Source organism: Suricata suricatta, chromosome 4 (assembly GCF_006229205.1).
Source record: "Suricata suricatta isolate VVHF042 chromosome 4, meerkat_22Aug2017_6uvM2_HiC, whole genome shotgun sequence".
Lineage (NCBI taxonomy): Eukaryota > Metazoa > Chordata > Mammalia > Carnivora > Herpestidae > Suricata > Suricata suricatta.
In genome coordinates this window covers 89,425,418-89,536,817 of record NC_043703.1, presented here as the reverse complement: position 1 = coordinate 89,536,817, position 111,400 = coordinate 89,425,418, and the positions used below count along the sequence as shown (strand labels likewise).

Genomic DNA, 111,400 nt, shown 5'->3' with positions numbered 1-111,400 from the left:
CCCGTCCACGTGCACGCCAGGCGTGGCCCCGGCGCCGGAAGCCCAAGGGTGGGCGGTGCTCCCTGCGGGAGAGGCCCGGCATCAATCACCACTCCGAGCTCTTGGTCTGTGTCCTCTACTTAACGTGTGGGATCCTCACCTGGGGACCAGGACTTCCATACAAATAAGGACACCAAGGCCCTGAGGGAATGGGCCTTTTGCTAAGAAACAAGGTCAGAAGGGGACGGGGCCGGGATTTAAACCCACCGCCATCAGACCACCCGGGATCTTTCCCAAGTTAAGACACTCCTTGCGTTGCCTGTTGAGAGCGCACCTCTTATAACCACCACCCGTGATTATTATTCACAGTGTTTTGCTTGGAGAACATATGTGCCCTAGGCCTGTGTATCTAAGTGTATGTGAATTGTGCGTTTGTGTGCGTGCTTTGGGGGATGTCAGCTGGTCAGAGGCACACTCAACAAACTGGTCGAGCCCCGAGCCTGTGCCTAGCCCTGAGCAAGGCTATTTACACACATTATTTCTCTTTATCTGCAGCTAGCCCTGTCTTCAGTTAAAACCATATCCTACTCTTCTGGGGAACTAATTTTTAATTAGACATCATGAATAGCTAATTAATCGTCCTGCTGCGTGGTTTTCCAGGCAGAAGAGGGTAAAGCTGAGCGGAGCTGAGCCGAGCTGGGCAATGCTACCACTGGCACCCTGGCTAAGCCCATACCCTGAGGGAGAGCCGGGAAATGAGGGAGAGAAGGCAGAGGCCTTGGTGTGTTGGAAGGCCTTCCCAGCAACATTGCCTCTTGACCTTTTTACCACCTTGGTCAGCTTACCTAGGAGTTTGGGCCTATTCATGCATCTAACTTCCACTTGTTAAAAGGGATATTGAAGAGATTGAAAGGATCCCTTCTGAACTCCTTCCTGTTCTTTGGAGAATGTCTGCCATTTTAAATGTTTTAAACATGCATAGGTATATCCATTTTAATGAGCATCATTTGAAAGTTTAATATGAAGAGACATATTCAGTCCCGGGCAAAGTTGAAAATACTAACCTACACAAGAATAATACTTTTTTTGGCATATGAATGCTCCCACCAAAATTAGCTCATTTGATCTTCACTGTAGGCTCAAGGGTGCTGACCACTCATTTTCCAGGGGAAGAAACTGAGGCTCGGAGGCCAGCTGCCTGGCCCAGGGCCATACACTGGGGTATGAGAGCCCATATTTAAACCCAGGGCTCTCATTCCTACTGGTCTTTCTTCGTGCCTTCCAGGGTTTTGCTGTTGGAACCTGTTGTTCTCACTTCTTTGTGTGGAGGTCTTGTGTCCTTGAGGCCCTCCACATTCCTCCCAGAGAACCCTGGAAGGAGAGAAAAGGAAATTTAGCCAACAGAGCTGCCTCAGGTGGCACAGGGACTCCACTGGAGGGCCTCTTCAGGGCGTGCACAAGCCTGCCGAGGACCCGCCCAGTCTCCTCCTCCTACTCGGATCTCTGTTCCTATAGGTCCTGCTCTGCTGGACCACATGTTGTGTGTGCCCACTCGTTGTGACTTGATCTCTTAGCCTGGTTAAAAAGCTGTGTTCCCAAGTGTCCTTTGAATAGTAACCATAGGGATGGGGTTGACCCAGGGGAGAAGGGCTTTAGGCAAGTTGGCCTTGTTCCTTCCCAGGGGAATGGGTGCTTAGTCTTACAAAGGCCAACCTGAGTGACACTTTCAATTATTTTATTTATTTGTAGCTGCTCTTTTATGTAATTGTCTTTTATTGATCATCTAGCAGGTGCTCCATACACTATATACATTGTAATTCAATCCTTTTTAAGGACCCTACAAAAGGGAAATTGGAGGTTCAGAGGTTAAGTTGCCCCAGTTACAGAGCTGCTAGTCACAATACTATCTGAGCCCATGTTTCTCTGACTCCGTTGTGTATACCTTTTCCTCTATATTCCATGGTCTGATTTTAACGGTTTTTTTAAATGTTTATTTTATTTTATTAAAAAATTGTTTTTATGTTTATTTATTATTGAGACAGAGAGAAATAGAGCATGAGTAGGGGAGGGGTGGAGAGAGAGGGAGACACAGAATCCAAAGCAGGCTCCAGGCTCTGAGCTGTCAGCACAGAGCCCACCGCGGGGCTCGAACCCACGAACCATGAGATCATGACCTGAGCCGAAGTTGGACACTTAACCGACTGAGCCCCTAAATGTTTATTTTTGAGAGAGGGAGAGAGACAGAGGATCTGAAGCCAGTTCTGCCATTAACAACAGAGGCCAATGCAGGGCTCAAACTCATGAGCTCTGAGATCACGACCTGACCTGAAGTCTGATTGAGCCACTGAGGTGCCCCACCCATTATCTGATTTAAAAAGAGGTATTGGAGAAAAGATAAAATATCAAAACCACAGGGGCACCTGAGTGGTTCAGTTGGTTAAGCATCTGACTTCAGCTCAGGTCATAATCTCACAGTTTGTTGAGGTTTGTGCAAGGGGCTCTGCTCTGACAGTGCAAAGCTGGCTTCAGATTCTCTGTCTCCCTTGTTCTTTACCCCTAACCCCTTGCACTCTCTCAAAAACAAATAAAGAAACATTTAAAATAATTCAAAACCACAAAAAGGCAAAAGAGCCATATTTGGGCCAGCAGCACTACTGTGATTATGTGAATAAATATTAAACCTGTTCCTGAACTTCTTGGAAGCAAGAAATAAAAGTGCATTTGTAAGTGTGTGGTGGGGGGGGTGGGCACAAAGGGCTACATGCTTCTCTATATAATATAGAGTCTCTATGGTAGAAGGAAATACATTTTTTTCCTTATTTTCAATTACAAAAGTAATTTCTCATGTAGGATCTTATTCAAGGACATTATGTAACAAAAATGACCAAAATTTTCAATAAGCAGGTACAGCAAAAGACAGATGAAAACTGTCTCTGGGTGCCTGGGTGGTTCAGTCAGTTAAGCATCTTACCAGCTCAGGTCATGATCTCACAGTTCGTGAGTTCCAGCCCCACATCAGGTGAACTTGAGCCCCACTTCGGGTGAGCTCGTGCCCAGCTTTGGATGAGCCCCACTTTACTTCTCTCTCTCTACCTCCCCTCCCCCATCTCTTGTGGGATTCTCCCTCTCACTCTCTCTCTCCCTTTCTCTGCCTTTAGCTTACTTGCACCTTTTCTCTCTCAAAAAAACAATTATCTTGTGTAATGCATTCATCCATTCAGTAGTCATTCAACAAACACTGAGCATTTATCATGTATTGGCTGCCTAGTTGGCAAAACACATGCAAAAAGATAATTACCCTGCAGTGTAATCAATCCCCTGCCCTGGAGGCAGGCCCAGCACTCCTGCAGTGAAAGTCTGATGACCTCACAGGCAAGATAATATTTGCCCACCGTCTTGGAGTTAGAGTTGGAATTGCAACTTATTTCCAAAAGAAGCAAAAGAATTTAAGGCAAAGGGAACAGAATGTGCAAAGTCATGAATGTAAATGGTTTGTTTGAGGACTGGAATGTCACTTATCAGTGGGGAAATACAGAACTCATAGGTGACAGCCAGCATGAGAACCTTGAGAACCAAAAGGGTTTCCTCAGCCGGCTATCTGATCTAGTACTGAAGGAACAGAGAGAAAGGTGGAGATGGGTGTAGGCAGCATAGCTGGGGAGAGCAGGCTGGGAGTGGGAAGAGGGCTCTGAGGCCTGAATGACAGAAATGGCCTCTAGAGATCGACCTCTAGCAGGAGAAGAAGAGCCAAGAAGAGAGGCCAAAAGGCAAGGTGGAGGAAGCTTAGTTTGGGCAAAGGCAAGGAGGAGGCAGCTAACAACAGGAAGTTGTATAAGACAATGAGGTTATAAGCAGAATCTAGGGTTTGGCAAGTAGGGGGCCAAGGGTGACCTTAGCAACAGAATTTTAGGGCACAGTGGGGTTACACAGTAAGTTGTGTGACACTGTGTATAAGTAGCCACTGAAGAGGTAGACACAGGGAGGGAGCCATTTTTCCAGAAGTCTGGAAATGGATGGAAGAAGACAGATCCATGACAGAGGCACCAACCAGAGGAAGGACTCAGGTCTCAGCATCCTTGAAGGCCAAGGGAAAGTGCTTGATGCAGGGAGGGGGCAAAGAGCCCAGCAGGTGAAGGGACAGCCTTGGGAAGGAGAGACCCAGTTCTACCGAGACCAGCAGGAAGGGATGAAGGAAGGGGAAGAGGAGGATGAAAGAGGAAGAGGAGGGAAGTGAGGCTGAGTGAGTTCCTGTCTGCTGCTCAGTGAAATACAACAGGGGTAGGTCTGGAGCTTAAGGACACTGAGGGAAAGAACCACCGAGCTCCTAGCATTGAGGGCCCAGCCAAAGGTGACAATCACAAGCTTGTTATGGTGTATGGTTTTCTCTGGCAGTGCTCGCCAACTTGGAAGAAGGAACCCAGAAAACAGATGGTTTGGCAAATTTAGCATTGGGTACCAGGGACAAGGGGGCAAGGAAATGAGAATGCCAGTGACAGTATAGTTGAACCATCGAGCGGAACATCATCCCAGGCAGAGAACCATGCTGATCACTCCATCTGCCCCTCCAGATCCCCCTTCACCCCTGCTCTCTGCCTGGGGGGACTGTCCTCCATGGCCTGCCTCAAGGGACTCCTTTGCCCTCTGGTTCCCAGTTAGGGTCACCAGCAGGAAGGAAAAGGGTAGGAGGAGAGAGATGTGGGGCATTTGGCCCTCACCTCCACCCTGCTCTTTCTGCCAAGGCTCTGGCAGCGGCTCCCCCTGCACTCACCGGGCACCAATACCTTCAGGCTCAGGGTGGCCTCCCTGGTCCTCAAGATCTCGGGGGGCTCCCTCAACCCTGACACCCCTCTGTAAACAAGCCTTTACTCACCTCTTTTGTGTGGGTCAGTGCGGCTTAACTGACTTAGGAAAAACAGATCCCATGGGCCTGCCCAGCAGGAGAGGGTGTGGGAAGAGGTAGAGGAAAGAGGGGAAAGGAAGAGATTGCATGGGGAGAGGAATATTAGGATTTCCCAGGTTGAGCTTAAGTTCCTCCCTGGAAGAATAAATGGGGCCCCATGGCATGGGGAAGAAGCTCATTGGGTGAGAGAAGGGTCCTGGAAGGGGAAGGGTGACAATTCACATTTGCTCCTGTGCTATTTCACTGGTTGACCAGACTGCTTTTGTTTCTTACACACATACGCACGCACGCATGCATGTATGCACACACACTTAAATGAGAATCTCCTCTGGTCCCTCTGAGCCCCAGAGGCCCCATGCTGACAGCAGTTCCAGGTGACCCAGTTTGGATTTGTGGCATCTGCACAAAAACGTTTGATTTGTTCTGACCTGGCTGACCTGCCAGAAGGGTCCTAGCTCCCAGCAGGCTGCAGGAGGCTCAGCCACTTTATCACATCTTCCTCAGGCCTCCCTAGATGGCCCTTGGGGTCTGGGCCGTCCCCAGCTAATGCAGGATCCCAGCAGGTCTGCCCACGGCAACTGTCTCCCCACACCCTCATTATAATAAAAAATTGGCCGTACACATGCCTTTGTAAGTGGTCAGGGCCTCTGTGGCCCAGCCAGAGCAATAGAAATGCAGATTAAATCCTTTTGTGACCCCATTACTTCAAGTTTGTGAGAACTCTGCCCAGACCAACTCCCCATCCTTTCCACATTCTTGTGATAGATTCAAGGAAGAAACCACATTTTACTCCCCCTTGAATAGTGACCAGCTTTGGCTCACAGGAAGGAGTCAATATAACAGAGTCTCTGCAAGTCAGTAAGATAATCTCCCCAAATGAGAATATGAATATTCAATTAAAAAGTGTTTACTTCACTTCTGAATAGGTAACACGTGGACATAGTTCAAACAAAACCCAAAATAGTATAAGAGGTTTGCAGTGGGTCTCACTCCCACCCCTGCCTTCATGGCCCTGTTCTCCACCAACCACCACCACTTCCTCACCCCCACAAACACACAGAGGTAAACTACTTGTATTAGTTTCCTTTATATCTTTCTGGAGATCTTCTGGGTAAACCAGGCAACTGCGAATACACCAAATAGACCATTTAAAAGCCAACATGAACTCAGCACATACAGCGTGTTAGGCACTTTACAAGTGTTAAGGCATTTGGTTCTCACAACAGCTCCAGACGTAGGCCTTGTGCCCACTTGAAAGAAAATAAAACTGAGGTAAAAAGAGGTTAAGGAGCTTGCTTCACGGGCTGAGCCTAGCAGTTTACAGCAGAGGAAATTCAAACAATCATATGAAAAGATGCTCAGCTACCTTAGAGGTCAGGGAACTTAAAATGCGAACACTAACAGTATTCCATTTTTATCCACCTGTGGGCAAATTTTGCAAAAGGTGGGTGACTCTCAGCACGTGGAGGTGGGGTCTGGCACTCTCATGCTGGTGGGAGCATGAATTGCTCCAAACTTTGGGGAAAACAAATTGACAGAATTTATTGCTGTTTAATGTACACGCCTTCCTAAATATAAGGCTAGGTGTACACAAGCATGCATTGCAGCACTGTTTGAGAAGCAAAAATATTCTGAATATTCATCAAGGGGAAAATGGGAAATTACAGTACGTTTATAGTAGGAAATACTATGCAGCAATTACATAAAATGAGTTAGATCTATATGTATTGGTTTATGATGTCCACGATTTTATTTAAACTTTTTCAAAAAGTTTTTTAATGTTTATTTATTAATGAGACAGATACAGAGCATGAGCAGGGGAGGGGCAGAGAGAGAGGGAGACACAGAATCTGAAGCAGGCTCCAGGCTCTGGACTGTCAGCACAGAGCCTGACGTGGGGCTCGAACCCACGAACTGTGAGATCATGACCTGAGCTGAAGTCAGACGCTTAACCAACTGAGCCACCCAGGCGCCCCCACAACTTTTTTTAAGAGAGTGAGCAGGGGAGAGGGGCAAAGGGAGGTGGGAGGGAAGAGAAAGCGAGAGAGAAAGAGAGAATCTTAAGCAGGCTCCTTGGTCAGAAACGACCTGAGCTGAAATCAAGAGTTGGACACGCAACTGACTGAGCAACCCAGGTGTCCCTCCACAAAAAAATTTTTAAAGCAACTTGCTAATAATTTTTATCGACATATATTTTTGTATTTGATGTTCATTTATATATCTGTATATTTTAAGAAATATCCCTTATATGTGCCTTTGTTTAAGTATGTCTATATGAATATGGAGCAGTGATTCTCAATTAGAGTGTTTTTGCCCTTTGGGGCACACATGACAATGACAGAAGACATTTTTGTTTGTCACCACTGAGGAATGTTAATGGTATAAACGTGAAACATCCTACTGTGCATACAGGACTGCACCCTGCCCTGCAAAGAAATATCCAAACCAAAATATAAACAATGTTGAAGTTGAGAAACCCTGGCATAGAGAAGGGAAAAAAATGGAAGAACATAAAAGTGTTAATAATGAACACTTTTTTTACTCATCATATATGTTTGACTTATTATAATGTGTACTTATTTTGACTACTAAAAGTTACCCTATAAAAGTAAAAAAATAATGCTCAGTGAATGTTTATTGTTTCGGCAAAGCCAATGATGGAGGAAGAGTCGGGGAGACTGTTTCCCAAGGAGACATTCCAGAGCAGGGATGTGAGCAGAGGTGGTGGGAGCTGGAGGCACCAGGGTGTGGGTGGGGACGCCTTAGAGCCTGGTCCTGACATTGGAGCTCACTTGCATAGTCTGAAGAATCCCAGGTCTTTTGTGAACTGAATAAGGCCCTGCAAAAATGTCCTATGATTAGGCATAAACCTTGTTTCCATTTCATACGCTGGGGAAAACCATCTTATAGTCAGGCAGCAGGGAATCGTAATACCTCACAACTGCATTTCTCACTGGTCTGCTGAGAGTTGGGTTGGTGGGTGTTTCTTGGCAAAGAGTGGCCAGTGAAACTGGAAAAACTCTGGCTTAAACTACAGGGGAATTAAACAGGATTTGTTGCTGCAGGCCCAATCAGAGCCTTTAATATGATAGAATGTGCATCTACAAGACAGAGTTCATCAAATGCAGGACTTCTCAAGTTCTTTTTAACTGACAGCATCTCCTAAGAGTAGGATTTTGTGAATTACAATTTGGGAAATAATAATTTAGTAGATCTAATCAGTTTTACTGATGAGGAAATAGTGGCCAAAAGAAAACAAGACTGGAAGTGTGCCCCGGGGGCTCAGTCAGTGAAGCATCCAACTTCAGCTCAGGTCATGATCTCATGGTTTGTGATTCGAGCCCTGCTTTGAGCTCTCTGTCAGCACGAAGCCCACTTCAGATCCTCCATCTCTCTCAAAAATAAGTAAACTTCAAAAAATAGTATTAATGGGGGCGCCTGGGTGGCTCAGTCGGTTAAGCCTCCGACTTCAGCTCAGGTCAGATCTCACGTTCGTGGGTTCGAGCCCCGCGTCGGGCTCTGTGCTGACGGCTGGCTCAGAGCCTGGAGCCTGCTTCCGGTTCTGTGTCTCCTCTCTCTACCCCTCCCCTTCTCATGCTCTGTCTCTCTCTGTATCAAAAATAAATAAAACATTAAAAAAAATAGTATTAATGTTGTTTAAAAAAAAAAAAAAAACGAACCATGACTGGCTGAGTTGGTGGGCGGGGTTCCAATCCAGAATACCTGTCTTCCAGTCCAGTGCTTTTTCCCTAGCATTAAGCAGCTAACCACAGATACAAATCAACTATAGATTCTTAGGGAACATTCCTAGGACTTACAGAATTTTTTTCCAATTTAATTTGGAGGGGTTGCACTGGAGGTAAGAGAAAAGGGAAGCACTGGAAATCTCTCAAAGCAAAACCCACCTTTAAATAGGATCAAGACATTTTTGGCCTCAGAATAGAGACCATTTTTTTCTTGGTGGTGGGGACACCCACAAAGACCAAATGTGCTCCTGTGAACCTAAGAAGGTATACTCTCTACCACTTTTTTTCTTCCTCTTCTTTTTTTTTTTTTTAAGTTTATTTATTTATTTGTTGATAGATAGAGACAGAGAGAAAGAATCTGACAGTCCCCAACTTGTGATGCAGGGCTCAATCCCATTAAGCCTGAGATCATGACCTGAGCTGAAATCCAGAGTAGGATGTTTAACTGACTGAGCCATCCAGGCATCCCTTATTTTGAAAATATAACCTGCACAGGACAGATGGAAATACCTTGGGCTTCAACCCTCCCCAGTTTATGTCAAATTCACCTCACTGGGCCAAGAGAAGCCCTAGAAAGTTGATTCTGTATATTCTGTTCAAGAAGCAACTTGACTAAAATTTACTTAATCCTATTATATGTCAGGCCTCTACAAGGCACTAAGGAGTCAAAGATGAATAGAGCATAATTCTTGTTCTGAAGGGATTCTCCATCTGAAGAGAAACAGATATTGCATGGAGCCGGACTGAGATAGGTCCTAGCAGCTGATAGAGGGCAGTGTTTACAAAGCCTTCTGAATGCCCACTCTTTAAAAAAAAAAAAAAAAAAAGGTCTTTTTTTTAATGTTTATTTAATTTTTGAGGGAGAGAGTGTGTGTGAGCAGGGAAGGGCGTGAGAGAGGGGAAGACAGAATTAAAAGCAGGCTCCAGGATCTGAGCTGTTAGCACAGAGCCTGATGTGGGGCTCGAACTCACAAACTGTGAGACCATGACCTGAGTCAAAGTCCTATGCTTACATGACTCAGCCACTAAGGCGCTCTGAATGCCCACCCTTCTAAGAAGCTTGCACACTTTAGCGTGTGGGCAATGGGAACTATGGAAGATATGTTCAGTTTTAAAAAGAAAACTCTGGCCCAGGTAGCTTCAGTGACTTCATTTCCCATTATCAAGTCACCTTCTTTTCCCCGTTTTATTTGGGGCAAATTATGCTCAGAGACTAAGACTGTCTTTACTAATAACTTATTTAACGTAGGTTCACTGAGGGAATTATAATTTATAATATGCCAATAGCACACAGGATGTCCCTTTATAAGCCAATAAAGAAATAACATACTTCAAACCAATGATAGGTTAAGTACACGATTGTTTCAGGCAAAAGGGAGATGAAAGAAATTGTTAAGGTGTGTCTTTCCACAGTGTGTAGAGTCCGTTCTTCAAACTAGAAGCTGGGTAGCAGCTGCAAGCTTAGGTTCCACACTGGGGTACCAGTCTTGGCAGGAAGGTGGGCTGCTTGAAAGATTACTCCAGGAACCGTTGAATGGATTGTACCAGTGCCGAGTAATGACAAGGCTGGAATAGGTGCCTCTTCTCTTAAGACTGCTGCTTGCTTGAATACCACTGCTGACCAAAAGTAGCCTCGCTAGGGCAGCAAAAGTGTCTCAAAATTTAAGAAAACTAGTTAGATCAAGAAAGAGTAGCCTTGCCCAAACTGAACACTCTCGAGTTGTTGTTCAAACCTCTTGGTTTTTAAAGTTTAAAAGTCCGTCACATTATGGACACCATTGCTTTTACTATGGTGTCAATGACGTAATAGTCCTCTCCACTGCAGCTAGGAGTGTTCATTAAGGAAGTCCTAATACCCAACTTCAAAACAAGTTCAAACCACGAACAACTCTGTCCAAAACAAGTCAAATCGTGGATTTGAAATCCTAACAAGTCAGTACACACAGCCTTGGTTAATAACCTCCGGTGTCGCCAGCCCCCTCACTCCACATCACCAAAGGCCTTGCCCCTGGGAAGGGTCCTAAATCTGGTCCTATCCTTCTTCCCCCATCTCGGTCCCACCTCAGGCCTGGACCACATCACCAGTAATGACTTCATCACCTCAGCACAACTGTTAACAGGAAATCGATGCTAGGACTGCAGGTACGTCCTGCAGACTGGGCCAATGCAACAAATTCACCTTGGCTCACACTGCCCGGTCAGTTGGCACAACAGGTAACAACGGTGGCCTTTAGGAGCCCTCTCCTAAATTTAAATCATTTGAGGTCCAACAAGTCTTTTGACAGACTCGGACTTAACGACTTCCATCTAGCAGCCTCTACGTTTACAGAGCACAACTAGCAGGAAAGACGCACAGGAAGTCCACTGTGGTCGCTCCTTCTATGCACGAGCACTTGGAGCTCCGAGGGCGCAAAACGAGTTGCTCTAGCGTTAGTTAAGGGCAAAGCCTACGTCTCAAACCAAGACCACCCTCACACCTCCTGGGGCGCGCAGCAGACGACGGGTGAGAAACACGCGTGCGTAGCCTGTCCCATTTCTCCCCGCCCCCGGTTGAGTCACGTGAGTGGGGAGGGCTCCAGGACTGAAGGAAGCGGAAATCTGACACCGGGTGGCGGAGGAAAAGCCCTCCCCCGGAAGTCACGCCTCTCTCCGGAGCCTACTCCCGGAAGTGCTGCTGTTTGTAGCGGGCGTGATGGCTTCAAGGTTACTTCGCGGAGTTGGATCCCTGGCGGCGCAGGCCCTCAGGGCCCGCCGTCCCAATGGAGTCGCCGCGGTGCGCTCCATGGCCTCTGGAGGTACTCGGCCCGCCCGGCGCGTTAGGGACTGGCGCCGTTGCCCTCCCGGGTTGGTGCCAGGGCAGCGCAGCGGGGTGGGCCGTTCAGCTCCGCGGGGCGCCAGTGACTGCTCCACGGCCTCACGTGCTTGAGTCTCCGCGGGCATCTCCTTGTTTTTCCTGACTGCCTCTGCTGCCGCCCACCGAACGACCCCCGCTGCGAAAGAATCCTAAACTGTGTCGGGTGACCTTGGGGGACGGGTTGTAACGGGCATGTGGAGGGGCCAAACCGCACTTCAGGTTTGCGTTCACCTCAAGTTGGATGAACCCCACCCCACTAGAATTCTGATTTGCTTTTAGAAAAAAATGTGTAGAAAAATTGGCCTCTGTAGTTGAAGTAAGAAAAAGATTACCCTGTGCTGCCGCTTTTGGAGATCATGACAATGGTCTTTAGGGGACAATGTGTATGAGTAGCCTTTAGGAGCTTGTAAACTATATGTAATCATTTATGGATGTTCATTTCTCCTCCTGGTAATTAAGACAACATCATAATTCATGTATTTTCCTTTAGGCGGTGTTCCTACTGATGATGAGCAGGCGACTGGGCTGGAGAGGGAGATCATGATGGCTGCAAGGAAGGGACTGGTGAGAAACTCCTTTCTCTGGCTTTGAAGTTCATAGTCTTGGATGGGATCAGAGCAGTATCCTCTCTGGTAGCATTTAAGTTAGGAAACCTGACTTGTGGGAACAGTACCACTAGCCTCTGGAGGGTAGGGATCATTTGGCATACTGGCTTATTCTTTTTCAGGACCCCTACAATATGCTAGCCCCAAAGGCAGCTTCAGGCACCAAGGAAGACCCTAATTTAGTCCCATCTATCACTAACAAGCGAATAGTGGGCTGCATCTGTAAGTACCTCACCACTGTTTTCTTGTCCATTTGTTTAAAATATTCTATATAGGATGTCAAGAATATGTTTCAGATCCTTTGTGTGTATGCTGTTGTGTGTAAAGGGGATATGTGCGTAAATGAGTTATTCTGCGGGTCCCCTGGTCCTTTCAAGCTTCATTAACCTAAGCACGTTATCCTTATTGTAAAGAGATAATGGAGCATCACTAATACCAGCTCACTGGAGACGCAGCATGAAGAAGTATTCATCTAGACAATATTTATTGTACTTCCTCTTTGCCACATACCATTTTAGGCACTAGGGGTATATGCCAGAATGGACTGTGCTTTGGGATTCTACATAGGCAGAGGAACTGTTAGAACCTGATAGTGACTCATGTGAGGTCAGTTTACTCAGATAAACTCAGGGCTTCATTTCTTCATCTGCAAAGTGAAGAAGGAGAGAGCTAGAACTGATCTCTTACGATGTCAACCATAACTTTGTGTCTTAGAGGTGTCTGAGGATGAGGCTAGTATTGAAAGTCTCCACTTCTAGGTTGGATGGCCTTCAACCACATATTCCCTTTCAGGTGAAGAGGACAATAGTGTCGTCATCTGGTTCTGGCTGCACAAAGGCGAGGCCCAGCGATGCCCTAGCTGTGGAACCCATTACAAGCTGGTACCCCACCAGTTGGCCCACTGAGCCTTTGCACTAACTTACTCAAAATGTGCTGTAAAGTTTCTTCTTTACAATAAAGACTAGCCATTGCATTGGCTCCTTCTCCTATAGTTGGCTGGTCTTACTTCTATCCTGTATTTTTTGGGGAGATATGGATTCTTACTTTGGGAATAGCTATCTGTTAATATTAGCTTGTCATCCATGTACTTGGGTATGCTGAGACTGACAATCCCATAATACAATGATTGGGGCCATCTAGTATGGGGAAAGCCTGGGCTATGGAGTCAGGCTGACTCAACTTGTAATATTGACTCCGTCATTTAAATTTGTCACTGGGGCCATGCCCTCTGAGGGTAGGTTACATCTGTAAAGAAAGGTAAATACCTTGTGAGATGTTAGAAGTAAGAATAACATACATAAAGAGCCTGGCAGATGGCTCACAGTAGTTTTATAAAAATTGGGGAAGCTTGTGACCAGAGTTTTGGGGACTTTTGAAGTCTTGGGATTTAAAGCATAGGTCATGGGGATATCATCAGCAAAATCCAGAGTATGAGACAATTCCAGGAACTAATGACCAGATTCTTCAAACAAACTGCAATGCAGGGAGAAAAAAAAGGTAGGGAGAACCTATCAAGTGAAATGGATGTGAGAGAGATAACCAAGATCAAAGCATGGAACTTGTTCAGATCTGTTTGAAAAAAATGGCAATTATAAAGAAAAATTGAACAATTTGAACTCTGGATATTTGATATTTAGAGATTTATTAAATTTTAGATGTGTTAATGGAATTAGCTTTATTTTGTGCTTTAGAGATTCGTAGTGAGGTACTTAAAGGTGAAGTATGTCTGGGATTCGCTGTAAAACTGGGAAGAAAAAAGGAATTTCGGCTACGATTGACCCATTGTAGCCAGGTACAAGAGAGGTCATACTCTTATGTATGTTTGAACTTTATCATCATATTTAAAAATAGAGGGTGAAAGAAAATTTTTAAGGTCCAATTCAGCTACTTTATATTTGTGACATCTTGAACAATTAAGTTCTCAAAAGCTCTCTGTAAAATGGAACTGGCACCCTTCCATTTTTGTTAGGATTAACTACAGAGGTGGCTTTAGTTACTTTCTCCACAAAATTGGTTCAGATTAGGTCTTTGAGCTGAATGAATGATGATGGGAATCGTTGAGGAGAAAAGCCCTTTCCCCCAGTCTTGCCTTACTTCCTCTTAAAGGTATAGATTAGTCAAAGCTACTGCTTCCAGTCATTATCTTTTATTTCCAGGAAATGCCCAGGTCATGTCTGCCATTCAAGGCTCTTCCCTTTGGGAAGGAGAATACCTAGATAGCCGTCTATTAAATCTACCCTCACCACTCCCATCTCAAATGCTGTTTGTAAACAAGAGTTTACCAAGAACTGGTACTGCCACTAAACCCTTTTGTCTAGCCTGCCTCCTGCATTCCCCTTTCCTTTTCCACTGCCTTCTTTCCAAGCAGAACTCTTAAGAGTGAGCTTTGGCTTTCTATGACATTAATCTGATCTGCCTTCTCTCCCCCTCAACTTTTACCCTCTCTTCTATACTTTTTAGAATTGTAACCAAGTCAGGGCGCCTGAGTGGCTCAGTTGGTTAGGCGTCCAAATTCGGCTCAGGTCATGATCTCACAGTTCATGAGTTCAAGCTTTGTGTCGGGCTGTGCTGACAGCTCAGCTCCTGGAGCCTGCTTCAGATTCTGTGTCTCCTTCTCTCTCTGTCCCTCCCCCACTTACACACTTTCAAAAATAAACATTAAAAAATTCTTGGGGCACCTGGCTGGATTGTCAGTGGAGCATGTGACTTAATCTCAGGGTTATAAATTCAAGTCCCACATTGGGGATAGATATTCTTAAAAAAGTAAAATCTTTTAAAAAATAAAAAAATTGTAACCAATTCTCCCCTAAAGAAGGAAAAATCTCCAGTACATGTTGACTGTGTTAGGCAGAATAACGGCCCTCTCCCCCACAAAGATGTCCATATTCTAGTCCCAGAACCTTGAATATATTAGGTAAAAGGTTAAGGTTGCAAATAACCTTACACTTGCAACCTTAAAAACCTGATATTTTAAGGTCAGATCATTTTTATCTGACCTTAAAATAGAGTATTCTAGATTACCCACTTGGGCCAATAATCAATAGTGGCTGAATGGAGCCCGAGGGAGATGTGATTATGGGACTATGGGAGGATGGTCAGAGAGAAGCAGTATTGTTGGTCTGAAAATGGAAGAAGGGGGCTATGGGGCAAGGAATGCAGCCTACAGAAGCCGAGAAAGGCAAGAAAATGATTCTCTCCTAGTCTGCAGAAAGAAATGCAGCTCTGATAACCCCTTGGTTTCAGCCCTGTGACCCATGTCAGACTCTATGGAACTGCAAGATGTTTTTGTTGCTTTAAGGCACTACGTGTGTGATAATTTTATTATGGCAGCAGTAGATCAGAAAACTCAACTACTGCCTCCTGAGTTAGTGGATCTCAAGATTAGTTGCACAATAGAATCACCTGGGGAACTTTTACAACTCCCAATGCCCAGATCACGCCCAGACCATTAAAGCAGAGTGTCTGGGAGTGTGATGCAGGTTACAGAACTTTGAAGTTCCCCAGGTAATTCCAGTGTGTAGTCCAGGTTGAGAACCTCTGCTTTGAGCTAACCACATAACTGAGCAGCTCTTCCTTGCCTCTTGGTAACTGGGAGCCCTAGTGGCAGATAGGAAGTCTAACATCCCCCCCCCACCCCAGGAGTACCAAACCTTTACTTTTAGGTAGAAGTGGGTTGCATCTAAACCTCTGGCTGTTTAGCAGCTTAGAAATTAGATCCCATCTCCCCTCACTAGAGAAGAATATAAGCCTTACTCTAATGGTATTTATTTAAAAATCTGCAAATACAGAATAAAGAACTTGTTTCCTGAAATGATTGAGTGTAAGTAGCTGATCTGATGCCCCATTACATTTCAGTGTGTATTTCTTTTAAAAGACATTCTTCTATTTCTTACATTATTTTTTTTTTAAAGTTTACTTATTTTGAGAGAGTGTGTGAGCAGGGAAGGGGCAGAGAGAGGGGCTGTCAGTGCAGAGCCTGATGTACGGCTCAAACTCACAAACTTGTGAGATCATGACCTGAGTCAAAACCAAGAGTCGGATGCTTAACTGACTTGAGCCACCCAGGGGCCTCAAAGATACTCTTTTGTACATGTACAATATGACCATCAAAATCTTTTGTACATGTACAATATGACGCTTTTACCATTTAATTTTTAGACCCTATTCAAGGTTTGCTAAATGTGCCTATAGTGTCCTTTGTAGATCCAGTTCAGAATTACGTGTTGCCTTTAGTTGTGATGTCCCTTTAGTCTCCCCTCTGGAACAGTTCCTCAGTGTCTCTCTTACACGTGTGACCTTGACGCTTCTGAAAATTACACCAGCAGCTCAGTTTGGTCTGATGTTTCCCCATGATTGGATTCAGGGTATGTGTCTTGGGTATGAGCACTGAAGAGATGATGCTGTACTCTTGCTAGGCATATGATGTCACCTCGTCCCATTGCTGATAGGTTTACTTTGGTCACCTAATGTCTGCCAGACTTCTCCACTGTGCACTTGCTCCTTAATAAGTACCTTTTGGAGTAATAAATGCTTTGAGATGTCAGTAACTTGCTCCTCATCAAAAATTTGGTTAATTTATATCAGCATGGGCTCATGCTTTATTATATTCAGTGGATTATCAGCCATAACTATTATTTAGCTGCTGATGTTTAATTTGTCCCAAATTTGGCTGATAGGAGCTTCTTCAAGTCAGCTCCTATGGCCTTTTGACATATCCTGTCATTTTTTGAGCACTTCTTTTATTTTCTGGCACAAAACGTTCTAAGCTCACCTTCCAGGCTGTTTATAAACCCATGAGGTAGGTACTATTATTATCACCCCCATAATAGAGATGGGGAACCCTAGGAAGAGGATTACGCAGCTAGCTAGTTGTGGTGGCAGAATTGTGAATCCAGAACACTTGGCTTGAGCCTGAGCTCTTTCCCCACCCTTTTGAAGTAATTTTAGATTGTTACAGAGAGATTGCAGAGTTCCTAGTTACCCTTCACACAGTTTCCCCTAATGTTAACATAGCACGATGACTAAAACTAGGAAATTCACACTGATGCAGTGTTATTTACTAATTTTGCTGGCTTTCCCAGAAAGGTCCTTGTCAAATCCAGGACCTTATATTGCATTTTGCTGTCATACCTCAGTCTTCCTTCAATCTGTGACAGTTCCTGTCTTTTATAACCTGTCACTTTTGAACAAGGGAACTGGTCCATTAATTTGTAGAATGTCCTCGGTTTGGGTTTGCCTGTTTGTTCCTGGTTAGATTGAGGTTATGTGGGAATACCAAATATGACACTGTACCCTTGGTGCATCATATATATCAAGAGACAGTGACTAGGGGCATCTGGGTGGCTCAGTAGGTTAAGCATCTGACTTCAGGTCATAATCTTGTGGTTCATGGGTTCAAATACTGTGTCCAGCTCTGCTGACAGCTCAGAGCCTGAAGTCTGCTTCAGATTCTGTGTCTTCCTCTCTCTCTGCCCTTCTCTGCTCACACTGTGTGTCTCTCAAAAATCAACAAACATTAAAAAAATGTTTTTTTATTAAAAAAAGGGGGGCATCTGGGTGACCCAGTCTGTTAAGTGTATGACTTCAGCTCAGATCTCATGGCTTAGGAGTTTGAGCCCCCCTCCCCCCACTTCCCCCCCCCCATTGGGCTCTGTGCTGACAGCTTAGAGCCTAGAGTCTGCCTCTAATTCTGTGTCTCCCCCTCTCTCTGCCCCTCCCCTACTTGTGCTCTGTTTGTCTCTCTCTCTCTCAAAAATAAACATTAAAAAATAAAATAAAAGAGACAATGCGTAAATACTAAGGATGCAAGCTTTGATCATTGGTTTAAGGTGATATCCACTAGGTTTCTCCACTACAGCTATTATTTTTCCTTTTGTAATTACTGGTTATTTTGGGGGGACATAACTTTGAAGCAAGGCGAATGTCCTTACTTTTGCTCACTAATTTTTTTCTTTTAAAAACTGTTAATGTTTATTTTTGAGAGAGAGAGAGAGAGAGACAGAGTGCAAGTAGGGGAAGGGCAGAGAGGAAGACACAGAATCTGAAGCAGGTTCCAGGCTCTGTGCTGTCAGAGCCAGGGCTGGAACCCATGAACCATGAGCCATGACCCTGAGCTGAAGTCCGGCACTTAACCGACTGAGCCACCCAGACACCCATTTTGCTAATTTTTGTATCTGTTTTTGTCAACAACAGTTAGTACTGTGGTGTTTGCCTATGGTGGTTTCCATTTTCCGTTAATCCTTCTATATGAATTGAACTACTGTAAGGAAGAATTGTCCCTTCTCTTCCATATATACATATATTCAATTATTTATGTCAGAGTGGATTCATGAATATTTTATTGTATGGATGGCTTATAATCCATCACAGATTTGATTACTGGGTGCTCTTTCAAGTTGATTTCTCTGTCCTTAAGACAGTTTTACCCCCTTTGTTTTTGAAGCACTTTCTTACTTAAAAATTTTTTTCTTTTGATGTTTGTTTATTTTTGAGAGAGAGTGAGCGTGCGAACAAGGGAAGGGCAGAGAGAGGGAAGCACAGAGCCCAATGCGAAACCCAGGAACTCTGAGATCATGACCTGAGCTGAGGTGGAACACTTAACTGACTGAGACACCCAGGCGCCCTGGAGCACTTTCTTACTTATGGTACCACAAGATATTCCAGGTTCGTTTTATACTTTCTCTGCCCTAGATTTAGAATTCTTCCAGGGACCTCTGGTTCCTTTTATTGGAGAATGGTATTTCGAAGCCCCCATCTGACACTGTTAAGTGTTTATTGCTACTGGGGTGTCACTGTGTCCGAGGCCTCCAAGCAGACAAGGCTGGGAAATACATATATTCTAACCCTAGCATTCACACACTGCCTATTTTGTCAGCATCTATCTGTATTAAAAACCATGAATCCAAACCTCCAGTCCAACACCACACAAAGTTATTTTAGCTTTACCACCTTTTTGCCTGTAGCTTTTCTCAGATGCACCATCTGTAACCACACCATCACTGCTGGAGGATGGAGTTGGGAGGATGCTGCATTATGCTTGGCTTTACAGGATGGGATTTGGACAGACATGAGGGAAAGTCATTCCCAGCAGTGAGTAGAAGCTGGAGGGCAGAGCAGGGCATGATGATATGTGAAACTAAAGGAGGAAAGAAACAGATCCCAAAGGGCCTGAACTTAAGTAACATGTAGTTCATGAAGGGGATTTCACCAGGGGCATATCAGTGTGGTTTCATTGCACTAGGCAGTGGAGAACTGCCTGACATTTTGGACTAGGAAGTGGCAGAACTAAGGCTATATGGGCCTGAAATCCAAGAGCAAATGGACTGGGTAGGGATGGGAATGAAACTACTGTTATTCAATAGGATGGTGGAGACCATCATAGTTACGGAATCGCAGGTGGGAAGGCACTGCAGAAGAACCAACAGAATGTGGTCATTGACAGAATCTGGAAGAGGTAAGGAAAAGAGAGGAGAAAAGTAATAATGCTCCAAACCTGTGTAGTTTGGAGAAAGAGGTACCATAGACACAACCCCAAACAAAAGGTTCTTTGTAAATTGTTTCCCCCTTGAGGGCAGCTACAGGTTTAAGTACTCTGTGACCAGAAAGCCTTATGGAATTCCCTATGAAGATAGGCCTCAGTCACCTCTCCCCTCCTACCTGATCTCCTCAGCTCTCAGCCCTCCCTCAACCCCACCAACTCCAAGGGCCTTCAACACATGTCTTTCACAACCATTCTCCTATGGCCGGCTGGTCATCATCCAGGACATAGCTAAAAACCCTCTCATGGTGTTCCATATGCTGTCCCCAACCTCCCTTTTTGGTTTTCTTGCATTATAGCCAGAGGGGGCCACTTACTCTTCCCTGCTGACATGGCATCACTCAGGTGCATGCCCTTCTCTCAAGCCACAATGGTCCCAGGTACCCTTTGAGCCCTTACCTCAACCTGGAACACCCTCCCCTACCTGGCTGACCCAGACTGCCCCACCTGCTGGGCTAGATGCCCTTCTTTCTGACCCCCACAATGCTATCAAAATGGCCAGTTCTTCATCTTCCCTTGACCCACATGTTTTTGGGGGCAAAGACATGGCCCCAAACCTGTGGCACCCTCCTGGACATACTGCAGGTGTTCAGATCCCTGACAGAGGAAGGAAAGGGCAGACTCTGAATTCTCATTCCTCACTCTACTCCCCTGCCCTCCACCACTCAGCTTTTTCCTTCAGAGCTCAGCTCATCAACACAGCCTGTTCCACCTCTACCAACTCTCCTTCCAGGAGGCCTGAGCCCTGAGTCTGCATCACTGTTGGGTCTGTCAGTCTCAGCCATATCTGAGCTGGCCAGCAGAGGTGCCCAAACAGAATGGGCAGGACGTAGATGGACCGAGCACTGGCCCTGCCTGCCTCGAAGTCTTGTCCAGGAATAAGGCTGAGGAAGGCAGCCTTGTGCTCTGCTTCCAAGGGCTCTGCTTCTCCAGGTGGATTGTATCAAGTGGGTAATGAGGTTGGGGAATTCTAAAACCTGGTTGAGAGTCGGGCCTCCTGGGGCCTCCTGTGCCATGTTGCCCTGCCAACCACTGAAACCCTCAGGCTTCTGAGCTAGAGCCAATGTCACACTGCCTTCTTACTGGTCCTTTCTCTCAAAGTCTGCAGAGATGGATAAGCAAACAACGCAAAGAACCACAAGAAAACAGACCCGCACTAGGCCTTTCCATAATTATTACTATAATGATTTACAAAAAGTTTTCAGGCAACTGTTAAATTATTATACATATCTGGGAGAGGGAGGTGGGGATGGCTCTGGCCACAGGGTCAATGAAAACCTCTTTCATGGGAGAGGTGGGAAAAGGAAATGTGCCCCCTCACTCCCTCTAGGTCTGACTCCTGGTTAAGTGGCTTCCTCTCAACAAATGAAGACCGTTAACCCTTCCCCACCCAGGGTACTAAGATAAAAGAGAGGGCACAGTATCAGTGAAGTGCTTTGAAGGGAGACCACCAGTAAACTGTGGCCACCCAAACCCCATGATCCTCTGCCCTGGTTCTGAAGGGTCTGATCCTGGGCCCGACCCCTTCTCTGGGGAAGGAAGACTGCCCAGTCCTCAGCCTACACCAAGACATTCACCCAGGAAGACAGGAGGACTGAATGTGATAGGATAAGGGATGCCTAAGTGTGGCACAAGAAGCAGGGATGCACCAGCAGGGAGCTGCTGGCCACCCCTCCTTCACCACACTCCCCAAGGCTAGCTACATAGGCATCCAGGCACTGTCTCAGGGAGGGATCCTGTCAAAGGAAATGGGGTGTTGGGTATCTGGCCTTGGAGCTCAGGGATGCAGCCTGAGGGTCAGAACAAGGCCTTGCCAAGGGGAACCCCGGGAACAATCCAAAGCTGGGCTCTCCAACTTTTATATTCATTCTAGCTCATGACTCCCATCCATGCAGCTAAACTTTACTCTGTGTGTGTGTGTGTGTCTGCAGGGGAGGGCTGCAGGGAAGCATGGATGTCCCACCTGCCCAGGGTTCAGGGCATGCAGGGGACCCTAGGCCTAGGATGTGATCCGAGACCAGAAAGGGTAAGGGCTCTGACTCGCCTTTCCTCCCACTCTCCCAATACGCTGCACCTCCTCCTTGGGCACTAGAAGGTTTTACGATGAATAGCACGGGAGCCATCCTCTTCATACTCCTTTTTGGACACCCACATCTTCTTAAAAGTGTCCAGCGAGGCCAAGATGGAGCCACTGTGAGGAGGGAGGGATGGACTCTTGTGGACCTCAAGTCTGGGCCATTTGCCTTTTCTGGGCACTCAGAGCTCCATTTCCTTTACCTGGGAGGGCAATCCACCCACCTCCACCTGGCCTGGGCCAACGGTCTCTTCCCAGAGCCCTCCCCGTGAACCCTGCCTCACCCGATCCACGTGGAGTACAGCCGTTCTTGAGGGGCCGAGATCTACACAGGGAAGAAGCAGCAATGTAACGGCCCATCCCCCACCTCAGCCTTGGGAGTCTTTCCCCCAGGGCCCAAGACCAAATAGCAAGTGCATCAGCTAGGAGCAGTGGGAGCAGCTGAATGGAGCAGGGGAGGAGGGTGAGTAGAACTAGGAGACGGTGTCTGGAGGAGGTGTTTTCCCTTTCCTCCCTCAGTCAAGGTTGCCCAGCACACCCATGCCCCATGGGGCTCCCTGTAACCTCACCTTGATTTTGACATCCTTTGGGGCAAGCTTCTTCACTTCACTTAGCAATCGGTCACCGAAGCCTGTGAACACAAGGCTGGCTGAGCCCAGAGTCCACATCTGAATCCCCTCAGCGCTAGCGACTCCATCTCCAACCTGTGGTGGCCCCAGCTGCTGTCACCCCTCTTTTAATGGTTCTTTCCAGGATCAAGGATGGGGGCGAGCCACCCCAAGAAAGAAAAGAGCAAGCACCATGCCTAAGGTGGTAGCCTGAGAGGGAACCCTAAGTCACACAGCATGGCCTGGCTGCTGAGCTCTTAGGCTCCTCTTCACCCAACACTCCAGCAGCCCAAATCCATCCAAAGCAAAGTCAAAGGCAAATGACAAATCAGGAGAAAATATCTACTATTTCTACCCTAAACAGAGGAAAGATCATGCACAGTATTGGGAGGGGAAGGTGCTGGGGGGACTCTCCTCTGTAACTGGTGGGGGCATAAGTAGCACTCAGGGAGGTTGGGGAAGTTTGGCAGTATCTACTAGATAACAAGTACATATGCCCACCCTCTGACTCAGCAATTTTAGTAACTCTCCTTTTAGGGATATTCTTATTACGTGAAATGACCGTGTATGATGTCATTGGGTGTAGCAGTGTAATTAGAAATGACTGCAACGAACTTGCAGGTCACCAGCAGGTCAATGGGTAAATGGCACATTCATTCAGTGACACAGCCATATGAAAGAACTCACATGGATAGGGAAAGATCTTCCAGATAGGGGATTATGTGAAAAATACATGATGCACAACTCTTAAGAGCATGTTGTGATGGGTATAAGAGCAGGAGCAAGGGAAAATGAACATTTGCTTACACATGCAGTGCTGCTGAGTACATAACTGAGAAACTAGTAACTCTCAGGGGATGGAACAGGGTGCTCAAGACAGTGTGAAAAGGGAGACGTCATCTAACACATTTTAGATCTTATGCAAATTTACCACGTGTTTACAAAGTAAATAAAATTTAATTTTAAATCTTTCTCTTAAAAAAAATGCTCGGGGCACCTGGGTGCTCAGTTGGTTAAGCATCTGACTTTGGCTCAGGTCATGATCTCACAGTCTGTGGGTTCGAGCCCTGTGTTGGGCTCTGTGCTAACAACTCAGCCTGGACCCTGCTTCAGATTCTGTGTCTCTCTCTCCCTGCCCCTCCGCTTTTCCTCCCCCCACCCTTTCTCTATCTCGCTCTATCTCAAAAATAAATAAATAAATGCTCATTGAGCACCAAAAAACCAATAGAAAATGGGCCATGTCAGATTCCAGGGAGTGGGGTGCAGTTTAAGTCTTAATCACCACCTCCCAAATGGTGGTACCTTTGAAAAGCGTGGAGCCACCCGAAAGCACGATGTTGGCAAACAGCGTCCGGCGAAGGTCCATGTCAGACTTGTGGATGGCAAAGGCTAGCACCTCATGGAGCCCCTCACTTTCGTCACCTACCAGGTCTGGCTGGAACAGCAGCTCAGGGGCCCGGAATCGCGCTGGCCCCACCTTTGGAACACAAGATTGAGGGGGACAGGTCTCTTCTTCCTCCAGATGGCAGCATCACCACTGCCACCCAGGGCCAGACCTGGCAACTTACGTCGAGCATGCTGCCATCTGGCAAGGTGTACTGCACCTTCTCTGTCTCCAGAGCCTCATCCTTTTGAGGGTTGATGGAGAGGTAACAGGCTCGCTGTGGTGGGCAGGAGACAACGCTCAGAAGGCTGTAACCGGGAAACCCACACCCAGGGCTCAACCTCACGCCTTGCTACCACCACTGCCCATTGCCTCACCCAGCCTGTCCCCACACCCTCCTGCCCTCTGTCACCTCTTTGATGGTCCGGACAACCTCAAACTCAGCTGAGGTGTGAAAGTCAACTCCTTCTTTGCGCAGCAGTAGCCGGAGATAGCGGGAGACATCACGGCCAGCAATGTCCACCCGCATGATGGAGTGAGGCATGGCAAAGCCCTCGTAGATGGGGACAGCATGAGTGACCCCGTCCCCTGAGTCTAAAACCACTCCCGTCGTGCGTCCTGTTGCATACCTGTCACCAGGTCAGCATCCCTTCACCTCAGCCACTGAGGCATGGGGACCTCCTCACCCCTGGAAGGGACCCTGGGACATTTGCATTATCTGGTTTGAAAAAGGGACATGAGGAACTCCCTAAAGGAACAGTTACCACGGGGCTGTTTCTACAGGGAAGTCAGACATGAGCGGGAGGATGGCCACAGGGAGGATGGGGACTCAGGGGACCCTAGGGCTTAGGAAGCACTCACAGGCTGAGCACGGCCTGCATGGAGATAAACAGGGCTGGCACGTTGAAGGTCTCAAAGAACACCTCTGCTGCCTTCTCCCGGTTCTTACTCGGGTTCAGTGGAGCTTCCGTTAGGAGAACAGGATGCTACAAGAGATGGCAGGGTTTAGGCATGTGCAAAGACAACATGCTAGGCCCTAAAAGGATCTTTCTAGAGAGCCAAATCCCCTCCTGTGAGCACATGCAGCTGCAGCCTGCTATCCTTCCCGAGGGTACTATTCCAATATCTGCCATCCATTATTCTTCCAAATATCCAGCCTTCTCCGGAAAACTCTGGTTGGCAGCCAGTGACTCTGTGTACCCACATACACACAATGAGGTGGCACCAGGCTCTCGCAACATGCAGAGGAAGCATGGGAGCCCAACCAGGAAGGAAACAGCAGGGAGAGGGCACAGGTGAGAGAATCTGGAGCCTGGTGGGAGGGGCTGGCTGCCACACCTCCTCGGAGAAGGTCTGCAGCTGATCCTTGGAGTAGACGTACTGCCAGATGCGCTCCATGTCATTCCAGTCTCGTACCACACCGTGCTCCATGGGGTAGTGGATGGCCAGCAGCCCCCGGTGCTCCTGCGGAGGAGGGTAGGAAGGCCAGCTGGAGCACCAGGCCACTCTCCAGCAACTGTTTTCTGCTTTCCTGGAGGCTGCCCCTTCATCTGCCATGAACAGAACCACCACGGTGTCCTCATGCCCAGTGGCGGGGTCCTGAACTCAGCACAGGCTCATTTGTCCAGCAGCAGCTTCTCAGGCCCTCAGAGCCCAGCCAGCTTCAATGGGCAGGGGACAGAGAGACTAGTGACGTGTTCCCTCCCATCCTAGTCCTCACTTTCCTCCCCTGGCTGTGCTTCCTGGACTTTTCTCACTGCCAACATGTTCTCTCCTCTTCTCTCCTCACACACTGCCCAGCTTCCTTCCCACCACCAGAAGCTGTCTCATGGTGAATCCCATGCTGTCCCGTCCTGTGGTCGCCTGTTGCCCACCACTCCTCCCAACTCTTAAGCCACTGCTCACATCTTCTGCACAGACCTGCCCTTTGGTGTCCCCTTTTCTTACCAAACATGCCCCTTCTCACCAACATCACCTGACCTCTCTCATTCACAGCTCCTTCCGACCTATCTCCTGAGAGCCCCATATTTGTATCCTCAGCTCAGGCACCACCACACCCACACAGTGTTCCCCAATGCCTAAACTCCTACACTACACTTACTTCCTTCCACTGGGGCCTCATCTGGCCATGCAGAACTTAGACAAGTCCCCCCAGATGAAGTGTAAGTGGTGGCCCCACAGCTCTTAGTTGTATCAGTCATCAAAGCTGAGTGATCCAGACTCTTAAGTCACTTTTTTTAAAGTAGGTTCCATGCCCAACATGAGGCTCAAACTCATCATCCTGAGATCAAGAGTCAGATGCTGATAGGAAGGCCTGACTGAGACAGGCAGGCGCCCTGTTAAATCACTTTTTAATCAGTTCTTTTCTCTACAGCTTCCAAATTGCTTCTACAAGACAGGGCATGAAATAGTCTGTTCCCCCATACAGAAACCATCATGCCATCTCATAGTACTTCCAAGCTAGGGCCATGAGAGCCCAGGAAGATGTTTGGCAGATGGCCCCAAAGAACAGATGCCCTCTCAGGAGGGAGAGCTCTGACCACCAGCCAAAGCTGCCAGGACTATGAAGACCCCAAACCCAGCCAAAGGAGGGCTCCACAGTGTTACCTCTGCTTTCGGTCCAATGAAGAGGTCCCCCTCCAGGGCTCCAGCCATCACTCGCATGTGCTTAGGACGCCCAACACTGCAAGGATAGGTAGAATTAGCAAAGTGGGCAGGGGGCATTGGAGGAGCCCACATCCAGGAAAACTAAAGTCCAAGTCCTGTGGTCAAAAGGGTAACTACTCTAAAGTATCCAGATGTGGCCATGCGGCAAAGGCCAGAACCCAGGCCTAAGGGACATAGAGAGTAGGCCTTGGCAGGATGGCATGCTCAGGGTCAGAAGAAAAGGTATCCTTCCCATTCCCCACCCCTCCCTCCCAGACAGGGCTGAGAGCTCTGGAATCTCAGTCCTTCGTGGTCCAGCCCTGGCAGAGGGTCAGCTTTGGCAGCCATAATGACTCAGCCCACGCTCTCAATTTCAGGAGAGCAGGGCCGCTGCCACTGTCTGAAGACCAAGGTCCTAGGAAGTCAGGTCGTGGCTCCCTTGTTCACCCCCTATCAGTCATTTGATCTGGCCCCTTCCCACTGCCAGAGCTTCCAGAATAAAGATTCAGTTCTTGGAAGACTGCATGAGCTACCAATCCAAAATTTGACCCAAGCTGCCTTTTAATTGTACCCAAATGGAGTGCACAGAGGAAAGCTGAAGCCCTACTGAATGCTCCAAGCTGGCCCTGTCCCCTGACGAGGCCTGGGGTACTCAGTATAGCCAGTCACTTTGGGGGGGGGGCTCAGGATCCCCCCCCCACCTAGGCCAATCCCTCTATAACCTCCAGGACTTGAGAAAATTCCCACTGAAGGAAAACTTCTCAATGTGCTAGAGTGGCTGAAGGAGCACTCCAGGTTTCCTTCATGCTTTCCCCTCCCTCTTACTCATGCCACCACTCACTCCATTCAGGGAAAGACTCCCCTTGATGGAAACTGGTTATTTTCTCCAGTTGGAAAATAAACAAGCCCTGGAAAAAACATTTCCTGGGAAGAAGGGGTGGCTCCCCACTCTTTCTCCTCTGAGTTTAGGTCCTTCTCCCAGAGATGCCTCCCTTCTATTCTGCTGCTACCACACCTTGTTCCCAAGGGAATGCTAACAGCTTCTCCTCCCTCCTTGGCTTAGGAGGGACCAAAATCAGACTTCAAAGAGGAGGAAGCCCAAAACACTTCTCTTGTCCTTCCAGAGCCTTTAATAGCGTTGGCCTCACAAATCCGGTGTTTTCCCTTATAGGCGGGGGCAAGGACTGGCCTCAAAAAGAGCTGTGACACAGAGCCAATTTTCTTCCAGGAATCCAACAAAAAGGTTAGGGCTGCTGCCTGAGCAACACTTACTAGTTTGGGAAACAGTATTTGGGAATCTGGTCTCCTGCAAAGCCAGCCTTGATCACCCCGGAACCCTGCAAGTAAAAACAATGTTTAGCTCCCGATGTGCTCCTCCAGAGGAAGGCAGTGCCCTGCAGTAGAGAGAGCTGGCTGTCCCACGATGGCACCTGGGGAGTGAGTCTGAGACCCCGCCAAGAGGGCAAGATCATTTACAAGAACTCCAATGATTCACAACTAGAGGCTGACTCTGCACCCTGTTGCCCCAATTTGATAATGTTTGGAGACTTGAGAGGGAAGAGAAAGGTGTAGGTGCTACTGGCATCTAGGGGGTAGAGGCCAGGGGTACTGCTAAGTATCAGGTCAGCCCTTCACACCAACAAGTATCTAGCCCAGAATGTCAATAGTGCAGAGACCAAGAACCCATGAAGTACGTTTTCCTCTGCATACTCTAGAGTCAGCTCCAGGCAGGAGGAATCCAAAGTGGCACAAGCTGCTCCCAAAAGTCGGCTAGAAGCAACCTCTAACTAGTTTTTCCAGTAGCCCCTGGCCACCCCCACCCCAGCAGCCATGGACCACATACAGGATCCACCCAGCAAGATAACTGTGTACACAACTGGCACCGCTCCTCCAGTGGCTTCTCCAAAGACTACAGGTGAAGAACTTGGCCCTGCCACTACTCCAGTGTGGAGACTGGACTTAGGATCTTAAAAGGAACTGGACGTCCAGAAACCTCCCACCCAAAGAAGGAATCAGCTTCTCAACCCTATTTCCCACCATCACAACCTTCTGGGTCTGCAGTGCAGAAATCAACATCCTCATGTTACGGAGGAGGGGCTGGAAGCCCACAGGAACCAAGCAGGTTGCCCTCTGAATTCCTAAGCTTGTGGGTTAGCCTAGTGAATTATTTGCCCACAGAGAAAGGAAGTGGCCTAGTCCATCCTGCAGTCTGCTGCAGAGAACCCCCAAGCCCAGTTCTAGCCTTCTTATTAAACATCCCCTGCAATGACTTAAGGAGCCCACGTGGGTACTCCAAATAAGACAGCCATTCAGGATTAGATGGGGGGTGGGGGGGAGTCATGTGGGAGGGAGACACATCCCAGAAAAAGGAGTGAGTCATTATCAAAAACTTCAAGGCTCACACAGCAGAGGCAGATACCAAGTTAAAAGCAGATCCATAGATCCCTGTCCTTCATTTTCTTCTCATGGATCAGAAAGTTCTGAGGCCAGAAATCCTCAGAGGGCAGCTGAAAACATGCTGAGCCCCAGTGCTGAAGGACAAGGCCACAAGGAAGCCAGGCAACTTTTCTCCAAAGCTTCCAAACCATGATCTCAAACCGCTTTGGGTCTTGGGAGAAGCGGTCCTAAACTTTCCACTGTCCTGCTAGCTGTGGAATTTCTGCTCAGCACAGGACAGTGAGCACTTAAAGAGAGGGTCAATGTAGCCAAGTGGCCAACCAGGTGATGGTGGATATGTGGTTGGCAGAGCTTAACCAGTATTTTTTTCTTTTTTCCAGTCTCAGGAAAAGAGAGCCTGTCCACTCTGAAGGTCCTGCTTAGCACTACAACCTTTGGGAAGTGCTGTTGTAGAGGTCACCAGGCCAACCCTCTCTGAAAGATCAGGCCAGCACTGTGTAAAAGGGCAAATGCCTTCCCTCCTCTTCCACTAAAAGGGGCAGCCAGAGCCCGGGAAGGGGGTAGAGTGGCTGGGGTCCTAATCTAACCTAACCTGACCTAACCTAACCAGTGGCCCTCCTCTCAACCAAGAAGGGTCAAGGTGCGTCCTTGGGCCTGACACACAGGTGCACTGGCTGGGCTGCTCGGCTGTCACTCCAGCACTCCCCATGCTGGTCGCGAGTAGCCAGACAGATGGGTCCCCTGTCTCTCCGGTACGCCCCTGCCGGGCTCGGGGAGGATTCGGGCAAGGGCTCCACGGCGTCGGTGGAGGGGCTGGCTCCAAGGCCCAGGCTACAGAGTCAGGTGAGCATGAGAGCCCCAGAAGTAGGTGTCTGCCGGGCACCGCGCGGAGGACTAGCGGAGACGGGCCGGGGCATCCCTCCCGGCGCCGCCGCGTGAGCCCCCGGGGGCGGGGCTCCCGCCCTCCCCCCGACTCCTGGGCCTCACGTTATCGATGACCACGGGCTGGTTGGCGATTATATCGTAGGACTCCATGGCCCGGCCTGGCCGGCCCTGCCCAGCAGGGAGACTACAGGAGGGACAAGCGGGCGGGCGCGCGGACCTAGACGGCAGCGGCTCCAAAACCGGTGCCGCGCCCCTCCCACCTAGCCCGCTCAGCCTACGCCGGTCCCGCGGGGCTTGCTGGAGGGCGGGCCCGCCAGCCAATCACCGCTCCCCCTTGGGCGGATTGACTGCAGTGCCCGGGGCCGGTAGCGGGCAAAGGGGCGGGGCCTCCGGCTGTTGACCAGCCAATTGAGCCCGCCCGGAAATACTGCCGGGGCGCTTCTAAGGTAGGCTGCGCCGTGGTTGCGGGTGGGGGCGTGGAATGATGTCAGGGCTCGGCTCTTAAAGGGGACCTGGGGAGAGTCCAGGGACTGAGTGTCACCTGTCATGGAAGATTTCATTTTGGAGCGGCAGCACCTTGCGACCACCCTACCTCGTGAGCGCGTGGTTCCCGAGGAGGTCGGCCCTGAGTATTTTACCCAAAGCATTTCTTTACTGAGCACTGAGGAGGATCCTTTTCTGTGTAAAATTTAAAATTCTGACCTTACTCGAACACCTGCTACGTGTTTGCAGAGCACTTCTACCTCCTTTACACAGATTATATTAAATTCTTGCAACAACTCTATCAGCTAGTTGTATTCTTATTCCCATTTTGCTGATGTGGGAATCGAGGGGCCTCACACTTCTGTAATTAGCGGGGCGGGGGAGGGCTATCAAGCTAGCAACAGCCGGGGTCTGCATATTTGCAGCCTCCAGCCCCGCTGGGGTCTACTGCTGCAACTGTGCAATGTATGGAGTCCAAAATTCATTTACTAAACTGAGCCATTGTTATTTGCCTCTACTGACACCTTCTCCACTAAACTGTGAGATTAAATTTGGCAAAAGTGAAGACAGCATCATACAGAAAAGTGCAGACATCACACTTCAATGAATTATTACAATGTGAATAGTCTTGTATACCCACAACTGAGTTAAAGAAACAACGTGACCAGCACCCCAGAACCTACCCTCCTCTCTCAGTTGCTGCCTGGCTGCTCCTCCGAGGTGACTGTTTTTCTGAATTCTAACACCAAAAGTTAGTTTTGCCTATTTAGGAACTTCCTGCAAAAGGAATCTTAGATATGTATTCATAAAATGAATCTGTGTGCATCCGGTAAAAATAATGAGGATGTTTAATATATAATCTAATATGAAACATATCAGCACACAAGGCTAAGTCTAAGCAAAGAAAGCCAGACAATGTCCACATTGTTAGATGTGTGAGAGTCTCCAAAGAGTATATGAGGCACCTTCAAGGCTCTTTAATATGGGAAAGGGGCCATTGGTAAATGTGGGCAAATTAGGGGAGAATTACCTTTTTTTAAAACTATGTAAACTATTTCTTTTTGGCGTTGAATTGTTTTTAGCTTGTTCATGTATATATTATTTTCCCCTCTTTTTTTGTGGGAGAATACACGCAATATAAAATTTACCATCTGAACCATTTTTTTTTAGTTTATTGTCAAATTAGTTTCCATACCATCTGAACCATTTTTAAGTGTACAATTCAGTGTTATTAAATACATTCATAATGTGCAAGTATTACCACCATACATCTCCAGAACTCTTTTCATCTTGTAAAATTGCAACTTTGTACTCATTAAACATTAAATACTATCCATTCCCTCTCCCCTCAGCCCATGGCAACCACTGCTCTACTTTGTTTCTAAGCATTTAGATACCTCATATAAGTGGAATCCTACAATATTTACCCTTTTATAACTAGCTTATTCTCCTTAGCATGTTCTCACGGTTCCTCCTTGTAGCATGTGACAGGATTTATTTTTTGTTAAGGTTGAATGGCATTCTATTGTATGAATATACACGTTTTGGTTATTTATTCATCTCTTGATAGACCTTGTTACTTCCACATCTTAGCCATTGTGAACAATACAGCTATGAAGATGGGTGGTAAAAAACACTGCTTTTAATTCTTTGGTACATATAGCCATATATGGGATCATTGGATCATGTGCTAATTCTATTTTTAACTATTTGAGGAACAGCCTTGCTGTTTTCCATAGCAGCTGCATCATTTTACATTCCTTAAAATCGTGCAAGAGAGTTCCAGTTTCTCCATATTCTCATCAACATTTGTCATTTTCTGGTTTTGTTTTTGGTTTTAGTTGCCAACCTACTGGGTATAAGGTGGTATCTCATCATCGTTTTGATTTGCATTGCTCTAATGATTTGTGATGTCTTTTCATATGCTTATTGGCCATTTGTATATCTTCTTGGAGCAATGTGTATTCAAATATTTTGTCCATTTTGAATTGATTATTTGTTGTTGAGTTTTAGGAGTTCTCTGTACATTTTGGATATTAGTCCCTTATCAGATAGATGATTTGCAAATATTTTCTCCTATCCTGTGGGTTGCCTTTTTACTCTGTTAATGTCTTCTGATGCACAAAACTTTTGAATTTTCACAAAGTCTAATTTGTCTACTTTTGATGTTGTAGCTGCCTGTGCCTTTGGGTTCATATCTGAGACATCATCACCAAATCCGTGTCCTGAAGCCTTATGCTTTATTCTAAGGATTTTATAGTTTTAGTTCTTATATTTAGGTCTTTGACCCATTTTGAGTTAGTTTTTGTATATAGTGTTGGGTAAGGGTCCAACTTCATTCCTTTGCATGTGGATATCCAGTTTCCCCAGCACCATTTGTTGAAATGACTGTCCTTACCCCATTGAATGGTTTTGGCACCCTTGTCAATAAATCATTTGACCATATATGTGAAGGCTTATTTCCATTGGTCTTCACCTCTGCCTTTAAGATATGTTACTTTTTAAATGAAATAAAAAACTGAAGTGAAAAAGTCTCTGCATAACAAACAGCGGAGCATGTATAAAAAGAAGTGCTGCTTTTGAGGAAATTCCATGACCTCTGGACAGCAGGGGCCACAGGGCTGGGGGAGGAGAAGCTGAATAAGGACCCCAAAGTGCATGTTGTTGAAGGCTATAGAGCAAACCCAACTACATAGGCAAGAGGACAGGCTTATCAATTATTCTCTGAGATAACTATGAAGAGGAAGAAGTCAGAAACCTTATTTTGGAGGGAGAAAGGAACAAAGAGAAAGAAAAAGCCGGGGCAGGGGAAACCGATAGGGTGAGAGAATCCCCCAAGACCTGCAAGGCCAGCCCCTCCCACCTTGCTCCTTCTAGCTCCTCTCAGCATCTCCCCCTTTTCACACCTGGATGTCTCCCTAGCATTTAGATTCCTTTGATCTTCTCAATTTCAGTAACTTTTAACTTACATGCACATTATGAATAAAGACAAAAATTACCAATGCAGGTGCATTCTTAGCACACATGGAAGAGCCATTGGGTAGGGTTTCTGGGGACTTCCCTGAGAGACAGACCCCAGAAGAAAGAGAGGATGGAGTGCTGTACTGGATGCCACCTCCTCCTTCTAGTACAGATACTCAGTTGTGGCCACCAATGATTTGAGGAAAATTAGTGATCAAACAAAACTATTAAGGAAGTACTGTCAACTAAATTAACTCTGAAAATTGGATGGGTTCTTGCTGTAGCCTCAGTGGTTCCCCTTTTGGATTCCCTTTGAACATCTTATCTTACTATTTCCTTGGGGACCTAGGGTGGAAGATTGGAGTGAACTGAAGAGTCAGATGCCTGGATATAATTTGCCATCTTCTTTAGATCAAGAGCTTATCATTCAGTTTCAGTTCTGTACATTTCACAGGCAAAAACATAGGATCACCTTGTTATACATTGCATTTTCTTATGCTCTGTTGAAATATAAATGATGTACAGTAAACTGCATGTATATAAAGAGTGCACTTTGATGAGTTTTGACACAGGAATACACCATGAAACTGTTTTCCCCAATTAGGAAGAGGATGAAATCTATTGCCCTACAGTTCTTCGTGCACCTTTGTAATCCCTTCCTCTCCTCCCCTCCCCCTCCCACCCCTTCATCCTTAGGCAAACACTAACCAGACCCTTCTCTACTATAAATTAGTTGTCATTTTCTAGAATTCCCTATTGTATATGATCACACAGTTATACACAATACAGTGTTTATATATGTATTTGGTATTTTTAAAAATTTCTTTAAAATCAAGTTAGTTTACATACCATGTAGTATTGGTTTCAGGAGTAGAACCCAGTGATTCATCACTTACATATAAAACTCAGTGCTCATCCCAACAAGTGCCCTCATTAACGCCCATTACCCATTTAGCGCACCCCACACACACCTCCATTCCAGCAACCCTCAGTTTGTTCTCTGTATTTAAGAATCTCTTATGGTTTGCCTCCCGCTTTCCTTTTATCTTACTTTTCCTTCCCTGTTTCCTCTTAAATTCCACATGAGTGAAATCATATATTTGTCTCTTTCCGACTTACTTACTTCACTTAGTATAACACATTCTAGTTTCATCAGTGTCGTTGCAAATGGCAAGATTTCATTCCTTTTGATCTCCGAGTAAGATTCCATTGTAGGTATGTACCACATCTTTATCCATTCATCAGTCAATGAACATTTGGGCTTCTTCCATAATTTACTATTGTTGATAGTGCTGCTACAAATATTAGGGTGTATGTATCCCTTTGAATCAGCATTTTTGTATCCTTTATATAGAATAAATTGTAATGTAGTGAAATTTTAAATTTCATTTATAAATGGACTACACAAATGGACTCATACTGTATGTATTTGTTGTCTAACTTCTTTCACTCAGCTTAAGTATTTTGAGATTGCTTTGTGTTATTGCATGCAAAATGTTTGTTACTTTTAGTTGTTTAGCAATTTTAATTACATGGAGACAACAATTTGTTATCCATTCACCTATTAAATTTGGGTTGTTTCCTATTTTACTTATTGTGCATAAAGCTGTTATGACAATTCATGCATAATTGTGTGGACATATGCTTTCATTTCTCTTGGGTAAATACATAGGAGTGGAATGGCTGGATCATAGAGCAAGTGCATATATACTGTTTTAAGAAAATATTGTTTTCCAAAGTATTGCCTCATATTACTTTCATCAACAACATGTGAGAGAGTTCCAGTTTCTCTCTACATCTTCACCAACATTAAGTATTGTCCTTCCTGGTGCTTGAGTAGCACCAGTTGGTTAGGCATCCGATATCTGCTCAGGTCATGATCCATGATCTTACAGTTTGTGAGTTTGAGTCCTGCGTTGGGCTCTGTGCTGGTAGCTCAGAGCCTGGAGCCTGCTTCAGATCCTGTGTCTCCCTCTCTCTCTGACCCTCAGCTGGTCACATTCTGTGTCATTCTCTCTCTCTCTCTCTGTCTCAAAAATAAATAAACATTAGAGAGTTTTTAAAAACTTTTAGCTTCCCTAACAGTTTTAATGCATACTTTTCTAATGACTAATAATGTTGACCATCTTTTCATGTGCTCATTTGTCATCCTTATGTCTTCTTCAGTGAAGTGTCTTCAACTCTCAATCCCATTTTTATTAAATTTTTAAAAATTTATTCATTTTCTAATTTACATCCAAGTTAGTTAGCATATAGTGCAACAGTTATTTCAAGAGTAGATTCCTTAATGCCCCTTACCCATTTAGTCCATCCCCCCTCCCACAACTCCTCCAGTAACCCTCTGTTTGTTCTCCATATTTAAAAGTCTCTTATGTTTTGTCCCCCTTCCTGTTTTTATATTATTTTTGCTTCCCTTCCCTTATGTTCATCTATTTTGTACCTTAAATTCCTCATATGAATGAAATTATATGATATTTATCTTTCTCTGACTAATTTCGCTTAGCATAATACCTGCTAGTTCCATCCACCTAATTGCAAATGGCAAGATTTCATTCTTTTTGTCTCAATCTCATTTTTAAATTGATTTTCTATTAAGTTGTGTTCTTTATGCAGTCTAAATACAAGTTCTTTAAAGATTATATGTTTTGCAATTATTGTTTTCCAATGTATGGCTTATCTTTTTAATTTTGTAACAGTGTCTTTTGAAAAACAAATCTTTTTTTTATTTTGATGAAATCCAAACCTAAAGTCAGTAAGAATTTCTCTTATACTTTATTCTAGAAGTTCTACAGTTTTAGCTCTTACATATAGGTCTATGTTGCATTTTGAGTTAATTTTTGTACGTGGTGTGAGGTAAGGGTTGAGGCTCATATTTTTCACATGTTGCTATTAAATTATTCCAATATTATTTTTGAAAAGAGCATATTTTCTCCATTGAATTGCCTTAACATATTTGTTATTAATCAGTTGACCTTATATATGTGAATTTATTTCTGGACCTTTTATTTGGTTAATTGATCTGTGTGCCAATACTGAATGTTCTTATTTACTATAGTTTTATAAATCTTGAAATTAGGTTATGTAATTCTTTTGTTTTTCTTTTTCAAGTTGTTTTGAACTGCTCAAAATTCTAGGTGCTTTGATTTCCATATAATTTATGATTAACTCTTTCATTTATTATTTTTTTTAAGTTTATTTATTTATTTGGAGAAAGAGAGAGCACAAGCAGGTAAGGGGGCAGAGAGAAGGAGAGACAGAATCCCAAGCAGTCCCCACACCATCAACGCAGAGACAATGTGGGGCTTGAACTCACAAACTGTGAGATCATTACCTGAGCCAAGATCAAGAGTTGGCTGCTTACCTGACTACACCACCCAGGTGTCCCAGATTTTCCATTTCTACAAGGAAGCCTGGTGGGATTTTGATTGGTTTTATATTAAATCTATCAATCAATTTGAGGGGAATTGATATTAACAACATAATGTCTTCTGATCCATAAGCATAGTATGTCTCTTCCTGTATTAGGTCTTTGAAATTTTCTTTATTATTATTTTTATTACACAAGTGTATTCTTTAATCCATCACCTATTTCACCGAACCCTCCACTCATCTCCCCTGTTGTAACCATAAGTTTTTTTTTTTCTGTAATTTTTTTAAAATGTTTGAGAGAGAGAGAGACAGAGCCCGAGGAGAGAAGAGCAGAGAGAAGGAGACACAGAATCTGAAGCAGGCTCCAGGGTCTGAGCTGTCAGCACAGAGCCTGATGTGGGGCTCGAACCCGTGAACCACAAGATCAGTTTTCTTTGTGGGAAGGTTTGTTCCCATAAATTCAGTTTCTTTAATATAGAGCTTTTTATTTTTTAAAAAGAAAAGGAATTTCTTTTTTATAGAGCTATTTAGGGGCTTTTTTTGAGCAAGTTTTTTTTTGTATCTTTCAAGGAATCTATACGTTTTATTTAATATGTTGAATCTATTGGCAAAAAGTTGTTCACAATATAACCTTATTTTCCTTTTAATGTCTATAGTATCTGTAGTGATGTACACTCTCTTGTTCCTGATATTGGTAATGGGTGTCTTCTTTTTCTCCTATCAGTCTGGCCAGAGGCTTATCTATTTTATTGATTTTCTCAAAGAACCAGCTTTTGGTTTCATTGATTGTTTTTAGTGGTTTTTATATTTTTAAAAGGTAAAAACAACAATAAAGAAGAATATGTGATAGAGAAATCTGTAGTCTAGAAGCCTAAAGTGTTTTCTTTTTTTATGAGGGTTTTTTTTTTTTTTACTATTTATTTTTGAGAGAGAGAGAGAGAGACAGACAGAGTGCGAGCGGGGGTGGGCAGAGACACACACACACAGAATCCAAAGCAGGCTCCAGGCTCTGCGCTGTCAGCACAGAGCCCAACGTCGGGCTGGAACTCATGAACTGCGAGATCATGACCTGAGCCGAAGCCGGATGCTTAACTGACTGAGCCACCCAGGTTCCAAAATGTTTTCTTTTTTTAAATAAATGTTTGTTTATTTATTTTGAGAGAGAAAGAGAAAGAGGGGGTGGGGAGGGACACAGAGAGAGAGGGAGAGAGAATCCCAAGCAGGCTCTGCACTGCCCACATAGAGCCTGACCTCAGGAACAGCAAGATCATGACCTGAGCCCAAATCAAGAATCAGACACTTAACCAAGTGAACCACTCAGGCACTCCAAGGCTAAAATATTTTCTTTTTATAGAAAAAGTTTATTTTGCTCTAAACTTGGATGACCACATAATTATAAATGTTTTCCCCTCATGCCTAGATGCTCAACAAATCTGCCTGAAAATAAAAGAAATGAGGCAGAAAAAAGCTAATGATCACTTAAAGATAAGTGCCATAGGGTGCACTTAGGTTGCAAAGCAGCCTGACTTCTATTCCTCTGGAGATGTGAGCAGATGGAAGGGAAAAGAAGGGGTAAATGGGAGAGGAGGTGGTGAGGATTCTGGTAATCAGTGGGATTCAGTAGTGGCCCGAAAAATGTTAAAGGGACTTCATTGGCTTCTGATTTCATCAGCAGTAAAAGGAATGTGGTGCTAGTGTGGTCACCACAGGGGCAATGGAGGTGGGAAGGTGGCCAGACTTGGGAATGTGTGTGAGAATTGAACAGAAAGGACTGGATATGTGGTGAGACAGACAGAGGGGAGTATAGGATGAACCCTGGGTTTTGGCCTAGCATGTGGAAGCACTGATTTGTTGCTGAGATGGGGAAAGCTGGAGTGGGCAGTGGGGGTCAAGAGTTAGGTGGTTGTGCATCTTGAGTTTACCGTTAGCCTATTTCCCATTGCCTTGGTTTCTACTGACCCTCAGTGTGGTGGGAAATCTCCCTGGTAAAAGGCCCCCAATGGACTCTGTTTACACCTCACACCAAGGTTAGTGTTTTTTTTATTTACTTGTAATTTGAAGTTGGACATTTTCTGTCTTTTGGTTATGCTGAGGGTGTGAGTCTTGTATTGTTTTATATGTTGCTTTTGTTTTCGTGGAGATATTTTAGAGAAGTAGGGTTTATGGGTTGCCGTTACCTAATGTCATATGTTGAATCGTATCCCTTCTCTAAATTTATACATTGATGTCCTAGCCTCAGTGTCTCAGAATGTGGCTTTATTTGGCCTGTCTGTACAGAGGCAATCAAGTTAAAATCAAGTCCTCAAGGGGGGCCCTAAGCCAGTATGACTTGTATCCTTACAGGAAGAGGAAATTTTGGGCACAGATACCTATGGAGGAAAGATCATGTGAAGACAAAGGGAGAAGACAGCCATTTATAAGCCAAGAAGAGAGGCCTCAAGTAAGAATCAACCTGGTTGACACCTTGACCTTAGGCTCCTAGCCTCCAAGTTATAAAACAATAGATTTCTATTGTTTAAGTCCCTCCCCTTTCATTTCATGGTGATTTTTTATGGCAGTCCCAACAAATTAATATGTCCGAGTCACTCAGAATTCTACTGTATAACTTTTTATGTGACTTTTTGTCCCCTAAAGATCTCTTCATTCCCCGACTGCATACAGTACGTGGGCCTGAGGGCTAAAAGGCAGGGCAGGGTGTCTAATTTGTGGGACCCAGTGCACAATAAAAATACAGGAAGAAATGTGCAGATAAAACTTCTAAAATACAAAGATTTTTCCTTTAAAAATAGTTTAATATTTATAAAACATAATAGGGGAAATAGTGATCCACAGGTGACCATGTCATCTCATACCTTGATTTATGTTTTTGGAATTATAATCTTATATAATATAACAAATAGCAATACTTTCCTAATGTGATATCTTGATTTAGCATAAGATTTTACTGGCTACCCTAGCTACTTCCAAGTCACTTAAGAGATATATATATATATATATATATATATATATATATATATATATATATATATATATACATACACACATACATACATACATACACACACATATATATACACATATATATAATTAAAAATTTTTTAAATCTTTATTTTTGAGAGAGACAGACAGAGAGACAAACAGAGTGCAAGTGGGGGAGGAACAGAGAGAGAGGGAGACACAGAATATGAAGCAGGTTGGGGTGCCTGGATGGCTCAGACTGTTAAGCGTCTGGCTTCGGCTCAGGTCATGATCTCGCAGTTCGTGGGTTCGAGCCCCACATTGGGCTCTGTGCTGACAGCTAGCTCAGAGCCTGGAACCTGCTTCAGATTCTATGTCTCCCTCTCTCTCTGACCCTCCTCTACTCGCACTGTCTCTCTCTGTCTCTCAAAAATAAATAAACATTAAAAAAAAATATGAAGCAGGCTCCAGGCTCTGAGCTGTCAGCACAAAGCCCAACTCAGGGCTCAAACTCAATAACCACAAGATCATGACTTGAGCTAAAGTCCAACGCCTAACCGACCAATCACCCAGGTGCCCATATATATGTAATTTTTAAGGAGTCTCTACACCCAACATGGGGCCCAAACGTGCAACCTTGAGATCAAGGGTCTCCTGCTCCAGTGACTGAGCCACCAGCCAGGTAGGTGCTCCTTACTTAAGCTGATTTAGGTGTTGTTGTTGTTGTCACACACAGCTTCGGAGTCCGGGTTAATACCTACCATCTTCAGGCTGCATTGCACGCAGGAGGGAGGAAGGCACTGCAGAACCGAAGGGAGTGAGTGGAGAGCTGATGTCCTCAGGGCAGCCAGTGTCCCCTTCTCATCCCTGTCACAGAGACCAGGCCCCACCCCCCTCCCTGTAGAACTGATCCCCACCTTGCTTCCAGGTGTGACTTCACAGACTATCGGGTTCTGCAGTATCCTGGAGCTCAGGGCTGTTATGTCTGAAGGATTTCAGGAGATACACAGACTATGGGAAAGATGAGGGGAGCAGAGACCCTCTTCTTTGTTCTCTTCCTGGACTGTTGGCAAGGTACAGAGCTCTTTGCTTTCCATCTGATCAAAGGTACTGTCACAAATATAGTGGCAGAGACACAAGTGAGAGACTCACTGTGAGCCTAAATCAGGCAGGAGACGGTGTTCTCCTCCCACAAGTTCTGCAATGGTGAGCACAGGGTTTCTCCACATCTCTACCTTCTTCACCTCCCTCAATCTACCATAGGGACTTCTTGCCCATAAGGGAGTAACATTAACATTTTTCCTAACTGAAGCTTTCTCAAAAGACCTCGACGGGAGGGTAGCTCACATGCACATTGAGCTTTTTGTTATAAACTTTTTCAAGCATACACAAAAGCAGAAAGATTAATATGAACCTCTGTGCACTAATTAGGCCAATCTTGTTTTATCTATCCCCTGACACACAGTCACACACACAAACACAGACACAGTCACACACACACACACTACATTTTAAATAAGAGCTTTATTGAGATAAACTTCACATATCATAAAATTTATACTTTTAAAGTATATAATTCAGTAGTTTTTGATATATTCATAGAGTTGTGAATTAGCACTAATTTTAGAACATTTTCGTCACCCTGAAAAATACTATTGCACTCATTGTGGCACTCTCATTCCCTTTCCCACAGCCCCTGGCAACCACTAATCTACTGACCACTCTATAGATTTGTCTAGTCTGGATATTTTGTATATGGAATCATACACGTGATCTTTTGTGATTGGCCTTTTTCATTTAACATGTTTCATGGTCCATCCGCATTGTAGCCTACATCAGTATTTCATTCCTTTCTGTGGCTAAATAATATTCCATGTGTGGATGTGCCACAGTTTGTTAATCCATTTATCAGCCGATGGGCAGGCATTTGCGGTGTTTCCAGTCTTTGGCTATCTGAATAGTGCTCTTGTGAACATTTTATGAACATAGAGTTTTCAAAGTGAACATTAGATTTATATACTCTATTTTTAGGGTTTCACTGCATTTGGAACCACTTTTGCTATTTACTCAACTAATTGGCTGTCAGCATTCTGGTAAATTCTCTCAGGGTAAAGATCCTAGGTCTGTGGAGAAAAGCAAAAAGGACAATAGGTACATTATACAAGTTATCAGTCAGGGGTGACAACAGGAGGAGGGGAGAAAGTGACGCCCTTGTCAGGGCACGTTAAAAACCAAAGCGTTTTTGTGAACAAATGTTTTACTGCATGGGCTTATTTACACTTCCATTATATTGATTCTTAATGATTCACTAATATCTCAGGAAAAGAGAACACTTTACTTTTTTCATTTACTGAAAAACATCATACCTGGAAGCAATGTCTATGCGCCATTAACTACCTGATTACCAATTTTCCTGTAGAGTTGAAAGATGCCACCTGCACAAAGTACTCAATGGTGATGCAGATTTTCTGTCAGGAACATAGTTGAGAATCAGCATTGTCCCTGGCTGTAAGAAGTTCAGATTCTTGCAGATACTTTATGAATGTTGAGGTACTCTGAGTAGGTGGGTGCTATGGCCCTGACAACCCTTTGTTAGGGGATATGTTTCTCTTCCTTGATGGTTTGCCATTCTCCTTGGGCCAGAAAAAAGGGCTGGCTATTACCTAGAATCAAGAAAATGTGTGTAGAAACTAAGATACCACAATGTTCATAAATGAAAGCCTGAAAATACAGTTCAAACTCCATGAGTTGTTACAGTCTCTTAGCACAATTAATCCATATCCTCAATATAATCACATGAGTGTCAGCAGAAGTCTTGAAGTCAGTCCATGACGACCTAGGGGAGATTGTTGGCTCAGTGCCTTTCCATTTATACCTTCATTTTTTTATTCATCAGTGACAACATCAGGAATTCCTTGTGTTTATCAAACAGGTCAAATAGAGGTGGCCCCAGGCCCTCTGAGCCCCCTCCACAGATAGACCCTAATGTGGATTAGGGCAGAATATGCAGTAGTATTGTTCCCTGTTTTCCAAAACAAGAAGGCATCCCATTCCCAAGATGGTCAAATTTACTGGCATTATTTCCTATGGAGGGGAAAGTTTTTGTTGAGAAGACACTGAGATATGTGTCCATCTGTCCTTTGCTCCCCGCTCCCCACACTGAGCATTGAGTGTAACCATGCTTGGACCCAGTGCCATTTATTGCAGTTCACAGTAGATAACTCTGGGACATGATAAAGGGAGAGCACTTTTCATGTACAGAGGACATAAGCAAATTTCATCTTACCCTCTCCTCAGAGCCCTCTTGTGGCTGGCTCCTCTCTCTCCAGTCTCCCAGGAGAAAACCAAATCCCACAGAACTTTACTTCCCGAGATCACAAGGCACTCAAAAGGTGGACTAGAACCCAAGTCTGGTGCTCTTTCTCCTAGAGCATGATGCTCCTGTCAAAAGACCATGCAGAAAAAGTATTGATTTAAAAAAGAATACATACACACACTCTCTCTTTCAAAAAGAAAAAAGAAAAAAGAAAAGAATACATGCAGATCAAATGAAAGATTTAATCACAGGTGAAGTTTATTTCCCCACAGCTTCAAATACTGAATTTTCATCAAGTTCAAAAAATTTGGATGAAGACCTGGCTAAAATATTTGGTAAGTACCTCCCTCAAGTTAAGCCATCAGGCTGTCTTTGAAGAGTCTCACACTTGTCCACAGTTGTCTCTCAGATAACCTGATGCTTTGGTAGGAGGGAACGTGCTTGCTTTGAGACTGGAACCAGTTCTTTGAAGTGTCAGAGTCCCAGGAAATTAAGCAAAGCATAGAAGATAAACAGTTGGAAAGGATTCTGCCCCTCAAAGTGGGGGTCCAGGTAGCAGCAGCAGGCCCTCCATGTGGGAGTTATTGCAAGTGCTGAGTCAGACCCCACCTCAGACCAGCTGTATCACATCTGCCTGACAAGGTACCCAGGAGATTTCTGCAGCAGTAGAGATGGTCAGGTCCTGAGGCTGAGGTAAACCTTTTCCCCAGGTCCTCAAACCTACTTGAGCATGAGAATCCCCCGGGGAGATTGTTTAAATAAAAAGAGACAGATCCCCTTTATCCCGGTGGTCAGATTCCTTTTTGTGAGATGATTCTGCACTGGAACTTTTTTTTTCCCCAGAGAAATCTCTCCTCTCTGGTGGTGTGTGTGCTTCAGGAGTAGACAGTGAGGGTTATAACTGGTCTGAGGAAGAGTTCTCAGGAGTGTGAGCACTGACACTTCCCTCCAGGTTAGGACCTGTTGGGTGTTCTGATCACAAAGCTATGCCTGCCAATCCTGCTTGGAAGAGGGACATCTCGCTACACGGGTCAGGGACCTTTTTTTCCGGGAGCTGTCCCATGTCGGGAATTCTGGGTTTGCCCTTCCTCCATATGTGCTATTAAAGAGGCTTCAGTAAATCTGCACTGGGTGGCTGGCTGATGGAATGATGGGTAGGTTACCATGACTGGACGAAGGGATGCAGATAGCTCTTGCAGCCCCTCACTGTGTTCTCAGGAATTCTCACCTGGGAATCTGGAGGCTTTTCTCCTCCTTGTGGGAGCCCCATGTCTCTGAATCCTGCCCCACGTGGTGGAAGGGGAATGAGTGAGTGTGAAGGTGGGTGTCTGGTTTGGGTTTTGAGAGGATCCTATCATCCCTCAAAGGCCTACTGACCTGCCCAGCACAATGCCAGTGTTGGCCTTGGTATTGGTGGGCCCTCAATAAACTTTCCAGGTTCTCTGAGCAATAATTCAGGATCCTGTAGGTCAACATATCTGTCAAGGAAGGGCTGGTAATGAGAACTCATCATTTTACTGGTATTTCCAATAGCTAATTTTTTGGTATTGCTATCACAAGCACCTATTTTATCAAGTGAGCAGACCTCCCACCAATGTACCAACAGCCCTTGAAAAAGAACTCAGAGGGATGCTTGGGTGGCTCAGTTGGTTGAGCGTTGGACTTCAGCTCAGGTCATGATCTTGCAGTCGGCAGGTTTGAGCCCCAGATCGGGCTCTCTGCTGACAGCTCAGAGCCTAGAGCTTGCTTTGGATTCTGTGTCTCCCTCTCTCTCTGTCCCTCTCCTATTTTGTTCTGTCTCTCAGTCTCTCAAAATTAAATAACCTTTAAAAAAAAAGGACTCAATAAATACCATATCAGTGGAATTTGTGATGATTATTTTCTGTGGCTTAGCAAAGTAAACCTAGAAGGGCAAAATAAAACTGTTTTCCCCAAAGGACAGATAGAAACTGTCTTTTAAAAAGGAGGAGATATTGGGACACCTGGCTGGTTCAGTTGGTTAAGCATCAGACTCTTGATACCAGCTCAGGTCTTGATTTCAGGGCTGTGAGTTCAAGCTCTACATTGGGGTCTATGCTGGGCCTGAAGCCTAATAAACAAACAAACAAACAAATAAATAAATAAAATATACTTCACAAATTATATAGCTATGAAAAATTACTAACAGTTTTATAAAAGAGTTTTATAAACTTATATAATCTGTTATTCTCCCCACTCTCTCCAGCCTTCACCCAATTTTTATAGAGTCTTTATATATATCATTTATAAATGAATTTTAATTTTTTTATGTTTTTATTTATTTTTGAGAGACAGAGAGAGACAGCTTGAGCAGGGGAGGGTCAGAGAGAAAGGGAGACACAGAATCCGAAGCAGCGTCCAGGCTCTGCTCTAGCTGTCAGCACAGAGCCTGACAAGGGCTCGAACCCACGAACCCTGAGATCATGACCTGAACCAAAGCTGAACACTTAACCAACTGAGCCACCTGGGTGCCCCTATAAATGAATTTTAAAACTGTCTGAGGATAGCCTTGCCCTCAGGGTTTGTCATGTCCTGGGCAGTCCTTATGTGAGTGACTTGGAATTTTCTGGGTTAGCCCCTCCCTCACTGCAGGGGGTGTCATGTGGGATCTCTGTCTGCAGCAGCCCTTCCAGGACTACCTCAAAGACTTTTCATGATGTTTGCAGCTTAACCAGTTAGTGTCCCAGGCAGCTAGTCCCTGCATGTCATATATTGACCCATGTCATTACCAGCCCTTCCTTGACAGATATGTTGACCTACAGGATCCTGAATTATTGCTCAGAGAACCTGACATCACTATGAGCACCAGAGTGAAGGTGAAGGGAGTCTACTGATGCCTGACATCTATGTACAGGAATGACTTTTGAGTTCTCAGTAAATCTCATGGTTAACTGGATGCAGAACTCAGCCTCACCTGGCAGGGTCCACTACTTCTTCTCAGTCTGCTTAACCTACTGCCTGCCTTCTGGCTGCCTTGGGCTGAGTGGTTTTCCCCTCCTGTTTGCTGTGTCCCTTGTCATATTGCTCAGTACAGCTGTGTCAGTGTTTGGTTGTGTCTGTGTGTACTTCTGTCTCTCCCATGTGACCAGATGGCTCAGAGATGGAGACCAGGCAGCAGGTCTCAGTCTGCTTTGTGTTTTCTTTAAAATATCTAACCATTCAGTGCAAACTATCTAAAGTCAACTAGTATACATTTCTTTGTTTGTTTTTAATGTTTATTTTTTTGAGAGACAGAGACAGAGAATGAGCTGGGGAGGGGCAGAGAAAGAGAGAGGAAGACACAGAATCTGGAGCAGGCTCCAGGCTCTGACCTGTCATCACACAGCCTTATGTGGGGCTTGAACTCATGAAGCACAAGATCATGACCTGAGCCAAAGTTGGTCACCCAGGTGCCCCTACATTTCTTGGTACAATTTGGGCTCCAAATGTTTATTTTTGTCCTCTTGTTTTGAAATTGGACCACATTTTACCCTCAAACAGTGCTGTATGGTTCACAGTGATAAATGGTTCACAAAAATTTCCTTACCACTTTATGTATCCCTCCCCACACTTACTGGGATACAATTAACATATAACATTGTGTGAGTGTAAGGTGTAAACACAGTGATTTGATATACATATATATTGCAAAATTATTCACACCATATTATTAACTAATTCCTCCAATTACATCCCATAATTATCATTTCTTTTTTGTGGTGAGAACATTTAAGATCTACTCTCTTAACAACTTTCAAATATATAACATGGTATCACTAACTATAAACATAATGTTGCATATTTATTATATAGCTATATCAGTATCTATCTCACCTCTTCTTCATTCATTCACTGATTGTTTCTACATCTTGGCAATTGTAAGTAATGCTTCAGTGAACATAGGAATACAGATATCTCCTGGAGATCCTATTTGCATATCCTTTGGATATATACCCAGAGGTGAGATTGCTGGATTGTATGATAGTTCTATTTAACGTTTTTAGAAAATTCCATCTGTTCCCATGGAGCTTCAACCAATTTAAATCCCCACCAACAGTGCATAAAGGTTCCCTTTTCACCACATCCACATGAATGGTCGTTATATCTTCTTTTTGATGATAGCCATTCTCACAGGTGTGAGAATATTGTTTTGATTTGCTTTTCCTGATGATAAGTGATGTTGGCACTGTTTCAAGAAACTGTTGACCCTTTTTTATGTCTTCTTTGGAATAATGTCCATCTAAATCCTCTGTCCATTTAAAAGTCACATTTATTTTTCTGCTATTGAGTTGTATGAGTCCTTTTTATTTTTTGGATAGTAATCCCTTATGAAATATATGATTTGCAAATCTTTTCTTCTATTCTATTTTTCATTTTGTTGATATTTTCCTTTGCTGTACAAAAGCTTTGTAGTTTGATATAGTCCCACTGTTTATTTTTGTTTTTATTCCCTGTGCTTTTGGTATCATATCCAAAAAATCACTGCCAAGACCATTGTCAAGAAACTTTTCTCCTATGGTTTCTTCTAGGATTTTGCGGTTTCAGTTATTAAGTCCTTAATCCATTTTGAGTATTTTTTGGGGAGTAGTATATGATAATTGTCCATTTTCATTCTCTGCATGTGGTTATTCAGTTTTTGCAACACCATTTATTGAAGAGACTATCTTTCCCTATTGAGTATTTTTTGCACCCTTGTCAAACATGAGTTGACTGTATATGCAAGGTTTAATTTTTGGGCACTCAGTTTTATTCCCTTAATTTATGTGTCTATTTTTATGTCATACAATACTCTTTTATTGCTAAAACTTTGTACTATAGTTTGAAAATGACTTTGGATAGTATCTATATTATAACAATATTGATTTATCGGTTCCATGAACATGGATATCTTTCCATTTGTTTGTGTCTTTGTCAGCTTTTTTTTTATTAGTCTTGTAGTTTTAAGTGTATAGATCTTTCATTTTAAATATTCACTTCCTTTTAAGAAGGTAAAGCTACTGAGCTACTGAACAGAACAAAAATGAGTAAAGAAAAAGTTAATAGTCTTCTTGCTACACCCTTTCTATCAGCCAGGTGTGGATTCCTCCTGTCTCTCCATCTCTCTCCATGCCTGTAAAAACATAAGTGTACATGCAGAGGTTTTTGTTTTTACTGCTTTTACAAAATTGGGATCATTCTCAATAGTATACTTTTCTCACCTTGGTTGGAAAGTGTTGCTTCTGGTGAATTAAAAAGTTTACACCAGTATCTTTATGCATGAACTTAAAACATTAAATTTAAGGCTGAAGTTCTATTTGATCTTTCTTTGTTCCTACCTCCTTAAAGATAACCTTTTTAGTTCTTTTATTGTGTATTTACAAGCATGTCTATGTAGCTATAGAAATTAGGTATTATTGTGTTAAAAAAAGATTTTTTTTTAAATAATGGGCTCATAGTGTGGAAAAAAAGAGAAAGGGGCTGGTGATAAGAACTCATTTTGAATAAGTAAATTTGATAGTTAATTTTTGGGGTCCTTAAGCATGTATTCCATCAGATGAGGAGACCAACCACCAATGTACCAATGCCCTTGAAAAGGGACTCAGAATATATACAAAATGAATGGAATGTGTGAGGACTATTTTTCATGGCTTTGCAAAGTAAACCTAGACAGAATAACAAAAATTGCTATCGTCCAGGAAAAGTAGAAGCCTGAAAACTTTAAAAAGGAGGAAGAGATTAGTATATTTTAAAATATATAACCATGAGAAATTAGGAACAGCTTATAAAGAGCTTTCAGACTTTTAGAAGCCTATTCTGCTTTATTTTTGCCCCTGCAGACTTCACCGCATACAAATCTATGGGCCCTCTTGAGGATGTCTCAGAAGTGGGTCAGAATGACAACAGAAGCAAGAAGGAAAATAATGACACTAATATCATAAGATTTGGGGCAAAGTTTCTAGCTGCATATCTTTTAGTGGGAAATATTTACTACTTAAGACATGTAGGGTAATAACAACTTTTTGGAAATGATTGTAGGGGTTAAGAATTCCCTTCCCAAGACTAGGTATTATAGAGTATAATTTCAAAATTTCCATTGAGTTTATATTATTTATTAACTCTATTTATAGACTGCTTTAGGTACTTACAGAGAAAACTATGTCATTCCTCCACTGCTAATATTAACATGCCTTTTTGTACTTTACTTGAGATGAAATTCTACAGCAGGTGTTTTCCAAGGTTCCATATGAGACACCATTTGATAAAACAAGAACAGCAAGCAAATCAATTACAAAGAGAGAAACAAGAGAAGGCAAGTATATATCTCTAAAATTATAAATGCACATATTTCTGTGGGCCTATCTATTGAATTATATACACAACATTCTAATTTTAGTTATTTGTTAAAATGTGTGGCATAGACAAATTGAGATATGAAGGAAAGAATTGACTGAAGACCTCTCTATCACCTTCAAGTCTATGTTCTAAAATGTGTCTATGCTTCTGTTTTGGGAGGAGGGGATCCTTGAAATTCATGTGTCAAGCAGCTTCTTCCTTTCTGAAGACTGTTCAGAGGAATTACAAGTGGTGGTTGCTGTTCCTGACCACAGGAGGCGCGAGTAATGTAATGACTTTGTACTGAACACACTTTATAGTTCCACGTGCATGACCTGGTTTGACACTTTGCTTAGCCCTTGGCAAGAGCTGGTGCAGTAATTAGTATACAATTCAATGGGTAAGACCCAGGCTAAAGAAGTATTTGCCCTAGGCACACCGGTAGAAATAACAATAATGAAAGATATACTCTTCTGCAAAGCAGCTTTATATTATTATTTTTTAAGTAGCAGTTTGAGAATTAAGACAATTATTTGATCATAGATCACAAGGATAGAATTTTATATCAGACTTGCCTACTGGCAACATTTGTGTACCAGCAGTACACAAAGATGCCCTGGGCAGCAGAGAAATAAGCACTGTGTTGGAATTTTGCATACCGATGTGAATTCCAATTCCCAAGATTTGTTTCCCATACCATCTGCCTGGACTCCAGCCTCTGCAGTCAGCAGCTAGCTAATGCCTCTCTGTATTGATATATAAATTTTCAAACATACATTATCAGTGTAGTTGAGTTCTATATTAGCATTTCAACACTTCAAATATGAACCCAAAGTGTTCATAATGTGTGCTGATACAAATTTTCTCTTTAATACCCCCCCGCCACAGATTTCATCAAAGAAGACAGTGTTGCTGGTTATTCTACTAAACCAGGATTTCTCCTTGGCAGCGTGGATAGAATGTCCACTCATGGTAAATGCAAATGGACATCATTGGAGTTGAAGTTAATAAGTGATACCTCTTCTTCCTTTGGCTGAGTTTAGAACCAAGTGTAAGATTGAGCTAAGGATCCTGCTGATGGAGCTCAGACTATCTTCTCAAGAAAATTTGCCTGGATAACATGGGTGCTTCACTTTGAATTAGGATGAGTGTCTAATCACTGGTGAGGTTTAGGATGCCCATGATTTCCCCATAGCTCCACCATGAGAGAGTTTGCTTCTATAACATTCACAGCATAGAGAAGATCAGAATGTTTGCTCTCTGCAGGCAGACAGATGCCAGGGAGAGAGAAAGAGAGAGAGAGAGAGAGAGAGAGAGAGAGAGAGAGAGAGAGAGAGAGAGAGAGAAAGAGAGAAAAGCTGACCATAGGAACCTGAATCCTACTCCCAAACTTAACAATGAAGTCCCTTTCTCCCCCTAGAGGTGGGGACTGGTGAGGGACTGAGCACCTTCCTGAAGTGATCCCCGAGAGGAGTTCTCTCCATCCCCTCCATAGGGAGTGTGGGAAAATGCTCCCCTTCAGCTGATGAGCAAAGGCTTATCTCACAGATTTGGTTATGGTGAAAGCAGATAGACTCCCAAGACAGGATGAAGAACTATCATCTCATGAAGCATTTATTCTGTAGGCAAATTTAAAGATTTAAGAGGAAAGACAGGCTAACTATGTCACTGTCCAAGCTGGCAAATATGTGGTTTTTCCTGGGCACAAGAATATGAAATAGGTGCCCTGACCATGCATCAACCATGGAGAGGAGGATGAGACATGGAAAGAGATTATAAACCCTTATTTCTGGAACCCACTAGTAGTCTCTAAAAGTGGAGTCCGGGGTTCTACTCATTTTTGCATATCTTCTCAATGACTTGCCTACAGACAGCATTTGTAACCATTGACCTAGATGAGTTTTGGAGATTAACTTACCACAGAATTCTCTTTATTTTTTTAAAAAGTTTGTTTGTTTATTAATTTATTAATTAATTTATTTGAGAGAGTGGGGGTGGGAGGGGCAGAGAGAGAGGGAAAGAGAGAATCCCAAGCTGGCTCCACTGGATGAGGGGCTCGAACTCATGAAGTGTGAAACATGACCTGATCTGAAATCAAGAGTCAAATAAGCCACTGACTGAGCCACCCAGGTGCCCCCACAGACTTCTCTTTAAAATGAATACTTATAATATTCCTGAATCTCTCTTATACATTTCCTTCTGTTAATTTTGTGATAATCACAAATTAAACATCTCTTCGGTACATAGCATCTCTTTGGTACCTAGGTCTACACTGGGAAAGGTGTGAGGATGACTTTATACTGAGAACCACACATGGGTTACAATGATTTCATCAACACAGTCCACTCATGCCATTTTTAGTGAAAAATTATTTACATTATTTATTTTTCACTAAAAATGGCTACTTAATGACTTGCTCCAGTGATCTGAAACACCCTCTTTATCTTATACTAAATTTTCATATGTACTAAGTCTATTCCTGGACTTATTATCCTAACCACTGGCCTAATGGTTTCTGTACAAAACAGTATAACTCTGTTTTCATTACAGAGTCTGGAATGTTTTAATGCCTTATGGGACTAGTCCCTATTTTGTAGTTTTTGTTTTTTCAGTGTTTTTCTGGTGACTTTTGCATGTTTGTTTTTGCACATGAACTTTATTATCAACTTGTGTAACTTCATTAGAAGCCTGTTGATATTTTTATTGGCATTGCATTAAATTTATAATATAATATTCACATTGGAAAAACTGATAAGTCATTTTGTGCTGGAAATGGGGATGTCTTTCCATTTCTTCAAGTTAACTTTTGGCTCTTTCAGTGTGTGATTTTTCTCCCTTATAGGAGCTTGACTCAGTGCTTGGTCACCTTCTAAGCATAAAATGGATTTATTTTCCTGTATCTTCCCAGACCCCCAAGGTGCACAGTAGCCAGTCTAAACTAAGTTTGGAGGCCATTCCTTTTTTTTTTTAAGCTTATTTATTTATTTTGAGAGAGAGAGCGAGCACAAGCAGGGATGGGGTGCAGAGAGAGAGAATCTCAAGCAGGCTCTGCACTGTTAGCACTGAGCCCCACCTGGGGCTTAAATCCACAAACGATGAGATCATGACCTGGACAGAAACCAAGAGTTGGATGCCCCATTGACTGAGCAACCCACATGCTCCTCCATCTTTTTCTTTTTTTTATGTATATATACACAAAGGATCACATTACAAATTGGTCATTACACTCATCTAGATAATCCATGATGTTGGGTTTCTAGGAGCCTCAAATTAGAAGAAATATGTAGATTAGAAAACTTCCCTTGTGACTATAATGTCAGATTGAATCATTTGAATTTACTGTCTTTTGTAGGTCAAAAATGGTCAAATATTGGGGTACCTGGGTGGCTCAATTGAGCGTCTGATTCTTGGTTTTGACTCAGGTCATGATCTCACAGTTTGTGAGTTTGAGTTTGAACCCCACCTTGGACTCTGCACTGACAGCATGGTGCTTGCTTGGGATTCTCTCCCTCCCTTTCTCTCGGTCTCTGTCTCTCGAAATAAAATCAACTTTAAAAATATTTTTAAAAATGGCCAAATATCTCTAACTTCATATGGTTCAACATCAACCAATTTCATATGGTTTAATCATTCAGGGGTCTCTGCTTAATGGTGTGGGAGGGTCATATACCCAAGTCCAGGCTTCCTGCAGTATAGATGCCTTTGTAAGGGTGTCACTTCTCTCCACCACAAAACTGGAGGCAGCTGATTAAAATCCTTAAGTTTATGTGGACATAAGCAGATGTTTCCTTTGTTCAGCTTTCTTCCCTGGAATTCATTTCTTACTATGGCTTTAAAATAGGTCTTCAAATTCTTTGATAGCCTCCCCTTTGAAAGGTAGAGCTTAATCGCCCACCCCTTGTGTGTGGGTGGGCTGGACTTAATGATTTGCTTCTAATGAATAAAACATGACAGAAATGATAGTGTGCTACTTCATAGATTAAGTCATAAAATACACTGTGGTTTCTGCCCGGCTATCTCTTGAATTGCTCACTCTGGGGAAAGTCAGTTGCCATGTTGTGAGGACATTCCAGCAGTGTCCAGTCACTTAAGGAGAGGCCCTGGTGGTGAGGAACTGAGCCCTCCTGTCTACAACCAGTGAGGAGGTGAGGCCTCTGCCAACAGCTGTGAGTGAGCCATCTTGGAAGCAGACCCTCTGGTCCAGTCGGTCTTCAAATGACTGCAATCTTGGCCCACAGATCAGGCTTAGCTGGGTGGTTCTGGCTTAGAGTCCCTCATGAGGTTGTAGTTAAGAGTCTTCAAGATTTCTTCTCTCACTCAAGACCTAGTTATTCATCTCCTACCCAGTGAGAGGTGCTGTGCCAGCAATGGAGAGCTGAAAAAGGCATTTGTATCCTCCAAGCGTTCACTGGTAATAGGAAAGTCGGTGTCATCAGTAATTATTAGCTATAAATATGCTAAAATGGAAAGTACTTAAAAAGTGCTTCAGGTTGTACTTGAATGGAACTTTAGGAGGACAATAGAGAGGCAGATCTGCTAACTAAGGTTTTTGAGCAGAGAGAGTGAATTAAGAAGAGACCCAAGAAGGAGTACCTGGGCAGCTGAGTCAGTTAAGCATCGACTTCAGCTCAGGTCATGATCTCACAGTTTGTGGATTCGAGCCTCACGTAAGGCTCTGTGCTCAGAGCCTGGACCCTACTTCCCATTCCGTGTCTCCCTCTCGCTCTCTGCCCCTTACCCGCTTGTGCTCTGTCTCTCTGTCTCTCAAAAATAAATAAAAATGTTTAAAAAAAAAAAAGAGAGACCCAAGAAGCCCCTGCAGACATAGTGAAGATCCCACCACACATGAAGAGGAGGCTGATCAGGCCCCTCTTCAGAGGCAAGGAGCTGCTCTAAAGTTATTCCACTAGACTAGGAAATCTAGACCACACAAATCTTCCTTAGAAAAAGGGACAATTCTCAAAAATTAATGGTAAAAAAAAAAAAAGTTGGGTAGGAAGAAAGGTGAGGAAATGATTTTTTTTTTTTTTTTGAGAAGTGAAGTTTTTTAAAAAGTGTGCGTAGGTATGCAGCGAGTTCAAGTTACCATTGATGTTAGCTCTGCTGAAAGGAACCTAGTTTTTGGTTAATAGTGCGACACTAACGTGCTATTAATAGAACCAAAGTCTCATTTCAATGCCAGTCCCCAGAGAGAGAGAGAGAGAAATTATGATGTAAAACTTCAACTCTTCCCTGAACACAAAGCCAAACTTTCTTGGTTCTGGGCTCATTGAACACAACTTTACCAGGCCCAAGATGTGACTGATTGGCACTGGGATTGAGTGTGCATTGTGGATATGAGGATTTGCCTGAGTGCTTTCTCCCATAATGGGCTGCTGCTTCTCTCGTAGTTCATGGGTTTCTACAGTTGAAATGAATTTTGAAAACTGACTGTATTTGGCAAAATGTGGAAATTGTGCTTATTTTGTCCTGCAGAAAAAAAATCAAACAAATGATCTAAATCACAACCCATACTGATGATATATGTAAACAGTGGTTCCTAATCCTGGTTTTTGTTTTTGTGGAACAGAGACAAGGAAAGTAAAAATTTGTGTTTAAGTGATGAGTCTATCTTTTTTACACCTTCATGAAAGAACAAACGGTGAATTCAATCCCTTAGTGGACCAACTCTATATTGTCCAGAGTTTTCTGTGTATCTGTCGTTGTTAATCTCTTGATTCTGATTTCACAGCCTCGCATTTCCAAAGTCAAGTAATTATGACTCATCTTAAGTTGGGAACTCTTTCTTTTTTCTAAGCCAGATTGAATAAGGAACAAATGTCTCTCTTTCTCCAGAAATAGTTAAGACCTCAACAGGCTGTTATCACGCACCATGCCAGTGTTAACCACATTGCCTTATTCCTACCTCTTTGAGAACTAGGCTAAGGCAGATTCACCAATCTCATGTCAAAGCTGCCTCTCAACTCAAAGGCTTCTGGGCCTGGGGGGTCCCAGCCTTGAAGACTTCTGGGGACACAGGGTTCCTTACTTCTCACTCTTCCTCATTCCCTTTTCAATAGCCCTATTTTCTAACTCCTAAACTGTTAGTCTCTCTGGAGCTCCTACCCATTGGTTCTGGCTTGCTCCTAGAACTTCTCAGAACATCTCCTAGCCCCTTTCCAGGGCCATTCTTGTGCTGGGCAAAGACAGCTCTCTCAATTTCCTGGTCCTCTCCACGTTAAACTCACTCAGGCCTTTTGACAAGGTCTCATATGCAAATGAGTCAAAGATAGCCAGTGGCAGAGTTAGCATGCCAATATTTCTGATTTTCAACCCTGCCTGTTTCTCCTAAACTGTTCTGTAGCCTCTCTCCCAATAAATGTAGTCCATTCTTCTGTCTTGCCCTTGCAATTTAAGAAACATTTTTATAATATTTTGTGGTTTATAAACTGTTTCCATGAACATTATGCTATCTGTGAGGTAGGTCTTATTTCTATCTTATGCTAGTGGGAGACTGGAGTCAGAAGGGCTCAGCAACTAACTGAAGGATTATCTCGAGGTCCTCTAAGGTGGTCCCTGACCAGCAGCATCAGTGTCACTTTATGTGTGGGGGGGGAGCAGTGTCTATGAGAAATGTACATTCTCAGGCCTCCTCAGACCTACTGATTCAGAAACTCAAGGGTGAGACCCAGTGATTGGCCTTTTAAGGCCTTTTGGTGATTTGGATGCACACTCCTGTGTGAGAGCCATGGTCTCAGTCTGTGGGTGGGTCACCCAAGAATTTGTTAGATTAAAAAAGTAATAACAAAACACTTATGTACATTGGGGCTTTTCTCCAAAATTCTTCATGACTCCTCACTTTGATTCTAGAGAAAGTTATTTTATTTATTTATTTCTATTTATTTTTGAGAGAGAGGAGATAAGCCTGGGAGAGGGGCAGAGGGAGAGAGAGAATGCCGACCAGGCTCCACACCCAGTGTGGAGACTGATGTGGAACTTGATCTCACAACCTTGGGATCATGACCTGAGTCAAAATCAAGAGTCAGACACTCAACTGACTGGGCCCCTAAAGGAAGTTATTTTTATCATAAAAATAGAACTAATCAGGGGAGCCTGGCAGGCTCAACTTAGTAGAGCATGAACCTCTTGATATCAGGGTTGTGAGTTTGAGCCCCATGTTGAGTGTAAAGATTAAAAATAAGATCTTAAAAGGGTGCCTGGGTGACTCAGTCAGTTGAGCATCCAACTCTTGATTTTGGCTCAGGTCATGATCCCAGGGTCGTGGTATTGAGCCCCGTGATGAGCTCTGTGCTGACCGTGAAGCCCCTTAAGATTCTCTCTCTCTGCCCCTCTTCACTGCTCACATTCTCTCTATATAAAATAAGATAAAATAAAATAAAATAAAATAAAAGTAAAACTTGGCACCTGGGTGTCTCAGTTGGTTAAGTGTCTGATTCTTGATCTCAACTCAGGTCTTGATCTCAGAGTCATGAGTTCAAGCCTCATGCTGGGTTCCATTCCATGCTGGGTGTGAAGACTACTTAAAAAAAAATAAAGAAATAAAATCTTTTTTTAAACTTAAAAAAAACTTATAATGTTTATTTAGTTTTGAGAGACAGAGAGAGACAGAGCATGAGCAGGGGAGGGGCAAAGGGAGAGACACACAGAATCTGAAGGAGATTCCAGGCTCTGAGCTGTCAGCACAGAGCCGGATGCAGGGCTTGAACCTACAAACTGCCAGATCATGACCTGAGCCAAAGTCACTGCCTAACCGACTGAGCCACCCAGGTGCCCCCAAAATAAAATCTTAAAATAAATAGAACTAATCACAGACCAATGATTGTTATTAGATTAACACATTTTGGCTTTTTGTCCTTCTGTAGGTCACATTTCAGAGAAGAGAAATAAAAAATCTTCTCTGTTCAACAGTGATATAAATGAGCAACCTGCTAATGAAGATAAAGAAACACTTCAAGAAGCAGTTAAGACAGGTAATAATCTATATAGTGTAAGATAAGTAGGATTACTTAAATACAGATAACTTCAGAATGCATCTGTTTGCCTTTCATGGTATTTTAACAGAGTAAATGTCAGCATACCTTTAATTTACCTACAAAAGCATACAATCTGCCATTAAAATTAAGAATTAAGCTACTCTGGGAATTTTACCACCCATGCAAAAAGATGCTACTTTTATGTTGCTTCTACACAGCCAGGATCATTTGTAACATGGGCATCATCTTCTGAGCCTCTGCCATTACTGTACATGGAGGCTTTCTAACAAGCCGGAGGGATGAAATCCAAATATTAACCATGTCCCTGATCTTCAGCCTTGGATGGCCCGAGCTTGGGCACAATCAGTACAGGTAGAAACTTGCCAATCGCAGGTACCAAGCCCAGTACACTCCAGAAAGTTGTTGTCGTAGACTCTGGGTCTAAAGTTCTCTCTTGTCTTAGCGAGAGAGCAGGACGCAGGATTAAAAAATAGGAGAGAGAGATGGCTAATGTCCAGGAAAAGTCAAGAGCCCCGAATAAGGGTCCTTGCCCCCTATTTATTAAGATCAGAAGGCTTACAAATGTGATGGGCATGCACAAAGAGAGGAAGAATCTGTGAACATTAACTTATGGGCATGAGGGACACGGTTTTTTTTTTGAAGATATACAGTGTTAGGGGTTTGGGTCAATATAAAACAAAATCCAGGCGCCAAGCAGATGGGCAAATGGTTGTTAGTTGATGGCAAAGAAGAGGCACAGTGTCTGTTTATCTTAGTTAGCCTAGGGGAGAAGACAGGGGAAATAACCTCAGGGTTAACAAGACACCTTTTCTTCTGTTAACCACTTAGCCTGTAGCACAGTGGTCTATAGTCCAATATACTTGTTTTGCCAAACTTGGTCTTATTCTCCTGTGAAAGCAGCCTCTCTTGTATAGTACTAAATTGGGGGGCACGTTTGTCCCGCGTGCCTAATATTGCTTACCTCATATACCTTTGTATTGGGAGCCTTTGTGCCATTCCTATCTTGGGCCTTTGCCCATCCCTCTCTATCTTTGAAGTTCAGCACTCCCTATTCTTGGGGTGCCTTTGCACCATCCTATTCTTTGGGTGCCAATCATGTTTACCCAAACTTGGATGAGAGCATCGTATGGCTTTTTATTTCTCTATGCCTTGTTAGCCCACTGGTATAACCCCTGGGGATTCCTAAGCCTATCCCCCACAGTTTCACATTTTCGTTTTTCTTGGTTCTTTTAGTCTTGTGTTTGAGGACCAGGACCATTATGACAAGTTCCTGGTCCTTCTTTTGTTTTTGCATGCCCTGAAGAATGATTCTGCAAAGACACAGAAAGGACACAGTAAAAGCATTACACTTCCCAGAGTTATCCAGATGGGTGTTAGCCATAAGTGAAAAAGGGTTCAGGTTATGCCGTATTTTCCAGGAATCAGTCCATTCATTTTTAAGCTGATCCTCTGCATATTGTAGCTGTTGGTGCAAAGTCACAGTTAGATCTTTATGTTGTCAGAGGGGTGGGAAGAAAAGACACTGTGAAGGTATGTCTGGACAGCATCCCAAGGTTGGCAGTGATTGTAAGGAATGCCAGTCATGCAGATGTGCTGGTAGTTAGGGTCACAGGGCAGTTTGGAGTGCAGGAACAAGGCCTCCTGTCTTTTTTCAATAAATTCTACTGTGGTCTCAAGGGCCTCTAGGCGGGCCAAGACTTGCTTATCAATGGAAGTCTGGCTCATAAATTCATTGGTAGTGTTGACCATAAATTTATTAAGGACGTGGGCCGTCTGGATAGTATGATGCAGGCTAACTCCAGCTGCGTGGCAGAGGCAATAATGCCTACTGCTGTTAGGATGCCCATGATTAACAGGCCAACAAATCTCTTTGACCTCGCAGCAGACTGCCAGTGTCGAATAAGCTTGGAAAGCATGCCTTGTCCTGATGGATGCATATAGGGCTCAGGGCTATTAACAGGAACCCAGACTGAGATGCACGGTCTAAGTACTAATAAGGAGGAGATATTTAATTGGGTGATGTTATCATTACTTATGCAGGACATAAACCAACCTTGGGAGGTAGAGATATTATAATCATTTCCTAGTTGTTGGACCTGTAAAGTGGAGGTAGCAAAGAGAACATACAGAGAAGGGACGCAAATAGTGGTCCATGCAAACTGGTTGTTGTACAGGGAGGCCCAAATTACATTGACATGTTGTTTTATGTGCTAATAGTATGAGTGAAGAAGGGAAGACCTAGCTTCCAAAGATTAACAAGCCAAGGTCCTTTTAATTTCTCTTTATGTGCAGAGATTATAGGGCCAGACAAGCCTCCATTTTTTTCAAAAAATATCTTTCCTACTATGCTGGCCAAAGGATATGGTTTTATTAGAATATTTTGTTTTAAGATGTCCTCTAGGACCCCTATCAATAATAGTCCAATTATCCCAGTGAAGATTATGCTTGGTCTCTCCATAACAGTCTGTCCAGGGAATACTGTTGCATGGATGGTCTGAATATTTGAGACTAGAGCAAGCTATAACATTATGAGTATGGGGTATGTTTGTTTTTTGAGGTACATTAAAACTTGCGACTGTGAAAAAGGTGAGATTGTCCGGCCTTGTAGAGGTTTTGGGCTGTACGTGTACAAGCCAGTTGATTTTTGGTTTAAGGCAAGTAGACAAGTTGTTGAGTTTAGTAACACACAAAGGAGGTGCTGAGATAAGCCACCATTGAGGATGTGGCATATGAAGCCAATGTTCTTGTTCTGTTCGGAAGGGCGGGGTTAAGAATGGCTCCTCCCGGGAACTCAGTGTCATTATTGCTAATAGGAGTATCTCAGTCTAGGAGTGTCAGGCTGTCAAATATAGGTGGGTCAAGGAGATGAGCCCAATATGAATATTGAGCTTGGCCTGGACAAATGAGGGCAAGGAGGATAATCAGGTTACCAGTACCAAATTTCTGTCGGTGATGGAGATCATGGCGATCAGATGTGAATTAGGGGTATATGCAATATCACTGTTTTGCAAGAGTATGCCGGCCTGGTGAGACAGGCGTTTAAGGCTTCCCCATGTTATATTGGGAGCAAGGACTTTTGTCTGTGGAGTGGTTTCAGGATGAGGAGTCCACGAAGAGGCTTCTTTGGCTTCTTCCATCTTGAAGAAGTGGGGTAGTGACTGCTCACTCAGAGTCATTCTCTGGAAATCCTGGTTCACTGGAAGAAATCCTAGGGGTTTCCACCATGCCATGGTGTGGCTTCACCAACCAAGAAGGGATTCACAGAGGTTCGTGTAAGAGTTACTTCAGGAAGGCGACCAAGCGGCCATTTTATTGCGGGTCAGAGAATAGTTCCAGGCACCGCCAGGGACCAATGACCCCCACTCCCCGAACTGGAATGTCTCACCATGGAATTCCAGCATCTCCCTCATGCCACCGAACTAAACAGCCAATCCTATCCTGCCAGAGTCCAAAGATGCCCTTACTTGGCTATCTGCCCACTTGAGGTCAAACTGGGAGCTCTTGCATCCATAAAACACCTTGCCCTCCCGTTCCTGGCGCGATTTCCTTGACTCCCCACTCCGGAGTCATGGAACCTTGCCTGGGAATTGCAGACTCCAATAAAGTCTCTCTTGGCTCCATAACTTGGTCTCTCCCTTTCCTCTCGCCTCTGCCTCAATCTATTAAATCTTACAGTCCGGAATGTGAAAGAACACAAGCATATCCTCGACCCCAGGTGAGAAGTTTAGTGGGCCCAGACCCTGTTGGCCCCCCTTCAGGAGTTTTGTATAGCACCATAGGGTAAGAGGGCTTACCTGGTTATGAAGAATGCCATTCAGCTGCAGTCAGTCCCTGAGAATCAAGATTTAAAAAGTTAAGAGTGATCATAGCATGATCGAGGAGAAGTTGGGTTTGGAACATAGACAGACATGGGTATGTCCCCCCCCCTTTTTTTTTAAACATTTTTTTGAGTGTGCCATGTGCTCTTGTTATAGTAGCCTGGCCTTGTGGGTTATAAGGAATCCCTGTAATATATCAGATATTCCATAAGGCACAGAAGTCACAAAATGAAGAGGAGATGTAGGCTGAGCCATTATCCGTCTTAATTATGTGGGGGAAACCCCAGGCATCATGCAGCCCCAACATGCGGAAGATGCTGAATGACCGTTTTGGTGTTCTCTTTTGCATGAGCTGAGGCAAGTATACCTGTCTAGGTATCTATAGAAGCATGGATATACTTATGTTTACCAAATGCGGGGTAAACTATAACATCCGTTTGCCAAATCTCATTAGGCTTGAGGCCCCGGGGTTTGTTTCTGCTGGGAAGGAAACGGGATAGTAACTGGCAATCTGAGCAGGAGGGAAGGATTTGTTTGGCCTCATTCACAGTTAGGTTAAATTGTTTTCTTAGAGCTCGCCAGTTTTGATGGTAAAGATTATGGGAGGTTTTGGCTTCAGAGAGAAGATAACATTCTTGAGAAACAATGTCATCAACTAAGGCATTGCCTTCAACAATGGTCCCAGGGAGAGACATATGGGAGTGAATGTGAATGAGAAAGAGGTTAGAGAGATTAGAGCTAATTGAATACTTTGGAGGAGAATAGTAAAAGCAGGGTCTGGAGGGAGGCTGAAGAATATGAAAAGGGAAATTTTCCATTAAAGGCACCACATATTGAGAGTCAGAAACAATGTTTAAAGGCTGGGGGAAAAATTTCTCTCGCTAATTATATGGCTCATCATTTTAAGTGCTGGGTGGAGCCAGGTTCAGTGTAAGAAATATGTTTCCAGTTTTTCCCAACTCTCCAAAGGCAAGAAGCCTTCTGTGTTCCCCACCACCACCCCCAGGCATCAGTAAACACCAGGAGGGCATTCTTAATAGGTGGTTTTAGCACTGATTCCTTCAGGAACAATGTTAATCTCCTGGTGAATCTTAAACCAGGAGTCAGAGGGGAGCCCATAAACAATATTGCTCATGTAGTCTGTGAGAGCCAACTGAAGCTCTAGTGAATCCTTGATAAAAAGTGCTGCAAGTTGGCAAGTGGATGTTTGCAGGGTCCTGACCTAACAATTCCCATCATCTCCGATGTCCCTTTTGGATTAATTGTGCTAAGGGTGAGAGTACGTTTAAGACTAATGGGGGTGAGGGGTGCCTGGGTGGTTCAGTGGGTTAAGTGTCTGACTTAACTCAGGTCATAATCTCACAGTTTGTGAGTTTGAGCCCTGCGTGGGGTTCTGTGCTGATAGCTCGGAGCCTGCATTGGACTCTGTGTCTCCTTCTCTCTCTGCTCCTACCCCACTTGTGCTCTGTCTCTCTTTCAAAAATAAATAAATGTAAAAAAAAATGTGAAGAGCCAGTCTATTTTTAAAAGTTTTAAAGTGGTAGCTTGTCCAATAAGCGCAGTAGAAAAATCCTTATTATTGAGAACGTATAGCTGCAGAGGAAGGTCAGGATCTTGTTATCATAGCTACAAGAGGTGAGAATGGACTGAATATCATCCAGGTCCTTTCTTGCTGCGGGGGGGCGGGGGGGGGGGGGAAGATGGCGTGGTGACGTCAAGTTAGGATCGCTGGAAAGCAGTGCTAGGAGGTTGGTAAGATGGGCATTAGTAATGCCCAGGAGAGCACGAGCCCAGTTAATGGTGTCCAACAATTTTTGTACATTATTAAGAGTATGAACATTATTAGGACTAGTCCGAAGGAGGGGGCGAATTTGAGTATTAAACATTTGTAGCCCCAATTAAGAAAAAGGAGTCGACCTTTGTATTTTTTCCGGGGGCTATTATGAAGCCCTGTTGATTTAGTAGGTCGGGGAGAATAGCAAAGAGCTCATCTAGAGGTTGTTGATGGTGAGCACAAAAACAGATATCATCCATATATGATAAACAATCAATGAGGGAAACTGCATTCTAATTGGCTCTAATGCTTTATTAACATAAAATTGGCACATAGTTGGGCTATTAAGCATCCCTTGGGGGAGGACTTTCCATTGGTAACAGGGGTGTTGGCCCACAGTGATTGAGAATAGGACAGGTAAAGGCAAATTTTTCTTTATCTCATTCAGCTAAGGGGATTGTGAAAAGGCAATCTTTCAAATCAATAAGAATCGGCCAGTTTTGAGGCAGCATTGAGGGAGAGGGGGTTCCTAGCTGCAAGGGGCCAAAAGGCTCAATTACTGCATTAATAGCTCTGAGCTCATGAAGAAGTCACCACTTGGCAGTTTTTTTAGGAACACAAACCCCTTTGTTAGTTTTCCATTTCAATGGGAGGGGCTCAATTTGAGCAGTAGCTAGGAAAAACTTGTTTTAAGCTGAATATTCCATTGACTCAGTAAGTCTCTTCCCCACAAATTGATAGGGGTATTCATCATATAGGGCTGTGTGTAGGCTATTTGGTCATCAGACCCTAAACATTTGTATAAGGTGAGGCTTTACCGGGAAGGTTGGGTGGCTGTAGGGGCAGTGGCCCAGTGAGAAGGCCATTGGGAGGAGGATATAATGGTTACATCAGCCCCTGTATCAGTCAACCCTGAGGAAAATGTATCTCTGACCTTTATTTGTAAGAGAGGTTCGTCTTGAGAAATGTTGGCGAGCCAGTATTGCTCCCAAGGCGAGTTTGCGCTCCCAAACCTGTCTTCTTTTCAAGGTTTGTCCACACCTCCAGGGACCCAGTAAGGAAGGATAAGGAGTTGAGCCAATGTCCTTTGTTAATTGTGATTAACTTAGAGGCTTGTGCCATAATTTAATTTCCCTGGTAAAATCACTGTCAAACACCCATGGAAGACCTAGGAGTCCAGCTTTAGTAATGCTAGCTCTTCCAAGAAGGAGACCAACATAGCCTTTGGGAAGCGGGCCAAATGTGCCTGTAGAGATGAGGTATACATGCCCAAACCGATTAAGCATGATGGTCTCTTGGGATTCTAAATCTAACCTTGTGAGTGCTTTGGTGGCGGCATGTAGGGATTCCATGGATCTTGAATAGCCCAGGCCTTGGGTAGCAGGGGCTGACTTTCTTTGTGGGCAGAAAGAAGCCATCCTCTCCTTTGTTGTCCTGGGTGTGGAGCAGGGCACCCGTTTGGGAGTTTCCTGAATTGAGGGGGTGGCCATCTTTATCAAATTTGACCCTACAGGCATTTGCCCAGTGATTCCATTTTTTGCATCGAGGGCACAATCCCGGCAAGTGGTAGGCATGGGGAGCTTTTATAAAGGGACAATCCTTTTTTAAGTGTCCCGCTTTTCCACAGCCAAAACTGGTTGTGTTAGATTGCTTCAGAGCCAAGGCACTAAGTAGCTTTGTTTTGTGAGATTTTGTTCCTATGTTTTGACAGGTTTCACTGATAGTGGCTGGTGGTACTACTTGCTTTGGGTTTGATATGCTTAAGAACACTTTTACAATTCTCATTAGCATTTTTAACAGCCAGGGAAAGAAGTATTGTTTCCGCTGTCTCCAGGTTATTAAGCTGTGTTTGAATAGCCTCTTGGAGGGGATTGATAAAATCCATATAGTTTTCAGTGGCCCCTTGTCAGATGATGATTTTTCTGAAATGAGGGTTTTATAAAAGACATGTCGCCCGATATCAGTGGGTTGCTCCCTGACCAGAATCGGGAGTTGGGCTTGCTCTCTTGGCTGGATATATTGCCCCGTGCCAGACAATTATTCAAAAGTTACCAGAATATCAGCTTAGAGGTTCTACATAGCACAAATGTTGCAAGTATCATGAACCGCCTGAGCAGACAGCATAATGGGCCTGATTCAGGATGATTTTCATGAGAGAGCTCTAGTCCTTGGTACACATGGAATAAGAGCCACAAATAGTTTCGAACACACTGATCGATCGTACAAGGGCTATGAAGACCATATAGTTGAACTGCTTTCTGCAATTTCTTTACTATCTGTAAGGGCAGGCCTTCTAGGACATACTGTCCATTTTGACTGACAATAGGAAACAGCTGGAATTCACTGGCCTTATGGGCTTCTTTAAGGCCTTTTTTTGCTTTGGGGTAAGACCTGATCAGAGCCGGTTGATGAGGTTTTTAGAGGCTCCCTTTGGGGGGAGGGGGAGTATCTTTTGGCTGCAAAGGCTCCGGAGGCACAGCCTGATTAGAGGGGGAACGAGGTTTTTCCTCCTCTTTGGTAACTCTAAGTCTTCACATACATTGTCTGAGCTCAGGGGAGAAGGGCAGTGCTGACGATGGACCAGGTGAGGATTACCTTAGGGGGCATATTAGCCCCCTCCAAATGCCTGGCCTTTAATGTTTTCCCTACTCGTTCCCACACATCGAGATCATTAAGTTCTTTGTTTTGGGAACCAGGGGCAATTTTGTTGGATAGTCAACAATAATTTAAGGAAAGCCTTATACTTTAGAGTCACCCCTGCTTTCTCTCCTAGTGACTGAATAATTTGAATATAGCGCTTTTGTTCAGGGGCTAGGGAGAGAGCTAGGGAATTTCCCATGGAATATCTCTCAAAAAGTTTGGAGGCAGTGATTCCTAATATAGTTTCGCTTTATCCCTTACCTCATCAGGCAGAGACTGTACCTGGTGCGTTTTTTTTTTCTTGGCGCTCCTTAAGGTTCCGCGGCGTCCTGTGGTCTTGTGTCGCTCCTCTTGGCCATGTCAGCTCCTTGTCCACGTTGGGCCATATTCCCCCTTTCCTTCTATCACATCGGGGTCACCATCAGTCGTAGACTCTGGGTCTAAAGTTCTCTCTTGTCTTAGCTAGAGAGCAGGACGTAGGATTAAAAAATAGGAGAGAGAGATGGCTAATGTCCAGGAAAAGAGAAGAGCCCTGAATAAGTGTCCTTGCCCCCTATTTATTAAGATTACAAACGTGATGGGCATGCACAAAGAGACGAAGAATCTGTGAACATTAACTTATGGGTGTGAGGGAAACGGTTTTTCTTGAAGATATACAATGTTGGGGGTTTGGGTCAATATAAAACAAAATCCAGGCCCCTCAGGGCAGATGGGCAAATGGTTGTTAGTTGATGGCAAATAAGAGGCACAGTGTCTGTTTATCTTAGCTAGCTTAAGGGGAGAAGGCAGACAGGGGAAATAACCTCAGGGTTAACAAGACACCTTTTCTTCTGTTAACTATCTCCTCTCTGGGTTGCTTAGCCTGTAGCACAGTGGTCTATAGTCCAATATACTTGTTTTGCCAAACCTGGTCCTATTCTCCTGTGAAAGCAGCCTCTCTTGTATAGTACTAAATTGGGGGGCACAGTTGCCCTGCATGCCTAATATTGCTTACTTCATATACCTTTGTATTGGGAGACTTTGCACCCGTTCTTTTCTTAGGCCTTTGCCCATCCCTCTCTGTCTTTGGGGTTCAGCACCCCCTTGGGGTGCCTTTGGGTGCCAATCATGTTTACCCAAACTCAGATGAGAGCATCCTACGGCTTTTTATTTCTTTATGCCTTGTTAGCCCATTGGTAGAAGCCTGGGGGATTCCTAAGTTGTCACTTTCTAACTCAAAAAAATTAAATGCTGCCGTATTCCAGCAGAGCCCTTAGAGTTGCTTGATGCTGCTGCCTCTTGCTGTAGCATATATGGAAGTGGGAAGTTGGACATTTCCAATTTCTTTCCCATAACCCAGGATGGCCCTTGACCAGCTTTTCCCTGCCTGCATTACTGGGCCCCCTTGAGCATTTCTCCACACCAAAACCAATCTGGTCCTGTCATGGAGCCTCTGTGCCCCATTTCCCTGATTCCATTTTTGGTCACAGTACAAATGGAGTGAAAGAAGCTTTAGGGGTCCCTGATGTCACGTGCGGTCTCCAGCTATGATTGCCTTGTGCTTCCAGGCCCACACTCGGTGGCATTCTGAATCTATTCTCAAGATTTCTGCATGTCCCTAGAGGCCATAAGAGTTCAAGTTCATCTCTGGGATCATGTTTATTTTGTGCTGAAATTCCCCCAAACCTACGCACACGAGGTGGATTATATATACGGGAGAACTTCCTCAAGGTGGGAGGGTAGTGTGATGGGGGCAACTTCAAACTGAATTTTTGACCCCATTATTCTTTGCAGCCATCACAGTAGAACCTCCCACCACTTCCATCTAACCTCTCCTCTATTCTTCTCACCTCTTGAAATCTGTGCTTCGTCGTCCCTTCTGATTGGTTGCTTTGCTGCTTGCCAGCTCATACCCTCATCCTCTCTCCTCCATCACCAAACAGCATCTCATGTCACCAGCAAGCATCTTATAAGTGTATTTTCCTAAACAAAGCCAGTTTCTTCCCCAAGAGGACTTCTGGAGCCAGCAGCCTTAAGTTGCTAAGGTTTTCATTTTGGCTAATAGCAGACCTAACAGGTTGTCCCTGCAGTTCTGTATTGGTTGTACCTTTCTGTTTACTCTGCCATGTGTCTTTTCATTTAGATACTCAAAATAAGGACGTACCATGTGCGCAGCTTCTGGGCTTCCTCCAGAGGAACATCACCACTACTGCTGCCTCGGTGGCGGGGATCCTCCTGGTGACGCTGTTCTTGCTGCTGGTGCTGACTGCATGCATCAGGAGGAAAAGGCCATTGTGAGTGACTCTTCACTCCTGCCTTCCTTCGAGGAACTCATGGGTATTTGTCCCGAGGTTGCCCCAGAGCTTCCTGCTGATCCTGGAGTTAGGAGGAAGGCAGGGACTCCTAAGCCTGGCTGTGTATTCATAGAACACAGATGACTCAGACTATCAGTTTTTAACACTGCCTTGGTGGTTGTGATGCACCGCCAGGTATTGGAATTCCTGGTTTGGACCATGCTTGTCTCTAAAGACTCCTGTAGTTTAGACCACACTACTGAGGAGTACAGTCTCTGGCGGAAAGACTGGAAAATAGGTACATAAGGGGGGGAAGGATGAGGCCATGGAGGAGATGAGCACCGGGCTGATACTTGGCTTGTTACACTGGTTGTTAGAATACTGAAAGATCCTTCTATTGATTGCTAAACAGCACCTTTCCGAAACCCACAGACTTCCCAGTCTTCCCCATGATCTTGCAAATGAAGGGTTAATGCCTGGCCCAGCAATGGCCCTCCAGGGCTCCACTCTGATGGCGACCACTTTGACTAGTCAGTGGCTGTCTGTGCCACTTGTTAAATAGGTGTATTATCCCTTGGATGAGAGGGTTCCAGCACAATGGCTATAACCATGAGTAGGCATGAGAAAGTAAGTGGCTTACAAGATTATGCATTTTCAGTAATTGCATCTCGAAATTTTGAGCCTCCATCTGCATCCCTCTAGACACACTTCTGAATCTCAGGGAAAAGGAACTTCCCAAGGCCCCTCAGGTCCTGCCTAACACTGTGTTGTGTGCACAGCTTGACCACAGAGAAAGGGGCTGTGGCATGCCACGGGGGGTGAAGTTTCCATCCCTCTGCCTACCCCTTCCCCCCAACTTTGAGGCTGTGGGTACTTAAATTTACCCACAAGAGTGACATTGCTTTCCCTCAAGGGGTTCTTTTAAGTTTATTTATTTATTCTGAGAGAGCTAGAGAGAGTGAGAGAACGAGACAGAGAAAGAGAGAGAGAGAGAGAGAGAGAGAGAGAGAGAGAACACGAGTTATATAGGGGCAGAGAGAGGGAGAGAGAATTCCAAGCAGGCTCTGTGCTATCAGCCCAAAACCTGATGCAGTGCTTAAACTCCTGAACCATGAGATCATGACCTGAGCTGAAATCAAGAGTCAGAGGCTTAACCAACTGAACCTCTCAGGTGCTCCTTAAAGGCAAAATTCCTGGGACTGGTAAACCATTTAAGCCAGCCACTATTACCTCTCATCCACCTTTCTCCTCTGAGACAGAAATGGGTCCTCTGAAATGAAAGGGGAGCCTGGAATACGGCAGAAGTTAGAGACGGAAGATTATTTATTTATTTTTAATATTGATTCTTTTATTTTTTTGTCTTTATTTTGAAAGACAGAGTGAGCAGGGGAGGGGCAGAGAGAGAGGGAGACACAGACTCTGAAGCAGGCTCCAGGTTCTGAGCTGTCAGCACAGAGCCTGACACGGGGCTCGAACCCACGGACTGTGAGATCATGACCTAAGCTGAGGTCGGATGCCTAACTCACTGAGCCACCCAGGTGCCCCAGAGATGAAAGATTTAAAGAGCTTCTGGCAATAAGCTTGACCTAGCTCACAATTCTGACTGGGGCTTATCCATTGGATTTGTCATTTTCCTTCTGTGCCTCTTGGAGGTATCAGAAGAAGTAGTCAAGACTGGCTCCATCTCACAGAGGTGAATTAAAGCTGTCGAGAGCCTGTGTTAGTTATCAGAAAGTGAAAGTAAAGGAGTTTCCCAGAGGCTCTCTGGTGTCCAGAGACAAAATGAATTTCACACATGAGAAACTTTCCTTTTTTTTTTTTTAAGTTTACTTTGAGAGAGAGAGAAAGAGAGAGAGAGAGAGAGAGAGAGAGAGAGAGAGAGAGAGAGAGAGACACCACAAGTAGGGGAGGGGCAGACAGAGAGGGAGGGAGAGAGTCCCAAGCAGGCTCTGCACTGTCAGCCAGAGCCCGATGTGGGGCTTGATCTTATGAACCCTGAGATCATGACCTGAGCTAAAATCAGTAGTCGGATGCTTGATCAATTGAGCCACCCAGGCACCCCAAGCCTTTCTGATGGGAAGTAGAATCCTCACCCCTCAGAAACCTCAGCCTCTATCACCACCCAATGTGTAGACAGTAGGAATTCCTATTCACGTAACTGTGCAATAAAGTTTTGTGTATTTTATTTTAGATATCCTCCAGCAACCATCACATACAATATTTTTATGCTGAATGGGAAGACTTGGTGGCAAAAGTATCAAGAAAAGAACCCCAGAAAACAAGAGGGAAAAGAGAAACAGCTGAAGTCCAAGTCCTGTATCTAAGCCAGGTGGTGGGGCCGGCCAAACCAGGACGTAACGCTGTGATGCCAGGCAGTTTTCAATCCAAACACCATGGAGAGGCATTTGGATTTCTGGCTGTGAGGTGTGCTCTGCAAAATGTTTACCTTCTCATCTCAATATTGAATGGATCAAGAAGCAAATGTTCACCACAGGATGCTTGTCACGTGGTATGGCACTGATGGCTAGTACAAGAGACTTAGTACATTTGCCCCAAGACAACCCCTTTCAAACTATGGATGGATTTATTTATTAAAGCATTGATTCTCTGATTTAGCCATTCACTGAACAGATATTAATTGAACCTAATACGTAGACAGTATCAAAATACACGAGGCAAGCAGGCAAAGAGGACAGGGCAGGCAGCTGGCTAAAGCTCTTTGGTGGTGGATCGACGTCTCTATGCTCCCATTGCTAAAGGGTCTGAGGGGAGGGCAGGGGTCTGGTGTGGCAGGAGCAAGGCTGCCGGTGTAGCTCAGGCAACCTATGTCTGGGAGCGGGGATGCCCTCTCCTGGGACAGGATGCAGAGGTCGGCCCTAGGGCTGGCTGGAAGCTGGAGGCTGCAGCCAAGCCTCAGCCCTCCAGGTCCCAGCCCAAGCAGTTGCTCACCCTCTGCAGTCCCCATGGGGACTGTGGCGGGGGCAGTGGTTGCAGCAGCAGAGCCAGGGCGAGGACACGAGCGAGGCTGGCAGTGGTCCAGGAGCGCTGTGGCCTCAGCAGAATGTTCCTGGCCAGGAGGGGCCCAGCTGCAAAAAGCCGGGGTGTGTGTGTGTGTGTGTGTGTGTGTGTGTTAGGTGGGGAGTGAAGGCAGTTCTAGGGCAGCAGGTGTCCTCAGGAGTGTTGGGGGCACATACCAGGTGGGCCCTGTGGACCTAGGGCAACCGGAGCAGTAGAGAACCCCTGGCATGGCAGATGTGGACTAAAGGCCGCAGACACGCCTCTGAACCGAAAAGACCTCGGCTGCCAGGATGCTGCCGGCTGGGCACTGGTGGCTTTTGCTCAGACACTTAGAGTTTCCAGGTGCAGGCCGGGACTTGTCTTTCCTTGGGCTGGAGGAGACCCAGGTCACCCCCTCGCCGCTGGCCTCTGCGCTCCTTTCCTGGGTCGCAACAAGTCTCCTGGGTCACCTTCAGCCTGGGACCCTTCCTCTGCATAATAAACTGCACTTATGGAGAATTTATGGTGAGCATAAACTCCTTTAGGCATGATTTTCCTCAGCTTATTTCAGGAAAAGGAAGGCTCAGACAGTAAGGAGGTCACATAGCTAAGCTATGTGGGGCATAGGGGGCAGCCTGGGTTCTGATCCAGACCCAGAGTCAGTACCGTAACAATGGAGTAGCATACCCTCTGTCACCTCCCGAGCCTCCAGAAAGACCCTTCTGATCTGCTGGGGAGGAATGAGTGGGAAAGACTCTAGTCTCCTTTTGAGGGGAGATAGAGTGGGTGAAGAATTCCACCGAGGTAGAGGTGGTTTTGGAAGACCAGGGATCATGGGTGTCTCATACCCAGGGCTCCCTCTCTGGTTTTCCCAGCCATCTGGTTTTCCTTGTTTGCTCTCCTAAACAGGGGAAGCCCCCAAAACCTTTAACCATGGGGAATTGGAGGACAGGTCAAGGCCAGGCTGGGTCTGAGTGGGACATTCCTCTGCCCTCCTTTCTCCCCAGTGAAAAATCAGCCCACTTTCTTCTTGTCTGAATTGTACTGGGACTGGCCCAAGCCTTGGCCTGGAGGGTGGACCAGCCCCCAGGAGTCACTGTGACTCTTTAGGTCCATGTTAATATCCCTGACACACCTTACTGGCTTTAGTTCTGGGCAAACTCTGTGGACCCTCTACCTTACAACCCCAGGGTGCCTGTGTAGCCCAATCGGTTAAGCATCCAACTCTTGATTTTAGCTCAGGTTATTTTCTCACAGTTCGTGGGTTCAAGACCCACGTCAGGCTCTGTGCTGACAGCATGGAGCCTGCTTGGGATTCTCTGTCTTTCTCTGTCTCTGCTCCTCCCCTGCTCTTGCTCTCTCTCTCTCTAAAAAGAAAGAAAGAAAGAGAAAGAGAGAAAGAAAGAAAAAAGGAAAGAAACGTAAAGAAAAAAGAAAAGAAAACTTAAACAACAACAATGCCCTAAACAAAAAACATGTTATTCTTTCTTTGAACCAAATCCTTCCAAGCTCTGAGAACTTGGACTTGGATCATTGACTATAGGAAGGGACCCTTCTAAACACAGACTGTGAGAGATGCCTGCTCACGTCAGGTTTGTGGGCTTTCCTGGGGACAGCTGATCGGGCTGTCTGAGGGCACATTGTAGCTCAGATGCCCAAAGGTGGCTGGAGGTCCCATGTGGGCAAGGAGTCCTGGGGCTCTGAGAGCTTGGGCCTGTCTTGTGCTGGCAAGGCAACACCCTCCCAAGCCCCCAACAGTGTCACCACTGAGCAGGCAGAGAGATAAAGGCTTCACAACTCCAGACATTTCTCATACATGGTCCCCTGGGAAGCTGGGCCCAGATGGACTCCAGTACTCATTCTGCCTTGACCTTCTCTGAGCCTCAGTTTCCTCAAATTTGCCATGGGGGTAGGAACTTACTCCTTTACAGCATTATAGGTGGTTCATTCAGCAAGGACCATTTATGGAGCACCTGCTGTATGCCAGGCACTGTGTTGGGTGCTGGAGACAACATGGAGAGCAGGTAGAGCAGCCTTCCCAGCAATAGGTTGCGGGTGTCCTCTTAGCTTGGAAGGAGGGAGATGAGGCTGTCAGTACTTAGGTATACAGCAGGCACACCATAAATACCAGATTCTTCCTTGAGCTACTGATAGATTGTATCCCCACACTCATCCCATCCTCATCCCAACTTCTTAGGACCCTAGAATGGAGAGGCAGCCCACCCTCCTGTTGGCTTCCCACCCCCACCTCAGGTTTCCATGTGAGGAACAAGTTAGGGTCAGCTACCGCTAACTTCTGCCAATGGCTCCCCTGCTTGCGTGTGGACCCACTGGGAGCCTTCCTTTTCATTTTCCTCTTGTCTATCAGAGAGGTGTCTCTCTCTGTGTTCTTAGTCTGCTCTCATGCTGGGGACTTCCACCTTCAGCACCTGAACCCTGGCTTGGTGAGGGGTGGGCACCAGACAGCACAGGGGATTTCACAGTTGAGCCCTGTGGAGGCTCTGGGCTCCTGGAGTAGTAGCCAGCTCTACTAGCTATGAAATCTCAAGCCTCAGCTTCCTCTTGGCCTCAATTTCTCTATCTGTAAAATGGGGCTAATCTACTTTGTGGGGTTGTTGTGAGCATTGCATCTTTGTTGGGGTCAAAACACACAATGGTGCTTAATAGAAAGGAATAAATGAATCTTAGCTGCAAAACTTTGGCTCTTTGCCTACCCAGCATCCTTTCTCCTTCCTTTGAGCCATAGCATCTGACTTCCCTTGGGTTCTTCCTGCCTCAATGTAATGAGCTTGAGGTATGCGACCTTGCCCTAAGCCACTCTCACATCCCACCCACTGGCTTCAGGGATGGGTTTGGCGATGGACATGTGATCTCACTCAGCCAATAAGCTGTGTTGGGAGTTTTTGCTGGGTAAATTGAGAGATAGATTCTTTCTCCTCCTCCTTCTTTCTTCAATAAATTGTAGCTATATACATATATTTTTGCCACATTTTCAAAATATAAAATATTTTAGTGAATCATATCCCAGTCTCATAGTTTAAAGATCTCCAGTTTAGGGCACCTGGGTGGCACAGTCAGATAAGTGTCTGACTCTTGATTTCAGATCTCACTGTTCATGAGTTCAAGCCCTGCGTGGGACTGTGCGCTGACAGTGTGGAACCTGCTTGGGATTCTCTTCCTCTCCTCTCTCTGCCCCTCCCCTGCTCGCTCACATGCATACATTCTCTCTCAAATAAATAAACTTGAAAAAAAGTTTAAGGAACTCACAGGTTTTACTCAAGATTCTTGCTGCTGAGTCACTTATCTTGGGCCGCAGAAAGAAAAGCTGTCTGAGTCAAATGAGGCCATCAGGTGGAGGAGGTAACAACTCTGGTACCATTATTTGAGCCCTGAGTAAGCTTTCCCTAAAGGCTGTAGCTGGGATTTTCATGTATCCATGCCACATTTACTGACCATTTACTGATGTTTTAAGTGCCACTCCAATTGCTGGGGACATAGCCAGGAATAAGACATTCCCTGCCTCACAGATGTCACAGTCTTGCCCCAGGGCCTTTTCATTTACTGTTTCCTCCACCTGGAATTCTTTTCCCCTGATATCTCCATGGCTCACTCCTTCACCTCCTTCAAGTCTTAACTCACAGGTTAGCCCCTCGGTGAGGCCTGCCCTGCCCTGTCTGTTAAAAATCGCACACCCACATACCTCTTCTACCCCCTCCTGATTTGTTTCACTCCTTAGCACTTGAAACCACCTGCCATACTCCATAGAATACTTATTTGTTACTTCTCTGTCTCCTGTCATAGAATGTCAGCTCCACGAAGGAAGGAATTTTCATCTGCATTATTCACAGCAGATCTATAGTGCCCAGAACAGAGTGGCATAGAGTAGGTGCCCAGTGCTGAATAAATAGGAAGCCCAAGAGGATTATCTGAAGAGGTAACAGTGTCACTGAGGTTTGAATGTTTAAGAAAGAGCCAGCTGGGGCGCCTGGGTGGTTCAGTTGGTTAACTGTCTGACTTTAGCTCCGGTCATGATCTCATGGTTTGTGAGTTCAAGCCCTGCATCACGCTCTGTGCTGACAGCTCGGAGCCTGGAGCCTGCTTTGTATTCTATGACTCCCTCTCTCTCACCTCCTCCTCTGCTTGCGTGCTCTCTCACTCTCTCAAAAATAAATAAACATTAAAAATTTTTTTAAATTAAAAAAATAAAGAAGGAGCCAGCCATTTGATGACCCCCAAAGGAGGGTACAGCATATGGCTGGTATGGCAAGTCAATTCTCTTTTGACTTAAATGATGCTGGATTACTTATTTATAAGGGTGTCAAGGGCTGCCTCTGGAGCATTCAAGGGAATCGTGCTGCTGCACTTGGGATTCACTAGCACACTCTAGAAATTGGGAAAATATATGATGATGATGATGATGATGATGATGATGATGATGATGATGATGGCAGCAACAATAATGGAGCATTTGCTTTGAGATCTCTTTTAATTTTCACAATAGCCCTATGAGATAGGTACCATTATCATTCCCATTTCCCACACGAGGAATAAGGCACAGAGAAATCAAGTAACTTGCTCAAGGCCCCTGGTTTATAAGCAGCAGAACCAGAAAAGAACAAGAAGTTAAAAGTCACCCTTGCCTGATTACAGGTGATGCCAGGTGAGATGGGATTCAGGAAAAATCCTGGGGTGGGGAAAGGGGAACGTCCTTCCTTTGAGGATCATTGCGCTGAGATGGAACCCCTCTCTGGCAGGCTGGAGCCCCCCCGCCCCCCATCCCCAAATGCCAGAGGTTTCCCAGCTGTGATCTGGTGTCCCTTTAACTTTGGAAGCCAAATGTGGCCTGCCTGAAAGTCACGTGAAACTGACACAAGGCCCTGCATTGATCAATCTGAGGATTGGAAGGCTTCCTGGAGGATGCTATGTTTAATCATTGACCTGGAGGAGGAGGAGTCAGGCAGTTGAAGAGGTGGGGAAGTGAGTTCAGGCTGGGACACTGCATGGGCAAAGGCCTGGAGGTGTGAGAACAAGCCACCAACTTCTTCCGAGGCTCTGCATGTGTGGACCCAACCTGAACAAAGTCACTGCAATTTTCCCAGCCCACATTTCCATCTGTCATCTGTTTGCTCTTTCCTCTGAACGTTCAAAAGACCCATCTACCTCCCTTGACTCCCTTTTGGCTAAACACATGGCCTTATCTGCAAGCCAATCTCAAACAGAGTCTGAGGAGTCTGAGCAGGGCAGGGCCTCTGTAGTTTCAGAAAGCAACCTCTAGGACCGCAAGGGGCTTGGAGGGTGGCTGAACCAGTGCCTCATGGGGCTGGGAGTCCCTTCTCAGGCAGGCCTGATGTCCCCAGAGTCTGGAGGCCCCCAAAGCTGCTGCCTTGCAGGCCCTCGGCCTGCAGCCTGCTCACCTTCCAGTCTTTTCTTTCTCCTTTGTCCAGCGGTGCGTGGGCTCTGGGGCCAGACTGCCCGGGCTTCACTCCTGCCTGGACATTTGGCCTCTCTGGGCTTCTCTTACCTTATGTGGAAAATGGATTAAATGGGTTATATTGATTAAACTGTAAACGGCTTACAATTCTGTCTGGCACATAGTAAAGGGCTCAGTAAGTGCTTCTATTATTACTGTAGATGATGTGATTCTGATGCTATGATTTCTCCTCTCTTCACTCTGCTGGGACATTCTTCTCTCCCTCCAGAAAGGATTATCCAGTGTGGAAGCAGATTTTTTTTCTGCATCCTGAGTTTCACGATGCCTGTGGGGGAAGAGAAGTTTCTGGAGCCTAGAAACAAAGATGTCTTGAGTAGGGAGAGAGGGATTTAGGGAACTAGAGGGGAGCAGTAGAGAGTGGAGAGAGGAAACATCAGGCAGGTTGTGGGGCTGGGTGCACACCCCCCAGGGTGGCAGGACCCAGAGAAGAAAGGTTCTTAGGGTCTCAACAGTGGGTCTAGGATGGCCCCACATCATCCCAGAGGCCATGGGTGTGGACAAGCCACTGAAGGCATCCCCATGCATCCAAGAGGGCAAGGAAATGGTAGGAGAGAGAGCCCCCTGAGGCCTTGTAGCCCGTGGAGGGAGAGAAGAGGAGATGTGGACATGGAGCAGCGGCAGCGGCCATGCAGCAGGGAGTAGATGTGAGGTGTGGCCCCTCGGTCATCATTGGTGTGGCTGAGTGGGAGGGAAGGGAGGAAAAGAGGATGAGGTGGAGGTTATGGCCAGAGCAGGAGGTGGTGATCAGCCAGGTGTAACATGTGGGAAGCTTCAAGGCAGGCTGGCAGCAGGTTCTCACTGGGAGATGCACTGTCTCTGTGTCTTGGTGAAATGACCAGTCGAGGCGCCTGGGTGGCTCAGTTGATTGAGCATCTGGCTTTGGCTCAGGTCATGATCTCACAGTTCGTGGATTTGAGTCCCGTGTTGGGCTTTGTGCTGACAGCTCAGAGCCTAGAACTTGTCTTCAGATTCTGTGTCTCCCTCCCTCTCTGACCCTCCCCTGCTTGTGCTGTCTCTCTCTAACTCTCAAAAATAAATAAAACATTTTAAAAAATTAAGAAAAAAAAAAGAAATGCCCAACCCCTCTCTGAATCCTTTTCTGATACCGCCCTTGTGCATTGGGGCTCCTCTGAATATACATAGTACCCAGGCTTCCACCGCCCCAGCCCTGATCTTCCTGTTGATTCACCTGCCACCTCCTCTAGCCTGTGAGCCATTTAGGGCGGGGACAGGGTTGTCATTGCTGTCCCAATGCCTGGCACACTGTAAGTGCTCTGAATCTTTGAGGTATGGCCCTACTTAGCAAACTAATCCTCTCCCCAGCTTTCACCTGCCTGTGAAATAAATAAATCACTTTTAGGAGCAGGTCATTGGGGCAGGCCTTGGGTCCTTGTCCCCTTGGGAGGGGGAAGTAGGGGCATTCCTGTTTCCACTGAGTCCTGAGGATCAGCCTCCCTCTGCCACTGCTCTGCCCCCCATTCTGGCACACATAGCTCCTCTTCTCCTCCTCCCTTCCCCCGCTTTGAGGGTGCTGTTGGAGTCGTCACTTTGCCTGCAAGTGCAGCCCTGCAGCTAGCCTCAGTTTCCCCCAGCCCGCGGCAGGCACTGCTTGGTGTGGGAAATACCCTCTGCCCTCCCTGGAGCATGTGACTTTTGATTTTCCTTGAACGCAGCACTTTGTGACTTTGGCGTAAACTTCAGACGCAGCCCCCTTTCCTGTCTTCACATCAAGGAAATAAGCTGAGTTTCAGAGAAACCAGCTGCTGAGAGCACACCAGGCCTTCCGGGCCTGGTCCCTGCCGACTTGGGCCTCTGTGCTGCTGTTGGTGTGTCCAGGTGAGTGGCTGCCTCCGGCCTTCTGCCCCTTTCCTGCCACCCCAGCCACACCCCAGGGGCCTCAGGGCAGCTGGCAGAGGGTGAAGATCCCCTGCGGTGTGGCCTACTTACACTTGGCCTGGCCTTGTGCGGGGGTGGTTAGCTGCAGGGCCTTATGCTGGGGGCTTAGGCTGCAGAGAGACCCAAGTTAGTTTCCTGGGCCCTAATTCTTCATCTAGAACCAGCTGTTGACATTGGGGACCAGAGATCTTGCAGGTGGCCCATTTGCCTCTGTATCATCGGCACAACTCCAGGTAAGTCATCCTGGACAGAATAGCACCTGGCCACCATATCCACGGGAAGCCTAGGTCTGGTGGAGGAGGAAAGAGTCAGCAGGCCACTGGGAAGGACCAGGAGGAGCTGTCAGATTGGGGTGATGGCTGGTGTCCATCTGGCAAAGGAAGCAGACACGGCTTGTGGCCATGCTGAGGGAAACAGATTCCCTGCCAGAGTGTCAGCTGAGCAGTTGTGTCCAGGGGACACAGATGCCTGCTCAGTCCCTCACCTCCTGCTGGGCCCCCATCAGGGTGACACCCTTGGCTCCAGGAAGCAGAGAATCCTCCAGAGAAAGCAAACATGTGCTCTTTCCCCTCCCCCAACTCAGCCCCATGAATATGAGGGTGGTTCAACAGGGCTGTGAACTTGAACCAAAAAACACAGATGGTTCCTATCAGGGGGCCCACGTCAGGACTGAGCCATTTGTAGGGGAGCCCAGGTTAAAGGGGGGCCCAGAGAGGTGAAGGAAAAAACAGTCCGAATCTTGTTCAACTGCTGGGTGTTGACAAGTTGCGGGGACTCTCTGCACCTCAGTTTCCACATCTGTTAAATGCAAATGCAACTGCTGGCAACTTGCAGGAGCCTGGCTCTTATATCTTGGGTGAGAGTTTGGGGAAAATGTCTCAGGCAGGGGTTCCTGTAGCAAACAACTCAAGATGAGTTTCGTTACTCTTGTCTCAGCCAGGATGGTGAGCACACAGTAGGTGCTTAATAAGGCTTTGCTGAGAGATTTGGGCCAGGGACTTCTGAGAGGAAAAAATCTTTGGGTCGTCTAAAGGCTCTTCTCCTCCAGTGCAGTGCCTCTTTTTCCTTTTCACACCCGTCCTCCTGCGTCATGCATGTACACGGCCCCGGCTAAGACACAGGGCAAGCAGGCAGCCTGGGATGGTGGGAAGTGTACACTCTGGAGCCGGCGGCCTAGATCTGAGTCCTGGCCCTGCCACCTGCTGTGTGTGCTGTGCAACCTCAGGCAAGTCACTACATCTCTCTGTGTGTCAGATCCCAGCTCCATAAATCCTTCACTCACGGGGTTCTTGTGAGGATTAGGGGAACTAATAGAGTTGACCCTTGAACAGCATGGGGGTTAGGAGTGCCGAAGCCCTATGCAGTTGAAAATCTGTATAGAACTTTTGTCATTCCTCAAATTAGCTACTAATAGCCTACTGTTGACCGGAAACCTGATAACATAGGCAGCATAACATGTTTTGTGTGTTATATGTGCTATATACTGTATTCTTATAATAAAGTAAGCTAGACAAAATAAAATAGTATGGAGGAAATCATAAGGGAAAAGGCACTTATAGTCCTGTGAAAAATCTGTGTGTAAATAGACCTGAGCAGTTCAAACCCTGCCCTTCTGGGGTCAACCGTAAATCTAGAGTGCCTGGCACATAGTAGGTGCTATTTGAGTATGTTGCTCTGATTCTAATTATCATTATTAGCTCTGGTGGGAAAGCTCTGGACTTCCCAGCCTCTGGAGACTCTCCTGGGGCCTGCAGCATTCAGATCTCTCCATGCTGACCAGTCCCTTCCCCAAAGCATAGGGTCATGGCTGCGGTTCTCAAAGGCAGCCAATTTTGGCACCACTTTTGCCCCCAGGGACATTTGACGATGTCTGAAGACATTTTTGGTCCTGATGCAGGGGCTGTTGCTGGCATCTAGTAGATATAGGCTAGGAACAATGCTAACCACCCCACAATTCCCCAGTGCACAGAACAGCACCCTGCTGTCCCCATGTCTCTATAGGCTCTGTTCTCCTACTCATCATCCCACCTTTCCCACCCTCTAAGCCTTTCCTTGTCTCTCTTTTATAGCCACAGAGCCTGATGTCCCAGAGGGAAAGCTCCTTGCTGAGGTCACACAGCCCTTAAAACTAAGGCAGCAGAGGTTGAGGTGGGGGGCATTGTCCAGTGGATCAACAGACACTTAGAGAGTCTGCTGGATGCAAGGTCCTGTCCCCAACCTCACAATGGCTTAGCATTCTGGGCTCTGACAATTAGGCAGTGACACCTGGGCCAGCCTGGGGTGTGAGCTGCTAGGGATCCAGCTCAGAACAGTAGATTCTGTCTCCTAAAGGACATTCACTAAAGTGGTGAGTGCAGATTGCTGGGTTGGAGACCTGCATTCAAATCCTGACTGCCACGCAGGCTGCATGATTTTGAACATGACATTAACCTCTCGGAGCCTTGGTTGCTTTAGCTGAGGAATGGAGATAACAGATTCCATTTAATGGAGTTGAGGTGAGGTTTAGATTAAATGGATAATGCTCATAGTAAAGTCTCTGGCACTAACCTGTTTGATGCATACTTATTGGAAGGAGCCCCTGCTCCAATAGCCATAGGCTCTGCCTTGGGGAGCTCAGCTTAGTCAGAGACAGAGGAGGCAACAGACCGTGGTCATACGTGGCCATCAGGGCTGTGCTGTGGGAGGATGGGCCCTGGGACAACAGCAGAGGTCCCTCACACAGCCTGGGGAGGAAGGGGCAGGAGTCACAGAACACTTCTAGGAGGGGACAATGGAGGGGACCTGAGGCATGTGGCCAGGAGAAGGGTATGGGCGTCTGTTATGCATATGCCTCGCTGAAATAGGCAGGGGAACAAGACAGAGCTCCACTCTCACAGTGCTTACATTCAAGCAGGGGGCAAAGTCCTACATCAACAAGTTAGTGGATAAATCACATTTTTGGTGGTGAAGAGCAATAAAGCTGGGTCAGGGATAGAGAAGGGGCAGTGACTTTAGAGAGGGAGGTCAGGGAAAAACCCTTGGAGGAAGAGATAATATTTAGGCAGAGATTCAAATAAAGTGAGGGATTTTGAGGGAAGAGTGTCCAGCAGAGGGAAGAGACAGTGCAAAGGCCCTGAGGTTGGACCATGCTTGATTTGATCAAATGACCTGAACAAACAATGTAAAGAGGCCCATGTGCCTGGTGAGGAGTGAATGAGGACAAAGTTGTGATTGAGCAAATTGTGTAGGGACTTGGGGGCTGCTGTGAGGACTTGTGCTTTAACCCTGAGTGAGGTGAGGGCTCTGGAGAGCTGTGAGTAAGAGAAGGACATGACAACACAATTGTAGGCCAGGTGCTGTGCTTGGTACTCCCTGAGCCTTATCTCATGGAATCCCCATGCTTTGCCAGTATTAGGCAACTTTGCTTGCACCGCTTTACAGGTGGGGTCTGGTGAGCTTACCTCACTGCCCAGGCTCATACCACTAGGACACAGTAGATCTCTGATTCTGTGGTTGGAATCTGATCCCCTGGTGTCAGGAGCCTATCGCCACCCATGGCACATTGACAACTGCTGTCATTGTGATTTAGAACATAACCAAGGTGGCATTTTATTGGCAGAAATTGCCTGTGCTACCTCTGTTGGTAGGCAGAGCTGAGCCCCACCATGGCCTGCAGACTGGAGGCTTCAGGGGGAACTTGGGGTCTCAGATAGAGGACTGGGGATCAGTGGGAGGAGGCTTGGGCAGAGAGGGGCTGGGCCCCCATTCCAGCGGTGCCCCTGAGGTCTGGCTGAGGATGGCATATGGAGCCCCCAGGCCTGGCTGGTGCCACTCCCCTTCCTGCCCACCAAGTCCAGGTGGATGGACTCATTCCCTCTGCAGCTGGACTGCCTTAGCCTCCCCTCTGAGATCTCACAATGGACATCTAATTCGGGGCTTTTGATGCTCAGAGTCTGTTCTGTGGAATAGCAGACCCTCAAGGCTCCGTTACTTAGGAGTGGGGATAAAACAAAACTAAACTGTCCTTCCATGCAGGTCTTCTCAGAGCCTTTGATATGCTAACATGCTTTCTACAGCTTTGGAAAATGTATTTGACCACTTGAGCCTTTTTTTCCTTTGAAGTATGTGTGGAGTATCGTGTCTCTCTGGAATATATATAACTGAACCCTACCTTTACCCAAGGAGGATCTTTGAATGGTTGAATTTCAGGTAGATCCTTCTGACCAAGAACCACAGATTTCCTCCTTTTCTTCCCAGGGCCCTGGGCTATGAAAACAAGGCCAGTTGAACTGCAAACTCTGGGAAGCCAAATTGGCATCTCTGAACTCTATCTCATGGGGAGGCTGGATGGAGTCAGTCCAGGCAGGACTGGGGTGGGGGAGTCTCATGGTGGGCTTGTCTTCTGGGAAAGCCATGGAGTCTGCGAGGACATAGCTCAGGATAGAAACATCTGATCTTCCCACCCATGTCCTACCAGAAGGCTGCAGACTGGCCCAGCTCCTCTGAAAGCAAAGGCTCCATGCTGGCCTGGCCTGCTGTGGTGCTGCATGGACAAGTATTCCAGCCTCTTGTCTCTCTGGCAATCTCTGCCTCCTGCCATCCACTTCCTCTGGCCTTTCCAGCATCTCTGGTCCCCAGAGTCACTGGAAAGTTGGTCACTCCAGCTCTCATCCCCTATTTTACTGGTGAGGACAGCCCAGAAAGGCACAGGGAGGCGAAAGCAGACACAGGGGCTGGCTAACCCATGGACCCACCCACCATGCAGTGTTGTGTGATTTCTATTGTCATTATTGGCAGTGAGACGGTGGTTGTGATCAAGCCAAGAATACACAGGCAATGGTCCTGCCTGGGGATACCTTGGCCTTTGGTCTGGGATGGCCAATCATGGCTTGTGGTCCTGGCCTGGGCTCCAAGGGCCAGCATCTCCCCACCCCCCTTCTGCCTTAACCTGTCTCTGGCTACCCATGTTGCACCTGTGGCCACTGCGGGGAGGAGCTTCTCAAACTGTGTTGCTGACAATTTCCTGCCACAGCTTCCTGCCCCAGAGACCAGCATCACTACCCCCACCACTCCCCACAGCCCCATGGACAAGCCCCCACCTTGCTGTCTGGTCCTGTGTCCTGTGTTTAGGGAATGGCTATATGAGTCTGTGAGGCAGGAATGGCTGTATTTGGGAGAATAGAGAAGAGTGGGGAGGGTGTACCCAGCGAAGGGCAGTGCATGGATAAAAGTATGGAAGTGAATTTGAAAGAAGGCTAAGAGGACAGCCCAGATGGAACAGAGGGGGGAGGGTTGAAGAATTTTGTTAGATTCAGTGAAGTGGCAGGAGGGAGCCACAGCAAGTTCTTGAGCAAGCAAGGCTTTGGGGGAAAAACTGCCAACAAGCAAACTGCAGACCCTAGAGCTCAGCTCATGGGAAACAGACTGTGGGGTTTAGCCAACCACAAACACTATGTGACTTAGATCTGGATCTCAGATTTTATTAATAGAAACAGCAGGTGGAGATCAAAGGAGGTGATGCCAGCACAAACAGAGAAGTCTGAACTAGATAGGTGAACACGGTCCATGTTTATAGCCACCGACAGAATGGCCCAAGTAAGGCTACCAGCGTTGGGGAAGGAGAGAAAGCAGGAACCATCAGAGAGGGAAGTCGGTCAGGGAGCCTGTGAAGGACTGGGCAGAGCCAAGAAGCTCAAGCAGGAAGAAAGGGTCACTGGTGTCCATCACTCAGGGGACCCAGCATTGAGGAGGGCTTGCCTGGTGCCCACCAGGTGGTGATATCAGTGTTTCTTCTCAGGCCTGGAGGGTATCCTGGTGGGTGTTGGGGGTAGACTGTGAGGCTGGATGAGAGGGTGGGAGTCAAGAAAGTAGAGCAGGGGTGTAGACAGCACTTTCTTTCCTATTTCAGTTATTATTTTTAGTGTCTGGTTTGTCTATACTTTCCAGCTCCTTTCGTTATATAAAAAAAAAAGCACGAAGGCATAAATTACATACAGTAAAATTCACCCATTTTAGTGAACACTTCTGTGAGATTTGATAAATGCATATAGCAGAGAAACTATCATCTCAGTAAAGATATGGACTATTCTCCCAATTCCCTCATGTCTCTTCTAGTCAGTCCTTCCTCCTTGGCACCCAGCCTCTGGCAATCATCGATGCTTTTTTTCTCCACTGATACAGTTTTGAATGGAATTATATAGTTTGTAGCCTTTTGAGTTTGGCTTCTTTCACTCAGCATGAGGCCTTTGCGATTCATCCATGTGTTGTGGACATTTCCTTCCATTTTATTGCTGGGTAGTATCCCATGGTAGTGATGTACCATAGTTATCTACTCATCTCTTGAGATACATTTGTTTCCAAAATTTGGCAGTTGCGAGTAGAGCTGCTATAAACATTTCCTGTGTAGGTTTTTGTGTGAATACAAGTTTCCATTTCTTTAGGGTAAATACCCAGGAACCTTTTTTTTTGCCTCTTAAACACTCTGATGGAATGGTGACCTATATTTCCAGGTGGGGACACAAATGTAGTCTCTGATCAGCCGCCTGCCTCTAACTGTTGGGACATCCAGGAACCCTCTCAAGCCTGGCCTTCCCAACCCAAATGTCAGGAGCTATCTGGTTAGAATGCAGATTCTGGCTCCTCCTCCAGCTACCCTGACCCAGACTTACCTGATTCTCATTCCAGTATCTTCCTTTCAGCCCCTGTGCCCATCCTTGCTGTCCCTGGACACCCAGGGGTAAGGCAGCCTTTTCCAACTCACAAAAGCCTCCTTCCCCCACGCTCCCTACTTACTCTTGCTAATTTTAAGAAAAGCACTCAAGGATCTTCCCCTGAACGTAACCTATGCCTGGATGGTATTGCTGGGCCCACCTCAGAGAAATGTCTGGAAATTGATATAGGGAGATAAGTTTATCAATATTATATAAAACCTTTCATATATACAGCAAAATGGGAAGAACTGTATACTCATTAACCACCTCATAGTTCTACAGAAATATTATTATATTCACTTTATCACATACAGTCAATCCTCATTATTAGCAGATTCTATATTTAGCCTACTTGCTAAAATTTATTTGCAAACCCCGAACTTGTAACACTCAAGGCCCTTTCACAGTCATTCAAGAACATACACAGATAAGCAAGAAATTTGAGTCAACTGAGGTCAAACAAGATGATACTCTTCTGCCTTTTTGTTTTACTTCTCATACTGTAAACAAGTGTCCTACTCTATTTGGTGCACATATTTGTGCCTTTTGTTGATGATGTCGCTGTTTAAAGGACAGTGCAGTGCCAAAGTGCTGTCTTGTATTCTGACATGCAAGAAGGCTGTGATGTGCCTTATAGGAAAAGTCTGGGTTGTCAAATAATCTTACAGTGCTATCGGCTGGGTATTTAATGTTAATGAACAACAATATATGTGTCTTTAAGCAGAAACAAACTTAGCTACTACTCTGAATAATAAGACTTATCTGTCCACCTGTCTATCCATCAGTGTTATTTTTTTTATGACTTTCAAAGTAAATTACAGCCATCAGAGGTAAATATTTCCACATACAGATCATTAACTAGAGTTTAATATTTTGTTTCTTTTAAAATGAGGGGTCCAAATACAATGAAATGAACACATGTTAGCACATTCTTATCTCTTATCAAGAGATCAGCATTGTACTATCACCCCAGAAATTTGAAACCAGATAATTTTAGGTTATCTGCCTTACGAGATATTTATCTAAATAGCCTTAATTCTTCCCCTGCCTCCTCCTCATCACACGTCTCGTTTTATTTATAAAGTGGCTGTATCAAAGTTCACGTTGGATTTAACCCCTAATGTATTTAACCAATATCCTAACGACAGATATTCAGATTGATTTATGCTTTCTAGAAATTTGTCCGTGAAGGCAGAGGGGAGATGGCAAAGGGGAATTTCTCAGGCCAAGAGAACTCAGTGGAAAGGAAGAAGGGGAGGTTAACAGAGCAAGATTCTTTTGAAGAACAAAGCTTGTTCCCTGTGCCTGATGTTCTCTCTTCCATGATTTTTGAAAAGCAGGTTCCTCCTCATCCTTCTAATATCAGTTCAAAAGCTATCACCTCAGAGAAGGTGACCGCCCCAGCTACAGTGGCTTCTTCTCTCTTAATATCACTCTTCTTATTTCCTTTACAACACTGATCTCAGTCTGTAATTACTACTTTTGTCTCTTTCCTTGTTTAATATGCCCGCCCCCGACTCTTGTCTTCGGGAAGGCAGTAACGGTCTTACCCACTCATACCCAGCACTGGTCTCAAACCCAATAATTCAACATGTGTTTGGGAAATGAATGATTCCAGGTTCTGGTGTGTGTGGGCCCGTGGGGGTGTCTGGGCGCTCCGCACAGTCTCTGCAAAGTCAGAGGACTGGGGATTCTCCTGTCTCAGCCCACCCGGCGGGGGCTCCTCTCCAAGTTGATTCTGGCATAAAGCAGGCTCTGCACTATTGACACTTATGCCTCTCACTGCGTCCTCTCTCCCACTACCTCTGGGCCCAGTGGCCTGAGCTCAAGGAGGCAAGCCGAGATCCTGACGTGCCCTCCCTCTTGTTCTGAACCCGCAGGGTCTGGCGCGGCACAGGGGCGGCGGCGACGATGCCGGACCCCGCGGCGCACCTGCCTTTCTTCTATGGCAGCATCTCGCGCGCCGAAGCGGAGGAGCACCTGAAGCTGGCGGGCATGGCCGACGGGCTCTTTCTGCTGCGCCAGTGCCTGCGCTCACTGGGCGGCTACGTGCTCTCGCTCGTGCACGATGTGCGCTTCCACCACTTCCCCATCGAGCGCCAGCTCAACGGCACTTACGCCATCGCTGGCGGTAAGGCGCACTGTGGCCCCGCCGAGCTCTGCGAGTTCTACTCGCGCGATCCCGACGGGCTGCCTTGCACTCTGCGCAAGCCGTGCAACCGGCCGTCCGGGCTCGAGCCGCAGCCCGGGGTCTTCGACTGCCTGCGCGACGCCATGGTACGCGACTACGTGCGCCAGACGTGGAAGCTGGAGGTGAGAGCGCGGGCCCGAGGGGGCGGGCCCTAAGGGGCGGGACTTGGGGGCGGAGCCGGGGAGAACAGGCCCTGGGGGGCGGGAGAGCAGTGGGGACTGGGGGGAGCGGTGGGGTTCGCTAGCCTGCGCTTTGCTGTGCTTCTCCAGATTTGGAAGCTGGAGGGGTGGATGGGGCCCTGGTTGGGGACAGGACCTAGAAGGCGGCGTCGGAGGGAGGGGCCTGAGCGATTCCTTGGTGCAAGCCCATGCCAGACTCACAGGTGGAAGTCGTACTGGGCCTGAGCCAAGGGCGGGGCCTGAGAGGACTGTAGGGGCTCTGCCAACAGAGGCGGGGGCTGTGGTCTTCAACAGCCTGCAATACTTGACAACCAGTGTCAGATCTTCAAGCTGAAGATGAGCTTGGACCGCCTGTAAGGCGGGGTCTGGGGCGTGGCCCTAGATGGGCCGGGGATTGGAGAAGGACCAAGGAGATGGGGGGGGGGGGTAAAGGCAGGGATGGGGGGGGACGGGGAAGGGAGGTGGAGTTGTCCTCAACAGCCTGAACGACTCATTCTAGGGTGAAAGATCTCATGGGGACAGAGGCAATTAGGAAGCTCCAGGAGATGGAAGAGGTTCCAGTGGCCACGCACTTGGTGACAGATCTAACTCTCTGGCTCCTCCATCCTCCCTTCCCTAGGGCGAGGCCCTGGAGCAGGCCATCATCAGCCAGGCTCCCCAGGTGGAGAAGCTCATTGCCACGACAGCTCACGAGCGGATGCCCTGGTACCATAGCAACCTGACTCGCGAGGAGGCAGAGCGCAAACTCTATTCGGGCTCGCAGACCGACGGCAAGTTCCTGTATGTGGGGCTTGAGGCCTGGGTCTTAAGGGCAGTGAGGCTGGGGCTCGCTGGCCAGAATCCCGGAGGCTGGGACAGACCTCAGTGTGCAGGTGGGCCGCGAGGGGTGCGCCTGTGCTAACATGCTCAAGTGGCTAGTGTGTTTCTGAGAGTGTGGAAGGAACATTCTATGAGAAAGGATTTGTGGTGGTAAGACCCGAGAGCCAGATTGCCTGGGTAGGAATCCAGGCTCTGCTATTTATCAGCTCAGTAAACTGGCAAGTAGCTGAACTTCTGCCTGCTTGGATTTCCTCTTATTCATTCAGCAAATCTTTAATGAACATCTACTGTGTGCCAGGCATATTTCAGGCATTGAGGACATGGCAGTGAACAAAAAAGACACAAATCCCTGTCCTTGTGGAGCAGGAAGACAAGAATCCAGGGAACCCAGGCTGTGCTACTTACCAGCTGCTGGCCCCATCCTGGCTCAGTTTTGACCTCTTTCATATCTTAAGCCTCCATGGAAGATGTTTGACAACGAATTCTTCTACCCCAAAGAAAAGTTTGCAAACTTTCTGCAGAGTTGATGACAATTCACTGGTCTGCTGAGGTTAGACTCAGGAGAGTCTCCTGAGAAGTCTCAGGAGAGCCTTGGCCAAGGGCTTTGACCAGTGGGTGCCTTGGATGTCAAGCTTGAAGTGACAGAGGCAGGTAGGGGCAGCATGGGTCATGGGAGGCTGAGGCTGAGGAAGCAAGGATCAGGTACAGTGTGGAGACTGAGCTGGCACTGAGGTTCAGAACCAGGCAGAGCAGTGACAGTATCAAGGACAGTGACTTAACACAGCAATGTCAAGAGACAGAAACAGCTACTTTGAGCCAGACTATTGGAAAATTAGGCAAGGCATGCTTTGGACAGGAGCTATTGCAGATTGTTTTTGTGGTTCCTTTAGTCAATAACTACTTTCTCAATATGGGGACAGGGGCTGACGGTCAAAGCTGTAGGCATAGACCCTTGCATGGGGCAGGGGGAGGGGAACACCCCTGGTGGGTCATGATGCCTGGCACAAGCCTGGAACTGGTCCAGTTCTGTATAAGGCTGTAGGGTATGATAGAAGGATGCATGCCATTCAGGCCTGTAATCAAAACCAGGGCCACACTTAACCACTGACCACAGCTCAGAGCTGCTGAAGAGTGGATAGAATTGTACCTCATGCTGGTTGCTGCCAAAGCTTTCTTTGTAATCACAGGGTTTATGGAATAGTTGATTCAGCTTGAAAGAAACCTGACCCCTGGAAAGGGTCTTTAAGAGTAAATTGTGAAGTGTTTCCTAACCTCTTCTGGATCACAGACCCCTGTGGGAATCTTACCAAAACTGAACACCTCCCTCAACCCCAAAACATGTTTACTTCAGAGATTTTGCGTACAGCTACAGAAGATCATAGTTGAACCTGATGCTCATCCTTGGAGCCCTTTTCAGGTTAAGAACCTCTGATTTAGTTCAATTGTCTCATTTTACATGTGAGGAATCTGAGGCAGAGGATAAGTGACTTGCTCAGGGTGGCACAGATAATTGTGTGACAGAGCTGGCTGTCAGTCCTATTAGCAACTAACTGTGTCAGAAATGGATTTGAATCCTGGCTCGACTTCTAACCAATTGTGCAATCTAATGCCTCAGTTTCCTCATGTGCAAAATGAGGACAATAATAGTACCTACCTGTGAAGGTTAAATGGCAACTATGTGAAGAATATAGAATCAGTATCTCAATAAATGGTAGCTCCTATATTTATCACTGTTATCAGGTTCTGTATATTTGGAAGTGGAGATACACGTTGATTTCTTAGCTGGTACTTCTAGCTTAAGTTAAGTTTGAACTGCAAAGACGAAGAACTGCTACCACCTACTGGTTTTTTTGGTAAATAAAGTAGAATTTGTGGCATTGAAATATATATGGTGACCAACCAATGTCTTTGCCTATGTGGTTATTATGTGGGAATTGGTCACTGTTTTTTTTTTTTTGATTGTTTTAATGTTTATTCATTTTTTGGGAGACAGACAGAGAGAACCGGGGAAGGGCAAAGAGAGAGGGAGACATGGAATCTGAAGCAGGCTCCAGGCTCTGAGCTGTCAGCACAGAGCCCCACATGGGGCTCGAACTCACAAACCCTGATGTCATAACCTGAGCTGAAGTCAGAAACTTAACTGAGTCACCCAGGAACCCCGGTCGCTGTTCTTTTATGAATTCACATGTCTCTTTACAAAGAGAGTGTTATCAGTTAGCCTTTGCTATATAACAAACCATCCTAAAATATCATGGCTTAAAACAACATTATTTATTCCCCACTTGATTCAGCGGATTGGCAATGTGGGCCAATCAACGGGGTGATTCTTGTACTGGTTTCTTTTGAGCTTGCTCATGTGGCTGCAGTCCAACATGGTGGGATATGGACTGGGGCTGGATGGTCTAGGATAGCTTCACTTACATGTCTGGCAGTTGGCAGGCTGGGGTGCCTGGGTTCTCTTTCCTGGGGCATCTCCAACAGGCTAACCTGGACTTGTTCCAATGGTGGCAGGAAAAGCAAGAGAAGGCAAGTGAGCCTGGTGCTCAACCACTTTCCAAGCCTCACCTGGTGTCATGTTTGCTAATGTCTTATTGTCTAAAGCAAGTCACATGGTCAGGCTCAGATTCAGGAGATACAGAAGGAGATTCCATTTATTTTTTTTCTTTTAAGTTTATTTATTTATTTTGAGAAAGAGAGAGAGAATGAGAGAGAGAGAGAGAGTGTGTGTGTGTGTGTGTGTGTGAGAGAATGTGTATGCACACACGGGGAAAGCAGAGAGAGAGGGAGAGTGAGAATCCCAGGCTCTGCACTGACAGATGCGGGCTCCATCATGACCTGAACCAAAATCAAGAGTCAGCTGCTTAACTGACTGAGCTACCCAGGCATCCTGAGACTCCATGTGTTGATGGGAAGGAATGCCTAATATTGTGGTGTGTTTTCAATTTTCCATACCTGTTTGCTGGTGAGGGCTGGGTGTTGAGTTTTTGCTGTCAGTTCAGAACTCAAGATGTTGACCTGAGGGAGTCATTAGAGACCATAATCTCCAGGCTACCCCGCCAGTCTAGGTATGGAAGTGCTTTGCTTCCTGTGGGACATTTGCATTTTAGTTTGTTGTGGGTTCTCTTCTCTGCCCTTTGGGGCTCCCCAACACCCTGTACCTTGGTTTCCTATCTCTTCAGGCATCCCTCGTTGTGGGCTAGCCTGGGAACCGTATGTTCCTTCAATGCATTGTTCTCTGGGGAACTTGCTGCCCCTCTGTCCCTCTCTCTGGTTTTGTCATGGCAATTTAGAAGATATTTTCCCATCCCTTTGGCCTGAGGGAGGGCTTGATTACAAGGTGGGCTCATATCTCTCTTGTTTACCACTGCACCCCTGTCCTTAGAACAGTGCCTGGCACCTGGCTAACACTCAGTAAACATTTTCCTGTGGGCCTAAGCCCTGTCAGAGAGTTTACACCACCTGCAGGCCATCCTGATGCCTACTTCCTGCTGCCGGCCACCAGCCAGCTCTTCCACAGCACAGTGCAGTTCCTCAGATTGTGGGCCAGCAGCTTATGACTTGTTGTACAAGGCCTGAGACTCCAGGACAAGTTGGTGTCCATCCTGCTTTGGAAATTTACACTTAACTCTGGAGTAGAACCTTATGCCAGTGACCCAAACAAAATTGTTTCGGGGGAGCGGTTGATTGGTTTCACTGTGGGATGAGAGAGTGCAGGCATCTGGTTCTAAGGTGCTGTGTGTGTGTGTGTGTGTGTGTGTGTGTGTGTGTGTGTGTGAGTGTGTGAGTAAGTGGGTGTGCATGGACGGATTCTTACTACACAAAGCCCCCATTCTTTGAGGGGCTCAGTTTCCATTATAGACCAGGAAGATTTGTGTATTATTTTGGCAAATTTCCAGCAGAGGACAATCAAAGGTCTCACTCTGTTAAAGGTCAGTTACAGTAACTAGTGGGTCTATTGTGATGACAAGGTGACTTGTTCTGATTTGTGCAAAGGTGCCCCAAGAGCTAGCCATGGAATTGAACTTATCTGTGTTGTTCTTCATGTAAAAGTGGCTTTCTCTCTCCAAGAGAATATTTTAAGTCTGCCTATAGGGACTTCTGTGGCCTCTGTGAGTGGCTGTGTATCCACCAAAGATGGCTAAATATCCTGTGGATGGCTAAGTATCCTCTGTGAATGGCTAAGTGTCCCCCCACCCCCACCCCAATGGCTGCATGTCCTCTGTGGAAGGCCACATACTCAGCCATGGAGGACCAGGTGTCTGCTTATGGCTGGCTCAGTGTTCTCCCCTGGATGGCCACATGTTCAGCTATGGGTGGCTGAGTATCAGGCTCTTCAGGGCTGAGTGTCCACTGTAGGAGGCCCAATATTCCCCTGTGGATGGTCACATATTGGCCCTTGGACAACTGTGTCTCCCTGTGGACACTGCTATTCTCCTCTCACTTCCCTCCCCGGCTCCACCCCACCACCTCTTACCAGTAGGTCTGGAGGTTGAGTGGGGACTGACCTTGTCTCCCCCAGTCGCTGAAACTTCTTAGACTATCAGGGGCAGAGCCCATGGTTGTGAGTGTGTGTCAGAACTGGGGCCCAGCAGGCAGTCACCACCACAGGAGAGGCCAGGTGGTTATAGGGGTGATACCCCCTTCTTTCCCCTGCCAGGTTGAGGCCCCGGAAGGAGCAGGGCACTTACGCACTGTCCCTGATCTATGGGAAAACCGTGTACCACTACCTCATCAGCCAGGACAAGGCAGGCAAATACTGTATTCCTGAGGGAACCAAGTTTGACACGCTCTGGCAGGTAAGCTGCCCATCCACCTTGGTGTTGAGGGGACATGGTGGGGAGTAGCTTAGGGTTTTGGGGAAGGGAGGAGCCCAGGCTCTGATGCTGCTTCCCTGCAGCTGGTAGAGTACCTGAAGCTGAAGGCTGATGGGCTCATCTACTGCCTGAAGGATGCCTGCCCCAACACGAGTGCCAGTGCCAGCTCAGGTGAGTGGGGCGGTGGGGGCTGGGGGGTGAGTAGAAGACCCTGTGTGCCACCCCCTCACTGTCGCTTCTGCTCCCCCAGAGGCTGCCGCTCCCACGCTCCCAGCTCATCCATCCACGCTGAACCATGTGAGTTAGCTGGCATCTCAAAGTTGGGTCATGAGGGATGGAGCTGGGTGGCTGGGTGATGGGTCCTGTTCCTAGGGCAAAGCTGGGATGAAGAGTGGGGTTGCCACGGAACAGAAGAGGATTCTTCCAGAACTGTCCCTGAGAGTCCTCAGAGAATATGGGCTTCAGGGGCTGGGTACCCTCAGCTTGAATCCTGCTGACACTTGCTGATCCCATGACCTTTAGGCTCAGAGACGGATTGACACACTCAACTCAGATGGATACACCCCTGAACCGGGTGAGCTGACAGATGTGGAGGTGTATGTGTGGGGTTCATGCCAGGCTGTGATCAAGGTCCCTGGCTGGGCTCCAGGGAATGGCAGGGGAGGGATGTGGGCCAGGCCTGACTTGTGCACATGCTGTGCCTGCAGACATGCACATGGGTGTACATCCATCACGCCTGCCCCTGTGCTTGTGTGTGGGGTGCATGTGGACACACAGGGGAGTACATCTGGCTATGCCCGAGCCACAGACACATTTGTTCAGCGCCTATGTGCCAGTCGCATTCCATGCTCGTATGTGTTGAGTGCTTCTGCCATTATAGACCGGGTTTAACATGAGTTAGCCATGGCAATTATTCCCAGTTTACAGATGAGAAAGGAGGGCAAGTAACTTAATAAGGTCCGGCAGCTGGGCAGTAGTTAACTTGGATTTGAACCCAGGTGCTAGAACCCATGTTCCTGCAGGCGGCTGCAGATACTAATGTGCTTGATGTGTAGATGCAAGCCTATCCTGTGTGTGTGCACAGAGAACATACGTGATTGCATGTGCACCCAGAGGTCACCGGTGGGGCCCTTGTAAACATGGCTATGTGGTGCATCCATAGATATAGGAAGGCATGGACACAGGTGCACACAGCTCAGTGCACACACACGCACAGATATGTGCACCATAGCCGGCACACTAACAGTTACTCATGCAGATGTGCCTTTGGACCTCCATCACACACAGACGTGGGTGCATATGTGTGAACGCGTGGGCGCACATGGCTGCATATGCATATAGATGCATACGCCTTTAGAGTCCACTTGGATGTGGCTTCCCAGTTCCCCCAAGATGGAACCAGGAGTGTACACAATTGCACGCATGCACACCAACACATACGTGTACCCACGTGCCTGTGCATGCTCTGGATGATGCAGTGCTATCTGGGGCGTGTGCTTCGTGGGCGCCAAGATTGCCATGCCCTCCCCATCCCCCGCCCCCTGCCTCATCCTGACTTGGGAGTGCACACCTGTGTGTATGCCCAGCGCGCCTAGTGTCTGCAGAGAAGCCACGGTCAATGCCCATGGACACAAGTGTGTACGAGAGCCCCTACAGTGACCCTGAGGAGCTCAAGGACAAGAAGCTCTTCCTGAAGCGTGAGAACCTCCTCTTGGCTGACATAGAACTTGGCTGCGGCAACTTTGGCTCAGTGCGGCAGGGCGTCTACCGGATGCGAAAGTATGGGCTGCTCCTGCCGTAGTTTGGAGAACCATCTTGTGGGGGGCAGAGGAGGGTGTGGCCTGGCCTGGCCTTGGGGGTGGGGCAGGATGCGGTATCAGTTTGCCTAGGAGACAGACCCTGGGCCAGGAAAGTACATGCTGGGGGCGACCTGGGAGGGCTCGAGGTCAGCACCTGAGAGGGCTTGGGAGAAGCAGGTTAGGACAGGGAGAGGGTGGGCTGAGCCGCAGTTGCTGCAGAGGCCTTAACCATCCCGGGGGCGCTGCAGAGGGGTCCCCCTTGTTGCCTTGCTACAAGTCGATCACTTACTGGATACAGGCAGCCCCTGGGGAGGGTGTAACTTAGAGGGTTTTTTTCAGTGAGCGGCCGTTCTCGGTGAGGGACTTGGCAGCGAGAGCTGTCCCTAGCTGACACCCCTGGCACCTGAGGAAGTGTGTGCCTGGGCCCTGAAGGGAGATCCAGTAGCCATCCGACAGACCAAGAGAGAAGAGAGGCAGGTTGGGCGGCACAAGGGGACTGTTCATTCAGCCCTGCTGACTCAGGTGCGCATCTTGGCAGGAAGCAGATTGACGTCGCCATCAAGGTGTTGAAGCACAGCACGGAGAAGACAGACAAGGACGAGATGATGCGTGAGGCGCAGATCATGCACCAGCTGGACAACCCCTACATCGTGCGGCTCATCGGCGTCTGCCAGGCCGAGGCCCTCATGCTGGTCATGGAGATGGCGGGCGGTGGGCCCCTGCACAAGTTCCTGCTTGGGAAGAGGTGAGCCCCTGGCTGGGCTGGCCCCCTGGAGCCCAGCAGGCCCATTTTCACTCCACTGTAGACACACTCACTCCTGCCACCCTGCACACCCACACTCGCACCCACGGGCTGGGCTGTTGCCAGCACAGCCGTCAGAGTCTGACCTCCGGATCTGAACTGCAGCTCTGCCACTAACTAGTGTGACCAGGTCTCTCAGGTTGTCTGTGCCTCAGTTTCCTCACTTGTACTGCAGTGCTGATCACACTATTAACCTCAGGGGGCTCTTGTGAGGCTCGCATGAGTTGGTATTTATAAAGTGCTTAGAACAGTGTCCAGCCCTGCTTGTAAGAGCTTTAGAAGTTTTGCCCTCATGAAATTGCCCGTAGTCTATTGTCTTTGACCTAAAGCAGGGTCAGCAAACTGTAGCCCACGGTGTTTTTTGGTACTGCATGGCTTTGCATTTTTAAAGGGTTGTAAAAGAAAAAAAAAAAAAGAAACAGAAGAATATGTGGCAGAGACCACATGTGGCCTGCAAAGACTAAAGTATTTACTATCTGGCCCTTTACAGCAAAAATTTGCTGACTCTCAGTCTAAAGAAATTGCGATTTCACTTGTGTTTTCTCATGCCTCAAACTTTTACTCTCAGAGACTCAGTCTTTTACATTCATTGAGGTGTGTGACCATCAACTCACATTCTCATGGTGCACATACATTCAAAGTGCACTCTAGCTCATGCTTTCATCCTGGCTCATACATTCAGATATTCTGCAGGTTTTTGCTGGGCAATTTCTCTGTAATTGGGACTACTACCAGCACTTGGGGTTCATTGGTGAACAAGAGACAAAGATCTCTTTCCTGTATTCTGGTTGGGAAAGAGAGGCTTTCAATAATAATTATAATACAATATAGAGTATGTTGGAAGAGAAGTACTATAGAAAAGAGGATTGGGAGTGTCAGGGTGGGAGGTAAAAAGTGAGAAGGTGAAGTTTGTGCAGACTGAGGGAGGCAGCCAAGTGCAGTTGTGGGGGAAGAAGCCAGTGCAAAGGCCCTGAGGTGTGCCTGTGCCCCATATGGTGAGAGAAATGTGAGGAAGTTCCCGGGGCTGCAGCAGAGTGAGTGAAGAGGAGAGGGGGAGCTGATGTGGGTAGGGAGGTGATGGGGCAGATGATGCAAGGCCTTGTGAGCCAAGGGGTCTGAGACCTTGGACTTTCACCCTGAGTGAGGTGGGAGCCCTGGGAGGCTCTGAGCAGAGGGAGTGGCAGGACTGGGCTTCTGTGGTCAGGTGGGGACAGGCCAGGGGGAGTGAGAGTAGTGGTGACTGTTCATTCTGGTCCAGGGTGATGATGATAAGGGCTGGACTGGGGTGGCCAAAGCAGAGGTGAAGAGAAGTAGTAGGATTCTGGAAGGATCCTGAAGACAGAGCTGCCAGGGTGTGCTGACAGATTAGAAACCGGGTGTGAGAAAGAGGAGCTGAGGGCAAGGCTGGTGCTTCTGGCCCAAGTCAATGGAAGGATGTGGCTGCTGGAGAAGAAAGGGAACAGAGCGGGTGGGGCAGGTACTATCAAGGACTTAGCTTTGCCTTGATTTTATGATCTTCAAGTTTATGTACTTATTTTGAGAGAGATAAGAGTAGGAGAGGGGCAGAGAGAGAGAGGGGAGAGAATTCCAAGCAGGCTCCACGCCGCACAGAGCCTGACATGGGGCTCAATCCCACAACACTGGGATCATGACCTGAACCAAAATCAAGAGTCGGACGCTTAACTGACTGAGCCACCCAGGTATCCTTGTCTTTATTACTTTTGAGATGCCCATGAGACCCCCTCTCCCCACAGTGAGGGCCCAGAGAGGATGCAGATAAGTGTATAAGTTGGGGAATCATAGTGTGTGGGAGAAATTGAGAACCTTGAGACTAGAGGAAGACAGAGGGTTTTGCCTCTTCTGTTCACCCCCACTGGATCCCCAGCCCTGTGCCGGGTGTACAGCAGACATCAAACAAGCACCTGTTGACCACATGCTCAGCTGGGTCAGAGAAGTGGAATTCGCTCCCTTGGGAACTTGGATTGTCCCCTCCCAGCTGACCCTGCTTTCCCTGGCACCCCAGGGAGGAGATCCCAGTCAGCAATGTGGTGGAGCTGCTGCACCAGGTGTCCATGGGGATGAAGTACCTGGAGGAGAAAAATTTTGTGCACCGTGACCTGGCAGCCCGTAACGTCCTGCTGGTCAACCGGCACTACGCCAAGATCAGTGACTTCGGTCTCTCCAAGGCACTGGGTGCTGACGACAGCTACTATACTGTGAGCCCCCACCCCTTTGGTGACCAGGTGGATGCGGTTGGTGGGTGGAGGGTCCCTGAGCTTTGCCCTGGCAACATCTCCCCATTTGTAGGCCCGCTCGGCGGGGAAGTGGCCGCTCAAGTGGTATGCGCCCGAGTGTTTCAACTTCCGCAAGTTCTCCAGCCGCAGTGACGTCTGGAGCTATGGGGTCACCATGTGGGAGGCCTTCTCCTATGGCCAGAAGCCCTACAAGGCAGGCATGGGCAGAGGTGGGCGGGTGGGTGGCTGAGTGGGGAGGGGGGGTGAGGGGGAGGTGGCCTTGGTTACTCATGTTGCACTTGGCTCTGGCTCGCGCAGAAGATGAAAGGCCCTGAAGTCATAGCCTTCATTGATCAGGGCAAGAGGATGGAGTGCCCGCCAGAGTGTCCACCTGAAATGTACGCACTCATGAGTGACTGCTGGATCTACAAGTGAGTGCCAGCGGGTGGCAAGGGTACCCAGCTGAACTGACACCTGGGTCTGGGGCTAGAGATCATAGTACCCTGTGGTCCAAAACTCATCCCATCCAAGACTAACCCAGTTCATCGCCTTTCCCACCCACAGTAGCTTTACTCTGCACCTATGCTAAATGCCTCAACACATGGACTCTATAGTGCTCCGATGGGTCAACACCCTAACATTCTACCTGTAAACACCTCGTGGCCCAGCATCTAAAACCTTGGGCCCCCACCAGCCAACACTCAACACGTTGATCCTGCAATACTCAAACAAGGCAGTACTCTTACCCAAAATATAATACCAGTGGTCAGGGCATGTGATGATACTCCACTCTAATTCCTTAGTCCCCCACTGTCCAGCATTCAACACCTATTCACCCTGACAGACCAACACTACAGCACCCAAATACACAATATGTTCAAAACCTCCACCTCTGTCCAGTGTTCAAGCTCAACACTTGAACAGCCCAACTCTTAACACCATCAGTATTTCAACTTCCCATCAGAAAATAGTCAACATACCCAAACAAGATATTGTCCTACCCTGAGCGCTGCAGTGCATGGATATTCCAACATTTGATACTTTTCCTACCTGAACATCCTTTATTCCACTGGCCAGCACCTATGACATTGACACCCAATATATAGATACCCTATTTATGATAATAAATGATCAGTCCATCAAACATGTGTTAACCTGGTCTCCATTTGGAAATACTCAGTACACCAACACTCCAATAACTGAAAGAAGCTCACATTAAACACTATACATGGACATTCCACACACAGTACCGTTAATAGCCCAACCCTCCACTAGCTGAACCCACCATCAATGCTCCAATATTCTAGATTAGGGGCAGCATACTTGCCCCCATAAAAGCCTGCACCTAGCACCCAAATTCACTGGCCCTTGCCTTGGCACATGTGCAGTACTTCTGTACTTAATATACCAGGCCTTCTTGGTTGATAGTTGTTACCCTGACAATGAATTCAGTTCCCTAAGTCTTCACCAGTTAACACTCAGCAGACGGCTCTCCCAACATCCTGTATGTCGGCAGCTCTTCTGTCACATGGTACAGAACTACCTGAGTTCTAGTACTCTAACACCCAAGAGACGTCTCCATTCCCCAAAACTCCACCACCCTGACAGCCCCACTGATTTTGTTTTAGTGTTTATTTATATATTTCAAGATAGACAAAGCCAAGCAGGGGAGGGGTAGAGAGATACAGAGAGAGTGAGAGAGAAAGAGAATCCCAAGTGGGCTCTGTGCTCTCAGCCCAGAGTCTGACGTGGGGCTTGATCTCACCAGCCATGAGATCATGACCTGAGCTGAAACCAAGAGCCAGATGCTTAACTGACTGAGCCACCCAGGTGCCTCCCCACCCACACACTGATTTTCTGAGCCCCTTGCATGTCTGCTGCCCTCCAGCTGAGGCTGGGTTCTGAGGATGTGGTCAGTGGCCTGGATCTACCCAACCCCCAACAGGTGGGAGGACCGCCCAGACTTCGTGGCTGTGGAGCAGCGCATGCGGACCTACTATTACAGCTTGGCGAGCAAGGCTGAGGGCGCCCCAGGGCCTGGAAAGGAGCCGGACACTGCTTTTGCCTGAACTGCAGCCTGCCTGGGGCCTGCGAGCCAAGGATGCCCCAGCTTCAGCCCCATCCTAGGACCTCCAGTCTGGCTGGAATCACTTCAGCTTTCCTGCCCTAACCAGCTGGGCTGTAGTAAGGCAGGCAGCTGGAGCCTCAGGGTAATACTGATCTAGCATTCCCCACTTGGTCACCTGTCCTCTCTGGCTGGGGGAGGAGGGAGGACCCTGGGAGGGAGCGATTGTATAGCCTGCTGTTGGGCTGGTAGCTACTGGGGAGCCCTGAGCTGAGGGAGCATTGCTTACAGTAAGGACCCTCCTTCCTTGGGCACCTGAAGGGGAAGACCCTGGGAATTCTCAGGTGGCAAGACCTCAATCACTTCAATAAACTCAGCTTCTCTCTTGTTTGAGTCCCTCATCTTTTCTGCCATGAGGGGGTGGAGGGGGACCAGGAAAGTGAATGGGTCATTGGAAGGGGTCAATGAGAAGTGCCTGAGCACAGCTTTTCTTGTGTGGGCCTGGACGTCTGGTTTTCCCACTTCTCTGCCCTGGGGACATCTTTGTGTGAGTGAGCAGCTGTGGCGGAGTGGGGGAGCTGAGGCAGGTGCGCTGCTGGGCCTCAGCTTCCCTGTCTTTGTGGAGTGTGTGAGATGGGCACTCTCCAGCTGGCTGCCCGTTGACATCACCTAGAGCGACTTTAACAAATGCCAACCCCCCCCCTCCACGCCCCAACTTCGGTGCATTTTAAAGTGTCTTCAGGTGATTCTGTCACCTCACACTCTTGCCCCACCTTCCTCCCTGGACACAGACAGTCACAGCTGGGACCTTCATCACCGGTGTCCCAAGTGCCGGCTCAGTCCTTCCGAGAAGTCCTGTCCCCAAGCTCTTGCTACCTCAGTTTCCCCACATGGAAAATTGGGATGTTGGGGCATAAACCCAACAGGCCAGGTGAAATGGAGCCAGGCTTCTGCATTTCTTTTCTGAACTTGCTCCCCTTTCCTCAGCTATGATTGGCCCCATCCCCAGTTCCCAGCCATTGGCTTATTCTCTTGGCTTGACCCTCTAAAGCATCTGCCTCAAGGGCAGCCACGAAACCCACTCCGAGCCAGGGAAAGGCAAGGAGATTTTCTGCAGCTTCTGGGAAGGCAAGTTTTCTTTCCCTTTGTGGTTGTTTTGTGGAACTATGGGGGCAGGATGGGGGTTTTATCTGCTGTGTGGGGTGGGAGCCTGAGGCCAGGTGGGTGATGCAGGTGAGAAGATCCCAGAGCCAGGACCTTGACACTGAAATTACTAACTTAGGGACAGACTTTACTCTGATTTTACCATTTACTGTTGACTTTTCATAATTTATATGTAAGCCTCATATTAGCATACTCAAATGAAATTTGTACTCCATGTGGAAATTAATACGGAAAACTCTGGGATGTGCCATCAACTCCAGGCACCCCAGGCTCTCGGTTATGTACGTTCATTTGCAAAATAAACTGTAATGGTTTGGAATTGTCTGAGGGCTTCCAAGCCCTGGGAGACAATATCTTCCTGTGTTTAGATTCAAAGTGCACGTGGATTGTAAAGATAAACACATGAGCTTGAATTACTTCCATTTTGTCCTTCTGGGTGACCATTTGGAGATTTTGTGCTTGCGATTTAAAACAGTGAAGCCTTGAAAACCATGATGTGTAAGACTTTTAGTTGGTAAATGTACATATTAGTTCATATGTGAGTTATAATAACTGAATTTGAATAACACCATTAAGATTCCAGCATTGTTTTTCAAAGTCAAGAAAATGTTACATCAATGGTGAGATTCTGTGGCTTCCCAAATTGTAGTGCTTGCAGATATTTCAGTTTTACTAAAATTTGCTTGTTAGTTACTGGATCATTATTTACAGAATTACATAAAGTGTTCTAGAAGAAGGGAAATACATTTTCACTGTCTGACTTTCTTTTATGGCCATATTACCATTTCATTTTATGATTGTTGCTGAAAATTATTTTATAGGAAGGAGGTATTAAAAATGGTCCCCTTTGAGTGTCAAATGCACTGGGAACATGTGTTGGCAAATAAATGTTGAACAAACCAAAGAAAGAAAGTGTGATTCCACATAAGTACCACCAGGTGCCGCTGTTCCCCAGCCAACGTCTCTCAGTTCCTCAAATCTGGTCCTAGCTCCTGTCCAGCGTTTGGATATCTCTTCCCAGGCTCCACCCTGGTCCCTGGGCCCCAACACCTGTCCCCTGCAATCCACTCACTCCAGAACCACTTGCAGGATCTTTCATACCAGCAGTTCTGACCAAGTCCCTCCACCCTCTTCCAACGTTCCCCAAACGTATCCATGCTGACTCTTAACCTCCGGGTTTTCCCATTTACTGTCTCCTCTGCCTGAGATTCTTTTCTTCTTCATTAAAAAAATTATTACTTGATAATTTGAAATGTTATAATTTATAAATTTGAGGTGTAGAGCATTTTACTTTGGTACATTTATATATATAACATATATATAAATTATAAACATTGTATCAGATTACATCATAGTACAATGTTACTATATTCATTATATTGTGCATTAGCTATCTATGGCTATTTCACTACTCATCGTAAGCTTATACTCTTAAATATCATCAGTCATATTCGTCTGTACCCTAATTCTCTGGAAATCACCATTTTATTCTGTTCTTTACAGGGTTTTTAATTTTTATTTTTTTAGATTCCACATATAAGTGACATCGTTAGTACTTGCCTTTGTCTGAATTATCTTGTTTAGCATGATGTGCTCAAGGTCCATTCATGTTGTCACAAATTGTGTCTTGGGGTGTAGTTAGTGGAATTTAGCTTCCCCTACATTTTTCTGTCTCCATTGCTTGTTCTCCCTGTTTTGTTCACTGTCTTTGTCCATTTCTATCTGGCTCTCTCCATCTGTACTTCTCCTTTCCTGTCCCTCCAGACTTCACTTCCATTCAAATATGTATCGAGCACTTACTGGGAGGACTGGCCTCAGCCTAGGCTCCCTGGTTGTGAAGGGGAGGGACTGAGGGAAGTAGTTTCTGATATTTGCTTGCTTACCTTCCTATGATGAACAGCTCATCACCTACCAAGGCAGCCCAAGCTGGCTAGTGAGGTAGCATTCTTTCAAATGCCAACCCCAAACTGCATCTTCATCCCTTCCTCCATGGTCTCAAGACTACACAGAACTTACCTCTTTCTCCAAAAAGAGATTTCACTCTTCCTATATAAAGCTGCAATGTCCCGATTCTGGAAGTGTATATCATGGGTAACATAGACCAATGAGTAACCACTGCTGTGATGGTGGAGGCCCATAGGGCTCTGGGTGTTCAGAAGAGACTTGACCTAACTGAGGAGGGGTCAGTCTGGTGGGCTTCCTGTAGGAGGTAATGTATAAGCTGAGCCCCTGTAGGAAAAGTGTTCCAGGCAGAAGAAAGAGCATGTGGAAGTGAGAGAACATGCTTTTGGGAATCTAAATCAATTTTGCGTGGCTTTAGAGCATTGTGTTTGAGTGAGGCTGCTGAGGTCAATAAAGGGATGATGGAAAACCTGGAGCAGTGACCCCTGTGGAAGACCAGGGGCACCTTTTTCTTTTGTATTTCCTAATGGCCTGCTGGGAGGCAATTTATACTGTCTCCCTCTCTCTCTGCTCCCTGGTTCCAGATACATGGCTACATTCTTCCTAGCAGAGGTTTTTTTTTTTTTTTCTTATGGTTCTTTTATTTGAGTGTAGTTGACACACAATGTTACATTAGTTTCAGGTGTACAACTTAGTGATTTGACAAGTTGATATTTTATGCTATGCTCATCACGAGTGTGGCTACCACGAGTGTATGGAATCATACACTACTATGACACTATCATTAACCATAGTCCTTGTGCTGTGCCTTTTATTCCTGTGACAACTGTTCCATAACTCGAAGCCTGTATCTCCCACTCCCCTTCCCCCATTTTGCCCAGCTTCTACCCTCCTCCTCTCTGGCAACCATCGGCTGGTTCTCCGTGTTTACAGATCTGCTGCTTTTTGTTTTGTTGTTGTTGTTGCTGCTGTTGTTTTTGATTTGTTTTTTTTTCAAGATTCCACGTATGAGTGAAATCATATGGTATTTGTCTTTCTCAATGTGACTTATTTCATTTAGCATGTTCATCCATGTTGTCACAAGTGACATGATCTCGTCCTTTTTATGTCTGCACAATATTCCTGTGTGTGTGTTTATCACATCTTCTTTATCCATTTTTCTATTGATGGACACTTAGGGTTGCTTCCATATCTTGGCTATTGTAAAAAATGCTGAAATAAACATAGGAGTGCATCTATCTTTTTGAAGTAGTGTTTTCACTAGTAGGGAAATTATTGGATCATATGTTATTTCTATTTTTAGTTTTTTTGGGGGAAACCACTATACTGTTTTCCATAGAAGCTGTACAAATCTGTATTCCTACCAACAGTGTATGGATTCCCTTTTCACCACATTCACACCAACATTGTTATTTCTTGTCATTTTGATTTTAGCTATTTTGACAGGTGTAAGGCGATAGCTCATTGTGGTTTTGATTTACATTTCCCTGATGATTAGTGATGTTGGGCATCTTTTCATGTGTTTATTAGTTACCTGTATGTCCTCTTTTGGAAAAATGTCTGTTCAGGTCCTTTGCCCATTTAAATGTCAGATTGTGTGTGTGTGTGTGTGTGTTGGGTGTTGAGCGGTATAACTTCTTTATATATTTGAGATATTAACCCTTCATCAGATTATGTCATTTGCAAATATCTTCTATTCAGTGGGTTGTCTTTTTGTTTTGTTGTTGTTGTCTTCACTGTGCAAAAGCTTTTTATTTTGGCGTGTTCCTAGTAGTTTAATTTTGCTATTTTTCTTGTCAGAGGAGACATATCTAGAAAAATGTTGCTATAGCCGATGTCACAGAAATTACTGATTATATTTTGTACAGATTTTATGGTCTCAGGTCTCACATGTAGGTCTTTCATCCATCCTGAGTTTGTTTTTATGTATGGTGTTAGAAAGCAGTCTTTTCTTGTACATGTAGCTGTCCAGTTTCTCTGCACCACTTATTGAAGAGACGGTCTTCCTGGTTGTATATTCTTGCCTCCTTTGTCACAGATTAATTGACCATATAAGCATGGGCTTATTTCTTATTGATCTATGTGTCTATTCTTGTGCCTGAAGCATACTGTTTTGATTACTACAGCTTTGTGGTATGCCCTGAAGTTTGGCATTATGATCCCTTTGGCTTTGTTTTTCTCTCTTGAGATTGCTTTGGCTATTTGGGGTTTTTGGTAGTTTCATACAAATTTCAGTATTATTCTAGTCTTATGAAAAATGCAGTTGGTATTTTGATAGGAATTGCATTGAATCTGTAGATTGCTTTGGGTAATATAGACATTTGAACAATATTAATTCTTACAGTCCATAAGCATGGAATATCTTTCCCTTTGTGTCCTCTTCAATTTCTTTTATCAGTGTTTTATAGTTTTCAGAGTACAGGTCTTTTACCTCTAGGCATTTTATTCTTTTCTGGTGAAATTGTAAATGTAGTTGCTTGCTTAGTTTATCTTTTGTTACTTTGTCATTAGTGTATAGAAATGCTACTATTTCTGAGTATTAATTTGTATCCTGCAATTTCACTAAATTCTTTTATTCTAGTAGTTTTCTATGTATAGTATCATGTCATCTATAAATACTGATAGTTTAACTTCTTATTTACCAGTACAGATGCCTCTAATTTCTTTTTCTTGTCTGATTGCTGTGGCTAGGACTTCCAGTACTATGTTGAATACAAGTGGTGAATGTAGATATCCTTAACCTGTTCCTAAGCTTAGAGGAAAAGCTCTCATTTTTGCCATTGAGAAAGATGTTAGCTGTGGGTTTTTCATAAATGGCCTTTATTTTGTTGAGGTATGTTCCCTCTAAACTTAATTGTTGAGGGTTTTATCATGAGCAAATGCTAAATTCTGTCAAATTCTTTTTCTGCATATATTGAGATGACTGTATAATTTTTATCTTTGGTTTTATGATGTGGTGTATCACATTGATTAATTTGTGAATATTCAACCATTCTTGCATCTTCAGAATAAATACCACTTGATCGTGGTGAATGATCCTTCTATATATTGTTGGATGTGATTTCCTAATATTTTGTTTGGGATTTTTGCATCTATGTTCATTAGGGATATTGATCTGTAGTTTTGATTTTTGTAGTGTCTCTGGTCTGTTATCAGGATAATGCTGGACTCATACAATGTATTTGGAAGCTTTACTTCCTCTTCCATTTTTTGAAATAATTTGAGGAGACTAGATATTAACTCTTCTGTAAATGTGTGGTAGAATTTACCAAATTCTGGTCTTGGATTTTTATTTATTTATTTTTTAAAATCCAAGTTAGTTAACATATATTTTAATAATGGTTTCAGGAGTAGAACCCAGTGATTCATCATTTACTTAGAACACCCAGGGCGCCTGGGTGGCTCAGTCGGTTAAGCCTCCGACTTCTGCTCAGGTCATAATCTCACATTCGTGGGTTTGAGCTCCACGTCAGGCTCTGTGCTGAGAGCTCAGAGCCTGGAGCCTGCTTCCGATTCTGTGTCTTTCTCACTGCCCCTCCCCCTCTCATGCTCTGTCTCACTCTGTATCAAAAATAAATTTAAAAATTTTTTTAAATTAAAAAAAAAAACACCAAGTGATCATTCCAACAAGTGCCCTCCCTAATTCCCATCATCATTTAGCCCATCCCCCACCCAACATGCCTCCAGCAACTCTCAATTTGTTGTCTGTATTTAAGAGTCTCTTATGGTTTGCCCCTTTCTCTTTTTATCTTATTTTTCCTTCTCTTCCCTTATGTTCATCTGTTTTGTTTCCTAAATTCCACACATCAGTGAAATCATATGATATTTATCTTTCTCTGACTGACTTATTTCGCTACACTCTAGTTCCATCCACATTGTTGCAAATGGCATTTCATTCTTTTCGATTTCTGGGTAATATTCTGCTGTGTATATATATATACACACCACCACATCTTCTTTATCCATTTTTCAGTTGATGGACATTTGGGCTCTTTCCATAATTTGGCTATTGTTGATAGTGCTACTATAAGTAGGGGGTGCGTGTGCCCCTTTGAATCAGCATTTTTGTACTGGATTTTTATATTTTGATAGCTTTTTGATTACTGATTAAATTTTATTACCAGTAATCAGTCTGTTCAAACTTTCTATTTCTTGCTGATTCAGTTTTGGAAGACTGTATTCTAGGAAGTTATCTATTTCTAGGTTGCCTAGTTGGCATATAATTTTTTTATAGTATTATAAACCTTTCTACTTCTGTGGTGTCAGTTATTACTTCTAGTCTCTCATTTCTGATATTGTTTGGGTCCTCTCTTTTTTTCTTGATGAGTCTGCCTAAGGGTTTATCAATTTTGTTTGTGTTTTCAAAGAACCAGCTTTTGGTTTTGTTGATTTTTTAAAATTGTTTTTTAGGGGATGCCTGGGTGGCTTAGTTGGTTAAACATTCGACTTCGGCTCAGGTGAAGATCTCACTGTTGTGGGTTTGAACCATGCATCAGTCTCTGTGCTGTCAGCTCAGAACCTGGAGCCTGCTTCGAATTTTGTGTTTCCCTCTCTCTGCCCCTCCCCCACTCATGCTCTGTGTCTCTCTCTCTCTCTCAATAATAAAGAGTCTTTTAGTCTCTATGTCGTTTATTTCTCCTTTAATCCTTATTATTTTCTTCCTTCTACTCACCTTGGACTTTGTTCTTTTTCTACTTTGCTTAGGTTTAAGTTTAGATTATTTTTTTGAACTTTTTTTTGTTTCTTGAGGTAAGCCTATATCATTATGTATTTCCCTCAGAACTGCTTTGGCTGAGTCCCAAGGAATTTGGATCATTGTGCTTTTATTTTCATTGCTCTCTGTGTATTTTTTAGAAATTTCTTCTTTGTTTCATTGGCTCATTGATTGTTTAGTGTCATGTTGTTTAGCCTCCACATGTTTGTGTCTTTTCTAGTTTTTTTCTTGTGATTGATATCTAGTTTCATCTTGCCGTGGTCAGAAAAGATGTGTGGTATGATTTCAGTCTTCTTAAATTTATTGAGGCCTGCCTTGTGGCCTACTGTGTGATCTATTACCTGAAAAAAATGTGTATTCTGCTGATTTGGAATGGAATGTTCTTTAAATACCTGTTATGTCCATAGAATCTAATGTTTCATTCAAATGTACTGTTTTATTATTGATTTTTCTGCATGGATGATCTATCCATGGATGTAAGTGTACTGGGGGTGTTAAAGTCCCCTACTGTTATTTTATTATCATCAATTTCTCTTTATGTCTATTAATATTTAGTTAGGTATTCCAGTATTGGTGGGTACATAGATATTTACAATTATTATATCCTCTTATTGGATTGATTCCTTTATCATTATGTAATGCCCTTCTTTGTCTCTTGTTACAGTCTTTGTTTTAAAGTCTATTTTGTGTGATATAAGTGTTTCTACCCTGGCTTTTTTTTAAATCCACTTCCATCTGAATGGGAAACAATTTTCTATCCATTCGTTTTCAGTCGATATGTGTCTTTGGGTCTGAGATGAGTTTCTTGTAGGCAGAATATAGCTGGGTCTTTTTTTCTTTTTAATCCATTCTGCCACCTTGTGTCTTTTGACTGGAGCATTTGGGTCATTTGCATTTAAAGTAATTATTGATAGGTCTGTACTTATTGCCATTTTTGTTATTTGTTTTCTGTTTATTTTTGTAGTTCTTCTCTGTTCCTTCTTCTCTTGCTCTCTTTGTGATTGATGTGCTTCTGTAGTGTATGTTTGGCTTTCTATTTTTTGTGTCTATTATAGGTTTGTGTTTGTGGTTACCACAAGGTTCTTTTTTTTTTTTTAATGCATAACTCTAGGGACATTCTTATTTTAATTAATCCAACAATCTTAAATTAGCTTCAGTATCATATGCTTTCCCAGATCAAGTTAGCTTGAAAAACCATATGTGTCAGTTTCTATCTTTCTGAGCTTTAGAATACCCTTACAAATGCTTAACTTCAAATCAACTAAATAAAACTCTTTTACAAATTAATTTTTGCAATATCATCCAGAGATGGAGAAAATATCTTTTATTTACAACATACATGGACTCACACAAGCCCACACAATTACACAGACAAGACAAAAACATAATCTTAATTTTGTTTCTACTAATATTTGTGGAGAGGACATTATAGATCCAATTTTTAAATACTTCCCTTCATTTTTTTTCATCAGTCTCAGAACATTATGGGCTATGTTGACACCTCAGAGGCATAAGATTTATAATTGCAAGGGACAGAGAGAATGCAAAAAACTTTTTTCTAGTGTTTCAGAATTATTTCTATTTAACATTTACTCTTTTAAAAAAAGTGACAGAACAACTTTGTTCTAATATCCTCATCTTTTACAATATCTACAAACATTTTGAGAGGAACGGGTGAAGTTTGGACATTGGTAAAGATAATTGGGCTTTAACTTGTTGTAAGAGTTGTAGTTCTGGTTTTATAGAAATTAGTGAAATAAAGACAGTTCCTAATTGTCCAAAGACCTGGATTACAGCCTGGATATCACCACGAGGTTCTTACAGAACACCCTAAGTATGCAGCAGTCTAATTAATTTGATGGTCATTTAAGTTCAAACACATTCTAAAAAAACTTTCTTTTTTCCCCTCCTCCACATTTTATGTATATGCTATCATATTTTACATATTTTTATTCATAATTTTCTTATATCTAATTGTGGCCATTTCTTTTCCACTTAAAGAAGTCCTTTTAACATTTCTTGTAAGGCCAGTTTAGTGATGATAAACCTTATTATCTTCTGTTTGTCTGGGAAACTTTATATTTCCTTCGAATCTGAATGATGATCTTGCTTATGAAGTATTCCTGGTTTTAGGTTTTTTTCCTTTTCGTACTTTAAGGATGTGCCCTTTCTTCTGACTTGCAATATTTCTGCTACAAATCAGCTGACAGCCTTATTTCACCTTGTAAGTAATTTTTTGTTTCTCTCTTGGTGCTTTAAAAATTCTCTATTGTTCATCTTTGATGTTTTAATTATTATGTGTCTTGGTGTGACCTCCTTGGGTTCATCTTGTTTGTGATACTCTATGCATCTTGGACCTGGATATTTCCTTCAATATTTCCTTCAATATTTAAGGAAGTTTTCAGTTATTATTTCTTTTTCTTTTTTAAAAATTAAAAAAAAAATGTTTAATTTTGAGAGAGAGACCGAGCAAGCATGAGTATGAGAGAGGCAGAGAGAAAGAGAGAGAGAGAGAGAGAGACAAACACAGAATCCGAAGCAGGCTCCAGGCTCTGAGCTGTCAGCACGGAGCCCGATGTGGGCCTCAAACGCACAAACTGTGAGATCATGACCTGAGCCAAAGTCAGATGCTTAACCAATTGAGCCACCCAGGCACCCCTCAGCTATTATTTCTGCAAATGAGTTTTCTTTCCCCTTTCTCTCTCTCCCTTCTTCTTCTAAGACCCCAATAATGCAATTGTTTATTCATTTAGTATTGTCCAAGAGATCCCTTAACCTATAATTAAAAGAAATCAATCTCCCAGGGCACCTAAGTGACTCAGTTGGTTAAGTGCCTGACTTTGGCTCAGGTCATAATCTCATGGTTTGTGAGTTTGAGCCTCACATGGGGATCTGTGCTGACAGCTCAGAATCTAGAGCCTGCTTTGAATTCTGTGTCTCCGTCTCTCTCTGCTCCTACCCTGCTCACACTTTCTCTCTCTCTCTCAAAAATAAACATTTAAAATAGAATTTAAAAAATCAATCTTCTTCTTGCTTTTTAAAATTAATTAATTAATTTTTGAGAGAGACTGAGTGTGAGTGGGGAAGGGGCGGAGAGAAAAGGGAGACAGAATCCAAAGCAGGCTCTGCACTGATGTGGGGCTTGAACTCATGAACCATGAGATCATGACCTGAGCCAAAGTCAGACACTTAACTGACTGAACCACCCAGGTGCCTGTCTGTCTGTCTGTCTCCCTCTCCTTCCCCTTTCCCTCCCCTCCCCTCCTTCCCTTTGCCCTCCCCTTCCTTCCCCTCTTCTGTTCAGCTTGAGTGCTTTCCATTACCCTCTCTTCTAGATCACTGGTTCATTCTTCTGCATCCACTAGTAGACTGTTGATTTCCTCTTGTGTGTTTTTTATTTCAGTTATTGTATTCCTAAACTCTGGTTCCTTTAAAAAAACTTTTTTGGGAAATGCTTATTTATTTCTGAGAGGAGAGACAGAGCATGAATGGGGCAGGGACAGAGAGAGAGGGGGACATAGAATCCGAAACAGACTCCAGGCTCCGAGCTGTCAGCCCAGAGCTTGATGCAGGGCTCAAACCCACAAACCGTGAGATCATGACCTGAGCTGAGGTTGGATGCTTAACCTACTGAGCCACCCAGGTGCCCCAACTCTGGTTCCTTTATACATTTTCTGTCTCTTTATTGGAAGTCTCACTGACTTCTTTCATTCTCCTCTCCAGCCCAGTGATTATCTTTATTGGGCAAATTGCTTCTCTCTCTTTCATTTAGTTTTTCTAAGGTTTTGTCTTGTTTCTTATGGAGAATAGTCCCATTTTGCTTGACCTTCTGTGTTTGTTTCTATGGATTAGGTAGAACAGCTACTTCTAAATTTGAAGGAATGGCCTTATGTTTGGCTGTCCTCTATGCATACTGTGTATGGTTGGTGAGTTTGCTGGCCGACGGGGAGCTGTGGCTGCTGGGGACTGGCGGTCCTGGGGTTTTCCACACTGTGGACACTGTTTCAGGAGAGTGATGGTGAAATGGATGCAGATCAGGGTGTCCCAGTTTTCTCTGTGCTGAGGACAGATTGGCAGGTAGCTGAAGCTGAAGCGGATGCAAACTGGGCCACCCCAGGATGCCCTGGCAAGGCG

At 45.5% G+C, this 111,400-nt stretch overlaps 4 protein-coding genes across 6 annotated transcripts; 3 read left to right on the top strand and 1 right to left on the bottom strand.

The window, feature by feature from the left end:
• Nucleotides 1–11,267: 11,267 nt before the first annotated feature.
• Nucleotides 11,268–13,075, top strand: LOC115288972 (cytochrome c oxidase subunit 5B, mitochondrial). Its single transcript, XM_029936212.1, has 4 exons — nucleotides 11,268–11,420; nucleotides 11,970–12,043; nucleotides 12,207–12,306; nucleotides 12,877–13,075. The coding sequence occupies exons 1-4, from the start codon at nucleotides 11,318–11,320 to the stop codon at nucleotides 12,987–12,989; spliced, it is 390 nt and encodes a 129-aa protein (XP_029792072.1). The 5' UTR covers nucleotides 11,268–11,317; the 3' UTR covers nucleotides 12,990–13,075.
• Nucleotides 13,076–20,775: 7,700 nt separating this feature from the next.
• ACTR1B (actin related protein 1B) lies at nucleotides 20,776–29,765 on the bottom strand. 2 transcript variants are annotated; one of them, XM_029937218.1, is made up of 11 exons: nucleotides 29,718–29,765; nucleotides 27,606–27,670; nucleotides 26,295–26,370; nucleotides 25,026–25,151; nucleotides 24,549–24,673; nucleotides 24,100–24,316; nucleotides 23,872–23,964; nucleotides 23,606–23,780; nucleotides 22,265–22,326; nucleotides 21,980–22,020; nucleotides 20,776–21,812 (listed from the first exon to the last, which is right to left on the bottom strand). In XM_029937218.1, the coding sequence occupies exons 1-11, from the start codon at nucleotides 29,763–29,765 to the stop codon at nucleotides 21,710–21,712; spliced, it is 1,131 nt and encodes a 376-aa protein (XP_029793078.1). In that variant the 3' UTR covers nucleotides 20,776–21,709. The 2 variants fall into 2 exon arrangements, 1 of the variants encoding a protein (XP_029793078.1); XR_003907783.1 differs by having other exon boundaries at nucleotides 21,738–21,812; nucleotides 21,920–22,020.
• Nucleotides 29,766–40,408: 10,643 nt separating this feature from the next.
• Nucleotides 40,409–70,121, top strand: C4H2orf92 (chromosome 4 C2orf92 homolog). Its single transcript, XM_029938503.1, has 7 exons — nucleotides 40,409–40,460; nucleotides 42,975–43,037; nucleotides 48,887–48,988; nucleotides 49,900–49,983; nucleotides 56,874–56,981; nucleotides 67,360–67,510; nucleotides 69,702–70,121. The coding sequence occupies exons 1-7, from the start codon at nucleotides 40,409–40,411 to the stop codon at nucleotides 69,832–69,834; spliced, it is 693 nt and encodes a 230-aa protein (XP_029794363.1). The 3' UTR covers nucleotides 69,835–70,121.
• A 7,559-nt stretch (nucleotides 70,122–77,680) lies between these two features.
• Nucleotides 77,681–99,876, top strand: LOC115289744 (tyrosine-protein kinase ZAP-70). 2 transcript variants are annotated; one of them, XM_029937216.1, is made up of 13 exons: nucleotides 77,681–77,834; nucleotides 86,464–86,896; nucleotides 87,573–87,733; nucleotides 92,430–92,568; nucleotides 92,670–92,757; nucleotides 92,837–92,883; nucleotides 93,109–93,160; nucleotides 94,173–94,365; nucleotides 94,924–95,130; nucleotides 97,211–97,403; nucleotides 97,495–97,635; nucleotides 97,740–97,852; nucleotides 99,367–99,876. In XM_029937216.1, the coding sequence occupies exons 2-13, from the start codon at nucleotides 86,495–86,497 to the stop codon at nucleotides 99,488–99,490; spliced, it is 1,860 nt and encodes a 619-aa protein (XP_029793076.1). In that variant the 5' UTR covers nucleotides 77,681–77,834; nucleotides 86,464–86,494; the 3' UTR covers nucleotides 99,491–99,876. The 2 variants fall into 2 exon arrangements, with proteins under 2 accessions (XP_029793076.1, XP_029793077.1); XM_029937217.1 differs by lacking the exon at nucleotides 77,681–77,834 and adding an exon at nucleotides 78,044–78,127.
• Nucleotides 99,877–111,400: the final 11,524 nt, after the last annotated feature.

What these genes read in the sequence shown, in the direction of transcription:
- LOC115289744 (XM_029937216.1), top strand. Translation starts at nt 86,495, where the DNA reads ATGCCGGACCCCGCGGCGCACCTGCCTTTCTTCTATGGCAGCATCTCG. An exon ending in ATCCATCCACGCTGAACCAT is followed by an intron (nt 92,884 to 93,108) that starts GTGAGTTAGCTG and finishes CATGACCTTTAG; the next exon opens with GCTCAGAGACGGATTGACAC. An exon ending in ATGGCCAGAAGCCCTACAAG is followed by an intron (nt 97,636 to 97,739) that starts GCAGGCATGGGC and finishes TGGCTCGCGCAG; the next exon opens with AAGATGAAAGGCCCTGAAGT.
- C4H2orf92 (XM_029938503.1), top strand. Translation starts at nt 40,409, where the DNA reads ATGAGGGGAGCAGAGACCCTCTTCTTTGTTCTCTTCCTGGACTGTTGG. An exon ending in TCAAGAAGCAGTTAAGACAG is followed by an intron (nt 56,982 to 67,359) that starts GTAATAATCTAT and finishes CTTTTCATTTAG; the next exon opens with ATACTCAAAATAAGGACGTA. An exon ending in ATCAGGAGGAAAAGGCCATT is followed by an intron (nt 67,511 to 69,701) that starts GTGAGTGACTCT and finishes ATTTTATTTTAG; the next exon opens with ATATCCTCCAGCAACCATCA.
- ACTR1B (XM_029937218.1), bottom strand. Translation starts at nt 29,765, where the DNA reads ATGGAGTCCTACGATATAATCGCCAACCAGCCCGTGGTCATCGATAAC. An exon ending in TGCAGACCTTCTCCGAGGAG is followed by an intron (nt 24,674 to 25,025) that starts GTGTGGCAGCCA and finishes CATCTCTTGTAG; the next exon opens with CATCCTGTTCTCCTAACGGA. An exon ending in ATGCAGGCCGTGCTCAGCCT is followed by an intron (nt 24,317 to 24,548) that starts GTGAGTGCTTCC and finishes ACCTGGTGACAG; the next exon opens with GTATGCAACAGGACGCACGA.
- LOC115288972 (XM_029936212.1), top strand. Translation starts at nt 11,318, where the DNA reads ATGGCTTCAAGGTTACTTCGCGGAGTTGGATCCCTGGCGGCGCAGGCC. An exon ending in TGGCTGCAAGGAAGGGACTG is followed by an intron (nt 12,044 to 12,206) that starts GTGAGAAACTCC and finishes ATTCTTTTTCAG; the next exon opens with GACCCCTACAATATGCTAGC. An exon ending in GCGAATAGTGGGCTGCATCT is followed by an intron (nt 12,307 to 12,876) that starts GTAAGTACCTCA and finishes ATTCCCTTTCAG; the next exon opens with GTGAAGAGGACAATAGTGTC.